Source organism: Felis catus, chromosome B4, assembly GCF_018350175.1.
Source record: "Felis catus isolate Fca126 chromosome B4, F.catus_Fca126_mat1.0, whole genome shotgun sequence".
In the NCBI taxonomy this organism is placed as follows: domain Eukaryota; kingdom Metazoa; phylum Chordata; class Mammalia; order Carnivora; family Felidae; genus Felis; species Felis catus.
In genome coordinates, this window is record NC_058374.1 from 135,526,113 (window position 1) to 135,656,936 (window position 130,824).

Consider the following 130,824-nt stretch of genomic DNA (forward strand, 5'->3'; position numbering starts at 1 on the left):
GGGTCTCTCCACGCTCCTCCCGGGGACTCCCTGCGGACCTCCCTGGCCACAAGGGGCTAGAACCCTCTAGTCTGGTAGGTGGTTGCACGTTTTTTTGTTGTGTTTTTTGTTGTTGTTGTTGTTGTTGTTGGTTTGATGCTTATTTATTTCTGTTGAGAGAGACAGAGCGAGCCAGCAGGGGAGGTATGGAGAGACAGAGAACCCCAAGCAGGCTCCACGCTGTCAGCACAGAGCCCCACATGGGGCTCAAACCCACAAACTGTGAGACCACAACCCGAGCCGAAATCAACAGTTGGACGCTTAAGTGACTGAGCCGCCCGGGCACCCCACATTTTGACTATCACTCCAGAAGGATGAGTTTGCAGGGGGAGAGGGTTTCACTGAGTCAAGATCCGTCGGTTTGAGTGAACCCTATTTTGTGACTTTTTAAAAAAATTTTTAAATGTTTTTATTAATTTATTTTTGAGACAGAGAGAGACAGAGCATGAGCAGGGGAGGGACAGAGAGAGAGGGAGACACAGAACCTGAAGCAGGCTCCAGGCTCTGAGCTGACAGCACAGAGCCCGACGCGGGGCTTGAACCCACAAGTGGTGAGATCACGACCTGAGCTGAAGTCGGACGCTCAACCGACTGAGCCACCACCCAGGCGCCCCTCTATTTTGTGACTTTTAAGCCCTAAATGAAATCAACCGAAAACCCACTGTCTCTGGACCAAAGAAGAGAAAAAGGAGAAGTTGTGGGTACTCTCAGGACGGGCTATTTGCTTTGCTTTGTTTGTTTGTTTATTTGTTTAAAAGAGATACAGAGTCATCTCCCTCTCCCATATCAGTCCCTCTAGGGCTCTAAGGAAACAGGTCAGGGAAGGGCATGAAGGGACGGGGTGGAGGGAACAGCTGACCTCGCAAAGGGCACTTCAGCCACCGTGCCTGGTGAGGCCTACTGGCACAGGGCGGGCTGGCAGGCCAGCAGTCAGTTTAGCCTGCGGACAGTGGAGCTTGGAGAGCTCTTATGACTACAGGCAGGGGGCGTCAAAGCCTGAGTTACCGGCTCCAGGACTGCACGCCAGGACTTCGTGCCGGCAAAGAGTTTTTAACAGCTCCCGACTGCCAAGCTTCCCTGGAGGATGGCGCTCACTCTGAAGCCACTCGCACCGGGACGAGGCACACCACAACGACCCGGCATTTCTGCCCATCCCCGCTGGCAGGCATTGAAGCCCCCTCTGCACCCTCGGGCTGCTGAGATGCCCAGCTCACCGGCCCCTCCGCCATGGTAGGCTGGGCCACCACCCGGTCACCGTTTCAGTGCTCTGGCCGCACCCAGTCCCCTAACTCACCAGCAGCATTCCTGAATCTGTGCCCCAACAAAGGAGGGTCTGCTCCGTCCTGAAGCCTCGGGAGTGCACTGCGCTCACTGGCTCCCTCGCGCCCAGCGTGCAGGGCATTTGCCTGGAGCCCAGTCCAGTCTAACGGTGGGGCGGGGGACAAGGGGGACTGTCCGGAGGCTGAGTCAAGGCAGGTCACCCTTTGTCAGGGCCCCTGTGACCAGGTGTACATTTGCGTAGAATAGTGACTTCTCTGTGCGATTCCCCAAGGAAGCAAGACCAGAGCTGCCACGGTGCTGTTGGTGGGGGAGGGAGGTTGGTGGCAGTAGGCGTTGCTTCTGTCACCCCACGATCTCGGACCCCCAGCATAACGTGTCAAGGAAGCCAAAGCATTTCCGGAACTGAGGCACCACTGTGCATGTACCCATTATAGAAATGGACTCATCACTCCCAGCTCCAAGCCCCTCCCCCAGACTCCCACCATTCGGTAAGGTGCAAATTCCTTAGGGCCACACTGAGCCCCAGGGGCCCCCTTCCCCACATTTTCCAGCCACCAACAACGTTCCCTGCTTTGTGGCACACCCCCGCCTGCCCCCCTTCAGGGCCTGGATCTCCTATCATTTCCCAGGGAGAATTCACTCTCCAGCCCCCATGTGCTGGATTATAGTTGACCATTTAGGGACTCTGCTGGACTGTGACCTCTGAGGGGTCAGACCTTCCAATTAGCAAACGGTGGTGGCTGTTCAGGAGGCACTTCCCCTCATTTGTCCTAGACTTGCCTCTGACTCAGAGGATGGACTTCAGTGCCTTTATTCTAGCATTTAGTACCCCAAACATCCCCTTCATGAGTTAGGGATCTCAATCCTTCCCAAGCTCAATGTTACTGTCCTTCCAAGCCCGGGGAGGTTCTCCATGTCCGCAATTTACATATTCATCCATTTGTGCAACAAATATTAAGGCTGGTTCGTGCCAGGCACTACTGGTGACCCCAGGACGCAGTGAGAACATGCTGGAGGCAGCCTTGCCTTCCAGGCAAACATTTAACCATTAAAGAATCACTCCACCTTTAGTCCTACGGAGCGAGCCAGGGAGGACCCACCTGGCAGCCCCGCTCCCTGTGACTGCTCCCTGGGCCTCCGCCCGCTCCTGGCCCCGCACGGGAGCGAGGCCAGCCGTGGTGACTGCCCAGGGTCAGGGTCCGGCACCCACGTGTCAAGCAGAGACTTCACTCTCCTCGACATCATCCCGGGTGTAGCCCAAAAATTTGGAGGAGGTTTGGCCACCTCCCCAGGCCTCCCTAGCCGCTCTGCTCACAGCCTCTGCCCGGTGGGTGAGTCTCCGGGCTCTCAGGGCCCCTGGAAGGAGCCAGGCGGATCAGGAGCTCTGGCAGGCGGCGCCAGCAGGGCCCTTGCAGGCGGGCGGGGGCGGGGCCTGGGCAGAGGGGCGGGGCCAGGCCGGAGCCGGCCCGCGGGGCGGGGTCTGAAGCTCAGCCTTTCTGATTACCGCTGGCGACCACGTGGCGGAGTGACGGCCCAGTGCGCCCCGCAGGACGACTGTAATGGGTGAAGACGCCGCGCCCCGGGCCCCTTATGCCGGAGTGGGATGGGGGAGGCCACGCGTGCCCTCCCACCTGCCCCAGCTACTTACGACTGACCACTTACTTACGCGTTCCCGGGTGTCGCGACTCCACCATTGGCACCCTCGGCCCCGGAGCGGAAGTGGGAGCAGGCCGGACCGACCCGCGGGGGGGGGGGGGGTGGGAAGGCGGGCAGGACAGGGCTACATGTGGCCTCTCAGGGGTCTGGGAGCCCAAGAAATAAGCGCGGGGGGCGCGGGGAGTTCACGGGTCTCCAGCCCGGTGGGTGGGCTAGCAGGGTGAAAAGGTCAGCGCCAGGCGGTGGAGAAGGCAGCCCGGCCCAGAGCAGAACAGAGACAGCGTGGGGCTGGGTGGTCGGGACTGGGGTCCTGGGGCTGTGCCGCCTGCGCCAGATCCTGGCCCTGCTTCAGTCTCCCTGGTGACCTTGGGCATGAACCGCACCTCCCCGTGCCTCGGTTTATCGGTTTGCGAAGGGAATGTGATCATGATCAGATTTACTATGAGGAAGCGAGGAGAGGGGCCATCCCATCTGCCCTTCTGAAAGTTTAGAGTATGTTGTTGGTACTCTGTTGACGCCAGCTTTATGGAAAAGAAACCTGGGGCTCAGGAAGTTTTTTTTACTAACTGGCCCACCTGCCACAGCCAGCAGGTGGCAGTGGCAGAGCCGGAGTCTAGCCAATTTCCCCAGCCAGTTCCATAAAGTTCTGTCGGTTTTCCTCATTCAGAGGACCCAGTTTACCTTTCCTTCCTCTGGGTATGCCCCAACCCACCTCACGCTCTCTCCTGGTAAGCCCCAGAGGGCAGTGTGGGAATCTGAGCCTCCCTGGGCCGTGCTGGTGCCCCCGACACGTTGGGACACTGACGAGGGGCTCAGAAAGTGCCGGCTTCACGGATGAGTGGGGGGGTGGCTGTCTTCTAGGTCTGACATCAGAGATGAAGCTGGCTGTGCCCTGGGGACACATCGCTGCCAAACTCTGGGGCTCCCAGCAGGGCCCCCCGGTTCTTTGCCTGCACGGCTGGCTGGACAATGCCAACTCCTTTGACAGACTCATCCCTCTTCTCCCAAAAGGTAGGGCTGAAGGGAAGCTGAGGGGCAGCGGGGCATAGACTGTGGGAGAGTGAGAGGTGAGGGGAGACGTCTGACCTAGGTGCCTTCTCCTAACCCCTGTCTCTCGTCTCAGACTTCCATTACGTTGCCATGGATTTCGGGGGACATGGGCTCTCATCGCATTACAGCCCAGGTCTCCCGTATTACCAGCAAAACTTTGTGATTGAGGTCCAGAGAGTTGTAGCAGGTAAATAAGAGGCCGAATGTGTGTGTGTGTGTGTGTGTGTGTGTGTGTGTGTGTGTGTGGAGGGGTGCACTGGGGACATCCCCTGTCCTCTCTGGAGCGGGGTGTGGTAACCAGGTAGCGATCCCGGCCTGGGAGTGACCTGGGGTCTGGCCCTAGTCCTGCCACGAGTTCATGGGTGACTCTGGGAGAGCTGGAGAGGATGGGCCAAAGAAGAGCTCTATTCCTCCTGTGGGTTCCGCTCCCGCAGGGAAGCTGGGGTCCCTCTGAGCTAGTTTCCTGAGTGGGGCACCCCAGATGCTGGGGACGGACGTCGTGACCTCAGGGACTGCAGGACAGAGGTTTGCGGGAGGCTGGGCCCATCCAAAGCTGGCTCCGTATGTTTTCAGCTTTGAAATGGAACCGTTTTTCCATCATGGGCCACAGTTTCGGTGAGTACACGTTACACTTGGGCGGGCGGGGGGCTGACTGGGCTGGGGGGCTGCGAGGGAGGGAGAAAATCGGTACACCAGTACCCTGCACTTCTGGGCACTGCAAGGAGAGGGGAAGGGGTGTGCGGGCACTATGGGCGCTCTGCCCTTTGGCCTGAGGCAACTCCCCCAAGGGACATACGGCCCCAGAGGCGGCTGTCTTCCAACGTGACAAGAGAGATGTGGCCTTTGGAGTGGTTAGGTCTGACGAAGGGGCCATATGGCCCCAGGGAGGGAACCCCAAGTTTGACAGTGAATGAAGAGCCCCAGGGGGAGAGAGGAGCCAGGCCCCTAGCCTGGGGTGGGGCAGCCCTTGGGAGGAAGTTTTCGTAGAACTTCAAGAGCTGGGAGAATACCAGCTCACTCTTCTTTTGCCCCCCCCCCCCCCAGGTGGTATTGTGGGCGGAATGGTGAGTAGATGGCTTTGCAGTGACCACCTCTGGCCACCTTGGGCGCTCTGACAGGGGGCGGGGGGGCGGGGGGCGGGTGGTGGTTGCGGGGGAGAGCGGGAGAAAGAAGGGGAAGGCGCCAGGAAAGGAAGTGTGTCCTCCTATCACAAATTTGAAGTCAGCATTTTATGACCTGGTGTCAGTTTGCTCTGCCACTGGCAGTAACCATTATTGTGGGGAGGTTGCTGAAACTGGAGATTCCTGTTGGAGTTCAGAGTTTCCGCACCCTTCATCCCCAGGGAGCCCTGGAATCTAGCCACAGCAGGAGGTGGACCTTGGTCTGAGTGTGGACCTTGGGGGGAGGGGAGAGGAGGAAACAAAGACACTGGAAATACCAGTGTCCCCAGGGAAAAGCTGGAGTCTCATCGCCTTCTTCCTCTCCTACCCATTGTTTCCTTTTTGGGTCCCATCATAGTATTCCTGTACCTTCCCCAAGATGGTGGATAAACTTATCTTGCTGGACACGTTTCCGTTTGCCCTGGACTATAAAGTAAGAACAAAGGCTTTCATGCGTACTGTCATGGGGGAGACCCAGGCCCCCCGGTAGTGTCCTCAGCCCTGTCTCTTTGGTGGGTATCAGGGAGATGGGAGAAGGTGGCAGAGGGTAGACAAGGGGGGATCAGAGAGGATCCCCGCAGAGGACAGGGTTGTGCAGCCTATACCCCAAGGAGTGGGCAGAGAAAGGGGTTGCAGGGGCCTTTGTGATCCTTGGAAACCCTGTATGTGGCATGGCTACAGAATGCCAGATCAGTCACGAAGTGGCAGGGGACGGAGAGGGTAGGAACGGTGGATTGAGGAAGCTCTGGGGGCACACAGCTTGGCGAGGCCACCCGCACTCATGCTCAGTTGCATGCTTTTGCGCCGTGCACACACTGGACAACCGCACACAGCAGCCCTGAGTGCAGACCAATGGGAAAGTGCCGAGCCCTCTCGCCGCCGCCACCAGTGACAACAAACAGTGCCGTCCCTGCATCTGGGTCCTGGCTCTGCCATTGACCTGCTGGGTGACCCTGGGCAAGCGACTTGGCCTATCCGGACCAAAATGAGATGGTTGGGCTAGATGACCTCAGAGGCGTCTGCCCCCTCTCTCACATTCGGTCATCCTGCTTCCCGAGGGCTCAGCCCCTCGGTGATGACACAGCTTTGTCACCAACTCCAGTTTCTTATCTGTAAAATGGCCACAGATGCCAAAAGGGCACGAGCCACGCTGTCTTTTTATTACCACATGCCCAACCCCAGCATACAGTAAGCGCTCAGTAAGTGCTGGTTTCATGAGTAGGTGGCCTGCGGGTTAACGTGAGGATCCAGGGAGACTTGGGCTGCTCCTCCTTCCTTATCTGAGTCACCAAACACGGTGCCCCAGGATCTTCCTCCTGGGGGTCTGGGTATCTGGTCCTCTTTGTCCTACGTTCTCAGGGGGTTGGATGGGAGCGTCACTTCCCACTGCTGCTCACGGAGCCGACCGTGGGCAGGGCTGGGCTGTTCTCAGAGGGAGCTGGGTTGGGAATGGGTACACTCGAAGGGGGGGCTGGAAGCCCCAAGTGCTCCGCTCGGCAGTCGCCTCTCCACCATTTGGAGTGAGAGCGTTAATTAAACCGGATGAACTTGCCGACCCTGGGTGGTGCTTGACTTCCGGGCCTACCGCTGCACCTTTGCAAAGCTCTGGCAGTTGATCGAGGTTTCCTTTCTCTTCCATCCTCCTCCAACCTGATCCCTGTGGCTGTCCGACCCCGGGGGGGGGGGGGGGGGGCTGGCCTGGCTGTGACCGAGGCAGACAACTTGCCCCGATCACAGGTCTAACTAGGAGCGGCTGATCCTGTGCCCCACCCCCTCACTGGGTCAGAAGGACTCCCGGCTAAAGGGGGCGCATGGGGGGCGGGGGAGGAGCTGGCCCCTTTGTCTGCAGCCCGGAGTCCTGCCCACCCAGCAGAACCTGCAACCCCCCAGGAATCGGAGAACTTGCTGACCTATAAGCGAAGAATGATAGAGCACATGTTACAGATAGAGGCCTCCCAGAAGCCCCAGCGAGTGCTCAGCCCGGAGGAGATGCTGCAGGGGTGAGTGCAATCCAGTGAGACGCGGCTGTGGCGGAGCTGGAGGAGCTATGGGATACCAAGGGAGGACATCTCTGGGGCACAGAGGGGGCATCTGTCTCCTCGCAGATGCACAGCAAGCCTGTTCCTCTCTGTGCTCCCCCTGGGCACCGGGCTGCCTGGCACTCTTCAGACACCCCAGCCGGGACTTGATCTGCCTCTTATCCTCCCCGCTCTATAGCCACGCCCTTCATGTACCAGGACCCCTCTCCACACGTCCTCTGCCCCGCTTCTTCGCCCTGTAATTCCTCCCTGGTCCTCTCTGCAGGCACCTTGCTAACGTCCCCACTCCTCCTTCCGGCCTCGGCTGGCTGCCTCTTCCGCTGGGACTCTGACTCCCCCAGGTCCAGTTGCCCTGTAGGCAACTGAAGATCTGTGGCGGTGGCCGCTGGCGGGTTGCCTTTGTCCCTCCGGCACTGGAAGTGTCGCTGGTAGTCAGGGATCTATAAATATTTGTGGTCTAAAGGGGTGAAAATACACACACCTACGCACACTCACATACGCACCCTGCTGATGCGAACATCCCCACCGACACGTGCCTGTGTCCTCCGTGGGGCGGCCCTCCTCTCCTTTCCATCTGACCTCCCCTGCCCCAAGACGTTGAGCGTCCCTCTGTCTTCCCCAGGTTCCTGAAGAACAACAGTCACGTGGGTGAGGAATGCGCACGGCTCCTCCTGCAGAGAGGAACCACCCAGGTGGCCACAGGTAGGGACTGTCACCCTCCGAGACCGCCGCTTACTGGCACTGTTCTTATTGAGGAGCGATAGCTAAGCACCAGGGCCGCTTGCTCCGGACCTGGCATCACGCTAAGTGCTCAGCAAACAGTATCTCACGGAACCCTCCTGCTGCCCTATACTCACCCCCTCCAGAGCCGGAGAAACTGAGGCTCGGAAAGGCCAAGTGACTCACGCCAGCTCAGGCAGCTGCGAGTCGTCAGGTGTCTTTGGACTGAACGTTGGGGAATGTTCCAGCCATGCTGTGCTGGCCCGTGTGGCGGGTGCTGGTGTTCGAGGCTAGGGTTTGAGGCAGCGTGACTCAAAAGAGGTTTTTCAAAATGGACAAGCGGACAGGGTGCCTGGCAGGCTCAGTCAGTAGAGCATGTGACTCTTGATCTCAGGGTCGTGAGTGCCACCCCACGTTGGGAATGGAAAAAAAAAGAAGGCGCGCCGGGGGGGCTCAGTCGGGTAAGCGTCCGACTTCGGTTCTGGTCACGATCTCGCGGTTCATGGGTTCGAGCCCCGCGTCGGGCTCTGCGCTGACAGCTCAGAGCCTGGAGCCCGCTTCGGATTCCGGGTCTCCCTCTCTCTCTGCCCCTCCCCTGCTCTCACTCTGTCTCTCTCTCAAAAATAAATAAACATAAAATAAATAAATAAATACAAATAAAATAAAATAAAGACCCAATTTCCAACTATCCCCCTTTTACTAAAACAAATCTAATTGTGAGACAGCCTTATAGTTTATGGGTCTATGAGTTAGTCATTTCCAATTAGAATACGGCCAGGTTTGTGCCAAGTTACCAGAACCTGCAACAACAAACCAAATGAAGCCCAGGGTGCTTCTGTTAGCGCTGGTTTTCCCCCAAAAGTTGGAGGCTTCCCTGATCGACCCAAACAGCTTCCTGGTTTCCGGTTTCTTAGTCTTAGGGCCGGTCTCCTCTACTTGTGCGCGCATAAGAAACTAATGCAGACATATCAAGAGAATGCCACGTGGCCGTCTGAGACTCCGGTTTTCCTTAAATTTCCCCATTTAAGTAAGAAAAACTTACAAGTACACGTGGACTCACGTGTCCCACGCAGTGACTTCCTGGACTGGCCCGGGGGGGCTTGTTAGTTTTTCGCGGGACCGTTCCCTCCTTTGAAGCGCGTTTCCCTGTGCCTTTTAGTTTCAGTTTTATTTTTAGAGTAAGGCTGAAGTAAGATCTAAGGATATTAAGTGTGGCGGATCCAGGGGATGCTGCTTACGAGTGTCGCTTCCAAAGGGCCCTGAGACACTCTCACGTGTCTGGGTTTCTCCCAGCGAGGTCTCAGACCACCGGGGGAGCTCGGAGCACCGGACGGTCGGTCCTTACGTGTGCATCCCTGGCCACGCCAATCACTAGTTACCTTACGAGATGCAAATGGCTGTGGGACCGCCACACGTCTGGAGGAACAGCCTCAGACGCTTCCGCTAGGCCGGAAGGAGCAAGTGTCCCTTCTCTTCGGAGCTGAGTGACTCAGTCTCTCCCGATTCTAGCCAGAAAACCGACTCAAGCCTCACATTAATAACATCCATTAGTATAAGGCCAACTTCAAACCGTCCGTCCGTCCACTCCACCCTCTAGGTTACAGATCACCTTTGACAGCTCGAATAAAAGTCAGGACCGTCAACTCAAATTGAGGAGGTCCGGGTATCGGGAGAGCTCGCCAGAGACACCTGTGAGGTGCTGAGAAGTCAGGGGCGGGGACGAGGGGCCCGTGCGGGCACCCAGCACTGAGTCCTGAGGACCCCCGGGTGCGCTCAGGCGAGCTGCTCTGATATCCTGCCGACCATGCCGAGACCTGTTAACACGACACGAATAAACAGGTATTTTCTTTTAGGGCATTTGCTCTTGATGCACCTGCCCAGTGTGTGCTCGGGGCAGAAATAGAGATCATGCCTGGGAGTTCAGTGAAGCCATTCTGACCTCAAAGCTCTAAGCGTAGCTTCCCTGGGAGCCTAGGGGCAGGGCCCACAGCGATTCAAAGTCGAACATTTCCTTCATCATGGTTTTCTTTTTAACAAGAGGGAGGCTCTGGCACAGTTTTCACTGAAGGGTGGGGAGGTGGGGAGGAACCGCCTGAACTTGGCACTGGCTGCATGGTGGGCCCCTGCTCAGGCTGGGGTCAGGGTGGCAACGGCAGGTGCTACTTGGCCAGCTCTTTGCTTTCTTGCCGCGGTTGGTTGAAGGTTTTAAGGAGTCACCGGGACCTGGTTCCGCTGGGGATGCCTGGAAACTACACATTTCTTTGGGAAAATGCCAGGAGTGAGTGTTTCAAGGTGGGATTCCCCCACTGGGTGCAGAGAGGGGACCATCTGGTGGCTGGCCTGCTGGGCATCTTCCTCTTATTCCTGGGGGTTCTTAGCCCAAGGGGTGAATATTCCCATTTTGCAGAAAGAGGGAGGGCTGGTTTCTAGAAAACAGATGCAGAAGATAACTGTCTACTCCGTGATGGTTTTCCTTCCTTCCCAAGCATATTGTTAAGGAGCGCCCGCCCTGGGAGAGCACAGGAAGGCAGGGGGTGGGCTGGAGCAGTCACCTGGTGAAGGTCCTTCTGGACAGCATGTGGGCTCAGGGGCAGGAGAAAGGAGGGTGGCCGGGAGGTGGGAGGTTGGAGGAGGACAGAAGGGAAGACCTCATGGGCACGCTGAGCAACAGGTGGTGAAGGTGAAGGTGCCCAAGGTGGTGGGTGGGGAGCCACTGAAAGGTGGTAGCCGTGCCCCCTGCCGCCACCACCCCCAGTGAGACTCTGCAGAGTCCAGTTCTAGAACAATCTGGAAGGTGGCAGGGGAGGCCAAGTGGGGCTGGAGTCGGGAGCTGGGTCTGGAGATGAGAGGGGAACCAAAGCAGGGGCCCTGGGCACGGAAAATGACTTTGTCTCTGTGAGGGAGAACCGTTTCTGTCCTGCGGAGCCAACACTGAGTGTGTGGGTGTTTCCCACAGTGACCGGCTCTTCCAGCTGGACGTCCTGTGACTCACTTATCTCAGTTCTGACACGATCCACCCACAGGCTAAGGGCTCAGTCCCCCGAGGCTGCCCTCACTGTGGATGCCAGTTATAAGTCCCGGCTGCTACCTGTGCTTCTGACTCACTGGCTATAAATCTGGGGTTCCCTGGGAACGCAAGCTTGTGTGGCCACTCTGGAAAACAGTATGGGGGTTCCTCAAAAAACTAAAAATAGAACTACCTTACGACCCAGCGATGGCACTACTAGGCGTTTATCCACGGGATACAGGGGTGCTGTTTTGTTTTTTTTTTTTTCAACGTTTATTTATTTTGGGGACAGAGAGAGACAGAGCATGAACGGGGGAGTGGCAGAGAGAGAGGGAGACACAGAATCGGAAACAGGCTCCAGGCTCTGAGCCATCAGCCCAGAGCCCGACGCGGGGCTCGAACTCACGGACCGCGAGATCGTGACCTGGCTGAAGTCGGATGCCCAACCGACTGCGCCACCCAGGCGCCCCACAGGGGTGCCGTTTTGAAGGGACACACGCACCCCAATGTTTATAGCAGCACTATCCACAATAGCCAAAGTAAGGAAAGAGCCCAAATGTCCATCGATGGATGAATGGAGAAAGATGATGTGGTGTGTACACACACACACACACACACACACACACACACACACACAATGGAGTATTACTTGGCAATCAAAAAGAATGAGATCTTGCCATTTGCAACTACGCGAATGGAACTGGAGGGTATTATGCTCAGCGAAATTAGTCAGTCAGAGAAAGACAAAAATCATATGACTTCACTCACATGAGGACTTTAAGAGACAAAACAGATGAACGTAAGGGAAGGGAAACAAAAATAATATAAAAACAGGGAGGGGGACAAAACGTAAGAGACTCATACATATGGAGACCAAACTGAGGGTTACAGGAGGGATTGTGGGAGGGGGAGGGGATAAATGGGGGAGGGGCACTAAGGAATCTATTCCTGAAATCATTGTTGCACCATATGCTAGCTAATTTGGATGTAAATTAAAAAAAAAACAAACAAAAAAATCTGGGGTTCCTTCCACCCACTCCTCAGTTTCAGAGGCTTACAGAACTTGGGAAACCCATTTACTCCCTAGGATACAGTTCATTATAAAGGATACACCTGAGGAACAGCCAGACGGGAGAGATCCAGAAGGCAGAATGTAAGGGAGGAGTGCGGAGCGTCCACGCGTCCCCTGGGTGCACCGTCCTCCCAGCACCAATGTGTTCACCAGCCCGGGAAGCTCCCTGAACCCCCTAGTTGAGGGATTTTTTTAATGGAGGCTTCGCCGTGTAGACATGGTCCATCATCACAGCTTCTGGCCCCTCTCCCCTTCCCAGAGGATGGGGAGGGAGACGTAACATTTCAGGCTTCTAATCGCAGGTTGACCCTGAGGCTATCTAGAGCCCACCAAGAGCCCCCTCATTAGGACCAAAGATGCTCCTATCACCTAGGAAATCGCAAGGGATTCTGAAGCTCTGTGTCAGGACGTGGCCTCAAAGGCCAGATATCAGAACAAAAGATGCTCCTAGCACCTGTATTACTTAGATTACACAGGCTTTAGGAGCTCTGGCCAGGAGCCAGGCCTGCAGACTAAAATATCTACTTCCTATTATATCACAACAGCACAGTCTTTATTGGCTGTGGCAGGAGACGGGTGGGGGGGCGGTCTAGGGTTCTGATCATATCTCCCGCATTCGAAAGTATTTTCTTATGAATTGTCTGTTTCCCGCGACTTGTTAGGGATTCCAAAAGTCTTGGAGGAGGTGTCGGCTCACAAGTCGCTGGCCTGGCTAGCCCGAGGGGCCCCAGCAGGCTCTGGGCAGGCCGAGCCCAGTCTCTCCTCTTTCCGGGGCTCACACTGGCCTCATCCCTCTCAGTTCCTTCCCAACGAAACAGGTTGTTAAGGGAGTTAAGTCAGTGCAAAGCCCCCACTGAGCAGCTGCTGGCCCTGATGTCGTGGGACCTGAGTCTGAGAAGAGCACCAAGCAGCCTTCCAAAAAAGCTAGGGCTGCTTGCTCTTGGATCTGTTCGTGGAACTCCTCTAAGGGATATCTGTGCTGGCCTGCTGGTCTGAGAAACACATTTCTGGCCTTTGAAAGTCTCACTGTCTCGTGGGGGGCGGGGGGGAGCAACAGAAAAGCAGCCAGGCTGTGGGCCTGCTGGGGCCTGTTTAGGATGTGCCCAGTGGAAGCGAGTCTTGGAATAGGAGGAGGATGTGGCCAAAGAGAAGAGGAGCCATGGCCCAGGGCAGAGAAAACAGCTCGGTAGGTACCTTGGTACCTCGGTAGGTACCCAGGTACCTTGGGGGTCACCCCACCCTTAAGGTAACCCCCTTTCAAAGTTGTTTCACATCCTCTGAGCAGCTGGAGCCCAGGCCTGGAGGAAGGAGGAGGCAGCGAGCCCAGGTGGGGGCCCCGGGGTTGCCTGTGGTCCTGCACGGGCAGCGGGGGCTGATTGTCAGTGCAGGGAGGTCAGGGCCAGAGCCGAAGGTCACCCAGAGGCCTCAGCCTTGGTTTCATTAGGCCGAGATGATTACACGGTCCTCCCAAGTATTTTGAGTCCCAAATGCCTAAGAACCTCTAACAACAGTTAATCGTCTAGATTTAAAACTATGTCTAAAAGTTCCATAATCTCTAATTAGAGGGGGAAACCTAATAATTATGGAAAAGAGCTCTCCTTAATGTTCCCATAATTGTTTCTCGGAAAGCCATTTTGTATTCAAACATCAGGTTTTCAGCAGGGAGACCTCACGCCCTTCCCCTGGTGGACCCCCAACCCCTGCGTCCTGCCCAAGTACCCCTTCCTCCGGAGCTGATGGGGTGTACAAAGGGCTGGGCACGGATGCCAACCTAGTCGCCATTTTGGTTTTGCTTTTTACGTGAATATTACTTTTTCGAACAGGTGCTACATGACGTAGTTTGAAACACAATGTACCATAAACAGCTGCGCGTGTCTCGCCGTGTCTTACCCCTTTCCCATCCTTGTGGCTCAGCTCACCCCCCAGGATAACCCGCTTTTTAAGCGTGCTCATATCCTTCCAGTCCACTGTCAGGCTGCGGCAGAGAACCGAGGCTTGGCCAGCAGGTGGGACCACGGGTCTCCCAACCCCGCCAACCTTCTTTTCTCTTTGACACTTGATGGCACTGATGCTTAGCCACCGGGTACTTCCTGGGGTTTAAAGATCACGCGATCACCTTAAGGTTCTCAGAGATGACAGCTACCGTCCATCACCGTCCTGCACCGCTCTCTGGGGTGGCCCGAGGGACGTGCCCGGGTGGGCCACACTGGCCCGTGTCCGGGTGGCCGTGGCCAAGCTCTGCTGCCCTGGCTCGGTCCCAAGAGGACACGAGTGCAGGCTGAGGAAGTGCACCCCGGCTGGAAGGGCCCCGGGTCCCCAGGGAAGTCGCGCCGAGTCCCTCACCCGGACAGGCAGCACTGAGGCCCCCGTCTTTGTGCTTCCGTTCCAGGTCTGGTGCTGAGCAGAGACCGGAGGATCTCTTTGGTGAGTGCGGCCGTCTCTCTTTCTCTTTTGTTATCGCCGTCCAACATGCGTGGCACAATAGTCATCGTTTTAAAATCACTCGTAAGTGTCCAGTTCAGTGGCACTAAATACATTCACAATGTCATACAACCATCATTGCCCCCAGAAAAACTCTGTCCCCACCGAACACCGGTTCTCCACCCTCCCCCCGTCCCTGGTGGCCACTGTTCTGTTTTCTCCGTATGAACTTGGCTGGTCTAGGGACCTCATCTAAGTGGAATCATGCAAAACGTGGCCTCCTGTGTCCGGCTTATTTCACTTACTGTTTCCAAAGCTCATCCGTGTTGTGGCAGGTGGTGGAATTTCATTCCTCCCGTGACTGAGTAATATTCCGTTTGTCTGGATCGATCCACGCATCCGTCGATCGACACTTGTGTTGTGTCCCCCTTTCGGTGACTATGAACCATGCTGCTGTGAACACGGGTTATGAATATCGGTTCGAGCCCTTGCTTTCAATTTTTTTGGGATCTACACCTAGGAGTGGAATTGCTGGGTCCCATGACGATCCCGTGTTTCGCCTTTTTTGAGAAACCGCCAAACTGCTTTGCGCAGCGGCGACCGTCTTCGTTCCCACCAGCCACGGGCAAGGGTTCCAATTTCTGCGCCACCTCACCAGCGCGCGTTACTTTCCTTTTCAAAAAATTTTCAGCCGTCCTGGCGGGTGTGAGGTGGTGCACAGCCTCTTTCGAATCGTTGGTCTCTTTGTGGCAAGGGCTGAGGTGGAGAGGGATCCCCAGGGGGGCCGGCACGAGTCGGGGCCGCACCCGGATTTGCCCTGCACTTGGGAGACATGGAGGGACGCCGGCGGGAGGTGGCCACGGTGCAGCAGCCGCTCCTGGTCCTTCCAGGCGCCTTGCACGTGTGCCCGGGTAGTCCTCACTGCAGCCCCAGAGGAGGGACCTGTCGGCCCCCGCAGGCGAGGACACGAAGGCAGCCTGACGACTTGCCTGCGATCAAGCAGCACCGTCGGTGGGGGCTGCACACCCACGAACGACTGAAAAACCATTACTGACACACAGGTGCCCACAGAGCAAAACGTGAATATCAAGGCCCACCGTTGGCCACGTTGAGGGCAGACTTTGCAGCCCCATCTGTGTTTTCGTGACTATGAACGTAGACGCCGACCTATTTTAGGGCTCTTTGTTTTTGCTGTTCGTTTAGGCTTTCACATAAGTGGTTGCAAATGCTTCCGTGGATGTGGATTAACTGGAAGGGCAGCGGGAGTTCAGGAAAGGCACACTGGTGGGGGGTGGGGGGCGGAGGGGGCGGTCAGAGGAGTTTCCTGGAAGAAGTGGGACATGAGCCAGGTCCAGAGTGGTGGGATCGACCTGGGTAAGAAGGGGAAGACTTTCCAGGTACCTGCTTACCATGTAGATAGGGGCTTAGAATAGGCTTAGTGCACGTGTTGAGATGGGGTTCCTGATGGAGGGTGTGAAGACCAGAAGGGGAGAGAGGGGCTGCATAACACGAGGCCTGGAAGCCAGCAGCCAGCCTGGAGCTGTGCGACAGGGGCATTTGCAGAAACTCCACCACAGAGGCTGTGTGACCTTGGGCAAGCCACTTACCCCCTCCGAACCTGTCTTGTGTGCAAAAAGGAAGTGCATTCATTCGTTTATTCATCCATGCAGCTGGTTAATGAAAAGCTAGGAGGTACCAGCCCCTATGCCCACCTTTGTGGGGTTGCTGTGTAGACTAGTTAAGGCCTGTGTGTTGAGTGCTCTAGCACATTGCTATCGCTTTAGGTGCTCACAGACGGTGCTCTTAATGAGATTAAGAGAGTAACTTGTTTTGCACATGTGAGATGCTGTCATTAGAGGTGGGAACCTCTGGCCTCAAGTGGTCTCAGGGAGACCACTGAGAGTCATCACCCGGGCCCAGACGTGGACATGAGGCCAGGACCAGGGCATTAGCCAAAGGGATGAGAATGTTTGACTTTTGGTTTTGACCCAGCTGGGATCTGTTCTCAATATGGTGTGAGGTAGGGATCCATTTTCATTTCCCCCCCCCAGATGAATAGCCAGTTGGCCCATTACCAGTTATTGGGGGTCCTCCTAACCACTAAGACTCACTCACCGTGTTTTGTCTTCTGTGTGCCGGTCCTCAGGCAGGGAGCTAATTGCCAGATTCTAACCAGTGGGGTCCTGGAGGCCCCTGTTGGAAAGCTTCCCTCCAGAAAGAGTGATCCTGGCTGGACCCCTGACCTGAGCCAGGCAACCCTCTAGGCAGCAGGGCAGGGCCCCAACTCTCCATTGCTCCACAGTGCGGGTTGGGTTGGTTACTATTTGTGGCATTTGGAAACACCCCTTCCCCCTCCTAGGAGCACACAGCTGTTCTGCAGCGGGGTCATGGTCAGTCACAGTGCCCAAAATGGGAAGAGTGCCCACCGATTTGAAGTTTACGTTTGGAACATAAACTGAATGACAAAAGATACAAATTCTAAAATTTCGTTTTAGAATTCCATTTTTTGTTCCATTGATCTTGTCACCATCTGAGAAATACCATTCTATTTTAATTCCTATTTCCTTCTAATTGTTTTGATAGTTAGTAGAACCAGTGCTCTCTCCTTGTTCTTCTTTTACACATTTCCTTGGCTTTTATTGCATATTTTCACTCCCAAATGAAGTTTGGAATGATCATCTTCTGCCAAAAATTATATTGGGATGGGGCACGTGGCTGGCTCAGTTGGTAGATCATGCAGCTCTTGATCTTGAGGTCGTGAGTTCAAACCCCATGTTGGGCATAAAGCTTACTTAAAAAAAGATTATATTGGGATGATACTGAGTTTGTAGAATACTTTGGGAATTTAGTTACTGTTAAAATTATGAATGGGTATCACTTATTCATAATAAAGGCACCACCTCAATTTAGTGGCTTTCAGGCAACGGGTTATCCATATGAAAAAGTACGATCCTAGATCATTGCCTCACACTACACACAAAAATAATTCAAGATGGATCACAGATCATAACATGAGAGCTAAAACAGTAAGGGTTCTAAAGAAAACAGGGAATACGTTCATGACCTTGATGTAGACAACATATTTTAAATAAAACAACATACACATGTGAATCAATAAAAATATTGACAAACAGGTCTTTATTAAAATTTAGAATGTCTGTTCATCATGGGGGCACCTGGGTGGCTCAGTGGGTTGAGTGTCTGACTCTTGATTTTGGCTCAGGTCATGATCCCAGGGTTGTGGGACTGAGCCATGCATTTGGCTCCATGCTGAGTGGAGATTCTCTCTCCCTCCCTCTGCTCCTTCCCCCCACTTGTGCTCATGCACACTCTCTTTCTCCCTCAAAAAGAAAAAAATAATAACAATACTTTCTGTTCATCAAAAGACAATTTAAGAGAGTGAAAAGTCAAGCCACAGACTAAAAGAAGATATTTAAATGCATAGGTCTACTAGAGGACTCATACACAGAATATATAAAGAGCTCTGACAAATCAATAAGGTAAAAACTAACAACCTCCTTTTTAAAAACAGGCAAAAGATTTTAACAGGCACTTCAAGAAAAAGGCTATCCAAGTGGCCAATCAACACATGAAAGGTGCTCATCATCGTTAATTAGGGCAATGCAAATCAAAAGACCAATGAGACACCTCTACGTCACTGGAATAGCCAAAATCAAAAGGCCTGACATCACTAAGTCTTTTTTTTTTTTTTTTAAGTTTAGTTTTTGAGAGAGAGCGAGCAGTGGAGGGGCAGAGAGAGAGAGAGAGAGAGAGAATCCCAAGCAGGCTCTGCACTGTCAGCGCAGAGTCCGGTGTGGGGCTTGAACTCACTGACCGTGAGATCATGACCTGAGCTGAAATCAAGAGTCAGGCATGGACTGAGCCACCCAGGAGCCCCCTGACGACACCAAGTCTTACTCGGGGCATGGAGCAACCAGAATTCATCTACACTGCAGGAGGAAATACAAATTGATGCCACCATTTGGAAAATTGTTGCAGAACTGCTAAAGCAAAATATAGGCAAATCCTGTGAGCCCGCAATTCCACTCCTAGGTGTAAACCTAGCAAAAATACGTGCCGTGTGCACCAAAGACACGTGTGAGGATGCTCATAACAGCTTCATTCGTAACAGTCCCAAGCTGGAACTCACCTACATGTCTTTGAACGACAGAATGCATAAGTTGTTATATATTCAGGCGCCGGAGCACCACACAGGAACGAGAAAACCAACACGCTCACAGAGCAAAAGGAGCCAGAAAGAGAGCACTCTGTATGATTCCATTTACCTGAAGCTCAAGCAGAGGCAAACTGATCTCTGGGGCCAGAGTTTGAATAGTGACGTCCTTGGAGAAGACTCCAGGGGGGAACCTGCTGGGTGCTGGTGATGTTCCAGGCTTCGATCTGGGTCACGTGGAGCATTTATATGCGAAGGGCCATCATGAACCGACACACAGATCTGGGGACTTTGCCGTAAGTTACACTTGAATTACAAGAGAAAATGTGGGGTGCCTTGGTGGCTCAGCTGGTTGGGCGACTTGATTTCAGCTTAGGTCACGGTCTCACGGTTCACGGATTTGCTCACAGCATGGAGCCTGCTTTGGATCCGTCTCCCTCTGTCTGCCCCTCTCCAGCTCACGTACTCACTCTCAAAAACAAACAAAAAAAGTCAAAAAAAATTTTACAAAAGAAACATATACATTGGGAAGTGAAAGTGGACTAGGGAAAGAAGGTAAGAGGAGAGGGATGTAGACGCAGAGACGACCAAAAAAAAAAAAAAAAAAAAGACAAGCACACCCAATAGCCTTTGCTCTTAAAGACTTTCTTGGAGAAATATCCTCCTATCGTGGCCTTGGAAGAAACCACTGCAAAACCCCAGCCTTGTGTTGCGCTTTCACACCTGGAGACGTATGTGGAGGGAATATCCCTCAGTGTCTGCCTTGGGGACCAACATAGAATTGAGTCGAGGGCCTGAGCCCACAAGCCGGAGAGCCCCAGTTCGGCCAGAGAAGCCTATGGAAGCAAGGCGAAGAGGATGGGGGCTGGGGGCAGACACCTGAGCCGAGTCCTGGTGCCATCTCCTGTTTGCTCTCGTGCATCTTTAGCCTGTGTGACCCTCCCCCAAAGCACCGTTTTAATATGCCCATCAGCACGGGTCCCGGGGAGCCCCTCTGTGGGCAGGAGCCACCTTGGTGCTTTTCCTTGAGCTGGGCGCTCTGCCTGGAGGAGAGGGTGCAGCATGTCCGGGTCCTCGTAGACCGTTCATCTGGGAACGCCTGTTTCTGGAAGAGCACCCAAGGTCATTTTCGCCCAAGGAGCGGGAACTAGCTGGGAGGTCGGCGCAGAACAAGGGCAGTGTGCTCTCGTGGCTGTGACTGGAGGTGTGCTTGTGTGCTCTCATGAGGATTTCATACTCGTCAAGGGTGGGGAGGAGTGTCGGGCACTTGGCACAGTCAGTCCTCGTGAGAGCTTTGCGGAATTCATCCGCTCAGCACCCCTGTATCAAGCTCCTCCTATGGCACATCTCGAGTTCTGGGGCTGGGGCAGCACAGTCCGGTACAAGCATAACGTGAGCCTCACGTAATTTCACGTCTCGGAGTAGCCATATTAGAGTAAAAAGAAACAGGTGAGACCAAGTTTCGCATTTTTTAACTCCATGTATCCGAGATGTAGTCCGTGTAAACATTTCAGATATTGGGCCTTTTTTCATGCTGTCTTTGAAATCCTCTGTCCAGTTTCCACCTACAGCGCATCTCAGCTTGGACTAGCCCCATTTCGAGCACTCATAGCCACGTATGTGTCCCTTGTGGGACAGCACAGATCTGACGCCTTCAATGGTCATAAGACAGGGTGGTCCGGGCTATGACGGAGGCCTGCAAGGGCGGTGGGGACATCGAGGTATATTCATTCTGCCCTGTGGCTTAAGCAGATTTCTTTCTCGTGGAAATGGCTGGTGCTGGCACGCGGGCCGCTGCCTGGCCGGGCAGCACTACGGGGCGGCCTGTGGATGGGGAAAGGGGTTTCGGGGCGAGGGGCCACACCTAGTCCTCAAATCTAGGCCCAGAAGCAGCCCAGGTCACTTCTCTGCATTTAGTCGCACAAGAACACCAGGAGGTAAAGGGATTTGGACACGTCTGGCTGGGCAGCCGTGAGCCCAGAAAGAGGGAGAACAGATTTAGGGGGAAAACCAGTCTGACCCGTGGGGTTTAGAGAGGCCTCTGTTGAGGTGATGTGTTTGGGAACTGAGGCAGATGGCCATGGTGGCCCCATGAGGCCCCCGCTGCCCCCAAGAGAGATGGGCTTCGCACCCACAGCAGCACCCGCTAACCTGTGGGAGGACTCACTGTGGTTTTGTCTCTGCAGCCAGAGCACAGCATCGATTTCATCAGCAGGGACCTGTTTGTGCCTTTCATCAGGAAGCTGCAGGCCCATGTCCTGCTCATCAAGTAAGTTGGAGCCATGTGCCCGAGAGGCTCGACTGTCAGGAATCTCCGCGGCTCTAGGGGGAGGTTCCCAGTTCTACCAGCGAGACCTGGCCGTCATTTTTCACGGGCGGCTGCTCCCACTGCCCCAAGCAGTGGAAGGCGAAGCAAGGGGAGGGCTCGGGCAGCGGGTGGAGCGGATTCGAAGGCACCTCTCAACAGGAGTCTGCGAGGCAGGGGCCAGCGGGCCTGACAGTGGGACGCTCGCTCTACCAAATTCTCCAGCCACACCAGACCCCTTACGGCCCCAGATCCGGGCTGCTCACCTGCCTTCCTCCCCACTGCGGCGCCCGGCCGGAAGCAGTCCCACAGTGAACATCCTTCTGTGTGGCTTGGATGCCACTTTCCGCTCTGCTGCGGCCAGCCTAGACTGTGGCACGCCTGAGGCAGGAACCCCGACTTCTGGGGACACGTGTGTCTCTGGTGCTGAGCACGGGGGTTTAGGAAGCAAATCCACACCACAGGGAAATACGCCGCACGTCCTCACTAGGACGGTCAGACTAAAGATAACCGGTGTCGGCGAGGATGTGAGACACCAGAACCCTCGTGCTGGGGGGCTGTAACACGGAGCAGCCACTTGGAAAGAAGTCTGGCAATTTCTCAAGCCAGTGTTACCACAGGACCCGGCAACCGCACTCCCTGGGCATCTGTGTGCCCCACATAGGACCACACGACAGCTCGCACGTGATGGCTCGGAGCAGTGTTGTTCACAACGGCCCAGAGGTAGAGACGTCTGTCAGCCGGCGAGCAGATGAGCCAAGTACGGTACCTCCATACAGTGGGCTATGTTTTAGCCACAAAGGGGAACGAACTTGTACGGGCCACACGGGCGAGCCTTGGGAACATTATGTTAAGTGGAAGCCAGCCACACAAACCCACGTACCCACGTATGATTTGCTTCACATGCAAGTCCAGAGAGGAAAGTCTAGAGAGGGTTGATCAGTGGTTGCAGAAGACAGACTGGGCACTGTGTGTGTGTGTGTGTGAGTGTGAGAGAGAAAGAGAGGGAGAAAACTACGGGTTTGGGATGTTTGAGACAATAACAACATCCTAAAACTGACCGTAGTGATTGTTGTACAACTCAAATATACTAACAAACATGGAATGGTACATGTTAAATGGGTGAAGTTCTCTCAGTAAAGATGTCGGGAGAGAAAGCATTAACTTAAGAGCCTGTCATCACCTCCCGGCCCTGCCATTCAGAGGCTGTGGCCACAGGCAGGTCCTGCAACCCGATGGAGTTGAACCCACAGCACTTGGCTCACGTTGGCCATTGAGCCCCGAGTGCCCGCAGGTGCCCAGGGCCTCGACCCCGATTTACACCTGGGCTCTGAGGGAAACTCGGAGGCAAGCCCGGGCCTGTCTCCTCTCGGCCTGGAACCCAGGGCAGGGGCGAGGCACCACAAAGTGGCCCTAAGGTGAGCCCTGATTTTTCTTTGGCTTTCCAGAGCAATGCAAGGGTTTTATAACGTGAGAAGAGAGAACGACGCTGACAAGGAGGCCCTAAATTTGGCGACGGACATACTGAAATCTGTCCTAAAGGAGGTAGGTGTGCGGGGCTCAGCCAGGCTGGGGGTCAGCAGGGTCCTCACCCAGGCTCTGGTCTGGACCCAGGTCTAATGGGTGACTGCCAGGAACTACCAGGCCTCACTCCCCACTGTGGCCAGTCCCTAGAGCCACATGTGACTCGGCACAGGAAACACATTTAATTGGCAGAATCTCCCAGTTTTATTGTCCTCACATATCCTGTAGGCCAAGCCCAACTGGGCCAGAGGCCATCCCACAATTTCTAGAGTGAGCAGGTGACCAGTTACATCAGTGGGTGACGGCTGCAGGTGAGGGTGGGTCTCCCAGTTGGGGAGCTGAGACTCACGCTTTGTCCCTGGGAGCACCTGGCACTTTCCGACCATCACCCACCATAAACACCTGACCCCGGGGGCCTCTGCTAACATCTCGGCATCGGCACCGGAGTGGCCGGCTGGATGGTCAGCGGGCAGTGCCTTCCTGCCTCCCAAAGAGGATCAAGTTTGAAAGGCTGCTCATTTTTCAAGCCAACCTTAAAGTGGCAGAATGAACAGCACCCCGGGTCCCTCCCCAGCCTCGCTCTACCACCTCACTGCTCAGAACGGTCCAGAAGCCCAGGGTTTGGACACTTACCCCCCCAAACAGGCCTTTCTTGCTGGCTCTGAGCCAGGCCCTGACTTAACCAGAGGGTGCCCCTGGAGCTGCAGGTCAGTCACTGCCCCGAGGGTCACTGTGAGGGACCCTCCTGAGACACGGGGAGGCAGCAGGCCCTGGGAAGAGGGGCCCACGGAGCCCCCGCATCCAGGCCTCACCTCACCACGCATCCCTCCCTCTCCAGTGGTTCCAGTACACAGAAGTCCCGGGCAATCACTACGTCCACATGAACCAACCCCAGCGTGTGGCCGGGATCATCGGCTCCTTTTTGAAGAGCAGTACCCCAAACCAGCTGTAGCCTGGGCCTGGGGCTTTGCCCCGCTCCCCCCACTCACCCCCCGACTCCCTGCTCCCAATCCCCATGGCCAGGCCAGGTGCGGTGGGGACAGGCCTCGCGGGTCTTGGAGACCAGCAGGGGCTGAGGCAGAGAAACCTGGGGCAGGGTTTGGAGGGATGGGGCCAAAATTCCGACTTTTGGTATCCGAGACTTCAAGGGGGAGACACTGTTTGGACCTGGAGGGTTGTCTGTTTTGTGGCTGATAATCGGCAGTGAATGGGTAGCGGACGGAGGAAGGAAGGGCCAGGTTGCTGCCCAGCTGGATGAAAAATAAAATGTTCTGTATTCGCACTGTTTCCGAGGCCGTTTCGCTGCCAGCGGGGGCCCTTCCAATGGGGGAAGCGGAGAACACAGCAGACACTTAGCCTGAGAGGAGAGTCCAAGAACAGGCCGGGAACAGAGATGAGCAGGGAGCAAGCGCTCCCCAGGCTGGTGGCGTCCTGACAAGCCCTCACCCCGGGCGGGCCCCGCCAGCATGGGGTCCCGAGACTGCAGGAGCACCAGGGCCCCGGGAGGAGCTGTCGTTCACCCCACCCGTGGGGACTCCGGCCTCGGGGGCTGGCTGACACGGTAGCCCCTCGGCCTGGGCAGCCTGGGACGAGCTGTTCCAGACCTCTGCGTCCTCACCAACCGCGCACCGTCACCGTTCACCGTTCTGCTCCGTGGGGCCCGTGGGCCAACTCGGCTCAGTAGGGTCGGAATTTGCGCTGGGCCCGCATCAGTTCAATCCTCTGCCTGTCCTCCTCAAACTTCTTGCGCAGCTGGGCTAGATCTAGGGCGGGAAGCACAAGGGGAAATGGGGCCGTATCGGTCAGTGTGGCCCGTGGCGGGGGGGGGGGGGGGGGGGGGGGGGCTGTGCCACGTGGCCCCCAAGCCTGCTGGCCTCTGCTCTGAGAAGCGGTTGGGACCTTGCATGGAGACTGACTAGCATGCAGGCCCAGTCAGAGGGTGGAAGCTGAAGACAGGGCAGCACACCTGAGGTTTCAGAGGAACCTCCTCAGTGCAAGAAAAAGCACGGAGAAAGCAAGGCACCTGCTCCCTTCCCGCCCCTACCCCACACACCCAAGGGGAAGGCAGGTGGCTTTGGGGGTGTCAGGAGCCCCCAGGGCACCTCTCCCAAACCCTCCCCACTGCAGCAGTCAGACTGGGGACAAGGTCGGGAAGTAAAGGGACTCCGCCCTGAGAGTGCCACGGAACCCAGATGGCAGGTCTGTCACCAGGTGAGCAGCCGAGGAGCCCGGAGGGAGGGCTGGCAGAGGCCCACCGTCGGTGAATCTAGACAAAAGGGCAGGAGCGGGGGTGCAGGACACAGTGGGGAACAGCAGTGAGGCCAGGGAGGGCATGGTGTGCCGGGTGGCAGGTTACCACCTGCTACAGAGCTCGTCCCCCTGCCGAGGCCGAGGCCAGGGCCAGGGCCAGGGCCAGCACCCTCTCCCCCGGGCCCCTGGGCAGCTGCCCCGCAAGCAGGGGAATTGGGGACCGCGGCAGCAAGCTCAGCATCATCATGGCCATGAGTCAACCACAGGCGATCGCTCACCCCAACACTCTCCTTGTGGGCCCCCCCCCCCCCGCCCACGCATGGCGCCCAGGCGCACTCTTTATCTCTCTCTCTCACACACACGCACGGTGCTCACTCGAGACCCCCCCCCCCGCCCCCAAATCACGTCCAGCAGCGGCCCTCTCTGCACCCGGTGAGCACTTGAGATCCACCCTCTGCCACGTGGCCCCTTGCTGGAGGCTGACAGGTTCCGGCACCAACTGCTCAGGGCTCTGCAGCCTCTAAGCAACCCAAGGGCCCCCACAGCTGCCGCTGGGGAGCCACGAGGGGACCGCCACGGGGGATGCTGCAGGCTGGGCCCCCCGACTCCAGAGCCTATCAGGAAGTCTGTGCCCAAGGACACTCCCACCCCGCACCCAGGTCTGGCCGCCCTCCACATCTGAGTTCCGGCCGCGGCTGGCAGCAGTGGCCACGGCCGGGCCGGGCCCCGAGGGAAGCGGGGCTGAAGGGCAGGGGCCTGGGGCGCTGCTTACGCTCCATCTTGGCCTCTCGGTGCTGCCAGGCGTAAAAGTTGAGCAGCTCTTTGCGGGCGCGCTTCCGTCTCTCCCTCTCCAGCACCCGCAGGCTCGCCGCCTCCGTCCGGGGTAGCACTGGCCGCCGGCCCCGGCGCGTCACCTTCACCCAGCCCTCCTCGTCCGGAATCCCTTCCTCCTCCTTGGCCTTGGCCTCCTCCTGCAAGGAACAGACCCCGTGATGCGCAGGCGCCTGGGACCCGCCCTCCTCTCGTGGCTCTTTCCCTCCTGCGCCGGGAACCTCCCCGGGCACACATCACCACCTGCTGCGGCCTCTCCCTCCCAGTGGCTAAGTACGGGGGGACGGGGGAGCACAGGGGTGCCAACGCTGCCTCCTCCCTCAGACTGTCTGTTTTCCACAGACCACTCGGAGACTAGAGGTCTCCAGCTAGGTGACCCAGGACTCAGAAGGGAAAAGAGGAGTAACCGGGACAGGCTGCCACCGCCCCTCCTCCTCGAGCGCCGCACACAACACCCACGACACCTCCTTCCCTGTGGCCACGCAGCCGCCCCTCCCGAAGCCCCACCTCAGCTATCCTCTTGTCATACGCCTCCATGAACGTGTCCACTTCGACCCTCAAGGCCTCGGGGTCCGGCACCGAGTCTGTGTAGTTGCTGACCCACTCTGAGGGAGAAAGGAGTGAGGGACGGGGCCTCCTCGGGGCCAGCCAGTCAGGATCTTTTTTTTTTTTTTTTTTTTTTAAGTGGGCTTCATACCCAGCATGGGGCTTGAACTCACAACACTGAGATCAAGACCTGAGCCGAGATCAAGAGCCGGACGCTTAACCCACTGAGCCACCCGGGTGCCCCCCAGTCAGGATCTTCTTCCACAGGCCACGAGGATGGCGACGTGTGGCCCAAGCTTCAGGTGCTAAGAAGAGTCTAGTGGCGGCGAGCTGGGCCCTCACCTCCGCCCACCCTGAGTGCCAGGCCCAGGCCTCCCAGGCACACGCAGCAGGCACGGCCCCCACAGCGCCTCCCCGCCAACCCAGGGCCCGGGACGGAGGTGCCCGACATCGCCGCGGTACTGACTGTGAACACCGCTCTTCACAGGGTGACTGTCTGTCGAGACCAGCAAAGGGCCCTTCAGGGCTAAGGCAGCCGACACCCCACCTGGCTTCTGGAACACCACGTAGGCTACCTGGAACCCCTGGGGGAAGAAGGAGAGAGGTCAGAATGCCAGGGCCCTTCCCGTCCTCCCAGTCACCCAGCACCAGGGATGCCACCTGCCCTCAGCTTGACTTGCTGCTGGACCAGGGGATGTGTGCTGGGCTGTTCCGCCACGAAGATAACCAGAAAGTGATCTGTAATCCTGGGGAGGGACGGCCACGCTGCTGATCTTCCCACTGGTGCTAGAAGCGACCCAGGCGAGGTGAGACACTCGGGACCTTCCTCCCAGTTATGGGAGGGACTCTGTGAAAAGCGAGCTCACCAAGCACCACGGGCGGACACCAGTTCACACGCGCTATGCCCGGAGCAGGTGCCTCACGTTTCCTCAAGGGGAAACGAGACCAGGCCATGGGGCCTAGGGAGGAATGGACTTCGGCGGACTTCGGCGGACTTCGGGAGCTCAGAGAGGCGTTCCCCCAGGATGCCGGGAAGAGCTAGACAAGAAGCTAAGGGATGTGGCGGATGCAGGGAAAGGAGCAGGGCGCCGTCTGCCCAACAGGCATCCTCAACCACACAAGCGAGGACTGGCCTAGGACCACGGGGACCGCTCAGCCGCCCTGCTGTCACCCTGCCACCACCGCCCCACGCACACCGCGGACGCTGTCCCAGCCCCACCGCGCGCCCCATGCGAGCAGACCGCAGAACTTGGATGCCTACCCGAACGGGCGTGGGGTGAAAAAACTTGGACTTTGGTTCCTCTGAGCGGTCAGCAAGGTCCGGCTTCTCCTGTAACTCCACAGACTGGACGGGGCCGCAGGGAGAGAGGAGGCGGGCCAGGCACTCCTGCCGAAGCGGGGGCAGGGGGTTGGGGAGGGGAGAAGCTCGGCATGAGAGGCAGCAGGGCCTTCTGGAGCCCCCTCTGCCCAGGGCAGCACCGCTGGGGGCGGGGTCTCAGAGTCCATGTCTGCCCAACGAGGGGGGCGCGCACACAGGCCCGGGCAAACCACATCCTCCTCGGCACCGTCCCAATCCTGCCTCCCGCGGCCCAAGACGTCAATCTTGTGAATTTTCATGTTCAAAACTCTGAGCAGAAAACCACAGCGCCGCTGGCCAGGGGACGTGGGAGGAAGGAGGCAGAGTGCGAGACAGAATCCAGGTATAAGCCTTTTGGGGCTTTGCTGGAAGCACATGCCCAGGACGGGTTTGGTTTGTCCCTGAAAGGGCTTCCTCACTTTGAAAGGCCATCTCGCTGAAAGATCAGTCCTTCCCTACCAATTTCTCTGGGTGAGTGATCCCCAAAGTAGGACCAGGTTCTATTACAAGAATAGGTGAGGACGTTTTGGGGGTTATGCGGAACATTCTGATTTTAGGAGACAACCAGCTAACTTTTCCTCCCCGCAGCGGCCATTTAAAACCGAAGTTAAATCAATGTTGTAGTTGCTAGACTCAGGCTGGTGGTGACCCTCGTGGTGGGAGGGGGGGAGGCATGAAGGGATTTCTTGGGCTCAGGCCATGTTCGGTTTCTGGGTGCTGAGTACACGGGGTGTTCCGTCTGTGAAATGGAGCAAGCTGTGCGCTAGGGCCCAGGCCCTTCTCTGTATACACAATACGGTTCAGGAAAAGGTAAAAAATGACGCCCTCTCCTCTGCTTCTTTCTCTAGAACAATCTTTTAGAAATCAGTATTTCTTTTTTGAATCCCAAGTCATCTAAAATCCAGCAACTCCCTTAGTTTCTCTTCTATAAAGTTATGGAAGGCAAAACTTCACTGCTTTTTGTGAAAGAAAGTTAATGTCTGGATAGATTGAGAAGTACTTTTATCTTCTTATATTTTTTCTTATGGAGATGTATCACTTTTATCATCAGGGAAAAACATGTAATTCAAACAATTCTGGGTAATAACAAGAAGCTTTGAGCTCCTCAGAACTATAGCTTTTAATTTTTTTTTTAAGTTTATTTACTTATTTGGGGGGTGAGGGACAGAGGGAGGGAGGGAGAGAGAATCGCAAGCAGGCTCCACACTGCCAGCGTGGAGCCTGATGTGGGGCTTGAACCCATGCACCACGAGATCATGAGACCTGAGCCGAAACTCAGAGTCAGAAGCTCAACTGACTGAGCCACTCAGGTGCCCCATAAAACACAGCTTTAAAAAGCCATTTCCGGGGCACCTGGCTGGCTCGGTCCAGAGTGTGTGACTCTTGATCTCAGGGTGTTAAGTTTTTAAGACCCATGTTGGGTGTAGGGATTCCTTAAAAAAAAAATTTTTTTTAAGCCACTCCCTATCAAGAGACAGAGGCAGACCTCTAGATTCTCCCTTGGGGCTTCAGTTAGATGCTTCCAACTCACCACTAAGGACTTGGTGAAGGCCAGTGGGAGCCCAGCCCTGCCTGGGACTCCTGGCCAGCCCTACAGGTTCCCTCCCAGACACCCACTCACCTCTGTGCAGTATGGGGGCACATTGAGGACAAAAAGGGTCCGCTTCTGAGGCCAGGAAGACTTGGTGCCTTCTCGAACTCTGTGTTCTCTCACATAGAGGTAGTGAGAAGCCTGCTGCTTTTCCGAGAACTTGATTGGGATGGCTGGACGGGAAATGGGGGCAGGGGGGGATGGCGTGAAAATCAAGTTCACGCTGTCCCTTTCTAGTTCTGCCTATCCATTCCGTCACTGAGCCCTTCCCCTAGGCAAGGCCTGTGCGGGAATTGTGCAGGCTAGGAGAGTGAACGAACAGAGAACTTGCCCAGGAGGGGCTCCCAAGCTGGTGGGGGAGAGAATGTAAACGGGCAATTATTACAGGTGGGGAGCGAAATGAGAGGGGAGTTCAAACCCTGCTGCTCTTGGGGTCAACACCAAAATCCCGACAATGGCTGGAGGCCTTGCCAGATCCTGACCACCTTTCACCTCTTTCCATCCCCTCTTTCCCCAACCACTGTGTGGGCCCGCCACTCCACCTTCCCCCTATTCCTCAAGGAAGCCCAGGCTTCACCTGTGCTCACACATTTCCCTTTACCTGAAACATCAACTCTCCTCCCTCCACCTGTGCCTCAGGTTTTTTTTTTAAGTTTATTTATTTTTAAGATTTAAAAAAATGTTTTTTTATTCTTTAGTTTTTTTTTAACATTTATCTATTTTTGAGACAGAAAGAGACAGAGCATGAACAGGGGAGGGGCAGAGAGAGAGGGAGACACAGAATCCGAAGCAGGCTCCCAGCTCTGAGCTTGACAGCCCGACACGGGACTCTAACTCACGGACCATGAGATCATGACCTGAACCAAAGTCAGATGCTTAACCAACTGAGCCACCCAAGCACCCCTTAAGTTTATTTATTTTGAGAGAGAGAAAGAACACGAATGGGGGAGAGACAGAGAGAGAGGGAAACAGAGGATCTGAAGCACGCTCTGTGTTGACAGCAGAGATCCCAATGCGGGGTTCTAACTTACAAACTGTGAGATCATGACCTGAGCTGAAGTCAGACACTTAACCAACTGAGCCACCCTGGCATCCCCTATCCTTCAGGCTTTAACTTCCATGGAGAGCCTTTCATGCCAAGTTAGAACCACCTGCTCTGTGCCCTCCAACACCTCTCATGGTCTCTAAGCCTCCATCTGTGTGATCATTTGGATAATCGCTGACATTCCTGTAATGCTAGGGACTGTTTTCTGTTTTTCTCACCACCTCCTTCAGAGCACAGTGCCTGTGCTCAGGAAGCTCCCATGGGAGCGGGAGACGGCAATCAACAAGAAAGCACATAACAAGATTCTATCAAATATGAAAGAAAGGGGAAAACAGTGCAGGGTGGTCGGGTGGCAGAGGCCTTTAGACAGGCCATCAGAACGGCCTCCTTGAGAAACTGACATTAAAGCCAGAAGGCACAGCTGGGTGAGGTAGAGGAGGGCACAGCAGGTGCACAAACCCTGAGGATGTAAAGACTTTGTTGTCTCAGAGGAACAGAACAAGCTTTAGGTCGGCCGAGCCAGAACGTGGGGGTGGGGGGTCCACACAAATCAACGGTAAGAAGTCTGGATTTTGTTTTAGGTGCCGACTCGTAAAACCACTGGAGTGAGTTCTGTGGGTATGGAAACACAAGTGAGCCTGTGAGGCAAAATACTACTTCTGTCTGACTTTAGAAAGAACATTCTGGCACCTGGGCGAACGGTACGCAGGGGCAAGAACAGAAGCATGAGAACCGATTAGGAGGGCACAGCCAGGTGAGGGCTGACAGGGGCCAGACTAGGAATCGCAAAGAGATGATAGGAAGTGGCTGGGCTCACCTGCGGGGCGGGGGAGGTGGAGGTGTGAAGACGGACACGGGTTTGTCCTGGGGAAGAGTGTGGACAGACATGGGTTTGTTTACCTAAGGGAAGCGTTGCCCCAAATGGGCTCATCCCAGGAGAACGCCGCCAGACGCAAGCAGGGCGCAGCATCGAGCTCGCGGAGCTCGGGGCCTCCGGGACTCACACCCAACAGCGCGGCCGCTCCCGGGGTCCCCTTGCCACCGCCGCCTCCCGAGCCAACTCCCGGAGAAGCCTGGCCATCCCCGGACCCGCAGCTCCTCACCTGAATAGCCGGGCGGGCTCGGAATCCCCTGCTCGGAGCCCTGCGCCCCACGTTTCCTCCTGCGCGCCACCATCTTGCCAACCGGAAGCTGCGGGGGCCGCTGGGAGTTGCAGTTTGGCGCTCGGAGCCCGACCGTTTCCATGACGACGGCGCCGCGTGCGGGCCCGCCCCCTTGGCTCCAGGCCCGCCTTCCCGCCCTAGTAGTACCTTGAGGGCGCAACCTTTGTTTGCTCTGAGTGAAGTCAGCACGTAAACGTGCGAGTAAAGGTCCGGATGAGGATGGAACGCCACCATCCATCCATTCCAGAAATGGCAAAGGAGGCCCCGTTGAAGTTGACCGTTTTAACTAACCATTTTTTAAGCGTACAATTCAGTGGCATTAAATACGTTCTCATTATTGTGCAAACCGTGTTCAATATCCATCTCCAGAATTTTTTATCCTCCCAAACTGAAACTCTACCCGTGTCCTCCTTCCCCCAGCCCCTGGTAACCACCCCCTCTATTTTCTGTTTTTTTTTTTTTTTTAATTTTTTTTTTTTAATTTAATGTTTACTTATTTTTGAGACAGAGAGAGACAGAGCATGAATGGGGGAGGGCCAGAGAGAGAGGGAGACACAGAATCTGAAACAGGCTCCAGGCTCTGAGCTGTCAGCACAGAGCCCCACGCGGGGCTCGAACTCACGGACCGTGAGATCACGACCTGAGCCGAAGTCGGACGCTTCACCGACTGAGCCACCCAGGCGCCCCTCTACTTTCTGTTCCTATGAACTCGACTATTTTAGCTAGGTACCTCATACAAATGGAATCATACAATATGTGTCCTTTTGTGTCTGGCTTATTTCACTTAGCATGTTTTCTTGATTAATCCACGTAGTGGCATGTCTCAGAATTTCCTTCCTTTTTAAGGCTGAATAATATTTCGTTGTACGTATAGATCATATTTTGCTTATCCATCTGTCTACGGACATTTGGGTTTTTCTACTTTTGACTATTGTGAATAATGTTGCCGTGAAATGTTCTATACAACTTCGTGCAGACATATTTTAATTTCTCTCGGATATATATCTAGGAGTAGAATTTCTTGATCATATGGTAACTCTATGTTTAACTTTTTGAGGAACTTCCAGACTGTTTTCCAAAGGCTGCATCATTTTAAAATCTCACCAGCAGAGCATGAGGTTTCCAGGTTCTCCACATCCTCGCCATTATTTGTTATGCCTATATTTTGATCATAGCCATTCTAGGGGATGTAGAGTGACATCTTATTGGTGTTTTTTTTTTTTAATGTTTATTTTTGAGAGAGAGAGAGAGAGAGAGCGAGCAGGGGAGGCACAGAGAGAGAGGGAGCCAGAGAATCCTAAGCAGGCTCCACGCTGTCAGCATAGAGCCTGACTTGGGGCTCGAACTCACAAAATGTGAGATCCTGACTGACCTGAGCTGAAATCAAGAGTGAGATGCTTAACCAAGCCACCCAGGCACCCCTCTCATTGGGTTTTGATTTGCATTTCCCAAATGATTAATGATGTTAAGCACCTTTTCACGTGTTCATTGGCCATTTGTGTATCTTTTTTTTACTTTGAGAAACGTCTACTCAAAGTCTTTGCTCATGTTTTATTGGGTTATTTGTACTTCCATTGTTGCATTGTAAGAGTTCTTTCTCTCTCCTGGATGCAATTACCTCATAAAATATATGAATTGCAAAGATTCTCTCCTATTCTGTGAGTTATCTTTTCACTTTCTTAAAGGTATTCCTTACAGCATGAAAGATTTTAACTTCGATGAAGTTAAACTTTCTTTTGAGAGTATCCGTTGTCTTCACCATTTGTTAAAAAGACTGTTCTTTCCCTGACTGAATTGTCTAGCACCCTTGTTGAAAATTTAATGGACAGATATATGAGGCTTTAATTTTGACTCTCCATTCTATTCCATTGGTCTGTATGTCTATCCTTATGCTAGTATCATAGTGTCTTGATTACTGTAGCTTTATAGTTAAAATTTGAAATCAGGAAGTGTGAGTTCTTCAACTCTCCTCTTTTTCAAGACTGTTTGAGCTACTCAGAATCCCTTTAAATTCTTTCAACAATGCCTTGGAGTTTTCAGAATATGTTTTACGCTTATTTTGTTAAATTTATCCTATTTTATTGTTTGATTCAATGCTAAGTGGAATTATTTTTCTTAATATGATTTTTTTAAAATGGCGTCTCTGTGTGATTTTATTTATTTATTTATTTGAGAGAGAGAGAGAGAGCTTGTGCTTAAGTGGGGGGAGGGTCGAGGGAAAGGGAGAGAGAGAATCTTAAGCAGGCACCACACTCAGTGAAGAGCCCAATGAGGGGCTTGATCTCAAGACTCTGAGATCATGACCTGAGCTGAAATCAAGAGTTGGATGCTTAACCAACGGAGCCACCCAGACACCCCCACCCCATGTTAATAAGATTATTTACTCACTCATTTAAAAATTTTAAGTTTATTTATTTTGAGAGAGAGAGAGAGAGAGTGTGCGTGCACAGGGGAGGGGCACAAAGAGAGAGAATCCCAAGCAGGCTCCATGCTGTCAGGGCAGAGCCCAATGCAGGGTTTGATCCTACGAATTGTGAGATCATGACCTGAGCCAAAATCAAGAGTTGGACCCTTAACTGACTGAGCCACCCAAGTGCCCCTTAATGTGATTTTGAGATTTTTCATTGTAGGTATATTGATTGATCTCGTATTCTGCAACATTGCTACGTTTGTTAGTTGTAGTAGTCTTTCAATGGATTCCTTAGCATTTTCTGTATAAAGACCATGTCATCTACCAAGAGAGATCATTTTACTTTTGTCTTTCCAATCTGCACGCTTTTCTCTGGAACTCCCCTACTCCTCCCCCCCCACCCCCAAACTCCCTGGCTAGAACCTCTAGTGCAGTGTTAAACTGAACTGGTAAAAGCAAAAAAAACCAAAACAAATAAACAAGCAAAAAAACAAAAAAACACCCCAAAATGACCACAAAAAAAGAAGGGGTAAAAGCACACACCCTTGTCTTGTCTCTGGTCTTAGAGGAAACACTTTCCATTTTTAACCCAGGGATTATGGGTTCCATTGTGACCAAAGAACACACTGTACGATCTCAATTCTTCTCCATCTGTTGAGATTTGTTTTATGGGCCAGGATATGGTCTACCTTGGTATATATCCCATGGTATTTGAAAAGAGTGTGTCTTCGGCCGTTGGGTGGAATAGTCTTTGTTGATTGGATCCTGTTGGTTGATGGTGTTAAGTTCTACATCCTTGCTGATTCTCTGTCTAGTTGTTCTGTTGTTGCAAGGGGTGTTCAAGTCTTCAAGTGTGGACTTGCTATTTTTTCAATACTACCAAATTAGCATCACACGTTTTGCAGCTCTGTTATTTGGTAAATACGTATTTCAGATTATATCTTCTTGGTGGGTTGCCTCTTTTTCTCACCATATAATGTTCCCCTGTCTCTGGTAACTTTCTTTGCTCTGAAGTCTAATATATCTGATGCTTATATAATTGCTTTTGGGGGACTACTTGTATGCTATATACTTTTCAATCCTTTTACTTTCAACCTTATATCGTCATATTTGAAGTGAGTCTCTTGCAGAAGCATATAGTTAGGTCGTGTTCTTTCGTCCACTTCACCAACCTTTCAATAGATATAGTTAGACCATTTACATGTGATACACCGTACTTAGTGATCTCAGTGATCTATGTAATCTCCCATTTTATTTTTTTTCTGCCTTCCTGTGGGTTACTTGAACATTTTTAAAGAAATCCTTTTTATTTTTTTATTTTCAAAAATGTTTACTTATTTTTGAGAAGGAGGGAGGGGCGGAGAAGATTGGGAGACCCAGAATCCGAAGCGGGCTCCGTGTTCTGAGCTGTCAGCACAGAGCCCGACGGAGGGCTTGAATTCACAAACTGTGAGATCATGACCTGAGCCAAAGGTCAGGATGCTTTTAACTGACTGAGCCACCCAGGCGCCCCAGTCCTTTTTACTTATTATTTATTTATTTATTACATATTTACATCTGTAGTGTTTTGGTTGTATTATCTTTTTTGAGTGGTTGTTCTAAGAATCTCATCATATATACTGGTTACCACAGTATATTTTTATTGACATTTTACCATTTTAAGTGTAGAAACCTTCTATTCCCCTCTCGCCTTCCCCTGTTTATAAAGTAATTGCCTTAAATATTTCCTCTATGTACATTTCCTCTATGTACATCAATATTATAATTTTGGTTTCAACCATTAACCACAATTTAGAAAACTCATGGGACAGATATTTTTATTTACCCATAGTTTTACTATTTCTGTTGTTCTAACTTCCTTTCTAGCAAGACAAAGTTTCTTTTACTTTTTAGTTTTTAATTTTTAATTTTATTTTTAATATTTATTTTGAGAGGAGGGCAGAGAGAGAGAGAGAGAGAGAGAGAGAGAGAGAGAGAGAGGCAGAGAGGGAGGGAGAGAAAGAGAATCTCAAGCAGGCTCTGCACTGTCAGCGTAGAACCCGGTGCAGGTCTTGAACTCACGAACTGTGAGATTGTGACCTGAGCGGAAATCAAGTTGGACACTCAACTGACTGAGCCACCCAGGCCCTCCTCCTTTTTTAGTTTTTCCTTTAAGTTTAGAGAAATTTAAAGCCATTATTTTAGGGTAGGTCTGCAGGCAACCAATTCCCCTAGTTTCCCTTCATCTGAGAATGTCTAAGTTCCCCTAATCCCTGAGATTTTTCTTTGCTGGACACAGAATTCTCAGTTGACACTTTCCTTTCACTATGAGAAAGATACACCACATTCTTCTCATCTCACGGTTTTTGGTGACAAACCTGTCACTCACATTGTTCTTCCTTTCTAGGTAAGGTGTCATTTTTCTTTTGCTGTTTTAAAATTTTTTGGTTTGGGCTTTTCAGAAGTTTGGCTACGATGAGTCTTGGTGTTCATTTCTTTAGACTTACTTTGGGATTTGCAGAGCATCTTGAATCTATAGGTTTAAATCTTTCGCCATTTCTGGGGAGTATATGGTTATTATTTCAACGACTTTTTCAGCCCCAATTTTTCTTCTCTCCTGGTACTGATGACGACACAGATTTCAGATTTCTTGTTATAAGTACCATAGGTCCATTGGGCCCCCACCATCTTTTTTTAAGTATATCTCCTCTCTGTTCAGAGTTCAGATTTGGTCATTTCTATTGTTTTATCTTCAAGTTCAAGGATTCTTTCTCCTCCATTGCTTCTTTTTTAGTAATTACACTTTTCAGCTCTGAACGATTTCGATTTTCTTTGCTGACCGATTTTTTTTTTCATTTATTTCAAGTGTGTTCACAATTACTTGTTGACACTCTCATGACGGCTGCTTTTGAATCTTCGCCAGAGAATTCTAACATCTCTGTCATCTCAGTGGTGTCCTTTCCCCTTTGAGATTCTCCTGACCTTTTCTAGGAGGGAGTTTTGACTGAAACATGGACACTTGGGGCTGCTACGAAGACTGAATCGCATTTCATCTTGTTAACGGCACACCCCCTCCGATAGGGATGGAAAGGCACCACTTAATTTGTGCCACGTTCAGGTTCCTTGCTTGATGTCCGCTGATGCCCAGGGTGGGAGCGCCTCCCAGTCGCTACTTTGTGGGGTGAGTCCCATCATCCATTACACCTCTGCTTACAACACCCTGGTTGGGAGGGGCTGGGGGGGGGGGCCTCATTTCTCAGGTGGCCTCCCGTGACACCGACTGCAAGTTCCAGCTCCCTGCCTGGCCTTCTCTGATACCACCCCAACAGGAATTTTGGGGTGTCCCCAGTACAGCCTAGCTAGGAGAGAAGCCTAGGTTCCCAGTTTGGCGTATGTTGGCAAAGTCAGGGTGGTTTCTTCTGTGGTCTGGCTGGAGTTTTTAGTCTTGCTAAGCCATCCCTATTCTGGCCCTTATTGGGGCTTTTGTCTGCTTCTCCAGCACTGGCCGGGAGATGTGAAGCAAAAAGAAATCCATGGAACTCGGTGCAGGTAATCTGCTTTCTCTCCACCTTTCAGGCTTATGCTTGTTTTATATAAAATTTCCAGGGCTGGGGCGCCTGGGTGGCTCAGTCGGTTAAGCGTCCGACTTCGGCTCAGGTCACGATCTCGCGGTCTGTGAGTTCGAGCCCCGCGTCGGGCTCTGGGCTGATGGCTCGGAGCCTGCAGCCTGCTTCCGATTGTGTCTCCCTCTCTCTCTGCCCCTCCCCCGTTCGTGCTCTGTCTCTGTCTCAAAAATAAATAAACGTTGGGGCGCCTGGGTGGCGCAGTCGGTTAAGCGTCCGACTTCAGCCAGGTCACGATCTCGCACTCCGTGAGTTCGAGCCCCGCGTCTGGCTCTGGGCTGATGGCTCGAAGCCTGGAGCCTGTTTCCGATTCTGTGTCTCCCTCTCTCTCTGCCCCTCCCCCGTTCGTGCTCTGTCTCTCTCTGTCCCAAAAATAAACAAACATTGAAAAAAAAATCTAAAAAAAAAAAATAATAAAATAAATAAACGTTAAAAAAAAATAAAATAAAATTTCCAGGGCTGTATTTAGTGGAAAGGATAAAGGTAAGTTTTCCATCCCACCTTTCGAGAAGAGGAGCTGTTCCACTTTTTTTTTTTTTTTTTTTAATTTTTTTTTTCAACGTTTATTTATTTTTGGGACAGAGAGAGACAGAGCACGAACGGGGGAGGGGCAGAGAGAGAGAGAGGGAGACACAGAATCGGAAACAGGCTCCAGGCTCCGAGCCATCAGCCCAGAGCCCGACGCGGGGCTCGAACTCCCGGACCGCGAGATCGTGACCTGGCTGAAGTCGGACGCTTAACCGACTGTGCCACCCAGGCGCCCCTCCACTTTTAATACCATAATAAAGCCATGTGAAAATGTGCAACGGTACAGCCACTGTGGTAACTGAAATAGCAGTTCCTTAAATTACAAATAGAATTACATGATTCAGCAATTCCACTTCTGGGTATGGACCCCCAAAATTGAAAGTAGGGTCTTAAAGAGAAATTTGTATTCCCATGTCCACAGCAACATTCTTCGCGATAGCTACAAAATGGAAGCAATCCAGCTGTCCGTCCACAGATGAGTAAGAAAAATGTGGTATACGCGTACCACGTAGGATTCGTCAATTTAAAAAGAAAATTCTGATGTATGCTACCTGGAAGAAGCTTGAGGACATCTTGCTAAATGAAATAAGCCAGTCACACTGCAGGATTCTACCTATGCGAGTAGTCAGAATCTCAGAAAATATACTAACACTTGCCAGGGGTTGGGGGGGGGGGGGAACGGGCAGTTGCTGTTTCATGTGAATAGCATTTCAGTTCTACGAGAGGAAGAGTTATGGGGAGGATGGTGGTGACAGGTGCACAACGTGAATGTATCTACCACCACGGAAGCACACACTCACACATGGTTAAGATGGTAAATCTTATGTGTATTTTACCACACACACACACACACACACACACACACACACACACACACACACACACCATCAACAAATTACTTTCTTTCTAATGCGTAATTGGTCTAAGGTCAATTTCGCTGATGAGCTGAACTTCAAACCAAGGCCAAATTCGGGCTCTCTTGTTCGCCACGAACAGACCTGATTCTATGTTACGGCTGACGATGCCGGATACCCAGTGAGGCATTTCAGGCCCAGGATATACTGAGGCACCGTGCCTGGTGCGTCACAGACTCACGCTCACGTCCCAGACTGAGGAAACTGGGGTTCGGCAAGTCCTGTGAGGAGCTGCGCAAGGTCACATCTGGCGAGGAGTAAAGCAGAGGCCGATTCCCGTTTTCTAGAGCCAAGTCCCACAAGGCCACTCATAATCTTTTAAGAAAGGACAGCTCAAAGGTAGGAATAACAAATATTTATTCAGAAATGGGTAAGTAACATACAGTCTCCTCTATCCCTTAATGTCTCTTCCTCTCCTTCTGAACAAGAGATACACGTGAGGAATGTGGAGGGGTGGGAGGTGGAGGGACACAAGGATTGGCCCATCACCTTCTCTTCCATTTCCCATGACGACACCCTACGAAGCAGGGGAGGCCAACAGGCTCCACCCTGCAAAGGACCACACGGCCGTCCGGAGGACAGGGCCCAGATGGCCAAGAGGCTGCAGCTGGGCTCCGTGAACTCTGTGATCACCGGAGCACCTGGCCCGGGACTGGCGGGGGGTGGGGGTGGGGGGTGGGGGGGAGGGCGAAGCCATATGCAGGCAGGCGATTTACCATCCCTACTTGAAGCAGAGTCCAAGGAGTGATCCGACTGTCCCCAGTACCTGAAACACCAGGTCCTACTGCCTTGTGGGTGCTCTCATGGATCAAGAAGGGGAAAGTGTAGGAGGAATGTCTTCCAGCTGCTGAGGAGAACTAAGTTTGCACCCGTGCAAAGTGGGGAGAAGGGAAGAAAGGAACAAAAGCAGCATCCTTTAGAGAACTGGAAGCTGGGGCACCGTCAGGTACATTCCTTGGACTCCTAAGGCCCAAGGAACCTCAGAGCTGGAGGGCTGCACAGTGTTCACAGCCCGAGTCCTTCCCGCTTACCGACAGAACTCTGAAAACATGAGTTTCCGGATTCTTCTTCACTGGGCTGGCCCCAAGCAGGCCACGAAAGACTCTTTAGTGTCTCAGGTCCCCTTTACTTCCTAGACTTGTGCCTTTCACAGCACTCGCTACGGATTCTGTAGCGCTCCAGAGCCCTGCTGCCCAGGTCGCTCCAGCTCTGCCAGCCTGGATTCCCTCGAAGTCCCAACAAAGCAGCAGCGGAGGCGGAGACGGAGAATGCCCCTGGAGCCATGCTGTCCTGGTATTCAGGGGCTGCCCCTGGGGGCTACGGTTTTGCCCCAACTGCCTGGAACCACGCTGAGGGAACAACCTACCAGCTTGCCTGGAAGGGCTGCTCTGCTCTCTCAACACCCCCCCCCCCCCCCCCCACCCCCCCGCCACCAAGGCCACCCACCACTCCTGTGCCCTTCACTGCCAAGGCAGGAAAAGACCCCTCTGGTCACGAATGGATGGGTCACTCCCAACAATGGGAACAGTGCCCCTTGGTGGTGGCTGGATCTGTGCCTCTCTCAGCATCCCCACTGTCCTGTAGGCATCTGAGGCCAGAAAAAGCCAGGAGCAAGACATCACTCCCACTCAAATAATCCCCCAGACCCTCAGTGTCACAGAACAATAATAGCCAGACCTTTATATAAAAAAACAAGACAAACCCAACTAGCGGAGAGCTGGCGTTTGCACCCAAGCCTTGCACCCAAGGTATGAAGAGTGCCGTGCCAGGTGAGCACTGGGAAGGTGGCCAGCCCCTGCCCGCAACGATACTGAGAAGGCTGAGAGCTGGGGCGGGGCACTAGGCATAACCCAAAGAATGGGAACTGTGAACTGGAGAAGTTACCAAGTCACCTGAGACGGCACAGGCCCTCGAAGCCAAGGGCCGGGGAGGCTCTTCCTAGTGGCGCAGCAGCATCCCCCGCCGCCCTTGCCGCGTGGCCCCTCCCGACCGCACGGGCCTAGAGCCAGTCGCGGTGAGAGCACCCAGGCCGCCTGCAGTGACCAGGCAGGTGAGCGGCCCAGCTCCAGAGCGGACCCGGCTTCCGCTAGGATGGCAGGGGCGCCCTTCCTCACTCCGCTTGAAAGTTTAAAAACAAGAAAGGGGAGGCAACTCCTCGCCTCCTGGAGAAAAAAAGTGTCCTTCAAAGAGGCCCTTCCCTGCACTCCAAGGGGCCACACGAAAGCCACCCAGAGGATTTAGGGTATCATTTTCAGACAAGGAATCAGTTCAAATTAGGGGCTCAAATTAGGGGTAGAGACGCTCTGAGCCACACAAGCCTACCCTGGTGATGAGGTGGAGGGAGAAGAGACAGACTACAGGAAACATTAACGCACAGAGGAGCACAGGGTAGAACACAACACAGAAAGGTGGGTTCCGTCCAGCGAGGAAGCTCTCTACCCCTGGCGACCCTTCCCACGCTCAGGGGCCTCCAGTCCGACGGCCCATTGGTCACAAGCTTCGCTTTAGGAAACAGAGCCACCCTCCTCTGCCCCTGCTTCTGGCTGCCTCACTCCCCTGCTCAGAGTTTGATTTTGAATTCTGTGGGCTGTGTAGTCACAGAGGCCCCTGAGGACTTGAAGAGCGCTTTCAGGATGGTGTCAGGGTCCACTTCGGCAGGAGGGTTGGAGGAGGCAGTAGAATTCACCCTGCGAGGCAACTCACTCTCCTTTTTCACTGAGGGGCTGTCACTCAGCCGTCTGTGGAGAGCAGAGAAGAGTCAAAATCCTTGTCAGTTCTCCCTCGGATGGGGAGGGAACCCACCATTTACCAAGCAGGTTACGAAAGCTGGGCGCTGAACGTAACGCTCTCCACACCCCTTGATCTCATTACATTCTGTAGCCTGTTGTGATCAGGGGTTTTGGGTTTAGGAAACACTCCGTATGTCCTTGAGGGGTGGTCACACACATCAGCTTAGTATGGATTTGGAGAAGTCTTGAAGTACAGAAACTGAATTCACTCCGTTTAGCGCAATGGTTCCCAAACTTATTAGGTCATTAAAACCCTCATTTTTCAGAATACAACTTATTCCTGGAATACAGCTTTAAAAACTTGTCCAAATCACACAATTCAACATCTAAGGTTCAAATCCTGGTCCTTCTAAATTTCAACGTCCGTCTGCCTGCCCCACCGACCTTGGCAAGTCTAATATCCTCCTGAGGTTTTTGTCTCCTCATCTATAAAAGATGTCCTGCCAGGCTACATTTTATGCATCTCAGGCTCTGAAAAATCTTCAGTCCTGGGCCAGACATGTACGTGCAGGTGTAAAAAAAAAACAGGGCTGGCACCGGGTACTGTCTCCATCAGGGTCAATGACAAGGAGGTGGGAGTTTTCCAATCACCTGGGTGGTGCACACAGCTGTACAAAGGACACAAGTGGCCTGCTCTCCACTTCCTTCTGAGGTATTTCTAAATTATAAAGCTGAGGACAAGGTCTTAACGCTAGCTCGTGGGGTCAACCCCTGCGGAAATGACAAGACGTCTCACTTTGTACAAAATTCAGCACTCCGACTGACCGCCTGCCAGCAGAGCGGAGGAAACGGAACAGAGGGAAGCGGTTCTGCAGGCAAGTTACCCCGAGGAGAAGAGACAGTCACACAGAGTAAACAAGGAGACAAGCTCCACTCTGTCCCCAGCACCACCGCCTTTGGAACTTACAGCAGAATGGGCTGGTCTGAGGTGATAACGTTCCCATTCATGTGAAGGTTGCACTTCATTGGTTGTCCTGAAAAAGAGCAAAAAAGAGAAAGCTCTGCCATGAGATTTCAGCCTAGGACAAAAGGCCAAGGGCTGTGACCTCTGCACCCACCACTGGCAGCTCTGGCTCCGTGACCGTGACCGGGGATGGAGCGGCCAGGCTTCGGGGATCCCAGGCTGAGGGCTATGAAACCTCAGCAATGACAGCACCAAAATGCAAAGTGGCCAACATCCCTTGCTTCTAGCAGAAGACGAGAACCGAAAGGAAGGGAGACACTGAACTCTGTGACGCAGTCTAAACTTCTTTGTGAAGCAGTAAAGGAAAATGTTTACGTGACAAAACTAAGTGAAAAAAGAATTCAAAAGTGAATATACACACTTCTACTTCGTCTATGAAAGATTAACTGTGACAAGTACTGCGCTGCTACTTTGCACGCTATGTGACTAGCACTGCAGTAACAGCACAAGAAAGGGGGGAAGAAGGAATATAGCCACGTAGGAGTAACATTTTTATACCTCACTAGAATTCGGTATTTATCTGAAATAGACTCTGATAAGTGACAACAAACACTATAAACCCTTGAGCAGTAAGACAGTGACTCAAAAAATATGGTGAAAAAAATGTTAAAGGAACTAAAATACCACACTAGAAAATATTCATATAATGTAAAAAAAAAAAAAAAAAAGCCACATTAAATGTGAATGGATTAATTAATCCAATCAAAAGGCAGGGACGGTCAGGCCGGATTTAAAAAAAAAAAAAAAAATTCAACAATATGCTGTCTATAGGAGACAGACCTTAGATTCAAAGATACAAAAAGGTTGAAAGTGAAAGGATGGAAATAAAAATATTACCCAAATAGCAACCCTAGGAAGCTGAAGTGGCTATTCTAATATAAGACAAAACAGACTTTAGAACAAAAAATGTTATCTAGAGACAAATAGGAACATTTTGTAATGATAAAAGGTCAATTCACCGGGGAGAAAACCATTATAAACATAAATGCAACTAACAACAGACCTTCAAATACACAAAGCAAAACCAGCAGAATTTAAATAAGTGAACAATATAGCTGAAGATTTCAATACTTCACTTTCATTAATAGATACAACAACCAGGCAGAAGACCAAAAAGGAAACAGAAGATTATAAGTCACCTAGACCTAAGAGACATCTACCAGCAGCAAAGCACATATTCTCCTTGAACACTTATGGAACAGAAGGAAATTTGGCTAATTCACAAATATATGAAAATTAAACAAAACAGCTCTAAATAACCAACAGGTCAAAGAAGAAATCACAAGGGAATTCAGAAAATACTCAAAGGTGAATGAAAATAAAGACACAATATACGAAAATATATGGGATGTAGCTAAGGCACTGCTTAGAGGAAAACGTACACCTGTAAATGCATACATTCAATACAAGAGTGAAAAGACAACCTACAAAATGGGAGAAACTATTGGCAAATCACTTATCTGATAAGAGACATATTAAAAATATATAAAGAATTCTTTTAGGGGTGCCTGGGTGGCGCGGTTGGTTAAGCATCTGACTCCTGATTTCAGTTCAGGTCTTGATCTCACGGCTCACGAGATCAAGCTCCGCACTGGGCTCTGTGTTGACAGCGCAGAGCCTGCTTGGGATTGTCTCTCTACCCCCTCTATCCCCACCCTCTCAAAATAAAGAAACAAACATTAAAAAAAAATTCTTTTAAACTCAACAAGTATGCAAAGAGCCCAAATACACATTTCTCTAAGATATACAAATGGTGAATATGCACATGAAAAGACACTCAACATCATTCACCATCAGGGAAACGCAAGTCAAAACTCCACCAGCTGTCTATTAGTCTCTGCATCGATGTACGCAATAAATACACAAATTATTCAATAAACACAGAAAGAACAGAACAGTGGAGAAAAGTGGCATGGCAGACAGAGCTTCTCTCTACAGGCTAACCCGAGATGAACAATGTGACTCTGAACTCAGTAAAATCAGTAGCTTACTCCCTAGAAGCAGAGCTCACCTAGGTGCTAACAGTTAGACAAGGCTTCAGGCCTTTTAGGAACCTGTTTCCTAGCAGTAATCAGACCAACATCTGGAAGGAGGCGGCTAGGACTCTTGGCTTCCCCGGCAAGACCTCTTAAGAGAACTATCCATGGAGAAATGGTATTTCTCTGCTTGCTAGAGTTATGTACTAGAGCTGGATGAAAACCTATAAAACAGGCAGCCCAGGGTGCTGCACGTCCCTATGTTCTTGGTGCAGAGGAAATCCCAGAGGGATGAACGAACCAGGAGCCCCTCCCCGCCCCCCATCTCAGAGGAAGGCCCACTCTGATGGCCTGCTGCTTGATAGCGACGAGCAGCAGGACGGTGAGGTGGCTGCTTTCTCCCGGACTCACCATCCAAACACCTGTTGTTATACTTCTTATATGCCGTAATGGCATCATCCTTCTTCACGAAGACCACCTCTGCTACCCCAGGATGGACCAGCCGAGCCCTTTTGAGGGCTCCACACACACAGAAAAGCTCCTGCAAAGAACAAGAGGGGTTAGCATCATCATAGGAGAATTTGGGGCCATTATACTGCCTGCCTGCCATTCACACACTCCAGGGGGCTCTGGGTAGACTGGTGGCTACACTCCAGTTGAATATGCCCAATGCCCAGGATTTCAGGGAGGTGCGATTTTAGGTGCCTCTCACTGTGGGACCAGACGAGGGGACAAGCTGAGCTGGCAGCAAGAAATGGTTCTGGGCTTATAAGCCTTGGAGTCCCTCCGCCCCCAGCAGGGCATCCCAAAGTCCTGCTTCGGCATCCACTGTCTCAACAAGGATAACAGAGAATTTCTCTGAGAGCTCTGTCACGAAAAGGAACATGTAGGCTCATCACAGGTAGTGGTTGCTATGTCACCTGGGAATGTGCAAGTTACCTCTCTGACAATGAGTTTTCTCTTCTGGGGGGGAAAAAAAAAGGAAGGTCTCACCTACTTCCCAGGGCTGCTGAAAGCCCAAGTGAAGTCATTTTTCAGGGCAGTGCTTTGTACACGTCACTGCCAGCACCGTGTCCTCTGACGCCTCATCGTGTCTTGCAGAGCAGGAGGTGAGGCCAGAGAGGGAACATGGAAATGGCCCACGGAGGCCGACTCCCACCCATGCCGTTTCTGCACTAGTAACTCCCTTCACAAGGTTGTTATGAGGACAAAAAGGCTTACAAAAAAGTCACAGAATGATTTGGTTTATTTTATTTAAAAAAAATTTTTTTTAAATGTTTATTTTTGAGACAGAGGGAGACAGAGAGTGAGTGGGGGAGGGGCACAGAGAGAGGGAGACACAGAATCCGAAGCAGCTCCAGGCTCCGAGCTGTCAGCACAGAGCCCGATGCGGGGCTCGAACCCATGAACCGTGAGATCGTGACCTCAGCCGAAGTCGGACGCTTAACCGACCGAGCCTCCCAGGCGCCCCAAGGAATGATTTGTTTTTAATGATAAAGTGGAAAATGTTAAATTCCAAAACCAAAATGTGGAACTGAACACTAAGTGTGATCCCAACTTCATTACTGCTGTTCTCCACACATTACCTGTGTCGGTAAAGATGGGAGGGTGGCTACTATCAGCGGTTACTCTGCGTGGTGGTGAGCACAGGCAGTCAGTTTCCACGACCCTGCATACAAAGTACCTGCCACCTAGTAAGTGCTCAATAGGGGCGCCTGGGTGGCTCTGTCGGTTAGGCGTCTGGCTCTTGATTTCAGCTCAGGTCACGATCTCATGGTCGTGGGATGGAGACCCGTGTCAGGCTCTGTGCTGACAATGCGGAGCCTGCTCTGGATTCCCACGCCTCCCCCCACCCCCCCACCGGCCTGCCCCTGCGTGTGTGTGCCTATCTTTCTCTCTCTAATAAATTTAAGAAAAACAAAAACAAGTGTTCGATAAATGGTAGCTATTACTACTTCTGTAATCAGGAAAAAAAATGTTTTAATCCCTTATTAATTCGTGAAGTATTAGGCAAAGTAGGCTACAACCTCCACCGTGCGTACCATTCACTGGTGAGCCTGCTTCCTTCTCAAAGCCATCCCACAGCAGTCACGTTTCACCACCGAAACCACTGTCAAGCGAGGCGGCCACTATGGGCTGTGACTGAATTTGGTGCGTTCATTCCGTGATCTGACAGTTCGCAGCTAAAAGGGGACCTGGACTTTTAAACTAATGGTGGGGTTTTTTGGTGCCCAAATGAAAACGAGGCAGACAAGCAGTGCCGGCTGGACCCAGCCGCCTGCTTCCCAGGTTTAGGTTCTGTCCACGAACTAAGGGTGGGACAGGACAGACCAGGGCAATCTAGAAAGCCAACCACCAAGCAACACCAATCCATCCCATTCCTTCTACTTTGGAATCATCGTGAAAACCCCTGGAGGAGGCAGAAGTTCCAAAGGCTCACAGGAAGATAAGAACCACCGGACTTTACGCCACGGAACAAGAGGATCTCATTCGAGACCCATCCAGCACGGTGCCCTGGCCCTGATTTAGAAGCTGTGAAGAACAGAATTGACACAGCCGGTCCGACTGCTATCTTCTCAAAGACCGGCTTCCAAGGCTGCGTCCTGGCTGGTGTCTGGGAACTTGGAATTTGGGACGCCCACCACCCTAATCGATAAGAGTGGTTCACTGAGCCTAAACTGTGCAAACGATGTGGTTTATGCTGAACACCTGCTTTCCTCCGGGGCATCTTGGAATGCTGGTACGCACTGGCAGAGGGTGCCTACGTAACTAGTTCCTGATAAAAACCCTGGCACTGAATCTGTAATGAGCTTCCCTGGTTTCACGTGTCACAACTGGCTGCTGGGAAAGAGAGTGCATCCTGACTCCACGGGAGAAGAATCCAGAAATTTGCACCTGGACCCCCAGCCTTTGCCACACGAGCCTTTCCCTTTGCTGATTTTGCTTTGGATCCTGTAATAAACCCTGGGCCTGACGTGACTCCACGCGGGGTCCCGTGAGCCCTCCTAAAGAACCAGCAAACCTGGCGGTGGTCTTGGGGGCCCCTGACACAGAAGCGGCTTGAGATGTAAGATTCTGGCAGGATACAGTACTCACCACGATGTCCTCCTCAGTGACTCGAGGGTGCAGATTGTTCACTGTCATCTTGGTGCCTTCCAAGGGGCTGAGGACAGGCTGCCAGACAAGACAGTTACCAGAAGTCACACAACAGCTATGCGCTCAACAGCAGCACGTGCTCTGGGCCAGCGGCCAGGAAGGCCCAGAGGAAACCCCCCTAGAGGGCCCGTCACGATCAGGCCCCACCACCCCATGCTAAGGGCCGGAACCTCTCATCACCTCCCCGATATGCCAGACACTTTCAGGCCTCTGAGCCTCTCCACGGAATGCCACTCATGTTTCAAGACCCACCCGGCTCAGGTGGACCTTCTGCTTGAAGCCTTCCCCGCTTGCCCAGGGGACCAATGCTCTGTCCTCAGTGCTCCCGGCAGCTCTCCTCTGGACAGACCTCCGTTCTACCGCCAGACAAAATTGCTCTGTCTGCACCTCTGTCCACCCCACTCGCCTGCACGCAACCGAAGGGCAGGGGCCACCGAGTCTCGGTTTGCTCGCTTGTGAAATGGAGGTGGCCACGTCTGCCTACCTCACGGAGGTGCCGTGAGGACGCGACACGGTACGCACAACACACCGCCCACCCAGCACGGCCTGACTCTCCACTGGTATGCTCGCTTTCTCTCCTTCACCTTCACCTCACCTCAGCAGGCGGCAGCTCTTTGGGAGGCTCCTCCTTGTTCACTAGCGTCCGAGACATGTTGGTCAAGGCTTTTGTTCGAACAGAGGAGGGGAGGGCAGGAGCTGTGTATGCATCATTCTGAACCACTTTGGTGAGAGGGAGGGCCTTGGACACGGAGAACTTGGAACTGCTCAGCCCGGCCTAAACAAGAGGCAGACAGGAATCTGAGGGGCTAGAGAAGAAGGGGAGAGAAAAGCCCTAAGGGGCTCACGACCGCCACCCCCGAGCCCTCCCGGCTCCGCAACTCCCTTAGAGGTCTGGAGCCAAAAAAGGTTGCCAGGGACTTCCCCCAAGGAACGGGCGGGAGGGGAGAAACACAGTTTGTGCTCACAGAAGCCACTCTCTAGTGCAGAAGTCCTTGGTGAGAAACTTCCATGCAGGCCTGATCTGAAGCCATAGGCCGACAAGTTTGGGGTCAAGTTCATTCCCAGACCTGCTTCTCACACAATGGGCTGATTATCAGTTCTGCGCTGGCTAGGCACAGGAACCCGCTCTTAAGAAGGCCCAGACTCCCAGCTTTTTGGTCCCCGTTTCGACCGCACAGAGACACCAGGCAGAGCCCTGGCCCGATCAGCTCCCAGACCGTCAGGGGCAGGCTGCCAGAGTTGGTAGGTGCAGACCAGCAGACGCAGTTCCCTCCCTCCCCTGCTGCCCCTGACGGGGGATGTGGTCCCTTGGATATATAAGCCAGTCAACTCCCGGGTGTTAGCGCGTCTGAGGAAAAAGACGTCGGAGGCAGAAGCGGCAGGGCTGATTCACCAGCTTCTCTGAATCAAATGACGTGTCCACTCCTCACGCTCGACTCCACATTTCTCAAGCTGCTGAGTCTTGAGAGCCAGTGCAGTGAGTGTAGGGGTTACACGCAGGGCCTGGGAGCCAGACTGCTTGAGCTGGAACCTCAGACCCACTATTTATAAGCTGGGTGATACTGACTGTATTTAACCTCTCTGTGCCTGATTCCTCATCTGTAAAACAGGAACGACAGTAGTACCCACCTCACCGGGTGGGCGGGAAGGGGAGTCTTAAATTGGTTCACGCAAACCCTGCATTTTTTCAACCAGGGTGAGCCACGAACCGAGCCAGCCGACACCCCCCCGGCAGCAGACCTCAGCAATGCAACCAGTGCAAAGGCCCAGTGCCTGCAACAAATCGGCAACCTTCAGCTTCACGTGTCACTTTAAGAACTTCAGTGGCAACCAGGTGCAAACCGGTCCACACATTTCAACGCAGTGACAATACGGAGTCTTTGGGTCTCTGCAGGCCCAACAAAGGCCCTTGGCTCGGGTGGCCCCTGGCCGCCCTCCCCGTAACTGGCTATACCCGCTGACGCCGGCCTCCCTGCCATTCCAGATACTGCTCTCTCTGCTTCTCTGCGTGGCATCTGACCAGCACCCAGTCTTGCCCTGCAAGCGGGCTGCACGTGGTGGAGAGCACAGGCAAGGTCGTTTATTCTTGCTCACACCGACTGAGGCAGTCCAGTTTCAAAAATGGAATTGGAGGGAAGGAGAACACACAGAACATTCTGCCACAGAGGAAAGAAAACGGGATTCCCTCCCGTGTGATCTCACATTTCCCCCGAAGTGCCTCCAGCAGCAACTGGAGGGTGTAGCCCCACACTTCACTAGCTGCGGGCCCCTGAACACGATCACCGGCCACTCTGGTCTCAGCACTTATGAAACCAGCCACTGGACCAGTTCCAGTTCTGAAAACCTTAGGACCCAAAGGAAGAAAGATTTCGGAACTGAAAGGCCATACACTCGCCCACGTCTCCCACCCACCCGATCTGCTATGCATGGCGAGTGCAGGAAAAACCTAAAATGCCTTACCATGTGGTGGAGAAAGCTGCTTGAGGCTGCAAATTTCATCTGTTTACTGGGAATGGGAGCTACAGCGTCATCATCGTCCTCCAGGTCATACACATTCTGAAAAGAAAGAAAGAACAGCTAACGTGGCCTGCAGGCTCTCGACAGACCTTTGGAACAAGGACAGCAAGACATGGAGGTGAATGATGGATGGAAAAGCGGGTGTGTGTGGGGGGGGTGCCTGGGGAGACTGGCCCGGGAGGCCAGGGTTCAAATCCTGATAGGCTGGCTCCTCACCCACAAGGACCCCACGAAAGTGCTGCAACCTCCAGGTACATTAGAGTTTCCTCTCCACAAGTGGGCAACACCTAGAAACACTTGCGATGTTTGTTTACCATCTTGGCTTAGAAAGTCCATCCCAGGCAGTCTGGCCTACAGAAATAAATCCAACCCCTAGAAAGAGCTCCAGCCACAACCATGTTCACAGAAGGATTTCTAACAGTGAAAATTACAGGAAAATGGCTTAACTGGAACATCAACTCAAAGGACTATGCAGTTATTAAAAACGTTCACAGTAAACGTGAATCAGAGAAGTGCTTGAGTTATAAAGTGCAAACAGAATGACAAAAAATCGAATAATAATATAACCACAACTACAGCTATGCATTAACTAAACAATAATGACACTTAAAACAAAAGGAACCAGGGCAGAATTTCAATAGCAGCTGGCTTTGGAGAGCAGGACCAAGAGGGACTTTTTTTTCCTTTTTAATCTTTCTCTATTTTGCAGTGTTCTGTATTAAGCACATACTACTATTTTTAATGTTTATTTTTGAGAGAGATAAAGAGACAGAGTACAAGCTGGGGAGGGGCAGAGAGAGACAGACAGACAGACAGACAGACAGACACAGAATCCGAAGCAGGCCAACGCGGGGCCCAAACCCACGAACCATGAGACCATGACCCGAGTTGAAGTCAGACGCTTCACCAACTGAGCCACCCGAACGCCCCCCGCACATACTACTTTTATAATAAAAAAGAGAAGACTCTCAATCTGCCTCTCTGCCCCTTAAATACTCACCTCCCCACCCCCATAAGAAATTTCTTTTTAAAAGTCATAAACTGCGAGAAGCTAAATGTAATTTCTCCAATTCTTCACACTGGGAACCTTGGCCAGGCCTAAGTTCATCCACTCAGAAGAGTCCATCAAAACACACAGGTGTGCACACACACTCTCTCTCTCACCTGCTTGGCCGGGTGATTATTGACAACATTGATCCTCATTCCAGCAGGATGGGTGTGAAGGGGTGTCATGGCCTTCTGCTGTGGAACCTAGAAAACCCAGAGACCAGAATTCATCCCCTGGGGTCCACACGTGTCCTCCATGCGTCAGGAATCACTGAACGTGAAGTATGGTAGCGCTCAGTTTGGGTCTGTGGTAAAAAGCCCTGGAGTGCCTCATGTCCAAAGCAGGAGTGACAGAAAGCCTCGTCATCCTGCCTGACGAGCCTGGCTCGATACATCTGCAGCCGCTACTCCTGTCACCAAGGTTGCTGTGAAGGTTGAAGGATACTGTTTTCGCCCCCCTGGGTAGCTGTGCTAGCGGCCAGGGCATGGGACAAGGAGTTGGGTGTGACCAGGCTCCTACCCGGTCCTCCCATTCACCGGTTGTGCTAGCCCTGGGCACCATAATTCACAATTGAGACCTCGAGTCTTCTCTATAAAACTGGGGTAATGGGGCGCCTGGGTGGCTCAGTCGGTTGAGCATCTGACTTCAGGCCGGGTCATGATCTCACGGCTTGTGAGTTCAAGCCCCGCGTCGGGCTCTGTGCCGACAGCTCAGAGCCTGGAGCCCACTTTGCATTCTGTGTCTCCCTTTCTCTCTGCCCCTCCCCAGCTCACGCCCTCTCTCTTTCAAAAATAAATTAAAAACAAAACAAAACAAACAACTGGGGTAATGATCCCAGAGTTGCAGGAGAAATAAGTAAGGTCATAGGTGTAGTGCCTGCCCCACAGCGCGTGCTCCACGGCGTCCGTCCTCTCCTTGCTCTTCCCTCCATCGCTAGCTCTCTTGAGAACGTCACTTACTTCTGCCGCAGCCCCCTTTCCTCTCCGGGACACTCGCTGAAAACCCCGCCTCCCTCACAGGGTTACTATCCAAACACTTGGGAGAGCTGTCATTTTGCCCAAACACTCCTGGCCCCCACCGCCTGTTCCCGCCTTCCCAGGAGAGCCACGCCTACCTGGATGGTTTTGGTGAGCTTCAGGGCAGGGGTCACTGTCCCAATGGGTGGGCTCATGAAGGCGGCTGGGGAGTTCCGCTTCAAGCTGATCTTCTCCCGGGCATCGGCCACCTGGCGGGGCTTCTGGGGCACCGCGCTCTGCTGCTTGCGGGAGTTCAGCATCTCTCTGGCATCCTGCACTTTCCCTTTGATCCGGAACCGAGCATCTTTCTGCAGAAGCTTTTCCCGGGCATCCTTGACCCCCAGCTTGAGCCGGGCGTCCGAGAGGCCGATCTTCTGCCGGGCATCAAACCTCTGCTGGAAGGTGGCTGTGCGTGCTGGCTGGCTGAGAAGGCTCTGCTGGGTCCCAACACGAGATCGAACACCTCCAATTCCTGGTCTGGCATTGAGACTGCAAGTACAAATTGCACATTAGGTGGATCTGGGTGTCGAGAGCGGCCCATGGAAGTAGAGCCATCGTCATACTGGGAAGAGAGGGAGTTTCTGGAGAAATCAGAAGTCTGCTCGCTGAGCAAACAGGCTTATGTTGAAACTTCTTTTCTGGTTCATGACTTTTAACTTTGCATTGCAAATAAAATTCGGAAGAGGGGCCTGGCGGTTTCGATCACCAGGTAACACACTGGTTTCCTCCCTAGACCAGGTGTTCTGAGACGTCATTAGGAACAATAACCTCCAAATGAGGCTGGTCCCAAAAAAAGGCGTATCCCCCAAATATTGTAACCCCACACAGGGGAAGAACAACTTCAGTTTCCAAAGTTCTTCACAGGCTTGCTCTCAGTCAGCCCTCTCAGCACCCTGTGGGGTGGGTCAAACAGGCCTGGAGAGATCCAATGGTAAACAGAAGACACCAGCCTGCCTTCGGTGGTCCAGGTCTCCAGGGCCAGCACAAGATCCCCACTGGGCCGGGAGCAGGAGCCACCCGCTAACAGGTGGAAAAGAAAAACAGCCACTTTGTCTGAGTTGTTTCCACTCACAACACTTCTGACACCAAAAGTGTGGGTGTTCTCCTGACATCAACCCTTCTCAAACCTTCCGGACATCACCGGGTGTCCTATGATTCAACTCTGACACAACATACCCAGAGTCTGCACAGACCCCACAGGTAACGGGCTCAGTCCCCCAAGACGGCCCTCACTTCAGATGCCACTCCCAAGTCCCGGGCTTCCCATCCTTCTGACAGACTAAAACTGAGGGGACCCACGCCCGCTCCTCAAGTTCGGTAAGTTGCTAGAGTGGCTCACAGAATGCAGCAGAAACAGTTTACGCGCTACCATTAGTTTGTTATGAAGGATACAAGTCAGAAACAGCCAAATGGAAGGGGTGTGGAGTTCCCATGCCCTCTTGGGGTGCACCACCCTCCCAGCACATACACATGTTCACCAACCCAGAAGCTCCCCAAATTCCACTGTACAGGGGTTTTTATAGAGGTTCCATTATGTAAGCAAGGTTGAATGGCTGGCCATTGAAGACAGCCTCCCTCTCCCTGGAGGGCGGGGGGCGGGGAGGACTGCAAGTTCCAATGAACCATGCCCAGGTCTTCCTGGTGACCAGCCCCCATTCTGAAGCTAGCCAGGGACCCAGCAAAAGCTACCTCATTAGAACAAAAGATGCTCCTACCACCCTTATAACTCAGGGTTTTAGGAACTGTGGGCCAGGAACCAGGGATAAAACCAAGTACGTGTTTATCACACTCTGCAACAACAAGAATGTCAAATCCAGAAACTGTTAAAATCGGAAATGAACCAAACTCCATTACACAGGCCTCATTTGCTTGCGGGGTTCCTCTGTTGGCCCTTCAGTGGCTCGTGAGTAAAGAGAAGGCTCTTCCAAGTACAATCCTGGAAGTCCTTCCTGGGGTCCACAAGCTTCTCCCTCACCCCCCCGCCCACCACACCACGAGGCCGGTCTACTCCAGCCGCTGCCGCCACCACCACTGCCCCCACCCTCGCGGCGGGTGCCCTGCCTGGGACTCTGGCTCCCAAGGCAACATCTCCTCTGAGGGAAACCCTCCTTCTCTGCTTGTTCCGGGACAGCCCTCCTCTGTGCCTCCAACTCCATCTGCTTGTTTTCTCTTCCCCACTGGACTGGGAGGGGAGGTCGGGGCTCATTCTGTTTCAGGGCCCAGTGCTTTACAGGCGGTGCTGAAACCTGGCTGAGCTAAGTTAGAAACTCTGGTGGAGCTGCTTAAAAACACAGCTGTCTAGACTCCGTCCTCACAGCTCCTAAATCCAAAATCTGGGTGAAGGCCTGGGCATCTGCACTTTTGACTCCATAGGTGGTCCTGGATTAGACGGCAGTGTTCAGAATCTCGGACCTGGTGTCAGAAGGCAAAATTCTGCTGAACAAACAAGTTCCCGTATGGCCTCCCACATCTGTGTCCAGGCCTCCCAGGAGGCCTCCTAGTACTCCCGCGGGCCTCCGCAGCCGCCTGGGGACTGTCCCGCAGCTCCCGTGCTCACAGCAGGAGCGTACCCAAAGAACCAGCCAAGGCAAGCCTGGACTTTCACCCAGTTATCCTTAGACTGGAGGAAACACACCTGCTGCCCCCAGCATGCCAGAACACTGCCCGAGACCGTGATGCGTGGACCAATTTTCTTTGGAAAACAGCAAATTATTTTAGGATTTAAATACTTTCCAGTGGGTCTATACAGGAAGTGGGTGGAAGAGAGAGGGAAAGGATCATTTACAGAACTGATCCGATTAGGTTTAAGGTGGGGGTGGGGCTGCTTGTCCGTCCCTGTCCCGTTTTCTCCTGTAGAGGCAGGGGCTTAAAAAAAAAAAAAAAAAAAAAAAAAAAAAAAGGCAAAGCCAAAGGGCTGGGGTGTTTAGGGAGGCCAGCAAGCATGACGAGGGAGAGAGGGACAGACAGCACCCCCCCACCCCCCTGGAGTGGCCTGCCCTCAGTTTCAGGGTCAGCGAGGTCTCGGCAATAGTGGAGCTGGGCTTTCTGGCGGCACCGAAACCCACAGCTACTGGAGGGGCCCCTGGTGTTTATGGAGGGAACAACACACGCTTCCTAATAAAGCCCTACCCGCAGGCCCAACTAGCTGGTGAGGTGACCCCACTGTTTTTGTTTGTTTTTTAATGCCTTCAGCTCCCTACATCTTCCTACACCCATCAAAGAAAAGCAACAGGCTGTCCGTGCAGACCAGGAGCTACGACTGAAGGCCTACTCATAAAATGGGGAAAAGGATTTTGATCAACCTTTACTGCCCAGATCCAGGAGAAACCAGTGTCGGTGGAAAGCACTCCAGATAAAACTGTCTGCTTATCACACAGGGGACCTCTCTGAAGCCACAGGCTTTGGGCTGGGGAATCAAGTCACCACAGAGAGCATGGTGAGGAGCACTCCCGCTCTAGGAGAGGAAGGCTCACACCTGTGGGGACACCAAGAGCCGCCAGACACACCTGTGGGGCAGCGAGAAGACTTAGATGCGCCCCCCCCCACCCGGGTGTCTGGGAAGAGCAGAGGGTGTCAAAGGTCACACAAACAGCCCACCGTAGCCTGCAGCCTCTTTGCCCTCGCAGCTCCGGTGGGTTCCCCGGTTCCCGCCCTCCTGAGCACTCCCTCCTCGCCTCTCCCTTACCGCCTCCCGGCTGGCCGGAAGCTTCCCTCCTTGGGGGAGGTCAAGCCCAAGTTGCCGGCGGCGCTGAATCACAAGGACCTGTTCCCAAGCCCGCGCCTCCTGCAGCACTGAGAGCCTCTGTAAACCCTGCCATCTCCTCACCTGGGTCAGCCCTGCACCAGGGGAATAAAAAAAGGCTCAAAGGGCTTTCCAGTTGTGAGCTCCCGCCAAGTGGTGTCAGGGACCCTACAGCTGCCCCACCCCCGTATATTCTCCCTTCGCGCTCACAACTGTGAGCATTAGGTTATTATCCACATTTCACGGAGGACGTCCTGGTGAAGGCTGGTCTTCACTGCATCTACTTAAAGCACCAATAAATGAAGCACGGGTCCAGGATAAAGACCAGAGACTGAGGAGTTGAAGAAGGGGGAGTGCTGTCCCAGGCTAAGGAAGATCTTAGGCCCCCAGACCCGTCCAGGACCACAGCACACTCCCTAGTGACCAGGGGGTGAGCACACACACACCGAGCGTGGCACGGCGTGCTCACTCTGGCCCCACGTGCCACACTGCCTGTCTGGCAGGAAAGGCCACCGAGATGCCTCGGGCCGGGCCGGTCTTTCTATCTCCGTGAACAGCACAAAAGGTCCATCGGGGAGGGAGGGCATGTAGTTGTGGATGCGGGAGCGCGAGTGAGCCGCTTCCCCGCAGCCCCCCGCACTCAATCCCCAGTCCTTTCAGCTCCTTTCCCAGCAGCTTTAGGGGCTTCAGTGTGCAGGCTTTTTATAATCGCCGCCCCTCCTCCTGCATGAAAGGACAGCCATTCATCCCGGCGGGCAGCAGCGCTGGGTACAAGGCAGGCATTAGTCATCAGGAATTTTTCAAATAAACACTCCCGCTAGGTCCGGGTCTCCAAAACACAGAGTCCGCGGTGTTACCCTCCGGTTCCAAGAACCGCCCGAGGGCTCCCTAACAAAGCCCAGCCCCTCAGCGGAGCCTCTGGTCTGGCCCGGCTTCCGCCTGCAGCCTCACTGCAGACTCGCCCCGAGGTCCCCGAAACACGTTCTGGCCTCAGCACTTGTTGGGAAGGGGCGGGGGAGGTTTTGAGCAAGTCTCTGGACTCTGAACTGCCCCACCCGGCTCTGCCCTGGCTCCGGAGCCCCACGGGGTCCTGGAGAGAGCGCTGTGGGTGAGAGCCAATGCCCCCACCCCGGAATCTCAGCGCCTGCCCGGACCCCACTGGAGCCCGGGTGCTCTCCCCCACACCCTGACCCGAGCCGGCTCTGGACAGATGTCTAGCCCAAGGATCCAGGCCCATTAGTGGGGCCCTGGCTTGTTATTATAAAGTGGATTTTAATCCACGGGCATCTCTGGGTCACGGTTCATGTGTGTCGAGGTCGTCTTTATGTGGAGGAAACACACTTTAGTTCTGTTACATGAGAGTCAGTTCTGAATTAAGGGCTTCACGGACACAAAGAAACAAGATACCATCCCCTGACCCTCCAAGAGACTCTTGTGCAGATGTTTTGTTTTAAATCACAGTTCTTCCCCTCCAAGTTACATAACGACTAACTTTCCTCCTCTTTGCTTCAGGTCTACAATTCCTTTATCTTATTTCAACAAGGAGACAAACCCCAAGTACCAGGAACAGAGAGCCCTGGCCTGAAAAGCCGACCAACCTCCTTCCCCGTGGCTCCCAGGACTCCCCAGACAGGGCATCTGGCCCAGAGCTGCTCAACTCCAGCATACTCAAGGGCCAACCTTCCCACCAAGGCTGCCTGCCACCTTAGATGAACCTTCCCTAACCAGGAGGCGGCAGTGGACGGACAGCGGTCATCTGCGAGCTAAACTCAGAGCGGGCGACTTTGCTAACGTGACCAGCAGTATGCTCAGATCTTAAGGAAAAAAACGACGAGAACGGGCCCGCACTGCAGCTGGTGCCCAGTGCCCTCCTGGGGAGACTCATCCGTGGGCCTTGAGCCACGGAAGTCCCCGGGGAGTTCTGTGCAGGGGGAAGGACAGCGCCCCGCCATGGCTGAGTGAAGTATCATTCTCTCCCTTTCTCTATTTTCACATTAATCATGGAAATCTTTTGATTAAGGGGGGGGGGCAGGTAGTAACAAGAATGACCCCTTTCTTGGCTCACAAGGTGTGATGAACACAAAACAGAAAGACTGCTCTAAAGAATGAATACATTCCATGACCTGTGGGGAAAGAGGTGATTTACATCTCCACCGGTTCGTTTGCTATTTCCACTAAGAAGAAGAACGTTTTCGGGGACAGTCACAGGTTCCACATAAACCATCAAGCTCAAAGTTCTTCCTGGGACCTCCATGCACCATCACTCCACAGTCCCAGGAAGGGGACAGTTCTTCCAGCAAGCATGTAGGACAGGATACAGTTACTGTAGGAAATGACATTTGTTCACTGACATAAGCTCAGACCTTTCAGTTCTTGACAGGGACACCCTGGCTGTGGCTTCTGTTGGTTTTGCAAGTAAAATAAAAATGAAGTTTCCACCAGGTTTAATGCAAACACAGCACGCATACTAGTCTCTGTCTGCACGGTCCCCCCTCCAATCTTCACATGACAGCAAAGTAATACTATCTCACGTATCGTGGCACAAAATTGGATGTTCCTTCTTTACTTAAAAGCCTTCCATAATGATGACCATAACTAACATGTATCAAACACTTAGAACCATCAAATACTCTGAAAGTACTATAGACAGATTAATTCACTTAGTCCTGACAGTCACCCAAGAAAAGAATTTTCCACATTTTATAAATAAGAGAGATAAGGAATGGTTAAGTAACTTGCACAAGCTCACGTGGACAGTGAGAGAAGGGAACTCAAACTTCACAGTTTGACTCCAGGGTTACCTACCGACACCCCCCCCCCCCAACCCCGCATGGGGGGGTGAGGGAGGGGTTTGGGCATCTACTCCTTTAAGGAAAGATCCACGATAATTGCCAACATTTGCTGAACACTCACCACCTGGTACAAACTTTAAAATATACATTTTTGTATTCTATCTAATCTTCTCAGCAACCTGCCAGGAACCAGTCTTACAAACGAGGGAGCTGCCCAGCTCAGAAGTCATCTCGCCAGGGAGGCACAGAACCCAACAACGGGCCCAGAAGGGCACCGGGCCTGCCTCCTCGCAGACAGGTGTTCATCCCACGGATCCCCCACCCAGTGCCCCACACGAGACTCTGTGCACCTCCACACTAAAAAAAAAAAAAAAAAAGTACAGACCCAACAGACAGTACAGACCGTCCGCAGCCAGGGCCGTGGGGGAGCTGATGGCATATGCGCGTGTCCCGGGAAGCTGGTTCATTCAGCAACTGTCCAGCAAATCTATGAAACCCAGATGGATTCACAAGTGGCCAGAGGACCCAGCACCAATTCCACACCAGTTATCGGAGGGGAGGACCTGGGAGAGAACAGCTGCGCAAATGAATACTTCCTGTGCGCCTGTTGCAAAGGAGTAGCCAGGTGGAGTGCTGGGCTGCTGAGTTCTGCAGAGGCGGCAGCAGGTGCAGTGGATATGTGGGTGGGGGTGGGGGGCTGGGGGGGAAATCTCCCTTTCAGTTAGCAACAGCAAGGATCTATTTTCTAGCTACAGGCACCAGGGGGATATTAATAAACATCTGTTGGGTGAATGACATGGGAGAAAACAGTATCTACAGCCAGTTTAGGAAGACACCTGAATTAGTGCCGGAGAACTGTTGGCCACGTTCCCACTTACTTCTTCATACAGCTGAACTGGAGCCCATAAAGGCTGGAAAGGACTAACAATACTTAAGGGTCCAGAGGAAGTTTGGGGCACATCACTGCAAATCATCTCCTCACTCAGATCCAGGACAGTCTACTCTGACAACTGGGAGTTACAAGCATCGAGAAGCTCCAACCTCCAGCCAATTCCACCTGTTTTTTTTTTTTTTTGCCCCAGGCCTGAGGTCAACTCAGCCAGCTGCTAAAGGGCACTCAGCCCCGATTCTCAGCTCTTCGTGGCCCCGGGCAAGTCTCTCTAACCTCTCCCGGCCTCAAGCTCTTCATCTGCAAAATGGGGAAAATAGCAGTACCTGGCCGGTACGGTTGCGAAAAGAGCAAATGGGACAAGAGATACTTGAAAGCGCTTGCAGAACTTGAAACGCCGCACCTCGGAGGCGAGTGTTAGAGGCAGCGGGGCCGGGAAGCGCACGCAGGATTTGGAAACGAAGGTCTGGGTTTGAGTCTCGGTTTCGGCGGTGGCGGTAACAGATCGGAGGAGTCCGAGCAACTCACTTCCCCGCTACACTTCAGTCGTCCTAACTCTAAGGCCGAGCAGATATCCTGGAGCGGCCGGGCCCACGTGCCGGTCTTCCCACGGGAGGGGGCCGTGCGCGGAGACCCCCCCCCGGACCCTTCCGTCGGGGACGGCCCCTCCCCCCGCGCGACCTGCCCCAGCGCGACCCCCACCCCCCACCCCAACCCCCGGGGCCGCTCCCACGAACCGGGCGCCCCGGCCCCGCCGCGGCCAGCGGCTTCCCTGGCCCGCCAGGGCGACGGCGCCTCCAGCCAGTGGACGGTCGGGCGGCCGGGCCCGCAGCGGCGGCGGGGCCTAGCCAATGAGGAGCGCGGCTGCGGCAGGGGGCGGGCGCAGACGGCGCTCCGCGTCGCTCCCGGGCCGCTCCCTCCCCCGCCCCGAGCCCCGCTAGGCCGCGGGCCCTGAGCACCGAAGGGAGAAAAGGCTGCTCACCGCCCCTTCGTCGCAGCTCCGCGCTTCCGGATGAGCTCGTCCAGGGAGATGTCCGCCATCTTGCACCGCCGAGCGAGCCGCGAGCCGCTTACACTCCAGCCCTCGAGCCCGCCCCTTCGGCCGCTCAGGAGCAACTAGCTGCTTCCGGCGTTCGGCCGAAGAACTCTCGCGACAACTCCAACAGGGCAAAAACCGGAAGGGGCGGAGAGCTCCCCGTGAGCCTTTGCGACGCCAGCTGCTTATCTGCATACGGCGGTCGGGGGGCCTACGGTTCCCTGTTCTCCTCAGACGAAGAAATAAAATGGAAAGCGACATAAAAACTTAACTAGTGAATGAGACGAACTGCAAAGGAATCGGGCTCTTAGTTCAATGCTCGACTCTGATACTCACCGTAGGGCAAATGAGAATGGAATTTATTACCCTGGGAGTAACACGCTCTCCTTTTTATGCCTTAAACTTATGAGTAAGGAAAATAACGATTCGGGGTGACGCCCGAATCCTCACTGCTAATGTGAGACGAATTTTTGAGCGGGTAAAGGTTGCCCCTAAGGTGACCCGCCTACTTTGCGGGATGCCTGGGAGTCGCGATCTGCCCGTCCCCCTTCTAATCACTGAAAAAACAGACCGGTGTCTTCTGGTTAAATGTCAGCTTTAAAAGAGTAGGTAGTTTCTCGCGGAGTAACAGTTTGGGCTGCGGAAGGGTCCTTCTGTGCCTGTCAGCCCCGCACTTGGCATTTATTATCCCCGGTTTTTTTTTTCTTTGTCTTGCTAATAAATTGGCCTGGTTTTTCGATTTAGTGATTCACGGACTGTCTTCCGCTTGGCGACCGTAGCCAGTTTCTTGCCCCTGGAATCCTAGAATAAGGACAGCTGCCTACTTGTGGGTTAGAAACGAAAGATGCCTGCGGCTACCGGCTGCATACAGTAGGCGCTCGCGTTGCAGCTCACGGGGTGACAGCTGGAGGACCCCTTGGGTCCCCTCGAGCCGCGCTTCTTGGCGGTATGGCTTTCACCAGCAAATTGCTTCTCCTCGTTATGCTGCGGTTTACTTTGATCCATAAAATGGGGCAAATAGCAGGTCGTTGCGAGGGTTGCGTGATAGACTGAAAATCTCGGACACGCGGAATTGCCTTTGCTATAGAAGAGGCCGCCCCAGGACCCAGCGCTAAGCCCGGCACGAGGTAAGTGTCCAATATGTTTGTTGCTTGATCAGTGGAAAAGGAAAATAATAATAATACACGCAACGTCTTTAGAACAGCCAAGAGCACGTACTGTGCTGAGTTACTAATTTCTCAGTCCGGTGATGCCAGCGGAGTTACTGTCGACAGAGCACGCCACCATTCAGACTGGCATCAGAAGCTCTGCGGGCAAGGGCTGATAAAGCTGGAGGGCTGGGCACCAGACCGAGGAAGGGAATCCAAGTCCCATCAGCGCAGCCGCGGTGGGGTGCTGGCTGGCCTTCCCTTTCTTAGCTCTAGAGCGGGACCTCTAGCCTCTCCCTTCCTTCCTCCTTCCAGGAATTGCGGGGAGGGGGACCAGGTAGAGGAAGGGAGGGTCCCAGGCTCGCCTGCTGGGCAGGTGCAGAGGAACGAGGGAGGGGCCAGGGGACCGCGGGAGTTAAGGCCCCGACACGCCTTAAGGGCGATGTAAAACAGTGACCCAGGGGTTATTTTTTAAGCCAGTTCAGTAAGGTAAAGAATCGAGATCAGCTGTCAGCGGGTGGCCCTCCCCGGAGGCATTTCGGAGCTCCGTAGGGTGGTGTCGGCCGGTCGGCGGGACGGGGATCCGGGAATCCTGTCACGTGGCGGTTGGGGACTAGGGTGTGGCAGTCCTGAGGCGTGGGCCCTCCCCGCCTGCGGCATTCCAGGAGGGGTGAGGCCTGTTACGGTTCTCCCAGCCCGGGCTTCGCTCCATTTCGCTTAAGAGCACGCAGGACTTTTTGCCCAGTGTGAACAGGCACGGGGTTGCCGGGAAGGCAGCCGCGCCATAGCCAGAGGAACTGGGTCCTGCTTTGTTTGGAAACCCACCAAGAACGTTGCCCCGCCTGGGAAATCCGGGCCCCTGTCAGCGGGGACTGGGGGGAGTCAGGTTGCATTTAGAGGGGCTGTGACAGTCCAGGACTCCGCGCCTGGGCACACCCCTGCCCACCCTCCTTCTGGGGGACATGGGCCAGCATTTACACACTGAAATGTGCATCATTTTGTAAGTTCCTTTTCTTTCTTGCTCTTTTATAATATAGCTGGAGATTTGTGTTGATATTTTAAAATTCTGTGTGTAGGCTGGTGATATTACCTGCGAATTCACTTCAGGAGGCTAAAAGGGTCTGTTATAAATGTCACTTTAATTTGTTTTTTAATGTTTCCTTATTTTTGAGAGAGACACAGAGACAGAGCATGAGTGGGGGAAGGGCAGAGAGAGGGAGACACAGAATCCGAAGCAGGCTCCAGGCTCCAAGCTGTCAGCACAGAGCCCGACGCGGGGCTGGAACCCATGAACTGTGAGATCATGACCTGAGCTGAAGTCGGATGCTTAACCGACTGAGCCCTCCAGGCGCCCCTGTAAATGTTACTCTGAAAGGGTGGGAGTCAAGAGAGGGTAGAGACTCATGATCACTCACCCATTTTATGGGTGGGGAAACTGAGACCGGGTGAGAGGGTAGAGACCAGGTCCAACCCATGCCCTTCTCAGCTCCTGGGAACAGCCCTTCGTGAGCTCAGGCAGGTGTACATTTTGACCCTCAGGCCCGTTTTCTCATCCTCCAAAAGGGACCAGAATTGAGGAGACCTAACGCAAGTCCAGTGCTCTGCAGAGTCCCCAGCACATGGTAGGGGTGCAGAAGGGATTCCCAGGCCAAGCCCTTTGCTGCCCCAAGGAGCCCAGCCCTGCTCCAGGATGCGGGCCAGGGCCAGAACAGAGGTAAGAGAAGAGAGGAAAAAGGGGCTCCCGGGCCTGTGGCTTGGCTTCAGGCGTTTCTTCCAGTGCACTTCCCACCCCACCCCCACTCCCCTCCAGCCACACCGACCTTCACAGTGTTCCTGAAGCCATCCGGCAGACCTCTGCCCCATGGCCTTTGCACTTGCTGGTCACACCCTCTAGAACACTGCTAGTTTGCCTCCTTTCCAGCTTCATTTCCGCTGTCCCCTCAGCCACCTGCTTTCTTCCATCTGTTTCTTGACGTTAATCCCACAAGCTTGCTCCAAACCCAACGCCTCTGCACTCCCCGTTCCTGCCACCTTGAACACCTATCCCTGCAGAGCCAGCCTCGTTGTCTCTTCAGAGAAACCAGCCCTCGTTCCCACGTTGCCTTGTGGCCTAATTTGTCTTGGCATTTACCGTTTCACTCATGACACCATCTGGTACTTGGCTTAGGACTTTCTCACCAGTGCCCCAGTAGTCGGGGAGGGTGTGTGGGGGCAGCCGCGGCCGAGTCCCCAGCACTTGAATGGGACACAAGGGCACGAGGGGCTAGTGGACCCCCTTGGAGCCCTCCACCGGGGGAGCAATACCTGCCTTACTCAGGACTCCCCTCCAACCCGAAGGCCACTCGTCGCCGAGCCTCAAATGAACCCTGCTTCTCAGGGCCGACCAGAGGGGAAAGCAAGAAGGAAACCAGTGCGGACACACGGAGTCGTACAACACAGGGCTGGAGAGGGCTTCTCGCATGGCTGAGGTGGCAGGACTAAGGCTGGGCAGAAGCGGGGCCATTGAAAGGCTGGACCCCAGTGTCCCCGCGCCCTGGCCCAGCTTTCTGTCTCCAGGAATCTATCCTCAAAAAACAAAACGAGTCACCTGACAGGAGCGTGAAGAGAGCCGCTGTCACTTTCAAAATCCACAGGTGGGAAACAATCCAGCTGTCCAACCCCAGGGGACCTGCCACATAATGAATCATGATCCATGTGGGCTTATGGAGACCGTGTGACACGGGCCAACAGCAGCGGCCTCGGGTGGGCCACGTGGCTTCACCAGGGCGGTCGGCGTTTGCCTCTGGACGTCCGGTGTCTTTTCTCCCGGGTGTATTTTTCCGTACTGTCCAAACTTCACACAACAAACACAAACACACGTTTGAAATAAGTGCCGAGCCCCTTCTTGTCTCCTCCCCGCCCCCCCCCCCCCCACCGTCCCCACAATGACACAAGTCACAGAGCCTCCAGGAGCCCCAGAAGGGTTAGTGTTAGCAAAGTTTTATTTCAACGTCTTTTCTGCTCATAAATGATTCTGGAAAAGCCGATACGCAAGAGGCTCACCCACCCTCGTCTAAAGGCAACACTGAGGTCACTGAGAACGCTGCTCAGACAAACTCCCCTATGCTGGGGCGCAGGCAGCAGGACGGGCGGGTTTGGGGCAGAGGAATAAATAAACATCGTCTCAGCTCTGCCATCAGGGCCGGGGGCCCAGGGCCCAGAGGCAGCCCATGAGACTGCTGGGCCGACAGCTTGGAACTCCCAAAGCTGCCCGAAGTTAAGGTGTGTTGCAGAAAATGCCGAGGCTTCCGGAGGGCCTGCGTGTCCCCGGGAGGAGCCCTGGGCCGGTGGGCCAGTCTCCTCCTCCTGCTCCAGCCCCGGGAGAGCCCAGCTCCCTGCCGGCGGGGCCTGCCTGGGCGCTGGAGCGGGGGCAGACTCTCATCCCCACAGTCCCTGCCGAGAGCACTTTTTGGCATTACCTGTTATGTAGTGTCAGGTGGCTGTGACCCAGAGCAGGTAGTGAGGGGTGGCAGGTGAGGGTCCCGAGCCGGTGGCTGGGGGGGGGGGTCCCTGGCACCTGCAGCTCTGGGCTGCCCGTACACCTGTGTTTGCTTCCAGACTGCGGTCTGCTCTGGGAGGGGTGGGTGGATCGCAGTGCTGGAAGCCTTGGCCTAGTAGTGTGTGGGTGGGTGGGGTGGAGGCAGGGCGGGGCCAGGGCTGAGCATCACGGGTAAAAACTGAAGAGGGCCAGATGGTGGCTGGAGGTGGCCTGCCTGTAACAGCACCCTGCTCCCAAAGGGGTCCCTCGGGGGAACCAGCCCAGCGGGGTCACCACCGCAGCTCAGGCAGGGCGGGCTGCACCCAGGGCCGCAGCGGGAGATGTGGCGGGAAATGACGTTAAAGAACAACGGCGGGGAGGGCGGCTGTGGACGGGGCACGGTGAGTGCGCGGGGCAGGCGTGCGAGCAGCCAGGGCCTGGCCGTCAGAAGGTGAAGCAGCGCTCCTTGGGGTGGCCCACGCGGTCCAGGTTAGGCAGGCAGGCATACTGGATCATGGGCGGGGGCCCGCACATCAGTATCAGCGGCTCCTCCTCCGGGGGCGGAAGGTGGTCCCGGATCATTTCTTCATTTACGAAGCCCTGGCTGTAGTCCCAGGCTGCAGGCGGGAGACAAGGTGAGTCCCAGTGTGGCCATGTGACTGACCAACGACTGCCCACCTACCCCAAACCGCCTCCCCCTGACCATTAAACTGCTGTGCTGTGAATTCCTCCCTTCTTTCAACAAACATTGAAGAATGAAGAGGTTGATCCGAAGCAAACGTTTGCCCTGATCCCCTGCCCCAGCCTGGCTGACCCAGAACAAAGCAGCCAGTAAATAATTAACAAAATGGCAGTAAGTGAGTATCTATCGATAATTACTCTAAGCGTAAATGGACTAAATTCTCCAATCAAAAGTGACTGAGTGGGGGCGCCTGGGTGGCTCAGTCGGTTAAGCGTCTGACTTCAGCTCAGGTCATGACCTCACGATTCGTGAGTTCGAGCCGCTCGTCGGGTTCTGTGCTGACAGCTCAGAGACTGGAGCCGGCTTCGGATTCTGTGTCTCATTCTCTCTCTGCCCCTCCCCCACTTGTGCTGTCTCTGTCTCTCAAAAATAAATAAATGTAAAAATAAAAAAATTAGAGGAAAAAAAGTGAGTGGATAAAAAACAAGACCTATCTATACCAACATAAAAACAGACACATAGTTCAATGAAACAGAATAGAAGGCCCAGAAATAAACCCATGATTATATGGTCAATTAATCTTCAACAAAGGAGGCAAGAATGTACAATGGGAGTGGTGTCAAATAAAGCCTCGACAGGGCACTGGGCTGCTGTTGGTCTGAGGGGGGAAAATATATATACAACGGGAAAAAGACAGTCTCTTCTACAGACGGTGTTGGGAAAACGGGACAGCCACATGCAAAAGAATAAAACTGGACTACTTTCTTATGCCGTGTGCAAAAATAAACTCAAAATGGATTAAGAACCTAAATGTGAGACCTGAAACCATAACATTCCTAGAAGAAGGCACAGGCAGGAATTTCTCTTAACATCAGCCATAGCAACGTTTTTCTAGATATGTCTCCTAAGGCAAGGGAAACAAAAGCAAAAATAAACTATTAGGACGACATCAAAATAAAAAGCTTCTGCACAGCAAAGGGAACAGCCCACAAAACTAAAAGACATGGGGCGCCTGGGTGGCTCAGTCGGTTAGGCGTCCGACTTCAGCTCAGGTCATGATCTCGCGGTTTGTGGGTTCGAGCCCCGCATCGGGCTCTGTGCTGATGGCTCAGAGCCTGGAGCCTGCTTCCGATTCTTTGTCTCCCTCTCTCTCTGGCCCTCCCCCGTTCATGCTCTGTCTCTCTCTGTCTCAAAAATAAATAAACTTAAAAAAAAAATTTTTTTTAAAAACTAAAAGACAACCCGCTGAATGGGAGAAGTTACTTGCAAAGGACTTATCTGATAAAGGGTTAGTGTCTGAAGTATATAAAGACCTGATACAGCTCAACATCCAGAAAACAATCTAACTAAAAACTGGGCAGAAAACGTGAATATGCATTTTGCCAAAGAGGACATCCAGATGGCCAACAGACCTATGGAAAGATGCTCATCATCACTCATCATCAGGAAAATGCAAATCAAAACCGCAATGAGATATCACCTCACACCTGTCAGAATGGCTAAAATCCAAGCACAAGAAACAACAGGTGTTGGCGAGGACGTGGAGAAAAGGGAACCTCGCGTACTGCTGGTGGGAATGCAAAGTGGTGCACCTGCTATGAAGACCGTATGGAGGTTCCTCAAAAAATTAGAAACAGAATTACCCTATGATCCAGAAATCGCACTACTGGGTATTTACACAAAGAATACAAAAACACTAATTCAAAGGGATACATGCACCCCAGTGTTTATAGCGGCGTTCTCTACAACAGCCAAGATACCTTGGGAAGCAGCCCAAGCGTCCATTGATAGGATAAATGGATAAAGAAGATGTGGTACATATATACGAGGGAATATTATTCAGCCATGAGATGCCACGAAATCTTGCCATTTACAACATGGATGGAGCTAGAGAGTATTATGCCAAGTGAAATCAGGCAGTCAGAGAAAGACAATCCCATACGATTTCACTCATAGTGGAGTTTAGGGAACAAACCAACAAAGAAAAAAGAGAGACCAAAACCAGACTCTTTTAACTGTGGGAAACACAGTGATGGTGGCCAGAGGGGAGGGTGAGGGCCTGGGTGACACGGTGAAGGGATGGAGAGCACACTTTTCGTGATGAGCGCTGAGTAACGTATAGAACTTCCGAATCACTACCCTGTACGCCTGAAACTAATAGAACACAGCGTTAACGACACTGAAATTGCACGAAAACAGACGAACGGGACCTATCTTTGTGCTGCCTACAAGAACGCACTTTAGACTTTTGGGAGGACACACAGACCAAGAGTGAAGGGACGGAAACAGATGTTCTGTGCAAGTGGAAACGAAAAGAAAGCTGAGGTAAATAAGGGACAAAGATGGGAGAGACATCATGGTAAAGAGGTCAACCCCACAATGATGTAACATTGGTCAACACTTATGTGCCCAACATAGAAGTACCTAATCACATAAAGTAAATACTAACAGATCTAAAGGGAGAAAGAGAGAGCAATACAGTAAGAGTGGGGGATTTTAATACTCTGCTTATATCAATGGCTAGGTCACCCAGACAGAAAATCAGTAAGGAAACATTGGCCTTAGGCGACACATTAGGCCAGATGGACCTAACAGACGTTTACAGAATATTCCATCCAAAAGCACACCTCACATCTGTCAGGATGCCACCATCAAAAAGACAAGAAACAAGTGTTGGAGAGGATGTGGAGAAAAGGAAACCCTTGTGCACTGTGAGTACGAGCGAGTGCAGCTACTGTGGAAAACAGTATGGAGGGTCCTCAAAAAATTAGAAATAGAACTACCCTATGACCCAACAATTCCACTTTTGGGTATTTATCCGAAGAAAATGACGGGGCGCCTGGGTGGCGCAGTCGGTTAAGCGTCCGACTTCGGCCAGGTCACGATCTCGCGGTCCGGGAGTTCGAGCCCCGCGTCGGGCTCTGGGCTGATGGCTCAGAGCCTGGAGCCTGTTTCCGATTCTGTGTCTCCCTCTCTCTCTGCCCCTCCCCCGTTCATGCTCTGTCTCTCTCTGTCCCCAAAATAAATAAATGTTGAAAAAAAAATTAAAAAAAAAAAAAGAAAATGAAAACACTGGGGTGCCTGAGTGGCTCAGTTGGTTGAGCGGCTGGCTTTGGCTCAGGTCATGATCTTAGGGTTCATGGGTTCGAGCCCTGCACTGGGCTCTGCACCGACAGTGCTGAACCTGCTTCGGGTCCATTCTCTCTCTCCCCACCTCTCAAAAATAAAATAAAATATTAAAAAAAAGAAAATGAAACACTAACTCGAAAAGATATCTGCACCCTATGCTCCCTGCAGCATTGTTTACAATGAGCAAGATATGGAAGCAAACTAAATGTCCACTGATGGATGAATGGATAAAGAAATTGTGCTACAAATGCTTTCACAGAGCAAGAATTCCTTTCTCTTGAAAGGTCCTTCTAGCTGGACTAAGAATCAAGTTGACATGAGAGGGCTTAATAGGCGAAAATCAAATTTAATAGCCTATATACAGGGAATCCACACAGACGTGGAAATTCCAAAGGCAGTCAGGCAAAATGAGGCCCATATGTCATTCTGAACCTGGGAGAAGGGGGCAGACGTCTGAGACTTCAGAGGGAGGGAATGTACTTCATGGCAGGGTAAGAAGTGATGTTTGTTTATTAGATATTTGCCTTGCCATACAGATGAGTCACTCAGATAAAATTTACCTCTGATAATAGCCCTCATTCTGAGAAAGAACCCCCATTTATTTATTTATTTATTTATTTATTTATTTATTTACTATTTTTAAGTTTATTTTTATTTATTTTGAGACAGAGAGGGCAAGCAGGGGAGGGACAGAGAGAACGGGAGAGAGAAAAATCCCAAGCAGGCTCCGTGCTGTCAGTGCAGAGCCCGATGTGGGGCTCAAACTCACAAACCAAGAAATCATAACCCGAGCTGATACCAAGAGTCAGACGCTTAACCGACGGAGCCACCAGGCGCCCCGGAAAGACCCTCGATTTAGATTCTTCTGTGTGGTTGAGGAAGGGACAGAAGTTTCTCTTGAGCCCAACAGGGTCTCAAGTGCCTTCAGCTCAAAATAACCCATGTGCCAAAGTGGCACATTCTGGAGGGGAGGGGTGTGGGTGAGACCTGAACCCCTTCAATACAATGGAATATTATTCGGCCATAAAAAGAATGACATCTTGCCATCTGTGACAACATGGATGGACCTCGAGGGTGTTATGCTAAATGAGTCAGACAGAAAGACAAACACCGTATGAGTCACTTACATGTGGAATCTTTAAAAAAAAAAAAAAGAAAAGAAAGAAAAAACCCAAAGACAAAAAACCGCAAGCTCACAGAGAGAACGGATAGCTGGTTGCCAGAGGCAGGGGAGGGGGCTGGCAGAGGTGGGTGGAGGAGGTAGAAGTTTCTTTTGACTTTATTTTTGGTATAAGTTTATTTTACTTTTTAATGTTTATTTTTGAGAGAGACAGAGTGCTAGCGAGCAGGGGAGGGGCAGCGAGAGAAGGAGACACAGAATCCGAAGCAGGATCCAGGCTCTGAGCGGTCAGCACAGAGCCCCACGCGGGGCTCGAACCCACAAGTGGTGAGATCATGACCTGATCCCAAGTCTGACGCTCAACCGACTGAGCTACCCAGGTGCTCCAGTATAAGTTTATTTATTTATTATTATTATTTTTTAACGTTAATTTATTTTTGAGACAGGGAGAGACAGCATGAACGGGGGAGGGTCAGAGAGAGAGGGAGACACAGAATCTGAAACAGGCTCCAGGCTCTGAGATGTCAGCACAGAGCCCGACGCGGGGCTCGAACTCATGGACCGCGAGATTGTGACCTGAGCTGAAGTCGGTCGCTCAACCGACTGCGCCACCCAGGCGCCCCAAGTTTATTTTTAAAGATATGCACGGGACTGAGCTGTATTTGCTAGTATGTAAAATGCGCGGCTATAGAAGACATCGCAAATGGACATGGATTTTGTTTAAATAGTGCGTTTTTCTTTACACGTGTGCTGCACAGGCCAGCCGCACTTGCACGTGAGCTGGCCCCAGGCCCCATTCCTTCACTCAGTTCCACGACGGCCCGTGCCCGCCTGCTACACCATCTTTCCCGTGGCACCTAGAATTTCAGCTTCTACCTAACGTTGTGGCAACAGCTCGACTCCTCCTGAACTGTGGGTCAGGGTAACAATAAAGGCAAGTGCGAGGTGCCAGGAGACGACCCAGCCCAGCTCCTCCTCTGGCGGGCAGCGGGTGCCCCTTACAACAGCCCCCAGGAGGCCGCGCTCTGGTGTGTGCCACCAGCAGGGGTCAGCGCCGGCCCCTCCTCGCAGGCAGCGGGGACAAGGAGGCCCCGCCACGCCACGGGTGGAGCCTACCCTCCCACGCTACTAGAAACTGTAACCAGAAGGGAGTAAACCTCTCCCGTTCCTCTCATTCCCGCCCCCCCCACGGCCCCGACTTCCAGTGAGACACAAATACAAGCCAAATGTTCCTTTCTTTACTGTAAAAAAAAAAGAGAAACTCCAGGAACCAGTGCTCCTGCCACCCCTCCCTGCCGGACTCTACAGTTTGCCCGTGAACAGCACGGGTCCACTTACGTGTGCATTTTTTCCGCTTAGTGCAGTACAGTAAATATATTTTCTTTACGGTTTTCTTAACACCACCTTCTCTGGCTTACTTTATCGTAAGAATACGGTGTGTAAAAATACACACGATGTGTTAATCGGCTGTTATCGACAAGGCTTCTGGTCAACAGTAGGCTATTTTAGTAGTTAAGTGTTTGTGGAGTCAAAAGTTATATGCTGGGGCACCTGGGTGGCTCGGTCGGTTAAGCGTCCGACTTCGGCTCAGGTCATGATCTCACAGTTCATGGGTTCGAGCCCCGCGTCGGGCTCTGTGCTGACAGCTCAACCTGGAGCCTGCTTCGGATTCTGTGCCTCCCTCTCTCTCTCTGCCCCTCCTCCGCTCGCTCACACTCTGTCTCTCTTTCTCTCAAAAATAAATAAACATCAAAAAAAAAAGTTATATGCAGATTTTTCGACGGCACGGTCAGCGCCCCTAATCCTGCTGTTGCCCAAGGGTTAGGTCCTCTGCTCTATAACGTGCTAATAAACCTATTTCGTGTTCATCTTCCTCCACGAGAGCGTCAGCTCACGGGGCCAAGCTGGCTTCCTGAACAGAGCGAGGGCTCCACCAGGAGCCTGGATGGGCTGGTCCAGGCCAGCCGGCCGGCCAGGGGCCTCAGGGCACTGCCGTCCGGTCCACAATTCACCTACATCCCAGCCTAGGTCTCAGCCAGGAGGCCCAGGACCCGATCTGTCAACCCTGAAGGGTGGCTCCTCCCACTCATGAGATGGGCACCTGCCCCTAGAGCCCGTCTGCCCGGTTCCAGGGGAGGTGGACGCCGGGGGGGGGGGGGGGGGGCGGATGCGAATGACATCACACGCCGGTGCCCTAAGGATGCTTCAAAAATGTCCATTTCCCACCACTTAGAAGTTTCCCATGAAAATGCAGGGCCCTGCTTCTCTTGAAAAGCGGAAAGGCCCGGCCCGTGGGGCTGCAGCCTGACCCGAAGGAAGGACACGGAAGGACGGCGGGCTGAGGGGCCTCCGGAGGGAGTGGGGGTCTCCGAGGCTGCACCACCTCCCTGCAGGCTCCCAACCCTGCAGCCAGACGCCATCAGGACCACCGGCCAAGAAGCCCGACCTGCTGCTTTCTCACAGCAAAGAAGAGACTCAGGTATTTCCCGTACCCACGTCTCCACCCAAAGCGGGAGAATGAAGCGCATTTAACTCCCAGGGGGCAGCCTCGGTTCGGGTTTTGGAGGTGGCCCTCATCCACTGCCTCCTACGTGACCTTGGCAAACAGCCTACCCGGACAGGTCGAATGAGGGTAAGGGTGCGTCGGCCCGGCCCCCAGCCGCTGCCCAGGGAAAAGATGGGCGTAACGTGCCTTACAGGGTACAAAGTACAAAGCGGGGGCAGTTGCCCCCGACCCCAGCAGTGACCCTGAAGACCTGCCCCAGAGTGAGCCCCCCGCCAAGGGGAGAAAGGCCAACTTTCTTTGTCCGGTGGGAGGCGGGGCAGCCAGGGAGGGCCTTGGGCTCTGGGGAGGAGGATGTGGGTTCAAGCCCCGGCTCTGGTGCTTTCCAGCTGTGTGCTGTGGGACACTTACCTCCCCTCTCCGATCCCTCCTTCCTCATTTTTGTGAGAGGGCATCACACTACCTCCCTCGCACACGGCCACCCTGAGCACCACTGGAGACGAAGGGTGCAGAAGGCTCAACCCTGGGAAGGGTCCAGCGCCACCCCCCCGCCCCCGGCCCCCTCAGCGCTTCCTCCCCTCACCTTCGGGAGCTTTGTCCACCGTGTACCAGAGCTTGAAGCGAGCAGAATGTTCGTTCCTCAGTTCCTCCAGCTCGGGCCGCAGCAGGATGTCCTTCTCAGTCTGCGGGGGACAGGGCCCAGCGGTCAGCAGGGACGGCTCGTCATCCCACCCGCTGGGGGCCACGCACTTGGCGGCGCTTGCTGGGGAGCGGCCCGGCGGAGCCGAGCCAGACTCCCAGAAACTCCCAGAAACCCCCGCCCCGCTCTGCCCACCTCGCCGGAGGAGCGGATCAAAGCTGCAGACCAGACGTTCATTACAAACGGCGTCTGCGGAAGGCGCCCAGCGCTGTGGGAGACGTGCCCCCTGTAAGCGGGAGCGGGGAGAGCGAGCAAACGAGGCCGGGCACACGCAACCGCAGAGCAGGGACGGACCGTCCTGACCGTCCACTTAAAAGAGCCAACCGTCCCGCCACCCTCATCCCTCGGCCCAGCCTCTTTGTGCTCTGGCGTCTCGGGCTGTATATCCGTAAACTGGGAAATGGAGACACTGCTCCCCAGGTCACACCCACTCCTTCCACAGCCTCACCCATGCTGACCCCCTGCTCGACCTACAGCTCCCCACTCTCTGCTCACACCGGCCTCATCCGGCTGGCCCCACGTGACCCTGTCCTTCAGCCTGGTACCACCTCCTCCAGGAAGCCTTCCCGGACTCCCCAGGGGCACCGGCGTGCTCCTCACATGGGCCCTCTGACCACGGGCCTTTGCCTCATGCGTTCACAGATCACAGAAGATAGAAGGGGCTCCTCCAATCAGTGGGCAGCCTAACTGACCTCATGGGACTGTTATTAAACTGGGGGCCTGGGGCGCCTGGGTGGCGCAGTCGGTTAAGCGTCCGACTTCAGCCAGGTCACGATCTCGCGGTCCGTGAGTTCGAGCCCCGCGTCGGGCTCTGGGCTGACGGCTCAGAGCCTGGAGCCTGTTTCCGATTCTGTGTCTCCCTCTCTCTCTGCCCCTCCCCCGTTCATGCTCTGTCTCTCTCTGTCCCAAAAATAAATAAACGTTGAAAAAAAAAAAAAAATTTAAACTGGGGGCCAAAGAGCTCTGTCAACCAGAAGGGATCGCCCACTCACAAAGCACTACTGAGCCCCTGGGCCAGGGCAGAATGGCCTCCCCACAGAGGCAGACAGCGAGAGATGCAGAGATGTAGTTTCTCTGTCCCACGTGACCAATGGCACCCGGACAGGCTCAGCGAAAGGGACTATTGGGGGCGCTTAGTGGCATCGAGAGGTGGGCAGGAAAAGACAAATAATTCGAAGCCGCAGCGATGAACGTTTGCTGAGTACCCGCTGCGTGGAGGGCGTCTTGCTACAGGAGGGGCTGACCCAGCCGTACTTGTTCTCATAAGGACCCCGCAGTCCTGACTCCTCAGTGTTCCCCTCTGGGAAATGGGCTGCAGGCAGGAAGCACGAGCCTCTGAGTGTCTCGGGGAGGAGGGTGTTGATCGTTTCTCCCATTTCTAAGGGGGGCAGGGGGCCGTGCCTGTGGTGATGGGAGTGAGAACACGGCCAGGGCTCAGGCTCGACAAGCTCTGTGTGAAAAACTACGGAAAATATAGGAGAAAAGAAAAATCACCCAATAGTCTTATCAGGTCAGTCTTACCCGATAGAGATAACACGTTAGAATTTTTTGTGTATCTTTTAGACTTTGTTTTCTTTTTCTTTTCATGTTTGTTGGTTTGTTTGTTTGTTTGTTTATTTGAAGAGAGAGTGAGCACGTGCATGTGAGAGAGCAGGGGAGGGGCAGGGAGAAGAAAAGAATCCCAAGCAGCCTCCATTCTATCAGCACTGAGCCTGACGCGGGGCTCGATCTCACAAACCATGAGATCATGACCTGAGCTGAAATCAAGAGTCAGACACTTGACTGGCGGAGCCACCCACCCCCGGGCCCCTTGGCAGCCCCCTCGGTGGGCCTCAGAGCTGTGTCCTGCAGCTGTGCGGGTCCAAGGACTCAGGCAGGCCCCTCCCCCTCTGAGCTTGGTTCCTCAAAGATGGGCCCTGGGGCAAGCTGACCTGAACCACATCCGAGAGGCGCAGGGGGCTGGGCATGGCCCCCCCACTGTTGGGGGATGGGTGTCTCACCTTGGCTTTGCCCCAAAGGAGTACCACTCTGCAAGACCCACACATTCAGTCATAAAACAATGAATCTAGAAAGACCCTGGGGATGACCTGGCTTCATCAGTTCATTCCACAATGAGGGAGCAGAGCCCAGAGACGGCAAGTGGCTTGCCCAAGGCCACACGGCAGGCCTGGGCAGGGGGACACGCACTCAGGAGCCAGAGAGACCGGGTCCAAACCCCGCCCCAACACCCCCAGCTCAGGGACGGCATGCACGTGTGCTCTCGGCCCCTCTGGCTCCAGGCCAGCCCCCACCCAGCCCAGTGTTCTTGCCCTTCACTGCCGGGTTCCTCACTGTTTGTGGAGTGAGCTCTGAGATTCAAAGGAAGCAGCCAGGGAGCAAACCCCAGGGTGGGGGGTGCTCCAGGAGCATCACCCCCTCCACCCCCTCCACCCCCGCCCCCCCGAGCAGCCCCACTCAGGTCAGACCCTGGGCTCTGGACTGTAAAGCCTGACGCCCACCAGCTACAGCGAAAGCTACCCGTGCACAGGACGCTCAGAGGACCCTCACGTTTCAGCCACAGAGCCGTGCAGATCCCCCGATGCGTGCCCCGCAGGGGCCGGCACCCCCTCTGGGGGAGCCGGGCCCGCGCATCTGTGTCGGGAACACTCACTGACCTGGTTGGCAAAGAGCAGGTGGCACACGGTGTGGTCATCTGGGTCTTTCATGATGGCGCGGATCACTTGTAGCATCGGAGTGATGCCTGCGAAACAGCAGCCCCCCCGCGCTGTGAGTACCAGCTGTGTACGGGCACACAGGCCCAGCAGCGCCAGGCAGGCACGGGGTGGGGTGGAGGGGAGGTGCCAGGACAACCAGGCCCGGGCTCCTGACCTTGGGGAGCTCACGACTGCTTCTATCTGTGCCCTGACCCTGACCCGTGACATCTGCCTGCTGGGGGCTCAGCGAAGGGCTCTGGGTCCACATACCGGTGCCTCCTGCAATCATGCCGACAGACTTCGCCGTCTTGATGACGGGGTTGGATTTCTTGTCTGGACGGATGGCAAACTTTCCTGGGGAGAGGAGAAGGTAGAAGGAGACGGGGAGACCCCAGCTCTCAAACAGGCGGTACTTGGGGCTGGACGGGCCGGGGAACCCGTTCCCGCTTCGGGGGCCTGAGGTGTGGGCAGCCAGCCGGGGGCAGGGAGACGATGGGAAGGCGGAGCTACAGGCCAAGGGGAGTGCAGGGGTGAGCCCCTCACTCCCACCGCAGACGGTACTGGGGGGCAGCGGGGGGGCTGGGGAGCGGGACGTGCTCCAGCTCGAAGCTTTCACTTGTTTTCAGACAAACCAAGCTGGTCTGGGGGCCACATCTGGCCCCCAAGGGCAGCCCGTGTGCAGGCCCTGTGCTGGCCAATCTCCCTCCTCTATGGCCGAATAAACCGAGGCCCCAGAGAGGAGACGGCCTGCCCAACAAGAGTCACCCACCCAGACAGCGGCAGAATCGGGGCCCTGCACCCAACCTTCACCGCGCCCGCGGGGCCCCGGGATTCCAACCCAAATCACCTTTGCCCTGGTAGACCAGCAGCCCGTTCGGGCCCCGGAACTCAATGGTGTCCCCAATCTTCATGCTTTCCAGGTACTGGGACATCTTGCCCCCAGCAGGAAACTTGGGATGGGTGTCTTTGAAGTAAACCTGCAAGACATTCCCACAGTCTGTAGGGTCACCAGGGTAAGCTCCGGGCCACAGAGGGACGAGAGGAACCTCTTCTGGGTTTCTTCTGCAGCCTGTGTGTGGCTTTCTCTCGCAGTGCCCCGGCCAGCCGTCTGCGTGCCAGCCCCCCCGGAGTCCGCCCTTCCCCAACATCCCCCGGGAACACAGAGCCTCGGCCTGCTGCACAAGGCGACCAACCCGAGGGCCTGCTGCATCAACGTTCTGCGGAGAACTGTCTCCGTGCCCCCTCCCTGCAGGAGATTCCCACGCGGTCAGCGCAGAAAAGCCTCTGGGGAGATGGGCTGGGCCCCACCCCTCCTGTGTATCCTCAGCTCTTTCCGTTCTGTGCTGTCATAGAGACAGCGCTCCTGGAACAATTCCCCCCCGCCCCCCTCCCGTGCCCTTTGGGACTTCCCCTCTGGAAGAAGGGAAAGGCTACAAGAAAGACACGGGGAGACCGAGGGTGAGCAGCTCGCCCTGGCCAGGGCTGAGGGTGCTGGGCCTCGAGGGGCAAGCAGGAGTGATGGGCAGGGAGGGGGCGGCTGGGGAGGGTGCGGGGACAGGGAGAGGCACGTGGGCCAGGACTCTGGCCAACGGGAAGCAGGGAGCAAGGTCTCTGAGGCAGGAGGGTCTGGTCTTCCTGAGTCTCCCATCCTCTACTTGGATCCCCCCCACCGACACCTTCTCCACATCCGGCTAGAGTGATTCCAACAAGAACAGAGGTCTGAACCGGACCACCTTCCCTCTCCTTCTGGATAAAGGCCCAAACCTTACCGGGCCCCCAAGGCCCTGCCTGCCCCCCAACCTCCCCCTTCTTGTCCTCTGAAGCCCCCGCCCTTTGTGTCAGTCTAAAAGCCTCCTTCTGACTTCAGGGCCTTTGCACCGGCAAGGTCCTTTTCCTTCCTCTCAGTCTGGGCAACGCGTCCTCGGCCCCCACATCTCACCCCCCTGTTGCCTGCCCAGGGGAGCAGCGCCCATCACCCCACCTGCCTCACCTCTGGTGCCATTCCAGGCGCTCAGTCTCACATGTTTGTCCCCTGGAGCAAGGGGGTCCACTCTCCAGGCGAAGACAGGCTCCCGAGGCTAGGCCTGGGCACCCAGCACGATCAAAATGACCCCGAGCTAAGGAGGGACCCAGGCCACAGCCTGGACTGACAGACCCTGCTCCCTTCCTGCCCTCACAGCCCCTGGGCCTCAGCTCTGGCCCAGAGGGGGTCTCTGCCGGTCCTTCCACCATGAAGCGCCTAGTGAGGGGACCCACGCAGTGGAGGTAGGACAGTAAGCCTGGTCCACAGGAACGCTGAGCCAGGGTGGCCATGGGGGTTGGGGCCCATACTGGGAGGGCCTCCGACAGCCCACATCCAGGCCTGGGCTGGTTCATAGTAGTTGGACGTGTAATCCAAGAACATGGATCATTCTGGAAAGCCTGTGCTTCTAACTTTCACAAAAGTGTACTGTGCTGCAGTTGGCATTGCTTTTTCCACTCAATACGATGATTTTTAAGATCCTTGCTGGTTATTCTGCGCCTCTCTGGTTCTAAAGGCTGCGTCTCCACAGTGTGTGCTCAGCCCTGACCCACGATGGATCCCAGGTCTCCAGACAACAGCCCCCAGCTCCTCACACTGCTCCTGAGGGGCCCGTGGGCCGTTTCCTCAGGAAAGTGTGCTCAGGAAAGGACTTGCTGGTCACAAGACCGCGTGACCGAGTGCAGTGAAGCGAGCACCCTGGGGCCACCACCAGGGACCCAGCGCCCCAGGCTTTGCCCGTCCAAGAGCGGGAAGGTGAGCCCTGCACGAGCTGCTCGACCTTCCTGGTTTCTCTTCTGCAGACGATCTGTCCTGAGTTGAAGACACTCATCCTGAGCCCCAGCGCCTGCCCTCTGCCAAGACCTCCATATTGGCTTTTGCTGGGGAGCCAGAGTTTGCCAATCATTCAGAAACCAGGTGCAAGGGGGCACTGGGCCTTCAGAGACCAGGTCACCCCTGCCCCCATGCGGTCATGGCCCTGAGACCTCACCTTGATGACCAGGTCCACAAAACCCTTGTCGTCATCGCTGGAGACGGGAGTGTAGGGCCGGATGACCAGGTTTCCATCGATTCGAGCCGAGAGGTAGATGTGCTGGCCTGTAGGACGAGGAGGGGTGATTCTGGGAGTTCTGGAGGGGCCGCCAACTGTCTCTGCAGGGTCCACTGAGGCCAGTCAACTCACCGCCCTTTGCCCCACCCCGTACTGAAAGCCTGGCCTGGCTTCGGCTCCACGACCCCCTTCCCGCCCCCACGGGGATTCCCACCACGTCCCAGTTCCTGCAGCCACACCTTTGCTCACGCTGGTACCGCTGCCGGGGACAGCAGCGACTTCCCCTCTCCGGCTGACGCTCATCCCTGGAGGCCCCCCATGGCTGTCACCTTCTCCTTGAAGCCTTCCCCACTCTCCCTAGTTCAAGGGCAAAGCTCCCACCCCCCGCGGCCCAGCACCCGGTTCCACTCGGGCTGGGTCAGGGCTGCGCTCACCGACGGGGAGGCCCAGGATGTGCTGGGGCGACGGCAGGGCGAAGCGGAACCGCCGGGTGTCATGGTTGATAACCTGCAGGGAGGCCCGAGCTGTTAGACGGCACCCGGGGCAGGGGGACCCCCGACCCCCGAGCTCCCAGCGCCCAGTGTGAGAAACGATGCTGATTCACGTGGACTCACAAGCTGCACACACGTGGGCCAACGCTGGGTGTGCCTCTGCTCTCACTGGCCCAGAGAAGGGCAGGGACCCAACCGGGGCCACACAGCAAGGTGGTCAGGGTAAGGAATGAACTCGGATCCCAAAGGAAGGCTGCCAGATGGCTCAGGAAATTCTGGGGGCAAGAGAGAGGACCCAAGCCTGCCATCGGCTTGGACAGTGTCCTGGGGTGGCAGGAAGAGCTCGGGCCCCGGGCTGGCAAACTAGGGGCAGGGCCGAGACGAGGCCTCTGTGGGGTCTCCCCTGCACCCGGTGCAGCCAGGAGTGTGGGTGTGGAGGGGCCGTCCAGACGGCAGGCAGCTGTCAGGCACACGTTCACGCCCACGTGAGACTAGGCGATGTGGCAACGTGCGCTCGTGGACACAATGTCATCACTGGGGACAACAGACTTCTCCGAAGGCACGGAGCATCACTCTGAGCGTCCCTGAAGTGTGCAAGCAGAGCCCGGGGGTCTGATCTCAGGAAGCCAGAGCCCAGCCACCTCTCAGGACACTGGGCTCGGCAGCCAGAGGTCTCCCCGCCCCAGCAGCCCAGGCCCGAAGCCGCATCCCCCGGAAACCTTGCACTCCATGCAAACTGAGCCCCAGGCCTCCTGGGAACGGAGCCCAGGGTTCTCAACTGGTCCTGGGGCTCCAGGTCAGAAACCCACATGCCAGTTTTTGGAAGAAGAACAGAAACGAGGGAAAAACACCGATAATTATTGTGCCGGCCAACGCTAGCAAGGCACAGCAGAAGTCACGCGCGAACATCGGTGCAGAGCTCCGCACGGTGCCGGCATTCGGCTGCTGGCCATGATGAGCTGAGCAGTAGAGCCCCAGAGGTTCAAGGGGACCGTGCAAGTCAGTGGGCCCAGGAAGGGCAGGCGGTGGGGGCCTCCCTGTGCCTGTGGGGGAGCTCGGCGAAAGTTTCCCAAAGTCGACCCACCTGCTGACCCCAAAAAGCCACCACTAGGCTATAACGGGCGTGGGGGCAGATTTAACTGCTAGGACATTTGCCACAGGCCTGGTCAAAGGGAACTGGGGGGGTCCACTGTGTGACGTCCCTATGAGGAAATACGAGACAGTCATCAATGAACTAGGGGTGCACCTGGGCGGCTCCGTCAGTTGAGCGCCCAACTACGGCTCAGGTCACGGTCTCGCAGTTCGTGGGTTCGAGCCCCACATCAGCCTCTCCACTCTCAGTACAGAGCCTGCTTCAGATCCCCTGTCCCCCCTCTCTTCCCCTCCCCTGCTTATGCTTTCCCAAAGATAAATAAATTTAAAAGATAATAATAATGAACCAGGGGAGCCTGGGGGGCTCAGTCGGTTAAGCGTCCAACTTCAGCTCAGGTCATGATCTCGCGGTCCGTGAGTTCGAGTCCCATGTCGGGCTCACTGCTATCAACAGAGCCCGTTTCAGATCCTCTCTGCCCCTTCCCCGCTCATGTGCTTTCTCTCTCTCTCTCAAAAATAATAAAAAAAAAAATTTTTTTAATCAGGCTATTAAAAGAAAGAGAAAGTAAGTACACACCTAAAACTCCATACATCATATATACGCGAATGTGATGCCCAGAAGAAGGCTCACACTGGCCCATGAATGGGACCCTCTGCACAGGGGTGGTGTGGGGGGGATGAGAAAGATGGGGCATTCATACTTTATAAACAGGATTTTTAGAGTGAACACGTATAAATCATACATTACTTCTGGAATTAAAATTGTTAAAATGATGGGGCGCCTGGGTGGCTCAGTCAGTTAAGCGGCCGACTTCGGCTCAGGTCATGATCTCGCGGTCCATGAGTTCGAGCCCCGCGTCGGGCTCTGTGCTGACAGCTCAGAGCCTGGAGCCTGTTTCAGATTCTGCGTCTCCCTCTCTCTGACCCTCCCCTGTTCATGCTCTGTCTCTCTCTGTCTCAAAAAAATAAATAAACGTTAAAAAAAAATTTAAAAAAAACTGTTAAAATGTCTACAAAACCTATTGAAAGGGTAAGTCTGGTCTCATCTGGGAAGTGGCGGGTTTTTTTCCTCTTTGGTTTTTGACTTTTCAATGAACTCCTGGTACGAAAGCCGCTCAGGAAGCCCCAATTCTGCGCCTCGGGGACTTGGGACTGATGTGGAGCCTACGGTGGAGCAGGGGCCCAGGGTTCAGGGCCTTGCAGGTGACTTTCTCTGCTCCATGACTCAGTTTTCCCTGTCACACCCCTTCCGAGGCAGCTGCGGGTGGCCAGAAATAGCACAAGGGAGGGGTTCTGATGAGGGAGAGAGGAGCAGCCGCTAAAGGGAGGCAGCGCAAGGGAGGGAGAGGGTGGTTTTAAATCATGATCAGAAGTTTGAAACGGAAAAGCGTCCAACAGGGAGGGCAGGAGCAAGCCCTCCAGACAGGCAGGGGGAGCCACACAGAGGGATCATGAGGTCACGCAGGGAATCTGCACAGAGGCAAAAGATATCTGAGTCCAAGAAGCACCAGGCCCCGAGTCGATGGCCGTGGGGGCGAGGAGGAGTCATTAGCTTTAAGGAAAGGGGCACCGGGACGGGAAGCACGTGGGACCAAGGCAAGGGGCAGGCCTGAGTCCTGGTCCTTCCCCTAACACACAGTGTGACCTCCGATAACCCCCTACTCCTCTTTTGCCCTCTGTTTTCCCATCTGTTCAATGGGTGCTTAGACCCAAAAGTCCTGAGGGGTCCCTCTTGCTCTGACCTTCTGTGGGCTAGAGAGTGTGGTTCAGAGAACAGGCTCCGTGGTCAGAGACATAGGTTCAAATCCCTTTGCCGCTTACTAGTAGCCTTAGAAAGGGACATCACTTCGGGGCACCTGGGAGGCTCAGTCAGTTAAGTGTCCAACTTCAGCTCTGGTCGTGATCTCATGGTTCGTGGCTTTGAGCCCCACATCCGGCTCTGTGCTGACAGCTCGGAGCCTGGAGCCTGCTTCGGATTCTGTGTCCCCCTCTCTCTGCCCCACCCCTGCTTGTGCTCTGTCTCTCTGTCTTTCAAAAATGAATAAACGTTAAAAAAAATAACATTTAAAAGAAAGGGACATCACTTCAATTTTCCCATCTGTGAGATGGGCAGACAATAGGACCTACTTCGGGGGGGGGGGAGGGGGGCATGCCCTGGGCACACAGCAGGTGCCAACAAACACTGTGATGCAGGCAGGGAGACAGAGGAGCCTCCAGGGGCCCATACCCTGCCCCCATGGTGACTGGCACTCACCTCCTTGTCGATGAGCCTCAGCGGGTACTTGATGTCCGGGCTCTCAAGGGTGATGGCCGGGGTGGAGCGATGGAACAGCTTCATGAACAGGTTGTAGAGGAACCAGACTGGGGAGAGGACCACGTGGCCCAACTGAAATGACAGTGACAGACCCACGAGGTCAGCGTGGGCACGGGGAGGGGCCTGCCGCCTGTCTTTCCCGCAAACACACCAGTTGTTTCACACCTCCAGGCCTCTCTCTGCTCATGCTGTCCCCTCTTCCACGAGCACCCTCTCCCCCACCATCCTCATCCAGGGAACCCCATCACCTACTTTGGCGTCGGCTGGGAGAAGTTACAAAAACAAGACACGTGAAACCTATCAGTTATTCCTCAGTCACTGGAAAAGCTCCATTTCCCAGATGAACCAGGACAAAGAAAGCTACCTAACTGGGCACGTATCCCTTTTCACTTTGCCTGCTAGGAAGCTCAGAGTAAAGCTCACAAGTAATTATGCTTAACCTTGAGCACTGTGTGCCTGTGCTCCCTCCCTCCTTCCCTTCCTTTAGTCAGTTTCCCTGGTCCTACTAAGTGACCTCAAGTGCTAGCTCTATTTAGACAGACAAACCCCTGAGCCCCAGGATTCCGCCTTCAGGTGTGGGGGACAGCTGAGGCACTGAACTGGACACTGGGAAGCTCTGCTCCTTGCTGGCTGTGTGATCCTAGGTAAGTCCCTTCCCCTCTCTGAACTGGACCGGGTGACCTGCAAGGTCCCCTGAAGCTCTGAGAGTCTACTGCTCAGCACCATGCTGAGCCCCACACAGGTGTTCGTCCCAGGACAACCCTCACAGGGTTGCAGATGAGCCAGCAGCTCAGAGGGGTGAAGCAACTTGCCCACACTCACACAGCTGGTGGGCGGGGAGCCGCAATTTGAGCCCGAGTCCGCCTGCTTCCCCAGTCACACTCTCCAACTACCGGCCCATGCTCATCGTGCTGTGTGACCCTCAGAGGCTCCTCCTTTTGCCAACGCCCTGCCCCCCACATCTCAACCTCGGAAAGACCCTAAGAGGTGGTTTCGAGTTTTGAAAACCAGACAAAACCCAAATCTCATGGCAGATAGCTCACTGCTTAGGTTCATTTGGAGAGAACAACCTTGCAAAGAAAGACGACCGGCCACCTGTACTTTCTAGCTGTTTTTTTTGTCCCTGGGCAAATCACTTAGCCTCTCCGAGCTGCTTCTCCATCTGTGAAATGGGATCATTTCATCTGTCTACAGCCATGAGGAAACAGTGAGGGCTATTCTCCAGAGTAACTGGCCAGGGCTCCTCAAAAATGTCAATGGCACACACACACAAAAAAAAACAAAACAAAAAGAAAGGGTGGAGAACCGGTCCAGATTAAAGGAAGCTCTAGTGGGCTGAACGGTGGCCCCCAAAAGATAAATCCATCCAGATCCTGGGAATGTGTCCTCATCTGGGAAAAGGGTCTTTGTAGATGCAACTCAACTAAGGGTCTTGAGACGAGATCATCTTGGAATACCCTGGTGGGCCCTAAACTCCGTGACAAGTGTCACCGACAGCCACCAAAAGCAAGAAGAGACAAGAAGGACCCTCCCCTAGATTTCCAGACGGACAGGTGATCTGCCAATACCTTGATTTCAGACTTCTGGCCTCCAGAACCGTAAGGGAGTCATTTCTTTTACGCTAGTTTGTGGTGATTTTTTACACAGTCCTAGGGAACCAACACAGAGGCCAGAGAGACAGAACAACGGAATGTGATGTGTGGTTTTGGATTGAATCCTGGGCCAAAAATAAAATAGTTATAAACGTCAATACTGAGGCAATTGGCAAAATATGAATTAAGGCCCACAGATTAGACGCGAGCATTGGATCAACGCTACTTTCCTGATTTGATCACTGCCCTGTAATTACGCAACAGAACATCCTTGCTCTTAGGAGGCACCCACTGAAGTACTTAGGGACACTGTGTCTGTAACTTACTCTCAGATAATTAAAAAAAAATAAAATATGCACACACACCTAACAAAGCAAATACAATAAACGTTTACAGTTGGGCCATCTGGGCAAGAAGTTTACAAGAATTCTCCGTACATTCTTGCAACTTCACTGTAAGTTTGAAATAACTTCAAAATAAAACTAGGGCTGGGGTGGGGAGAAGGCCACAATGGTGGTTCAAACAGTGAGGCTGGGAGCACAAAACACTGCTTCCCCAGAAAGCTGTCTTAGGTTTTGTTCGGCACCCATGACCAGTACACCTCCCTGACTTCAGTTCTCTCACCAAACGACCATGTGTTCTTCTTATCATAATCCTACTAGATCCCTTTTTGCCTTGGTTGCCAGGAAGCTCAGAGCCAAGTTCTCTGCTGGCATGGAGGCCTCTCTGCTTCCTTTGTGGGCTTCCTGAGGTAGTGAATAGACTTGGAGGTGGTCCTTGCCCTACTCAGGGCTGGGTGAGAGGACCCTGCTCTCTCAAGGCCCACCCTACTGCTCCCTGGCTTCCTGGAAGCCTTGCCGGGATTTCCACTTTGTGTCAACCCAGGGAGGGTGCTCTGGCCGAGCACCTGAGCCTCAGTGTCTCATCTGTAGAAGAAAGGTAAGAGCTACCGCTCGGCCCACCTCCTGGGGGAGTCAGGATATGAGACGAGATAAGGGTACCCAGGCCACAGAGCGATGTGGGCGCACACACAGGAGCTTCTCTTGACACCCTCGGTGGGCCTCTACCACTGGGGACACGGAATACCCAAGTGAAGGAAGGGCAGAAGCACCAAGATCCCGCGCCAGGCCTGGCCCCTGCTCCCCAAACCGGCCCGGCGGCTTCAAGTTACCCTGTTGCGGCTGTGGGCTGTGGTTACAGGCGCGCTTTGTCGGGCTTAGAACAAGGTGCCTCTCTCCCAGGCAGGGCCTCCAGGCTGAGTGCGGTCCAGGCCTCACCCCACAGAGCCCCTGGTCTGTGATTGATGGGTCCGAAGGAACGGGCTGTGGGAGCCAGCCAAGGCTCCCCTCTCCAGCCCCACCCACCACGCGGCAGGGGTCTCTGGCGGCCGCACATTTAACCAGCACCTACCGCGTCCCAGGCACCGCACAGCGTTCTACCCATCCTGGGTCTCGTTAAAGGCCCTCGTTAAAGCCCCAGCTCAGGACTTCAGGAGAGAATGGTGGCCTCTCCAGGCCCCACCCCCCTCAAGTGCAAGAGGACGGTCTCCTCCAGGGCTGGGGAGGACAGGAAGACAGGTGAGAGGGCCGTGCACAGAGCAGACGCAGCAAACGTTCCCAAGCTGGCACGGCTCCAGGAGTGGGACGTGAGCTCCCTGAGATAATCCTCGTTTTCGCCTTGGCTGTAGGCGCTGTGATTATCACCAGGTTACAGATAAGGAAACTGAGGCCCAGAGAAGGTCAGTGTCTTGCCCCAGGTGCACCACAGCCGATCCTTGGGGGACCACACTCACAAGTGATACTACTGGCCCTGTTTCTCAGAGACGTTAAGTGACTTGCACATGGTCCTACAGCAAGTCAAGGGTGGAGCCAGGACTCAACCCCAGGCCCGTCTAGCCCTTCCCGAGCCACCTCCCAGGACAGGTGCCCTCTCTGTGCCCCAGCCACAGAGCCCAAGGCCCGAATCCCACAGCCTCATACCCTGCCTCTCGTGATGAGGCCCCAAATTGCCAAACCAACAGGCCACCCGTCCCCTCCTCAAACACCCACGATGGCTCCCCGCTGCCTGCCTCCACTCAAGGCCCCTGCTATGTGGCTGTAACGCTGGCCAAAAGCCTTTCCTCAGGCCTCTGCACACTCTTCTTTCTGCCCCAGATGCCCTTCCTCTTCCCTCATCCAGCCAGGAAACTCCTACTCATCCTCCAGACCCCAGTCTAAATGTCAAACCTTCCCTGACTGGCCCCTCCCTAGCTCACCAGGCCCTCAGCAGACTCCCATAGCCCCTGCTCCCCTCTCTAAACTCCCCTGGGACTGAGGACTCGTCTGCAGATTCCTCTGCTACGGGCCCTGCCATGTCAAGCGGAGAAGCCATATCCGTGGGGAACACCGGTGAGGGAGAAAGTGGAGCGAAGTTAGGTTTGCATCGTAGGGAGCCCTGGAGATGAACTTGAAGGACGGTGAGAGCCAACTGGAGTTGTGTTTGGTGCTCCCCGGAGTTTCGATTTCCCCCAACACAGCCGCTTGGCCTGCAGCTCAGTGTACAATCTGCAGAGAACCTTCCCCTGTATTTCCTCACTGACCCACAGCGGTAGGAAGTAGGCCAGCTGCATTCTTCATTTAACAAATGAGGAAACCGAGGCTCAGGGAGGCCCTGGGTGGAGGCCGCAGCCCTAGCCCAGACCTTCCAGCTTCCGAGTACCAGCCTCGCGTACCCGGGATGCCAGCCGTGGCTCAAACGGCTGGGCCAGAGCCTACGTGTGGTCACAGTCGCCGTGAAACAGCAGATCCTAGATCAGAAGCCCCAGAAGGGGCAGGGGTGGAGGGGTGGGGGAATCTGTGGTCTCATCACCATTGCATCCCCAGAGCTCAGAGCAGGGACACTCAATAAACATGTGTGGATAAATTCGTGAAGGGACAGCAACAACCCCCCCCCCCCCCCCCCCCCCCCCCGCCCACCCCGGGTCTCTGTCTGACTCTTTATTTTGCCTGGAAGTTTCAGGAGTCAGGGCAAGAGGCCAGATCCCTCCCGGGTGAGGGCGGGGCACCCGCTCATCCTCATCTTGTCCCTTTGAAGACCCAAAGTCCTCCACAGAGCACAGGCCGGGGTGGCTATGATCCTAGCTTGGATCCTGGCTTCCTGGCGGCTCCACATCGGTGAGGCACGCCTACCGCGTGGAGGGATGCTAGGATCAGAGCCGTGGCCGGAAGGAGCCGCCCGTGTGGGCAGCTGATAAATGTCAGCAGCAGCCTTCCTTCCAGCCTCCCGTCCCCAAAACTGGGCTATGCAGAGCGAGGTACAGCTGCTTTGCTCCTATTATCTCACATAATCCTCAAGCCTAGGAGACGGGAGCTGATACCACCCCCATTTCGGGCGAGGAAACAGAGGCCTGGGTGAAAGACCTGGCCCGAGGGCCAGGATGTGAACCCAGGCACGTGACCGAGTCCACGCACTGAGTCACCGTACCGCCCTGCCTCTCTGCGCCTGTGGACTCTGCATATGTACGAACTCCTACCTGGGGAGGCAGCTGTGGGCAGACCCTCGCTGTCAGTCAGTCCTTCAGGCCATAAACCCCAGTGAGCACACCTATCGGGACTCACGGGGGATTCGGGGAACACCAGCCAAGGGGACCCTGCCCCTGAGGAGCTCAAGCCAGTGGGGAAGACAGACACAGTCCGGGGAAGGGGAGCAATGGAAAATTAAAGGTAGAGGCTTTACGGGATTCACAAGGGGTAGGGATGCCCTGTTCCTACAACCTGGGGGCAGAATGAACTCTGCAGCCCCTCCTAGTCCACGGTACCACCCCCACCCCTGCAAGTTGTGGACAGAGTAAACAGGAGGCAGATGGTGGAAGCCAAGGCCCCACCCCAGCTCCTCCTCGGCCTTGCTGCTCAGACACACACACGTACACATGTGTATGCACACATGCGCGCACACACGCACACACACACACAGTCACCACAGCCCCTCGGGGGGATCTAGGGGACAGCTGCCCCCCAGGCCTTGACCCGGTGCCCCGCAGGCCGTGCTCGGCCCACCGGGGAACCCACTACCTGCTTTTCCTCACCTCTGCTGACACAGAAAGAGAGAGGGAAAGGGGCAGCCAGAGTCCCAGGATGTCTCCAGGGCGCCCCAGCTCACCCACCATTGCTGAGGGGATGGGCAGCCTTGCTGCCCCCCACACGGCACCCTGCCCAGCTGCCCCACTCCGTGGAGTTCCCTACTGGGACCCGGGCACCCGCTCTACCCAGGTGGGGTCTGAGCACAGGCCTAGCCCTCCCGGGGGGCCGGCTCCCGGTGCTGAGGCTTACCTGCCTGCCGCCCGCCAGCCGCCCCGCTGGGATCTGAGTGTCCACCTCCCTCTGGGTCCCCTTCTCAGGAAGTGGGAGGAAGTGGGAGGGAGTGGAGGAAGTTCTGCAGCGGGGGGCTCCTAGCTCGGAACCGTGAGGGAAGTGCACCCAGGAGGAGGGGCAGGTGGACAGCAGAGCCACTTTCCGTGGAGGAGACACAGTCCGGCTCCCCTGGAGCTAGGGGCAAGGGCCACGGAAGAGCCACAGAGCTGTGGGGGCAGCGAGGGAGCCTGGGACTCTACCTGTCGTGGCGGTCTATCGGGGCCCACTGAGCACTCACGGATGTGCCGGGGGCAGGGGAGCCACGGCCCCGGCTGGCAGGCCAAACCCCCGATGTTCCCCCAAGTGCCAGTCCCTGAGCTGGGGCCCCCTGGAGTATAGGAGGAGGCCTCCTGCAGAGCCTGTACACCCCAGATAAGAGTCTGGTGCCCAGAGCCTGAGCCGGCCTCCCGCAGACCCTGTGGAGCTGGTGCAGCAGGAAGCCTGGCTAGGGTCTGCTGTGGGCATTTTGGGCTACGTGGGGACCCCAGCAGGTCAATCCCTGCCCACCTCTTGGACAGAGGGGGCCGTGGAGCTGGTGAGTCTCCTAACTCACAAGGGGGTTGCAAGGGGGCCTTGGCAAAATGTATGGAGCGGCCACATGCTGGGGGCACAGTGACAAATCCAACCAGCACCAGCTAGAAAGGGAGAAGCACTGTGGGAAAACAGCAGGGGTGGGGGTCCGGGGGCGGGGTTGAGTAACGAAGGAGGAGGGTCAGGACGTTACCCTCAGTAATGCCCACAGGTTTGCCCTGGGCAAGGCTGCTCCTAGGTCTGGATGTCCCCCAGAGTCCTGGGCTGGGCCACAACTGCAGGAACAAATACCCGGAGGCCAAGAGAACCATTTGCCTCATCCTGAGCAGGAGCCTCACAGAGCCAGAGGGAAGAGGCAGGCGCCGTCCAGGTCCCAGGCGCCTAGGGTGGAGGTGGCTGCGGACGCAAGTGGCTCTGGGCCTAATCCTCTTGATGCCCGCCCTGCCACTGCTCCCCGTGCCCAGCCAGCTCCCGGGACCAGAGCACGTCCGGGGGTGGGGGACAGGAGGGAGGCTGGAGCACCCGTCCCCAGGCCCTCCACTGTGGCTTTTGAGAAATCCCAGAGAGGAGGCGGGCAGGGGAGGTGGGGGAGGGAGGCACCGGGAGTCCCAAAAGTGACAGCATGATGGTGGACTTTGGAGCCCCACAAGTTCAGCACCACCACCCCCAGCATGGGAAGGCGGCCAAGTGTGAGTCGAGTTTCTTCATCTGTGAAATCGGGCTCCTCGCGAGGGCCTCACAAGTCTTGCAGCCCCGCAGCAGCAGGCAGGGGTGCAGCGTGGTCACCGGTGCCCGGAGAAGCCACGAACCCTGCCATGCAGCCACATCGCCCGCTCGCGCCCCCTCCCACATTCACGCGCTCGCAGAAACTCTCACACACGTGCACTCGGCCACACACCCTCTCACTCACTCATACTCTCCTGTACTCGCACCTCACACCACACCCACTCCGTATGCTCACACTCAGCCACACATCTGCACACACACACACACACACACACCCGCGGGCGCTCGCGCACTCTCGTGCACGCTCACAGTTCACAGCACACCCCGCCGTGTCATGTTCACACTCGGCCACACACGTGCACTCACCGACTCGCGCGCACTCGCATTCTCACACGCACTCTCGTGCACACTCGCACACTCGGGCACACACCAACTTTCCCAGCCACACCCTCTCTCCCACCCTCGCTCGCAGGGCTCACGCGCAGCCCGCTCCGCCCTCCACGGGGCGGGACCCGGAGGGATGCGGGCGGCGGCGGGGCGCCCCAGTGCCCGTCAGCCGGGTGCCCGCCGCCCGCACGCCCCTCGGGAGGAGGGCTGGGTCCCGGCCATGGAGGGCCGGGGCGTGAGTCACGGCGCCCACCGGGCACGCGCGGGGCGGATGGGGGGGCCCCTAGCTCCCGACCCCGCGGCCCCGTCCCTGCCCCCCGCGCTCCCCGCGCCCCCCGCGCCCCCCGCGCCCCCTGCCCGCCTACCGTGCTCAGCTGGGCCCCCATGGTGGCGCCGCTCCTCGCTCGCTCCGCCGCCGCCGAGACAGTCGGGCCGCCGCGCCCAGGGCCCGCCCCCTGGTGGCGTCACCCTCGGAGGAGGGGCGGGGCCGAGCGGGCGGCCCCGCCCCTCACGCCGCCGCGCGGAAGGGGCGGTGGCGGAGGGACCCCGCGCACGGCACGTGGCCCGCGGTGGGGTCGCCCCGCTAGCGCTCGGCCGGGCCCGGGCCCGCTGGGCGGCCTCGGGTGGGACGTCGGCCTTCCCAGGGCCCCCCCCTCCCCCCTCCGCTCGTCGCTAGAAAGGGGGAAGGTGGCGCCCTCCCGCGATGGGACCCGGAACTTAAAATCCGGAAACCACCAGGCCACGCCTGGCCTAACTTCGCAGGGTGGCCCTGAGCGCGGTGCTGGGCCTCACAGGCCTCCATATTCCGGACTCGGTTTAGCTCAGGCCCCCTCCAGGCCTGTGAACGTGCTGTTCTCTCTCTCAGGGACACTATCCCCAGCTGCCCCCCAGGGCCAGCCCTGGCTTACTGTTTGGCTGTCAGGTCAGCTGTTCCCTACTCAAGTCCTGCCCTGCCCCCCCCCCCCCCCCCCCCCCCCGCCAGGCTGACCTTGTGTCTTGGTAGCACTTCGCTTGGAGCTGAAGTCATCCCGTGTGTTGTATCGGGGATGGTCTGCCCCCAGCCCCACCGCATCCCAGTGGACTGTGAACTCCCTGGGGGCAGGACTCTGCTCTGAAGTCCCTTGCATGCATGCCCGGAGCCTAGCACAGAGCCTGGCATACAGTAGGTGCTCAATACTTGTTGAATGAGTGAATTTAACAGTATCTCCTCTGTGTAGGCCCACGATGGTCCCTGGGGGGCTCTCTGGCCCTAGCCTCCTGGAATGGTCTTGGACCCGGATGTGAGCTCCTGATAATCTGACTTGGTCAGGCTGCCAGGTGATGTGTTCCTGCAGCATGGTTCTGGCCAGGCGGAGAACTGGGCCTTCCAGGCAGAAGGAACTGGGCAGAGCCAGGAGGTAGGAACAAGGTGGACAGACACAAGGTCACAAAAGCCAGAGGGACTGGAACAGCGGAGCTGGGGGCACAGTGGTGTGATGTGAAGTCGGGATGAGGCAGTATGGGAGCCTGGGTGGAGAGACCTGGAATGTGGGGGACTGTGGGGAAGATTTAGGCCTGTGGGGGAGTGAACAGCTGGTTTTAAAAGAGGACTGGGGACAGTGGAGAGAGGGACAGAGAAAGAGATCTGCTGCCTTAGACTACAAGGGTAAATGTGACAGCAGATCAGTTAGGCATGATTTCAGTTGTATTGGTCACATTTTAAAATTATTATTATTATTACTATTATTTACTAATCTCTGTGCCCAACATGGGGCTCAAACTCACAACCCTGAGATCAAGAGTCGCATGCTCCACCGACTGAGCCAGCCACCGACTGATCAAAATTATTGATCACAATTTTAAGATCACAGTAGTTCTGTTTCTTTGGAGAGGGAGGGCTAGATTTCTCCCCAGACTCCACGGGAACTGCTCACCTCCTGCAGGACAGTAGGGCGGTCATAGTGTCGAGGGGTATGTGGGGAGCAGAGAGAGGGGCTGGGATGACATTGATTAGGTGGCCCCCTCCTGCTGTTAGAACTCAAATCAAGCGGATAGTTTTAACTGCCATTCACTGGTGTGACAGGCTCAGGCCTTCCCCATTCAGGGTCTTCCTCTGTGGGAGGTGGGGGAGGGCACAGTGTCTTTAAGACTTTTTCTTTTTTTTTTTTTTAATGTTTGAGAGAGAGAGAGAGAGTGTGTGTGCGCTCAGGGAAGGGCCAGAGGGAGAGAGGGGGACAGAAGATCCGAAAAGGACCCTGTGCTGACAGCAGTGACCCGGCCGTGGGGCTGGAACTCACAAACCGTCAGATGTCATGACCTGAGCCAAAGTCAGATGCTTAACTGACTGAGCCACCCAGGAGCCCCAAGACCACTTCTAATTCTGATATTTTATTTCTGGGTGTGCCCTCAGGCTTGGAAAAATACCCAATGGACAGAGAAATTGCAAGAATTGTACAATGAACTATCAGATTCCCCAGCTGTTACCATTTGACCTGTCTCTCTCTCTCCCACCCTCCCTATGTTTGCTTTTGCTGAGCCATAGAGAATTGCAGATATGTGACCTTCACCTCTGAATACTTCACCACATTTCTCCTAAGAACAAGGCTCTTCTCTGACATGCCACTGTTCAGTGATCAAGTTCAGGAACTTTAACATCGATACAATACTGGTACCTAGTCCCGGGTCCACGTTCCATTGCCCCAGATGCCCCTGTAATGTCCTTTTTGGCTGTTATTTTTTTTTTCTGGTTCAGGGTTTAATCCCAGGCTAAGCATGAGTTTACCTGGCAGGTCTCCTTCGGATCAGAGGGCAGGTGATGGACTGTTCCCTGTTGTTGCCCGGCCCGGTCTACCTACAATAAGGTAACTTCTCCTTGGATGCTATGTGAATGCCCTGATCCCCAACAAATTTTGATCCAGTGATTTTTAGCGTGTGCGGATGCTGCTTGCCTGAATCAATTATCACTGAGGTGGTTTAACTGGTTTACAAGGTGCTTTGGGTTGGCCGAAGACCTTCATCCTAATCATTCCTCAAGGTCCTTCCATGAGCCGAAGAACAGAAACTCCCCCCAAGCCTGTTTGCCTTCTGGGCACGCCCTGCCAGCTGGGAATCCCCTACTCTAGTCAGGGGTTTGATCCTTGGGAGAGACTGAGAGGATGGAGAAACCATTAGTTTCATTTGCTAGAAGAGGAAGCTGAGGCCCAGGGAGAGGAGAGAAGTGGCCAGTAGTGGAATAGCTCCTCCCGAGGAGTCTCTGGGCTCCATGGACGAGGGTGGGCGTTTGGGAAGGAGACTTTCAGGCAGAATAGTGGGCAGGGTTTCTGGGTCCAGGCTGGGGCTCTCTGACCCCTGACAGCCCCCCTCCCCGGTCCCTGTTATCTGTGTAAGATCTGGGTTGCCAGATTTCGCAGATAAAAATATAGGGTGCCCGGTTAAATTTGAATTTTAGTTAAACAATGAACTTTTTTTTAGTAGTTAAGTATGTCCCAGTTGCTGCACCAAAAATTACACTAAAACCTCATGATGTCTAGGATGTTTGGACTGACAGTCGGGTTGCCAAGTAAGATATAGGACATCCAGTTCAATTCTAATTTCAGGGTACCGATGAATAATTTTTAAACTCAGATGTAAGGAATAAAAGCATGTGTGGCAGGTGTTATCAGGTGCAAGAAATGAGGCAGGTGACTTTGGTGGGCCTTGAATGCTGGGATGAGCTGCCCTTCTGTCAGAGTAGATGACAGCCCTGGAAGAAGGGACTTGAGCTTGGAAGGCCCTTGCCAGACAGTTCTAGAAAGCTCCCTCTGGGGGCATCTGGCTGGCTCAGTTGGTAGAGCATGCGACTGTCGATCTCGGGTCGTGAGTCCAAGCCCCAGAGAGAAAGCTTCCTCTGGCTGTGGGAGGCGGGGAGTGTGGGCAGAGGCGAGCAAGACTGAAGGTCAGGGACCAATCAGGGGGCAGCTGCAGTGACCAGTGACATGCCATAAGGTTCAGACTAATGCTCAGGGTATGTAAAGAGTGTTCAGTGGGCAGGACCTATGGGGCCTGAGGTCCACCAGCTCAGGAAGGTGGGCAGGAGGCCTCTGGCCTGGCATGAGTGGGGTAAGTTTAAGGGGCTATGGGAGAGGGGGCGGGGAAGGCCTGAGAGTCAATGGGGTCCGGCATCTGGAGTTCAGAAGGGGCCAGGCCCGAGGAGAGAATGGCTCCGGGGCGGGGAAAGAGGGACACAGGGCTAGGGTGGGGCAGGGGGCTGTGCAGCGGGGACCCGGGAGGCATTTCTGCCCAAATTACTTCCTGCCGTAGGAGGAACTAGGGGAACATATTAGCAGCAGCTGCAGGGCTGGGGTGGCCGCCTAGCCAGAGGCCGAAGCATTAATGGTGGAATCCAGCCGCCTGCTCCGTGTGTGAAAGTGCTGGGACAGGGAGGGTGTGCTGGGACAGGAGGTCAGCCCCAGGGTCACCAGACCTGTTCTGCCGAGGCCTCTTTGGAAGCCAAGCGGCCTGCTCTGGCACAGTCTTCGCGTGGGCACCTGGGAGGCTGAAGAAACAGGAATCGGGGCGGTGTGCATTCTATGTGGCAACCTCATCAGTTCTCCTCGGAAGTACTCGAAGCCCAGTCCCAGCTGAGCTCGGGAGCCAGTCATTTCTTACCCAGGGTACCGTGTGCCCAGCTCACAGAGGAGAGGCGTGGCTCAGAGAGGGAAGAACCTTGCCCGAGGCCACATGTCACAACAGCTGATGGGGGTTTGGGTTGGAGTTTGAACCCGGGTCTATTTGCTTCTGAAACTCAGCTCTCCCCATGGCCGCCTGACCCTGGAATTAGGCATCTGTTTTCCCTCTTCCTTGTTGGCCTGGGCTGCCTTACAGCGAGTGGCAGGGACTGACTCCGGGGTGGGGAACTCCGGGTCACTCCCCATAAAATACTGCCTTCTCTAGACCAGAAATTTTCTTTCCTTTTTTGTTTTTAAAGTGTATTTATTTTGAGAGAGAGAAAGAGCACAAGCAGAGAGGGGCAGAGAGAGAGGGAGAGAGAGAATCCCAAGCAGGCTCTGCACAGTGTGGAACCTGACATGGGGCTCGAACTCATGAACTATGAGATCACAACCGGAGCCGAAACCAAGAGCCGGATGCTTAACCGACTGAGCCACCCAGGCGCCCCTAGACCAGAAATTTTCAAAATCTTGGCTCTTGCCATGTGACCTTGGGCAAATCACTCCCCTCTCTAGGCCTGTTTTCTTGCCTACAAAATAGACAACCATCTAGAATCTAGATAGAACCTCGCCAGAACGCAGGTCGCAAAGTGCTGGCCAAAGGGTGGCATCCAGCCCACGGGAGAATCTGTTCTGGGTTTTGGCTTCATTTGAATTAATTGCCAACTTAGGATTTCTGGCTTCTTATGATAAATCCGAGGCTCTTGCCGTATCAGCTTCCAGCCTGGGGGCCCTTCAGGTTCTGATGAGGCTGAGGTTCAGGTCCTCCTGAGGTGCTCCGACAGTGTGTAATTCTCGTGCACTTTGCTCCGTGGAAAGCAGGAGTCGAGGGTTCTAGGCTTGGCTCTGCCCAAACCAGCCGTCTAGGGCCAGTGACCACTCCTCTCCGGGACACATCCACAAACAGGGGTGATCCGCATATCTCAGAAGGCCATGTTGAGGGTTAACTGAGATGCCACATGTAAACCGCTTCCCAAATCTGGGTCTGTGGGCAGGTGGAAGTGAGAGCTGGAAGCGTGATTACCTGAGTGTCTCTGGTATGCTGAGAGCAGGCTGGGGACTGAGAGATGAATGTGGCTCAGTCCCCAGGGACACACCTAAGCAGCAAGCTGAAAACAGTGGGGAGGAACCCCAGGTCAAGGCCTTTCACTTGCGGGTGAAATCAAGGGAGACCTCACAAAAGAGGTGACATTTGGGCTGCCACCACCAGATTCATGTATTCATCCCTCACATCTTTACCAAGCACCTACTATGTTCCAGGCATCATTCTAGGTGCTGGGGATCCAGCAGTGAGCAAGACAAAAATGCCTTTGAAGAGCTGGCATTCTCATGGGGGAAAACAGAATAAAGCAGAAACAATTAAAAAAAAAAAAAGACACGTAATGTCTGGTGGAAAAGGAAAGGCAGAGCAGGGCCAGAAGGAGACGGGGGTAGCAATTTTATGTAGGGGCCAGAGAGGCCTTCCTGGGGTGATGACATTGAAGCAGAGACCCGAAGGAAGTCAGCAAGCAAGCCCTGTGGATAACTGGGGAAAGAGCATTCCAGGCAGTGAGAACAGCAAGTGCAAAGGCCCTGAGGCAGGAGTATGCATGGCTTCTTTAAGAAGCAGCAATCCTGTCGGTTTATTCCATTTCTGTGAGGCTAGCTTTGACCACTTGGCTCAGCCGACAGCCAGGCTTTACCCTGTAAAGCCCTATTGCATTTAAGAAGTCATCTATGGGATGATCCTTTGAGACTGTGATTACATGATTTGACTTAATCCTCATAAGCAGCCCTTTGGCAGTCTTAAAATATGTCTGTAAATTCTTTGACATTCCACCCTTTGAGAGATTGGGGGTGTGGGTCCCCTCCCCTTGAATCTGGGTTCTGTGACTTCTTGACCAATAGAATATGGCAGAAGTGAATACAAATCAAAACCACAATGAAGTACCACCTTACACCCGTCAGAATGGCTAACATTCACAACTCGGACAACAACAGATGTTGGCGAGGATGCGGAGAAAGAGGATCTCTTTTGCATTGTTGGTGGGAATGCAAATTGGTGCAGCCACTCTGGAAAACAGAATGGAGGTTCCTCAAAAAACTAAAAATAGAACTACCCTACGACCCAGCAATTGCACGACTATTTATCCAGAGGATTGGATAAATACCAAACGTATTTATCCAAGGGATACAGGTGTGCTGTTTCGAAGGGACACACGCACCCCCATGTTTATAGCCGCACTATCCACAATAGCCAAAGTATGGAAAGAGCCCAATGTCGATCGATGGATGAATGGATAAAGAAGATGTGGTCTATATATACAATGGAGTATTACTCGGCAATCAAAAAGAACGAAATCTTGCCATTTGCAACTACGTGGATGGAACTGGAGGGTATTATGCTAAGTGAAATTAGAGAAAGACAAAAATCATATGACTTCACTCCTATGAGGACTTCAAGAGACAGAACAGATGAACATAAGGGAAGGGAAACAAAAATAATATAAAAACAGGGAGGGGGACAAAGCAGAAGAGACTCATAAATATGGAGAACAAACTGAGGGTTCCTGGAGGGGGAGGGGGGGGAGGGGCTCCATGGGGAAGGGGCACTAAGGAATCCACTCCTGAAATCACTGTTGCACTCGATGCTAACTAATTTGGATGCAAATTTAAATATTAAAAATTAAAAACTTAAAAAAAAAAGAATATGGCAAAAGTGACACTCTACCATTGGCGGGGGTGGGAGGGGCAGCCCATAGGAAATGGGTGGCCTCCACGTCCCGTCTCCTGAGATGCTTGCTCTTGAAACCCGGCCACCATGCTGTGAGGAAGCCCTAGCAGCCCACAGAGAAGCCCCCGCGGAGAGGAGCCCAGGCCTCGGACCCTCCGCTCACCTGACCTCCCAGTCAACAGCCAGCACCAACTTGCCAGCCATGTGAGCACGCCATCTTGGAAGCAGGTCCTCCAGCCCCCGTTGGGCCACCTCAGCCGGCACCCTGAGGAGCAGAGCTCACCCTGCAAGAGCTCACCCTGCAGAGCTGAGCCACCGCCTGCAAACCCTGCTCTAATTTCACACAGGTGAGGGAATAAGAAGACCGTTGCTGTTTCACACCACTAAGTTTTAGAGTGGTTGGTCACGCAATAATAGTTAACTGGAACAAACCTCACGAAGACAGCCTCCCCATTTATAGATGAGACACTGAGGCGCAGAGGATTGAAATAGTTCACCCAACGTCTCATAGCCCCTTAGTGGGAGAACTGGCCTTCGAAATCAGCCTCTTTATGTTGTATTTTGATGACCAGAAGTTCTGAATTTTAATGAAGTCCAATTTGGCGATCTTTTCCTACAGTGAATCTGTTTTGTGCGGATAGGCAGTTTCGAAACATTTTTTTTTTCATAGATGACTACATAATCTCTTTGGACATTAACACATAATGGTGCTTATTTTTTACTTTATATATATATATATATATTTTAATTTTTTTAACATTTATTTATTTTTGAGAGACAGAGCGTGAGCAGGGGAGGCACAGAGAGAGAGGGGGACACAGAATCCAAAGCAGGCTCCAGGCTCTCAGCTGTCAGCACAGAGCCCAACGCGGGGCTCAAACTCACAAACCGGGAGATCGTGACCTGAGCCAAAGTCCCATGCTTAACTGGCTAAGCCACCCAGGCGTCCCACATAATGGTGTTTAACAGCTGCCCGATGTCCCGCTGTGTGGAGTACTAGCCTTTATCTGACTAAGCTCCAAGCATAGGTATCTAGCTCTTTCCTAGTTTGTCACCCTTTTGGACAATACTGTGGGCAATGCCCTTGCATGTACCTCTTTGTTTCTCCGATTATTTTGTAAAAGGTACGTGCTTAGACGTGGAACTGCGTGGGCAAAGAAAGAGCAAAGTTCAAAGCTTCCTGGCAAAACACGGCCAGACTGCCAGATGGCACGTCGTGTGAGCAGGTGAGAGTTTTCTAGGGTGGCCGTTCCCAAATGACGACAAACGGGCTGCCTTCCACGAACAGAAAGCTATTCGCTCACAGTTCAGGAGGCCAGAAGTCTGAGATCGAGTTTGGTTCTCTCTGGAGGACCTGAGGGAGTGAAGTTAGTTCCTACGCCTCTGTCCTAGGCGCTGGCGGCTGCCTGAACTCTTTGGTGTTTCTCGGCTTGTGGCACTGGGGTCTCTGCCTCCATTTTCACGCCGCCTTCTGTCTGCGTCTGTGTCCTCCCTCTTCTCATAAGGACACCAGCCATTCGATTTAGGGCCCACCCTAAATCCAGGATGATTTAATCTCGAAATCTTTAAATAATTACATCTGCAAAGACCTATTTCCAAACGAGGTCACAGGCTGAGGTTCCGGGGGGACACATCTTTTTTTTTTTTAAACATTTATTTATTTTTGAGACAGAGACAGAGCATGAACAGGGGAGGGTCAGAGAGAGAGGGAGACACAGAATCTGAAACAGGCTCCAGGCTCTGAGCCATCAGCACAGAGCCCGATGTAGGTCTCGAACCCACGAACCCTGAGATCATGACCTGAGCTGAAGTCGGCCACTTAACCGACTGAGCCACCCAGGTGCCCCCGGGGGATACATCTTTTTGGAGGACACTATTCAACCCACGACAGAGCTGTTTTGTTGCTCCTTGGCACAGCCGGGTTGGGCACAGGATATTCCCGGCCCGAGTCCAAGCTGGGGGCACCCCGGGGCTCAGGCAGATCTGGGCGGATCTGTCCAACCCCGTGGCTAATGGCTGTTTGTTTGTGCGAGCAGCCAGAGGCCCTGGGAGGGAGCTACCCTTGGGAGCAGGAGGTGGGCACCCGGGCATGACAGCCTTCACCCTTCCAGAGCACCTTCCAGCACCACTGTGCTAGGTCCCCTATGTGGTGAGCTGCACCCCAAAACAAAGTTAGCCACTGAGAGAGGGGGCAATTCTGAGTCTATCTCACAGTGTCCATCGCGGGCTGTCGGCCGGGGCGGGGGGGGGGGGGGGGGGGGGGTCTGGCCTTCCGGGTGTGGCCAGGTGCTATTGTAACTCCGCTAACCCCCGCGGTAAGTGTGGGCTACAGTGGGGGAAACTGAGGTCCTGAGCTATTCAGGAACGCACCCAAGGTTAAGTGCTGGCTGGCTTCAGAGTCCATGATCTTAGCACGTGTGATGTGCTACCTACTGCCCGAGCAGAAACCCGATTCAAACTTCGCTAACCAGGGAGGGCTTTACTAAAGGCTCTTTGAAGGAGCTCAACAAATCAAAGGAGGCGCCCTGGGAGAGGCTGGGAATGGCCTGGATGCTGCCAGGACTTGGCTCCTGCACATCTTTCCCTCTCCCGTCCAGGGAGCTTCCTCTCTCCAGTCCTTCTGGGCCCCTTCCCGCAGGGACGCGCCTCCCGCCACCCACCAGACTGGTTTGAGGAAAGAAATCTTAGGGAAGGGCCCTGATTGGTCCGTTTTCTCATATGCCCTTCTTTGGGGACTGGCGCTCTCCGATTGGCCCATCTTGGGTCAGGTGCCTCCCCTTAGCCACCATTCTGGTGAGGGAGGTGGAGTCAAGCAGGGGTGGGGTGGGTGGGGGCGGGCTTGGAGGCGGGGTAACTCCCACTGAAAGCGCAGGGCTGGTGAGCGGTGGGCCCAGGAGGGTCCCCAGGAGAAGGGGTCAGCGAGTCAGTGACCACAGGGCAGTTGAAGTGAGCTGACTGCCACCCACTGGGAGTCACCACTGGGTCCTAGAGCTGGAAAAGACTGCGTTCCTGACTTACTGTGTGACCTGGGCAAGGGGAGGATGGCAAGGTGCTCAGAGAACCTCAGAAGGCTGGGTGACTATGCAAAGGAGGAAGGGAGCCACCGGGTGCCAGGCGCTTTGCCTTTGTGGAGAGATAGGATCAGAGATGGTGATCTGGGCTCTGTCTTCCCCTGTATTTTCCTCCTTCCCTTTCCCTGCGCTGGCTGCCCCGGGGGAAGGGTTGGGCCGGGGCAGAAAGCCGGCAGCCTGTCTGTGAGAGGAAGAGGGCTTCCAGCATGGTCAGGGCTCCTTGAGAACACACGGAGGAATAAAGGCTCCCAGCCCGGACCAGAGAGGTGGACCCAGGGCTGGGGCAAGGCGCGGGAGGCCTAGGGAGGTCCCCCTCTGGGACATGGCCCTTCTCTGCCCCACGCTGGGATCCAGGGCTTGGTGGGCAGCTGCACCGGGTTTCAAGCTGGGTTTCCACTCCCACCTCTGCTTGGTTCTTGGACGACGGGACAAGACGTTTCTAATGGCATCTGCTTCCTGAGCGGGCCACACTGCCAGAGGACGGACCCAGGTGGGTCTAGAAAAGCCCCTGGGCCCCACAGGGATGAGGAGGCAGCAGGGAGCTGTTCACTTTCAGCCACCTTATGCCGATTTCTGAAGATGGGCGTCTTGGCCGAAACCTGTGGACCAGCCCCCCACTTGTAACTCCTGAAGACTCTAGAGCTGAGGTTGTGTTTCCTCTAGAGTCTTGAATGAGGTTCATATGAGGACACGCCAGTGACCTCACTTTATTCTCACAGCAACCTCTGAGGCAGGAAAGCCTATCACCTTCTTATAGATGAGGATCCCAAGACAGACTCAGAGAGGTCCAGGAGCTGCCTGGGATCACACAGCCCCACAGCAGTGGCTTCAGGAGCACCCAATCTCTACTGTGATCTCTCAGTCTCCAATCCTGTCCTCTGCTTTCACTCATTTGACAATTTTTTTAAATGTTTGTTTGTTTGTTTGTTTGTTTGTTTGTTTGTTTGTTTTGACAGCAGGGGGAAGGACAGAGAAAGAGGGAGAGAGAGAATCCCAAGAAGGCTCCGCACTGTCAGCGCAGAACCCAATGCGGGGCTCAAACCCAAGAACTGGGAGATCATGACCTGAGCTGAAATCAAGAGTCAGAAGCTTAGCCAACTGAGCCACCCAGGCGCCCCTCATTTGACAATTTCTTTGAGTGCCAATCACACCCCTAGTCCCTGTGAGATCCGAGGGCATATGGCGGGGAACAGGCTAGGACTCCCTCAAGGAGCTGCAAAGTTCCCTGTTTACTACTTGGGTGACCTAGAGCTTGGCCTCTCCGAGTCTCAGTTTCATCATCGGTAAAATGGCTACAATAACGACATGCTCCTAATGGCATTCTAGAAAGGATCCAATCAGATCATCTACACTCTGGGAGGAAGCCTCTATGCACCTGTACACTCGAGCGAGAGTTATGTCCCACCTCCCCAAGTTCAGGGCAGCTGCATAAGTTATTTGGAATTCTTCTATCTGTGAGATTTGTCTCCTCCCCCCCTCTTCATTTATTTATTCAATCATTGATTTATAACCGTATGGACTTGTGGCTACATTTTTATTGAAAAAAAAGTTTTTCATGTTTATTTATGTCTGAGAGAGGGAGCGGGGAAGGGGCAGAAAGAGAGGGAGACACAGAATCTGAAGCAGGTTCCAGGCTCTGAGCTGTCAGCAGAGAGCCCCATGCGGGGCTCGAACCCACGAACCGCGAGATCATGACCTGAGCCGAAGTCAGGCGCTTAACCAACTGCGCCACCCAGGCGCCCCGACCTCATGGCTATATTTTTAAAGAAATTTTCCTACTTTGGGTTATCGTCCAATTCTCTCCTTCTTTCTTTGGCCATTGGTAACTCTTCCAGTTGGCCCGCGTCCCTTTAGCACAGCATTGTGTGTGTTTAAACATTTCCTTGGTTCCTGGTGCTACAAGGTGCCCCAGGCTTATTTCCTATAAATCCTTCCCCAGGCTTAGAATCAGCCATTTCTCCCAAGAGCTTTGGTTCCTCTTTCTGAAGAATGGCATTAGAAACCAAGGTCTGGCTGAAGAACATTCTGTTGCTTGGATATATGGTCTATTTATCCATTCATCTGTATATGGATATTTAGGTCGTTCACAGTTTTTTTTTTAAATTCTTTTTAATGTTTATTTTGTTATTTTTGAGAGGGAGAGAGAGAGACAGAGAGACAGAGCATGAGTGAGGGAGGGGCAGAGAGAGAGGGAGACACAGAATCTGAAACAGGCTCCAGGCTCTGAGCTGTCAGCACAGAGCCCGATGCGGGGCTCGAACTCACGGAGCGTGAGATCATGACCTGAGCCGAAGGCGGACGCTCAACCAACTGAGCCACCCAGGCGCCCCCTTGCTTCTGTTTTTGATTGCAGCCATCCGGTGGCTGCGAGGTGTTACCTCAACGTGGTTTTGATTTGCACTTACCTAATGATTAGTGACGTTGAGCGTCTTTTCCTGTGCTTGTTGGCCATTTGCATATCTTCTTTGACAAAATGTCTATTCAGACCCTGTGCCCCCTGTTCATTGGGTTATTTGTCCTAATGACTGCTTTGGGGCACCCCCTTCAATTTGGGGCCTGTTGACTCTGCCTCTCTCGCTTTACCCAAGTCCCAGCCTTGACTGAAAGAAAAGAATGGGGCTCCGTGAGGCTTAGTAATGGGGTGCCTCATCAATCCCCAGAGGCTTTCGGTGACCAGGTGCAGGATGACAGTGGGGCGACAAGGAGAAGGGGCCCTAACTCTGGGTGGGTGGGTGTCCTGGTGTTGGGGAGGGGAAGGGGCCAGAGGCTGGGCTGTCACCCACAGGATGTCACCCACAGGACACGAGGAGTGGGGACCACCAGCGACACCTGTTTATGCACTGGCCCTTGGGAGATGCATCCCACTCTGGCTGTGAAGGTGCTCCCGGAGTCCCTGCAGCTGACACAAAACAGGGGGAGAAGGTGCCCCCCTGGTGGGCACCCCATCTCTCCGTGCCCACAGGGTGCCTGGAGTGCCAATTTGGCTTCTCTCGAGGCCACTCCCACCCGAGTGAGATCCAGGAATTAAGTGTTAGGTAAGGTGTTGAAACTTGGGCAAAACAGAAAAAGCGTGGTGGTTTCCATGAGAATAAACTTGAATCCCACGGGAAGGCTTGATACAAGCGAGTTGCTTCAACCACTCCTACAAGTTAGGCGGATGAGGTGGCTACGAAATACGGGGAGGAAATCAGCAAAACCCAGGAGGGGTCTGTGTGCCCGTGGCTGGCGAACCTCTGGAGGTCCTCGCTGCGCTGTGGGGGCCACGCCTGGGAGTCACAGAGGCCGCTTGATGGGGGTGGGCGAGGCAAGAAGCACGATCCCGTCTCCAGCGGCAGCCCCGGTTTCCAGGAGGGTCTGGGGTCCTCATCAGCAGATCCCGAGGGGACGTCCGCTTCCACATGTTCAAGTCGACCGTTGAAGGTACGGTCGGTGCTCCATTTGACTCGGGTCCGCTAACTCCGTGAACTTCCTCAGTAACTGACCCGTCTGTGGTCCTGATTGCAGAGGTCAAGACACCTCGACCGTGTGAGGCTTCCTGTGCTGCAGGTACAGCGTGGGGAGACAGAGACTCAGGGTCAAGGAGAGGAGGGAGCACAGTGAGGGCCCGGGGACGCACACGGCAGCCCCGCGTGGGATATGGGCAGGGTTTCCCAGAGGCCAGAACTGAGGCTCACGGGAAAGCCGGAGACGCCCCACGGCTGGCTGCCAGACTAGCAGTCCCGGCCTCTTCCCACGCTTCTGGCCGTGGCCCCAACGAAGAGCATCATGGGAACCAGAAATGAGTCCAGAGAGAGTCCCGGGGTGGGTTCCCAAGGCGCCGGCCTCCCAGATTCAGGAGGATTCAGACTCTCGATGCGGCGGAAGCTGGGCAGAGGACAGAACACAGGCTCCACTGTCAGATGGCGTTGGGTTCGAGGCCCAGACCATCCACCCGCCTCCTGGCTGTGTGACCTTGGACGCGTCACTTGGCTGCAGTCTGTTTCCCCATTAGCAGTGTGGAGACGATGACGCCTGTGTGCCTCACACACCACGTCTGTGGGGCCACGCTCCCTCCTCCGGGAGGGGGTACCTCGCAGGGCCTCGTGGGTCAGTGGTGAGTGCTCTGGAGACAGAGCTGTTGCTCAAGCCCCTGACACTCGAGAGCCTTACGTCCTGGCTCTCGAGGCCCAGGCTGCGAGCCAAGGTACAGGCTCCTGGCCGCAGATGAAGGGGCCCAGGCCCTGTGGGCATGGGGGTGTGTGGGATGGCCATGGCAGGTTCCCACCTGGTCAAGGGGCTTTCTCTGTCATGGTCATTTCCCCCTCAAGACCTCTGTTTCCTCAGCTGTACAAAGGTGACAATCCCCCAGCTCTGGTCACCTCCTGGGTAGTTGAGAGGGTCAGAGGAATGCATTCTCCATTCCCCCAACTCCATGCATTCCAGGGCATTCTGACAGATTTGGTCCATCTGAGCCCCACCTCTTCTGTTATGTCCTCAAACGGATTTACTATTCTCCTTAAAAAACAAAAACAAAAACAAAAAACTTTGTGTGGGGGCCCTGGGTGACTCATTCGGTTAAGCGTCCAACTCTTGGTTTCAGCTCGGGTCATGATCTCACTGGTTCGTGGGTTCAAGCCCCATGTCAGGCTCTGCACTGACAGCACAGAGCCTGCTTGGGATTCTCTCGCTCTCTCCTACTCGTGCTGTCTCTGTCTCTAAATAAATAGACTTAGAAAAACAAAAACAAAAAACTTGTGTCATCCCAAGTAGAGAACAAGTATCACTTACAAGAAATAAAAAGTAACTTGGGGCACCTGGTGGCTCAGTCGGTTGAGCGTCCGACTTTCGGCTCAGGTCATGATCTCGCGGTCCGTGAGTTTGAGCCCCATGTCGGGCTCTGTGCTGACAGTTCAGAGCCTGGAGCCTGCTTCGGATTCTGTGTCTCCCCCTCTCTCTGCCCCTCCCCCACTCACGCTCTGTCCCTCTCTCTCTCTCTGCAAAAATAAATAAAACTTAAAAAAGAAAAAAGAAAAAAAAGCAACCATAAAGATGGGCACCATGGAAATCATGTGATTCATTTCTAGCCGGATGCTGTTGCCCTGGAGGCCTGGGGTGGGGCTGGGGGTAGGGGTGTTCATATCTGGATGAAAAGAGTGCTCTGCCAGGGTCCTAAAGGCCATCCACCCAATTGAGGCTTTCTTTTGCCCTGATGAGAAGGCTGGAAAGAGACGTGAAAAGGCAAGAACTTTCTCTCCGTGGGAGTCCACATCAGTTAACGTAGCATGTCCACATAGCGCTAAATAACCCCGGATCCCCAGTCCCAGTGGGTCACGGGTGCACCAGGTGGAGCGGCAAAGGGCTTGCTCGATGAACCTGGAAGTACCTTGCGCAGAATGGTGTTGGGCTTGTGGCTGGAGGCCTCCCGCTCCCCTCAGCAGCTCCCCTGGGCAGGCCACCCCACACACGTGACCATCTCTGTGAATCAGCACCTGGCTACTCTGGGTTCTTGGTCAGCTTCTTGGAGTCTGGTTAGCAGAAAGTCAAGTCCCATACGGTCCACTTCCGGCCGTTCTGGGAACAGCAGGGGCAGAGGACCAACCATGTGGTAGGGTCCCACCCCTAAGGAAAGAAAAAAAAAAAAAACCTCAAGGCAACCTGGCTAGACCATACGTGACAACATCCCTCACGACCTTGCAACGGGAGACCATTTCATCAGACTGCCTGTTTGCGTGTTACCATAGATGGGAGACAAAGAGGTAGAAAATATATAAAAAACTACGACGCCACGTGGCGTTCAGGGCTCAGTTCTTCGGGTACGAAGCCAACAGAGCGGTGCCGGCACGACTAAAGTTGCTTCCTGGAAAAAAAAGGCCGCAGAGTCACGACTCTCTGTGCGAGAATCCTGCTACAACCGCAGATCCCCGGATGTCCGGTCCCCCAGAGGCCCTGTCCTGTCTGGACGCACCACCCACAAGGGACCTCGTGCTGTTTGTGCAGCCGGCACACCGCCCGGAGGCCTCCGCGGGCCTGCCCTTGAGACGCTGTAGGTCTGGGGGTCTCAGGCCCAGAAGCAGGTTGTTATAGAATGACCAGCCCCCACTCTGGGTCCCTGCTTTAGAGTGGAGTTGAAGAAGGAAAAGAAAACATTCTGGAGCTGGAAGAGGTGGCAGGGACATGGCCGAGGGCGCAGCTGGCCAGGCGAGAGGCCAGCAAGGTCGGGGAGTCAGACTGCCCAGGCCCTGATCTGGGCCAGAAGTGTCACCTTGATCAGCGCAGGCCTGGCCTCCCACACTCTGGTGGGGGGGGGGGGCAGTTGTGAGCCAAAGATGACACCTGGAGGTCTGTCCAGGCTCCTGGGGGGGGGGGGGGGCGGGGGGTGAGGAGGAGCCCCACGTGAGCAGGCAGAAGAGCATCCCTGGGGCCCAGGGGCGAGATGTCCTAGGCAGCTGGGAAAGAGATCTCTGCAAAGCTCCTGTCCCGGCTTGGTATCCAGCGCCCCCAGGTGGACAATTCAGGCCACCCGAATTCTCGGTTTTGTCATAAGTAAACATGGATTTCAGTCTCAGGAGGCCCTCGGCTAATTGCAGTTTCCTCCTCCTCCCCCACACGACCTGTTTTCACTGGTGTGGCCAGCTGGGAACAGGGTGACCTCAGAGGTCTCAGAAAATCTACAGGGGGCTGAAATATTAACATTGCAGTCAAAGGCAGGGGCCCTGGCTCTGATTGACCTCCCGGCCACCGCCGCCCCCCCCCCCCCCCCCCCCGCCACCAACAACCCTGGGTACATTATTTTCCCTCCCTCACCTCAACTTCCTCATCTGTAAAATGGGGTAAATGAGATGGTCTGCAAAGCACTCAACACTGAGAAGACCGTGTCGTCTTCCAGGTGGGATTACTCGGAGGATTTAATTACAGTAAGTTAATTTAAATTAAATGGGATAATGAACACAGCGTGTGGCCACTGCAGCGTCTCTACTAAATGCTGGTCCTGCAGGGACTCCGAGCCACCTCCGGGCTCAGCTGTTCCACGTGCGGGCCAGAGAGGCAGCAGGTGCAGGTGGCAACCAGGGCGGAAGGCAGAGCGGCCAGCTCTTCCCCGGCTGCCTGCCTCGTGGGCCGGCCCGGAGCTCTGAGAGGCTCCCTCGTGGGGCTCTGTGCCTCAGCACTCACGGGCCTGGGCCTGTCCAGGTCACCCAGCACGGCAAGGGGCAGGGTCCTGGGATGGCCAGGATGGGCTTGAGCCAGAGCCCGAGGCTCTTCTTCTGAGCCCAGATGCTTTCTTTGTGCCTACTTTTATTTTATTTTATTTTATTTTATTTTATTTTGTTTTACTTTATTTTATATCATTTCATTTCATTTTTTTATTTTATCTTATCTTATCTTATTTTATTTTACTTTATTTTATTTTATTTCATTTCATTTCATCTTATCTTATTTTATTTTATTTTACTTTATTTTATTTTATTTCATTTCATTTCATTTTTTTATTTTATCTTATTTTATTTTATTTTATTTTATGGTATTTCATTTCATTTCATTTCATTTTATCTTATTTTATTTTATTTTATTTACTTTATTTTATTTCATTTTATTTTGTTTTACTTTATTTTATTTCATTTCATTTTTTATTTTACTTTATTTTATTTCATTTCATTTCATTTCATTTTTTTATTTTATCTTATTTTATTTTATTTTATTTCGTTTCATTTCATTTTATCTTATTTTATTTTATTTTACTTTATTTTATTTCATTTCATTTTTTAAATTTTAGCTTATTTTATTTTATTTTATTTTATTTTATTTTATTAAGTTTATTTTGAGAGAGAGAGAGAGAGAGCCGGGGAGGGGTCAGAGAGAGAGAGAGAGAGAGTCCCAAGCAGCCTCTGTGCTGTCAGCATGGAGCCCAATGAGGGGCATGGTCTCACAAACGTGGAGATCATGCCCTGAGCCGAAATCAAGAGTCAGATGCTGAACCAACTGAGACACCCAGGTGCCCCTGTGTATCTGCTTTAAAGTCAACACCGTGAGGGGCGCCTGGGTGGCTCAGTCAGTGGAGTGTCTGACTCTTGGTTTCGGCTCAGGTCATGATCTCATGATGCAAGTTCAAGCCCTGCATCCAGCCCTGCCCTGACAGTACAGAGCTTGCGTGGGATTCTCTCTCTCTCTCCCCTTCTTTCTCTGCCCCTCACGAGCTCACTCTCTCTCTTTCAAAAATAAATAAACAAACATTTAAAAAAATAATTAAAAAAAATTAAACCCACCCCTGTGAAGCCATGCCTCTGCCTGAGGGCAGCTATATGCCCTTTCCTCTTTTATCAAGCCTGGTGGAAAAACCTTTTTCTTCTACTTTCTGCGACCCTGGGACTGCTTAATACCCCCTGCTCCGCCCAGGCCTGTCTCCTGTGGCTTTAACCTGTGTTTATGGGTGAGACGCGGGTGGCTGCTGACCTGGGCTGGCATCTCCTGCAGGAGAGCAGGGATGTGGGGGCCACAAAGGCTGTGAGGACTGTGGGTAAAGCCTGGCAGGAGACTAGGGGTGCAGGGTGGCCTCCTGGGAGCTGCACGGTCACAAGCATTCAGGGCAGGCAGCTTTGGGGGACAGGCAGGTGATAAAGAGCATGGGCTTCGAGGAGCCCTGTCACCTGCCCATTGTGTGACCCTGGGCAAATGACCTGACCTGCCTGAGCCTTGTTTCCCGAATTGTACAGAACCTGTCTTCCACCATGAATTGACTGTAGGAGAAACAGCAAATGAGTGTCTCAATAGATACTAAGGAGGTATTTCATAAAAGCCAACATCCATTCCTAATTTTATTTTTTTAATAGATTTTTTCCCTTTTTTTATTTTTAGAGGCAGGGGGAGAGGGGCAGAGGGAGCGAGAGAGAGAGAGAGAGAGAGAGAGAGAGCATCTCAAGCAGCCTCCACACTCCACGCTCCACACTGCCCCCCCCACCCCATGTGAGGCTCGATCCCACGACCCTGGGATCATGACCTGAGCCGAAATCAAGAGTCGGATGCCTACCCGGCTGAGCCACCCAGGCACCCCTCCATTCTTTTTTTTTTTTTTAATTTTTTTCACGTTTATTTATTTTTGATAGACAGAGACAGAGCATGAGCAGGGGAGAAGTAGAGAGAGAGGGAGACACAGAATCCGAAGCAGGCCCCAGGCTCTGAGCTGTCAGCATAGAGTCCGACGTGGGGCTCGAACCCACGAACCATGAGATCATGACCTGAGCCAAAGTCGGACGCTCAACCAACTGAGCCCCCCGGGCGCCCCCCTCCATTCTTAATTTTAGAAAAATATGTTATTAAAATAGGAATAGATTTTATGCTTCAGCATGATAAAATATGTATAAACGTATGACAGCAAAAGCCAGCATTATGTTCTCTGGCGAAACACTAGATGCATTCCCATTAACTTCTGGAACAAGGCAAGTATTTCCTGTCACCGCTATTTAATGCTGCTCTGGGGGAACTAAGCCATGCAATTAGACAGGGCACATAAATAAAAGGGATAAGTGTTGGAAATGCAGAGGCCAAATTCCTCCGTTTTTACATTATTACTTGGAAAAGCTAAGAGAATCAATTAGAACCACTATTAGAAACTTTAAGGAGATTAGAAAAAAAATTACTACTTAAAAATCAAGTGAAAACTAGTCTGTGTGATACTTTAATGGTGCACACACGTCATTATGCTTTTGTCCAAACCCATAGAAGGTACACCACCAAGAAGAAAGCCTAATGGACTGGGTGACGATGACATGTCAATGCAGGTTCATCAACTGTGACAAATGTCCCACTCCATTGGGGAGCGCTGATAACAGGGAGTCTGCGCATGTGTGAGGGCTGGGGGTTTTAGAGAAATCTCTGTTATCTTCCACTCAATTTTGCTGTGAACCTAAAACTGTTCCAAATAATAAAGGCTATTTAAAAAAATCAATTGCCTATATATAGTAATCGATTAGGATATGTATCTGAAGAAAAGACTTGATTCATAATAGCATTTAAGAAAAAACAGGAAAGTACCAGGAAATAAATTTAGCAAGGATTGTGTAAGTTCTATGTGAAGAAAAGGGGCAAAAAGCAAGACCTAAATCAAAAGTCGAGCTTCATTCTTGGAGAGAAACCCACTGTCATTAAAATGTCTATTTTTTTCTAAATTCCTTATGCATTTAATGAAATCCAAACAAATTACTTAAAACATTAATTAAATAATTCATCCAGAAGAGTAAATGTATGAAAATAGCTAGGAAAAATTCTGGAAAGGAAGTGTGATGAGCAAAGACTGACTCCATTAGCTATCAAAAGATGTAGTACTTTTATAATTATCTAAGTTAATTGAGCACTTAATATGTTCCAGTAAAAACAACCATTCGATCCTCATTTAAACATTTGACGTAATAGATATTAGGGCTTTAGGGGTTCAAAACAGGTACTCTTTTCCCCCCGCCCAAACTCAAACCCACTGAGAGGACAGAGAAGTCAGGGACACATCATTCTTACTGACAGAAGCTGGATTCGGGGTCGAGGCATAGGTGGTGGCAACAATGAGCTTCTCTTCCTCCTCCCCCTCCTCCTCCTCCTCCTCCTCCTCCTCCCCCTTCTCCTCCTCCTCCTCCCCCCCTCCAAATGTTTATTTATTTTTGAGAGAGAGAGAGAGAGATCACGCGAATGCGCAAGTGGGAAAGGGGCAGAAGGGGGGAACAGAGGATCTGAAACAGACTCTGCGCTGACACCAGAGATCCCAACATGGGACTCGAACTCACGAACTGACGTCATGACCTGAGTCGAAATCGGACACAACCCGCTGAACCACTCAGGCGCCCCTTCTTCTTCTTTTTTTAAAGTAAGCTCTATGCTGGGGTGCCTGGGTCCCTCAGTCTGTTAAGCGTCCAACTTCAGCTCAGGTCATGATCTCACTGTTCCTGGGTTTGAGCCCCACGTTGGGCTCTGTGCTGACAGCTCGGAGCTTGGAGTCTGTTTCCGATTCTGTGTCTCCCTCTCTCTCTGCCCCTCCCCTGCTTGCTCTCTCTCTCTCAAAAATAAACATTTTACAAAATAAATAAAATAAGATTTATGCTCAACGTGGGGCTTGAACTCACAACCTGGAGGTCAAGAGTCACATGCTCTACTGACTGGGGGGTGTCCCAATAATGAGCTTCTTAAAGCAGAACTCCATTAAGAGATTGAAAAGATAAGTCAGAGTCGGGGGAAAAGTATGTGCAAAATACATATTTGATAAAGAACTTGTATCCAAAATATACAAAGAACTCTTATAACTCCATAGTAAGAAAAATGAACAACCCACAAATGGGCAAAAGATCTAAAAAGACACCTCACCGAAGAAGACACACAGGTTGGCAAATAAGCGTAGGAAAAGGTGACCAAAATCACATGTATTAGTCAATTGCAAATTAAAACAACAATAAGATACCACACACAACTATTAAAATCAAAATGGCCCAGGGGCGCCTGGATGGCGCAGTCGGTTAAGCATCCGACTTCAGCCAGGTCACGATCTCGCGCTCCGTGAGTTCGAGCCCCGCATCAGGCTCTGGGCTGATGGCTCGGAGCCTGGAGCCTGTTTCCGATTCTGTGTCTCCCTCTCTCTCTGCCCCTCCCCCGTTCATGCTCTGTCTCTCTCTGTCCCCAAAATAAATAAAAAACGTTGAAAAAAAATTTAAAAAAAAATCAAAATGGCCCAAATCAAAAAAAAAAAAAAAAAAAACTAAAATAAAAATACCCAAATGCTGGTGAGCATGTGCATCAACGGAACTCTCACTCATTGCTGGTGGAAATGCACAACAGTACAGCCACTTTGCAAGACAGTTTGGTAGTTTCTTAACAAAGCTAAAATGGCCTTCCCGTGTGATCCAGCAGTCACACTCCTTGGTATTTACCCAGCTGATCTGAAAACTTATTGGTCACACAAATCCCTGCACATTAATGTTTATAGCATTTCTATTCATGATTGCCCCAGACTGAAAGCAACTAAAATGTCCTTTAGTAGATGAATAGATAATGGAATGTATATCCATTCGATGGGATAGTCTTCAGGGCTAAAAACAAAACAAAACAACAACAAAAAAAACTTAGCTATTAAGCCATGAAAAGGCATGGACTAACTTTAAACACATATTGCTGGGGCGCCTGGGTGGCTCAGTCGGTTAAGCATCCGACTTCAGCTCAGGTCATGATCTCGCGGTCTGTGAGTTCGAGCCCCGTGTCAGGCTCTGTGCTGACAGCTCGGAGCCTGGAGCCTGTTTCAGATTCTGTGTCTCCCTCTCTCTCTGACCCTCCCCCGTTCATGCTGTCTCTCCCTGTCTCAAAAATAAATAAACGTTAAAAAAATTAAAAAAAAACCCCACATATTGCTTAGTCAAAGGGAGGCCAATCTGGCATTGTAATGATGGATACATGACATGATGCATTTATCTGAAACCACAGAACTGTGCAACTCAGACAGTGGGCCCCAGTGTAAATTGCGGACTTTAGTTAATAACCGTGTACCAGTATCGGTCCATCAGTTGTAACGAATGCATCGCCCTAATGTGAGATGTTAATAACAGGGGAGCAGTGGGCAAGGGAGGGGGGGTATATGGGCACTCTCTACTATCTACTCAATTTTCTGTAAATCTAAGACTGCTCCAAAAACCAAACTCTGTTCATTAAAAAAAGGAAAGGAAAACCAACCCAGAGAGGGACGGGCTTTCCCCATCCAGCCACAAGCAGCCGGGAATGCCACCAACCCCACATACCTAGGAGTGGGAGGGGCTCTCTGGGGACTGGGCGATGGGACAGATACTGGCAGCTTTGTCCTCATCCCAGTTCACCGATCCTGGTCCCATGCCTGGGGCCAGAGCTCTAAGTACTGGGGACAGGTTCAGAACAAGTTACACCAAAATATGCAGCTTTGGTATATTGACTACGTTGAGCTGAAGGCAATTAACAAGCAGTAGCTGGAGCAAGGGCTCCCGCCCACCCCCTTCCTACCTAAAAGCCCCTCGAACATTTGCCAAGAGAAGCGGGCCCTCCCTGCACTGAGAAGAGAACATTCTTATCGCCGGAAACTAGGGGTCCAAGCCACATAAGGTGTATAGAAACAAATCTAAAATAAGCCGCCTCTTCCAAGAGTTTCCCCATAGATTTCCTACTCACTGTCCCACAGCTCTACTGCCCCAGGCAAAACCCTTTGTCTTGTCGCATCCCTACACGGTACTTCCTTCTTCTTCTTCTTCTTTAATGTTTATTTCTTTTTGAGAGGGGGGAGGGACAACGAGAGAGGGGAAACAGGATCTGAAGCAGGCTCTGTGCTGACAGCAGACAGCCAGATGCAGGGCTCGAACTCACGAACCCGTGAGATCATAACCTGAGCCGAAGTCCCATGCTTAACCAACTGAGCGACCCAGGCGCCCCAAGGTATCTCGCTCTTTATGCAAAGAAAGGTATACAAGCTTTGGGGCCCAATGGCTTCTTTGGGTCTTTATTTTTTCTTCTAGAGATTCCTGTGTACACATAGGAACACTACATAAATCTGTATGCTTCCTTCGGGATAACCTGTCTCAGGTCAGTTAATTCTCAGGCCAGCCGCAGCACAAGAGAATAACCCAGGCAGGTAGCAAGGTTCCCCTCTGCTGGGAAACAGAGGGGGTGGGGCCGAGGCTCCCTGGTTCTGTCCAATGCAGAATAGACATCAGGGGAACATTTGAAGTCCAGTGTCAAGGTGACATTTCAAATTAGGAAGGCAGTGATGAATTACTCAGTAAGTGGGCTTGGGACTCCCCTCCAGCCTGTCACTGGCCCTAAAATTCCACCATCACAGCCACTGGCGCTGCGGTGTGGTGTGGTCACAGCAGCCCTTAACCCACCCCACTCTTACAGCAGTGCTAGCTAATCCCATCTTCTGCTGGCCCAGAGCTTGGCACACGAGGGGGCTCTGTGTGCCTTGGGACTTGAGTGGCCTGCCCCAGAAGGTGGCACCACCTTGGGATTCTGGGCAGCTCAGGAATACTAGCTCTGCCCTGCAGCTGACCTGAGCAGCAGGTGGGATTTGGGGGGGCGGGGTCTGAGGGCCCAAGGCCTCGATCTTGGATCATGGGGGGCGGGCACCAGCAAGCCCGGTGATGAACCCGGTGGAGTGAGCAAAGGGTGAACCACACTTGACAGAAAGAGCGGCGAGTCAGCGTGTGCGCACATGCACGTGTAGGTGGGTGAGCGCGCGCGTGTCGTGCGCACCTGTGAGTGCGTGTTTGCAGGAGTATGGTGGGGCGAGTGTGTGCCCCCGGCACATGCGTGTGTGCCTACGGCGTGCGCGTGCCATCCAGCGGGGGGCGGGGGGCGGGGGGGGGGTTGGATAGGGACGGAAAGGTCTGTCCGGTGGTGGTGGATTCAGATCTGCCGGACTTCGGCTCCCCCTGCCCGCTCCCTCCCTGCGACCCCGGTATTCCTGGAGGAGGCGCACGCTCTTCACAGACTCCCAGCCGGTCCTCCCAGACCGAGAGGACGCTGGGGAGAGGTGGGGTGGGGCAGGACAGGGGACACCGCCCTAGGGGCCCCGGGAGGCTACCCGGCCCTGAATCAGCGGTGGGGGGCGTGCAGAGTCAGGGTACGCGCCCGCGGGCAGGCCCCGGCCACCAGGGGCGCCCAGGGCCAAGAAAAGTCTCCCTGCGCGGGTTTGCGGGCCTGCGGCCTCTTGCACCCCAAATAACCACCCCTGGCGGGGGTGTGTCTCCCTACGAATTGTGCGTGCACCTCCGCTGTGTGTGTGTGTGTGTGTGTGTGTGCGCGCGCGCACTCGTGTCTCCACCGCTCTAGGAGATGTTCCCGTTAAGCCGGCGTCTGTCCCCCTTGCAGACCCCTCGGCGGGGAGGAGAGGCCGCGGCCCCTCTAGGAACCGTGCACTACCCTCGGGCCGTGGGCTCCGGGGAAGCCGCAGGGCGGGGTGGGCGGCCTGGGGAGGCTGCCCGGGAAGGCCTGGGAGGACCAGCAGGAGTTCAATGGGTGGAGAATGTGTTCTGGCCGAGGGCGTGGCTCGAACACAGGCCGGGAGGTGGGAGAGCTGGGGGGCCTGGTGAGGGGCCGAATCAGCCTGTGGAGAGCTGCCTCCCTTGTCCCCCCCCCACCCCCACCCCGCGCTCTCTGTCCGGGGAGCCTCAGACACCCGGAGGGGCTGCGGGGCGCCCTCTGGAGCCTCGGGGTCGCCGTCTTGGTCCCCCGCGCAGCCTCGAGGCGGTGGCACCCGGCCACCAGCGCTCGAGATGAAGTTCCCCTCCATCCCGCCCATCTCCTTCCATGGCCATCCCCTCCTCGGCTTATTCCCCCGCCGTGCTCAGCACTTCTAGCCCTGCCCCTAGTTCTCCAGCGCCCCGGAGGCTCCCGGCATCGGCAGGATGAAACTCTAGAACTGGGGTCCGGATGGCATCCGCGGGGGCGCGCACGCAGGGCCCATCCCCTAGGCGTCCCCACCTGATGGGTTCAAGGAGGTCCTGCGTCAGTGCTGAGGGCAGAGCCTGGCGCAAAGAAGGTGCTTAATAATCGTTAGCCCTTGGTAATAGCTGTCTTCCCCCAAACCTCCCATAGGTGCCCATTAACTCCTCCAAATTTCACACTCTGGAACTTTCTTCTGTCCCTTTCCACCTACCTCCTTTCAAAACAGACTGCTGCCTTTTACTAAAAATCAGGAAAGACACCTTAGCCCCTCCCTGGCTGTCTTCTACCCGATTGTTAAGACTTCCTAAAGTCTCCCCTCTGGGTAGCATTTCTATTTTATGAGAAAGTTCCGGCTACACAGCAACTTAAACCCAAAGGAAGTGATTATGACAGACTTTCAGGCACCGCACCAGGCCCTCTAACCCACCCAGGGGAGGATGGGGTCCCGGGGTGTTTTGGTCCAGACCCCGTCTCCTTCCACCCAGTCGGACACAGGTGCTGAGCCCAGAGGGAGAGCCAACATTTCCCAGGGGGCTTTCTGCACAGCCCTGAGCAGGTGAGGCCTGAGCAGGGCAGCCTGGAGGAGGCAGGCTACTGTGGTACCTACACCATCTTGGGCCACCTGTCCTCTGGGGCCACCTGTGCCCTGTGTGAAATCCTGCAGAATTCAAAGCGGGGGATATTACTGAGGGCAGAGGTGAGGCCTAGGCCAGAGAGGTCTAGGCCTGGACCTGGCTTTGACATTGACTTTGACCCTAAGCCCATTACTTAGCTCCCTTGAGCCTCAGTTTTATAATCTGTAAAATAAGAATAATTACACCCATTCTGTCTCTGGCAAACGTTTTAATGCTCCGGGCTTCAATTTTCTCATCTGTAAAATGGGGCTAATTATAGCCTCTTCTGTCTACCTTATAGCGTTGTAATTAAATCCATCCATCTGTTCATCGAATAATAATAAAGAAAGGAGGGTGCTTTTTGTTATGCTATAAGGGACATTATAGACACACTGTAACACGTCCATTCCTCCCGACCGGTCTGGGCTGTCGGCTGTATTGCCACCACTCCAGAGAAAACACGTCACTGACTCGCTTCCCAGCATCACGTAGCTGGGATCCAGGCAGTCTGGCCTGGCAGGTGCCTCTCTGGACACAGCCCCCAGGGACTGCTGTACGGCCAAGTCAAAGAGTGGTGGGGTGAAGGGCACCGCCCAAGTGCCCTTCAGAGAGAGGAGCCGGCCCAGCTATTCTGACAACGCTTAAGTCAGACTGGGATCTGGGGTCCACACTGCAGCCTGCACACGGACACAGATGAGCATTGCGGGTTGTTGCGCTGTAACAAGCAAGGATGGGATTTGTCATATATTTTTGTCCCCATCTGAGATCTGGGTCCCCTGGGTAGTCACAGGGCAGGGGCTTTGAGCGAAAGCCTGGACTGTCTGGTGTGGTTGACCGAGCATGAGTTCTGTCCTCCGAGAGACAGTGATTCAAGCCTGGACCTCTCTGAGGCCTCAAGAGCCCCGTCTCTAAAATGGGAATCTTTAGGGGCACCTGGGTGGCTCAGTCAGTTGAGCATCTGACTCTTGATCTCAGCTCAGATCTTGATCTCAGGGTCGTGAGTTCAAGCCCTGTATTGGGCTCCACACTGGATGTGGAGCCTACTTAAAATAAAATGGGAATCTTTATTACAACTTAGTAAGGTGGTTTGTGTGAAATAAACAAGAAAGCTAGGTGAGAAATCCTGCAACGTGAAAGGAAACAGACCACTTTCTCTGGGGAATAATGCTGTGGCTGTTGCGGCAGGACCCTCCCCCCCCCCCATAAAAAAATTAACTTTGCCTGGAAAATAACTTCTTCTCCTTCTTTTTTAATGTTTATTTATTTTGGAGAGAGTACAAGTGGGGGAGGGGCAGAGAGCGAGGAAGACAGAATCCGAAGCAGGCTCCAGGCTCTGAGCTGTGGGCACAGAGCTGGACGCGGGGCTCCAACTCACGAAGCGTGAGATCGTGACCTGGGCCGAAGTCGGACCCTAAACTGACCGAGCCCCCCCCCTCCAGGCGCCCCCCCCCCTTAGACACCTTTCCTATGTTCTACAACAGCTGGGCTAAGTGCTGTGGTATAAAGACTAAAATTAAAGCCGATATTGCGTACCGCCTTGACTTCTGGTGAAATCGGAAGGCCCTCAAATGTCCTAACGGTAAGTCCCCCTAACCTCAGCTCTGCTCCTGTGGTTGGATAAGGTCCCCTAGCCAGACAACCCTCCTTATCACCTGCACCAGGTACAGTTCCCTCTTACGTGTGCGTAGCGGGTTTCGGTTCCCTGGCAGCCCCAGGGAGCTACACGAACAAGCCCATCACATCCTCCCGTGGGAGCCAGGGGCACTCCACCCTCTCGATACTACAAAGCTTGCCTCCCACCGCCCCTGGTTGTCGCGCCGTGCCCGGGTCCGGCCCCGAGTGGCCCTGCCTGGCCTGCGGTGACTCATACGCTGCTGTCTGTCCCACCTGTCCGGTGGGGGGTGTCGTGTTTTCAGCCATCCCGTAATCCCCCGTCTCACCCGTGAGATGAACGGGAGGAGATTAAAACAAGTGTGTGCTTGTAGTCAACTTGGGTTACATCACCGGGGTCCCATTTTCCTGAGCAGCCACCCGCAAGCTCCTCACTGTGCGTGCACAAGACCCTTCGTACCGTCTGGTCCCCAAACCAGTGCCACACGTATAAAATGCTTGTTTCAGGGAGAGGCACCTGGGTGGCTCCGTTGGTGAAGCATCTGACTGCGGCTCAGGTCATGATCTCGTGGTTCGTGAGTTCGAACCCCGTGTTGGAGCTGACAGCTCGGAGCCTGGAACCTGCTTTGGGTTCTGTGTCTCCCTCTCCCTCTGCCCCTTCCCGGCTCACACTCTGTCCGTCTGTCTCTCTCTCTCTCCTCTCTCTCAGAGATAAATAAACATGTTTAGAAAATGTTTATTTCAACAGCATCCTACTTCTATATACAGGCTGTGTGCTGGTCACCCGTTTCTTCGTAACCCATCCCCTTCAAATTTAGTAGCTTGGAACAAAGATCCTTTATTTATTTGCTCACACCTTGCAATTCCGTGGGGTCGGCAGGATCACGTCTCAGCTCCACGGGGCATCAACTGGGATAGTTGACCGCCTGGAAGATCCATTTCCCTGATGGCTCATTCACACAGCCGGGAGCCTCGTTCTTGCCTGTGGGCCTGTCCCTGCACCTGCTTGGGCTTCCTCACCGCCTGGCGTGCGGGTTCCGAGAGGGAGGGAGTGGAAGCTGCCTGTTCTCTTAAAGGTCAGGCCCAGAGTGGCACACTATCCCTTCTGCTGCCGCCCTCCGCCCAGCCCAGACTCAAGGGGTGACCAGTAAGCTCCCCATCTTGATAGGACATGTGGTGTGTGTGTGCCTTGAGTGGGAGAGACTGTTTGGAGCCATCTTTGGAGACTAGCCATCACACCTGTGAGTTAAAAAGAATTTTTTTTATGTTTTATTTTATTTTATTTTAATTTTGAGAGAGAGAGAGAGAGAGAGAGAGAGAGAGACAGATTGCGAATAAGGGAGAGCCAGAGACACAGAATCCGAAGCAGGCTCCAGGCTCCGAGCTGTCAGCACAGAGCCCGATGAGGGGCTCACACCTACCAGCGAGAGATCATGACCTGAGCCGAAGTCGCACACTTAACCGGCTGAGCCACCCAGGCGCCCCGCACACCCATGATTTTAGAGATGAGCAAAGTGAGACTGAGCAGTGGGACTGGAGGCTAAAGGGGCAGGGGGAGTAACAACGAAATAACAGCGTTTCCCGACCTTTTCCTACATGCCCAATACTGTGCCGGCCATGCACTCTCACGATCATACGAGGCAGGAACAATTACTATCCCCATTTTACAGATGAGAAAACGGAGTAACAAGCAGGTAAGGAATTTGCCCAAAGCCATATGGTTTACGGGAAGAAGGCCCAGAATCACACCCGAGTAGTTAAACCAGAGTCAAACTCCAGAACTCATCCTGGGATCCAGTAGCAGAGTCCAAAAAACATTACATTTTTATCTTGGGACACGGTTTTGGCATTAACAACAAAGTGGGACCGTGCCCAAGATGCTAGCAAGTTCCAAAGAGAACAAAGTTTGACATTCGTCATGCTTTAGCGTGGTGCATTCTGGAAAACTGTGCCATAAAACGATCTGTATTTTCCCACCGGAACCCTCTGTGGCAGAAATGGCCAGTTTCTCCCAAATAACTATTTCCCTGTCTAATGTATAACAATAGACTTTTTAGTTGGGCACCTGGCACCCCGTCTAACAACTGTTTTTCCCAGCTCCCCTTGCAACTAACAGGAGTAGGGTGTAGCCAATGGGATAGAGCAGAAGTGATGGGAACAAGCTCTGGGTTGAGTCTGCTGGCTGAGTGTGGGTGCAATGGCAGGAGCTAGAGCAGCTGCTTTGGACCATGAGATGAAAGCTGGATATGGAGGGACAGAGCAGGGTGGCAGGAGCCTGGGTGTTTGGATGACTTTGAGAAGCAGCTAAATCCTTGAGCCCTGACTGCCGCCCTTGGCTTCTTACTTTTAGAAATAAAATGCTACTTTCTCTAAGCCATTGTCAATTTCAGTGTTTGTTTCTGCATTTGGAATCGTATCAACACTTACAGGCTATCTTCAAATGGAAGGGTGAGTGTTTGTCCAGGGATGTCGCCGCTGGGCCTGTGGGTCTGCGGTCCCTCACAGTCCTGGAATTCTGTGGCTTTGTGATGGGAAAGGGTTGCGTTGGGTTGAGGACTTCCAGTAGTTTCTAGGCTCTGGACAAGATGCTGATCTTTTCCTCCCTTTCTTCATGTGAACTACTTTTCCACAACCTTGCTTTGGCCTTCTGCGGTCGAATGGACGCGTTGGACTACATTTAAAGCCCAGTGGAAACTAAGAAGCTGTTTGAGATAAATTTTCCTTTCGGGCTCTTTGGGAGGTTGAGACAATTTATGATCATTTTGCAATGGCCAGAAATCTCCTTTGTAAAATGCTGTGTGTGTGTGCGTGTGTGTGTGTGTGTGTGTGTGTGTGTGTGTCTTTTTGCTCTACGAAAACATCATGGAGTCTTTTGGGACTTTTTTTTTTCCTTTTACTCTGATTTGGGGAAAAAAAAAAAAAAGCTTTGTTTCCCCATCATGGCTAAGATGTGGAGCTTTCTGGTGAAGAAATATTTGGTTGATTTGGCCTCTCTGGGCATGTGGGGACTTTCCTGGGACAGGGAACAGGACGAGGAGGCCCAGTAGTGGGGGGAGACAAAAGCGGCCCTGAGAAGGGGGAGGGGTTGCCAGGGGATGAGGCTTGGAGCCCCAGCCACAGGGAGAGGCTCGGGCAGAAACACAGATGCAGGAGAGGGGAACAGGGCAGTGCTGGTGACAACAGAGGCCTGAGGGCAGGGAGCCAGGTAGCTGGTTCCAGGGGCATAGTCCCCCACATCTTGGGCCTCTCTTGGAAGGCGTGCTTCTGTCCAAGGGGACGTGCCTGATGTGTCTCACCAGAGGAGTCAGGAGTCAGACTGGCCAAACATGGGAGATGTAGCAATTCGTGAAAGGCCAACCTCAGAATGACCTTGACCACAAATGGCTCATCTTAACCCAGAAGAGGCTTCCAGATCTTGCAAAGTGGGTCAATATGCCCCTTCTTCAAAGGGTGACTGTGAGGGTAAGTGAGTTACACATGTAACAGCTGGCTGACAGCAAGGGCTGGAAAACTGTCAGTGGCCACCCCCGCCATCATCGCCACCATCATCATTTCCCCTTTTAAATAGATAGTCGCTGGAGTCCGCTGTGGCCTTTCATGACCAAGAAAGGGTTTGTCGTAACCAAGTTTCATGTTGCTATTAAAACAGTGGGTTGCTAAAGGCAAATAAGGAAGCCACTTCAATTTCCCCGAGATTTGAGGAATTTTAGGTTTGGGGTTTTTGTCTCGTAAGCACAGTCAGCACTGACACATGTCTTTTGGATGGGTTTCAAGTTCAAGGCTTTGCCGTAGTGCTTCCTGATCTCACTGCATACTTTCCTATTGATTTTTTTAAAAAACTGTTTATTTATTTATTTTGCAGGGAAGAGGGGGAGAGAGAGAGGGAGAGAGCGAATCCCAAGCAGGCTCTGCACGGTCAGAGTGGAGCCCAACTCCGGGCTCAGACTGATGAACCGTGAGATCATGACCCGAGCCACCCGGGGGGCATCCCTGTTGGGCATCTTTTTGTGTGCTTATTGGCCATTTGCATATCTTCTTTGGAGAAATGCCTTCATAATCCATTGCCCATTTTTTTAATTGGGTGATAGTCCTTTGTATATTCCAGATATGCAAATATTTTCTGCCATTCTGTGGGTCCTCTTTTTACTTTCCCAATTGGGTGTCCTTTGAAACATCAACATTCTAGGGACGCCCCCCTGGCTTAGTCAGTGGAGCATGTGACTCTTGATCTCGGGGTTGTGAGTTTGAGCCCCACGTTGGGTGTAGAGACCGCTTAAAAGCTTTTTAAAAGGGGGGGAGGGCACCTGGGTGGCTCAGTCAGTTGAGTGTCCGACTCTGATCAGCTCAGATCGTGCTCTCACAGTTTTGTGAGCTCAAACCCTGACTGGGCGCTGACAGCACAGAGCCTGCTTGGGATTCCCTGTCTCCCTCTCTCCGCCCCTCCCCCACTCACACTCTCTCTGTCAAAGTAAATAAACTTACAAAAAATAATTTAAAAAATTCTTTTTAAAAAATTAATTAATTAATTATGTAAAATGTGCATCCAAGTCAGTTAGCATATAGTGTGCAACAATGATTTCAGGAGTAGATTCCTTAGTGCCCCTTCCCCATTTAACCCATCCCCCCCGTCCCACAAACCCTCCAGCAACCCTCGGTTTGTTCTCCATATTTAAGAGTCTCTGATATTTTGTCCCCCTCCCTGTTTTTATATTATTTTTGTTTCCCTTCCCTTATGTTCATCTGTTCTGTCTCTTGAAGTCCTCATAGGAGTGAAGTCATATGATTTTTGTCTTTCTCTGACTAATTTCACTTAGCATAATACCCTCCAGTTCCATCCACGTAGTTGCAAATGGCAAGATTTCATTCTTTTTGGTTGGCGAGTAATACTCCATTGTGTATATATACCACATGTCCTTTCTCCATTCATCCATCGATGGACATTTGGGCTCTTTCCATCCTTTGGCTATTGTCGATAGCGCTGCTATAAACATGGGGGTGTATGTGTCCCTTCGAAACAGCACACCCGTGTCCCTTGGATAAATGCCTAGTCGTGCAATTGCTGTGTCGTAGGGTAGTTCTATTTTTAGTTTTTTTGAGGAACCTCCATACCGTTCTCCAGAGTGGCTGCACCAGCTTGCATTCCCACAAACAGTGCAAAAGAGATCCTCTTTCTCCACATCCTCGCCAACATCTGTTGTTGCCTGAGTTGTTGATGTTAGCCATTCTGACAGGTGTATGGTGGTATCTCATTGTGGTTTTGATTTGTATTTCCCTGATGATGAGTGATGTGGAGCATTTTTTCATGTGTCAGCTGGCCTTCTGGATGTCTCCTTTGGAGAAGTGTCTATTCATGTCTTTTGCCCATTTCTTCACTGGATTATTTGTGTTTTGGGTGTTGAGTTGATAAGCTCTTTATAGATTTTGGATACTAACCTTTTATCTGACATGTCGTTTGCAAATATCTTCTCCCATTCTGTTGGTTGCCTTTTAGTTTTGCTGATTGTTTCCTTCGCTGTGCAGAAGCTTTTTATTTTGATGAGGTCCTAATAGTTCATTTTGGCTAAAAAAAAATTCTTAAAAAAAAAAAAGAAATATCAACATTATTTTTTTTAAGTTTTTTTTTTTTTTAATGGTTATTTATTTTCAGAGAGAGAGACACACACAGCATGAGCAGGGGAGGGGCAGAGAGAGCGGGAGACACAGAATCCGAAGCAGGCTCCAGGCTCCAAGCTGTCAGTGCAGAGCCCAAGGTGGGGCTCGAAACCATGAACTGGGAGATCATGACCTGAGCCGAAGTGGAGTGCTCAACCGACTGAGCCACCCAGGTGCCCCCCAATATAACATTTTTTATGAATAAAATAACTGCTAAGATTTCCGTTTTCCTGACTTGACCCTCGCAGATACATGCTTCCATTCATTTATTCTTCATTCATTCATTCTCTCACTCAGTTCACACTTCTGTGATGGGGCCCAGGCAGGGCAAAGCTGGGGGCTCGCGGATAAATCAGACGTGGTTCGGGGTGCCTGGGTGGCTTAGTTGGTTGAGCGTCTGACTTCGGCTTGGGTCATGATCTCTCATAGCTTGTGGGTTCGAACCCCGCGTCGGGCTCTGTGCTGACAGCTCAGAGCTTAGAACCTGCTTCGGATTCTGTGTCTCCCTCTCTCTCTCTGCCCCTCCCTGCTTGTTTTCTCTCTCTGTCTCTCAAAAATAAATAAACATTAAAAAAAATAAATCAGACATGGTTCTACCCTTGAGGAGCTCACAGGCCGATAGGAGAGGCATTCACAGACACAGAGAGAGTCCCGAGACCAGCTGCCAAGGAAAACCAGGACCACAATTTGAAGACCCATGTAAGCCTTTCATGCTTCCTGTCTCCTCCTTGTCCAGTCCTGGGAGACTTCTGGGGGTGGGGGTCTCACCCCTGGGAGCTGCTGGGGGGAGTAGGGACAGATGTGAGTTGCATCAGCCCGGCTGGGGTCCCCCGGGGGCTGCTGAGATTCAAGCCAGCCCACGGCAGGCTAATGGGACCCAGATGCCACAGCAGATTCCGGCACATGCAGAGTCGGGTCTGAGGCCTCTCAGAGGAGCCGGGGGTGGGGGGGTGGGCAGTGGCTGCCCACAGGGGAGGAAGCGTCGTTCTGCCTGGATTCCCCCATCAAAGATTCCGTCTCTTGGCACAGAAAGGCCTGAGCCTTACCTGATGGGATGGCCCGGACAGTGGGCTGGATCTGAGGGTGGTCCTGTGACCCTCTCTGCACGCCCCCCACCCCAATAATGAGTGGGTCCTTCTTGGGTTTCCCTAGAGGACGGCCGAGCGGCGTATTCCTGGGCTTGGGACAGGAATCCAGCTCAGACAGACCTGGATCACGTCCGGCTCTGCCTCCCACCAGCTGTGGACTTTGGGCCCGGGCTTCTCGGGGCATGGGTGTCTCCGCAGTGACGTAGGGCTCACACTGGCCTCACAGGAAGACGGGGCGCTTTGTGAAACATCAAATCCTGCACCCATGCAAAGGGTCGTGTGATGACCTTGTCCTTGAAGCTCTCAGAGCCTGCAAGGGAAATGAAAGTGCTGTGTGTGGGAACTGCCGCGAGGGACAGGGGGCAGAGAGGGGCCAGGGGGCCAGACTGTGCTCCAGATGGGTCTGTTCCGGGCGTCAGGAACCCGCTGGGAATCCCTGGCCCCCTGTGGTGCCCATCTCCTGGCAAAATGATGGGTCGTGATACCCGCCCCAGAGAGTTGGGTGAGGTGACATAAGGCAGACACTTTCTTGCAATCTGGGGACACGTTGTCTCAGGCCTTCGTTGCCTCCGGGCTTTGAGGTGTGTGATCTCCTGGCCTGGATGCCCTATAATGGCTCTGCAGGCTGTATCCAGAAACTTCCTCCCAGGTGCTGCTACAGGTACTCCCAGGGCAGCCGGGTCAGAGCCCCCTGTCCCATCCAGGCCCCACAAAGGTCCTGTGGCCACATCCCAACTCTAGCCCCTGAGGCCCCTTGAAGTTTTTCATCCATTTGGGGATTCTATTTATTTATTTATTTATTTATTTATTTATTTATTTTTGAGAGAGGGCACAAGTGAGCGAGGGGCAGAGAGAGAGAGAGGGAGAGAGAATCCCACAAGGGGCATAGAGGGAGAGAGAAAGAAGGAGGAAGAGAGAGAAGCAGGGTTCACCCGAAGCGGGACTCAAGCTCACCCAAAGTGGGGCTCGAACTCACGAACCGTGAGAGCATGACCTGAGCTGAAGTCCCACGCTTAACCGACACTGAGCCACCCGGGCGCCCCTGTTTGGGGATTTTAGAGCCAGAAACTGCTTAAGGGCTCCTTAGTACCTTGTCCCCACTTTGCAGATGAAGAAACTGAGGCCCAGAGAGGGTGTGACTTTCTTCAGTCCCACGGGGGGTTTGTTGGCCCATGGAACACATTTCTTCCCACTACCCTGCAAGGCAGCCTTCCAAGGGGTCTTTATCGAGTATGCTTTGCACACCGCTAACTCTTTCGACTTCCTAAGGTAACATTTGGGCTGAATATCCCAAAGGCCCCGAATCCCAGGGCCCAGCCTAGCCCTCCCCCTCCTGGCTACGCTGGAGTCCTAGCCCAGCCCGGCTCTGTCCTCCATACCGTGCAGCCCGGGCCGCTTCTGGCCCAGACTGCTTGGGCCCCCTGCTCATCCTCCGCTCCGAGAGCATGGGCTGGGCTGGCAAAGAGGGGCCAAGTCCCCATCAGCCCTGCCAGTGCCTCCTCTGCCTGGGATCCCTGCAAGGCCTCCCTGATTACTGCCGGACCCTCTTCGTAAATGCTCACTGCCCGTGCCTGGAGGGAGAGAGGCTGGGACTGCTGGCCTGGGGGCTCAGAGGCCCCAGCTGTTAGCACCAGGGGCCTCTCTGAGCCCCAGAAGGACTGACCCCCCTTCCCCACGCCGGCTCACTTCCGGGACACTGCTGGCTTCTGGCCTCGCTCCACCTCCTCCAGCTGCTTCTCCAAGACTCACTCTCCGAGGGGTAGGCATCCCCCTCCAGCGGGTCTCTGGCCTCCAGGGTCCTTATTTGACACTCTTGCCTGGGACCAGCTCGTCCTTTCTAAGCCATCCCTGGCCAGGGCCTTGGGTGAGCTCAGTCTGGGCTGTCGTGGAGCCCGAGCCGCATCTCCAGGGGCCGCTCACATTCAAGTCCCGTCTGAGTTTCTTGTCCGCTCACGCTCCCACCAGGCCAGCGGACAGGCCGTACCCCAGGTCCCCACGTCGTCCTGCGCTGCGGCATAACAGCCTCCCCCGCCCTCTCCCTCCGCCCTCAGAGCCTCCGTCCTGTTATTCCAGCGAAGCACATAATCCGTAAACGTAAGACCAGCGGATTTTCTTGATCACCAGATCAAGAAATGGTAACCGTAGCCCCGAGCCCCCTCCCAGGGCGACCGTGATCCTGACTTCCAACACGATGGATTATGTTGCCTGTCTTTGAGCATCGCGTGAGTAGAATCTCACGGTATTGGGGTGGGTGCTGTGATGAACTGCCCAGGTTCCCCCCCTGGAATGGAGAGCTTAACTTGCTTCTGGGAGAGCAGCTGGAACATGGTCGGCAGTTCTTGGCCCTTTGGGGGCTACAAAAGCTGCCTTGCCCAAGGTCATGTCTTCTAGGGACTGCCTGCATCCAGTGACTCGTCAGCATGAGCTGTAAAGACCCAGCCCCTTGCCCTAACTGGGGACAATCCTGCAGGGCCGTCCAGCCCCGGGGGTGCTGAGGCTGTAAAGGGAGGGCATCACGGTTCAACTCCTCCTTTGCAGCTAAGTTGTCCTATGACTTAAGTTCTGGCAAATGATGTGAGGTGCAAATATCACATGCCACTTTGGGGGACTCCCTCTAAGGGGCAGAGGGTGCCCTGCTTCCGTCCTTCCTTATTCCTTCTGGCTGGAATGCATACGTGATGCTGGCGCTTGAGCAGCCATCTTAGACTGAAAGGTGGCAGCCGTGTGCTGAGGGTGGTACAACCCACAAGCCGACGGGAACCTGGCTCACTGACATTGTGGTGACCAGCCCTGGGCTGCCCTCCGTGGGCTTCTTCACAAGCGAAGAAAGTAACTTTTTTTTTTTTTTTAAGTTTATTTATTTATTTTGAGAGAGAGAGAGAAAATGCAGAATCCCAAGCAGGCTCCGCACCATCAGCGCAGAGCCCGATGCAGGGCCCGAACTCACGACCCATGAGATCGTGACCCGAGCCGAAGTGGGATGCTCAACCAACTGAGCCACCCAGGCACCCCGTGAGAAAGTGACTTCTAACGTGTTGAAGCCACTCTTACCTTGTTGTTGCTATTTACCATTGAGACGAATCCTGACAGATTCGTTTCATTCGTGATTAATGAACCCTCAAATGGTCTCAACGCCAACCAGTCATGGACGGGTGAGAGGCCAAAAAGAGTAAAATTGTGCACTGCATCTAATGAAAACAGATACCTCCCCCCAAAAAACGATTTTGCAGGGAGCCTTAGGATACTATTAAAATGTGCCTTCAGTTTTGGTGTAGAATAAAACCCATGTCTCTGCAAAAATACTCCGCCATTCCCTCTCTCTCTGCCCGTCCTCTACTTGGGCTCGATCTCTCTAAAATGAATAAATGTTAAAAAAAAAAAAAAATACTCCACCATTGACATCAGCATGGAATATTGCTTAAGATCTGATTTTGCCGGTCATAGAACTAAGAGGTTCCCGTCACCGGACTTCTGCCGGGGCCTCCCACAGTGGGAAGGGCCTGGCTCTTGAGTTCCCCACGCCTGGGCTGCAACTTGAGCTCTTCCAGGTGTTGACTGTGTGGCCTCAGGCAAGTCCCCTAACCTCTCTGAGTCTCCATTTCCTCATACAGGAAATGCAGCCGGTGTGTCGAGTGGAGCGAATGAAATCATGTGCAGGAAAGTGTCTATTGCTGGGCTTGGGGCAGAGCAGGTGGGCGGGAAATGCCAGTTCCCAGGGAAGCTCCTTACCCACACCCACACCTACCCTTCTTCTCTCTTGCTAAGGGAACCCTGATTGTGTTCAGCCCTCAGGTGGTCTAATGCTGGAAAGGAAGTAGGGCATCCTTCCCAGGCCAGGGGGTGGGGGGGGTTAAATCTCAATTGGTCTAAGCCAGTCTTTGTCATTCTCCTCCCTTTGCTAGTCATTGGGGTAGGGAAAGGGCTCTGCAGCGACAGGGGGGAGCCTACCTGGGATTCTCCCTCTCTGCCTCTCTCTCTGGAGACTTTTGGATGCCCCATCCAGGCCCACGGGCCTTGCAGTGCTCAACCTAAGGCCATGATGTGAGAGAGGAACAATTTCTTGCCTTGTTTAAGCAACCCTACTTTTGGAGTCTTTTCATGACAGCAGCTTCCTGAGTACCTTATGGAGACACCCTGAGTTGTTGAGTCTCTGATCTTGGTTCTCTCCTTGGAAGGTGGTGGGGATTGGGGCGGGGTTCTGATTTGTGTGGGTGGTGGACCATGGCTGTGACGAATGTCTTCCTGTTTGGGGACCTCCCCCTCCCCCCCAGTTCAGTCTCACCCACCACCTTGGTTCCCCCCCTGCTGTGGCCCTTGGCCAGGAAAGTGGGTTCCCCTCCGCCACAGCCCAGATCACCCCTGAGTCCTCGGCCGTCCCAAGCCCCGACCTCACGGCGGAATTCCCAGCATGCCTTGCACCGGGCTGGGCCACGTCAGGACTAGCAGAGGTTGAGGGATAAGTGAACCATGACACCAGACTTCCAGGAACACACTTCTTAGTTAACTTACTCATCCTCCGCCTCTGTTAGGCACTTGGATGGAGGACGTCCCAATTTAATATTTAAACAAGAAGTTGAATTTTGATACAGGGGCGAGGGGACTTGTTCCCCTAGCCCAGAGCTGCTGGAAAAGCTACTGTCCTGCTTGCCTGGGCTTGGCCAGCCCGGAAGGTTCATTAGATTACTGACAATACACCTGCCTCAGGCCCTGCTGGGCCCCTCTGGACCCCCGGGGAAAGGGCTGGATCCTCATCTTCCTCAACTCCCAAACAAAAGCATCTGCAAACACACAGCCAGAAACCAACCGCAGGGTTCCTAGGATCTGATTACTGTCCCCAGGGCAGCCTTCCATGGGAGCCCGCCCCTCCCTTCCCCTTTCCGAGAACTGGAGAACTCAGTTGCCCAGCAAATGTTCCGGCTATTAAGAAGGGGGGTTAGCCCAAGGCTGTGAGCTTGGGATGGGGTTGAGCGAAGCACCAAGGGGCGGGGGAATCAGGTGGAGGCAGAGGAGCCCGCAAGGGGTGGGTGGGTGGGGAGGCGGGAGCTCTGCTCTGTGGGTGTTGCCCTGGGAGGTCAGGAAGAGCCCTCTCCAAAAAAAAGGGAAGAGCCCTCTCCAGCGTCCCCAGCCTACCTCCTCCCTGTTTGGAGCTCAGGCCTCAGGCCAGCCCAGGGCTGGGTTCGAATCTTGGTATTGCTGCCCACGTGCTAAGCCTCAGTTTCCCCAGGGAGCATTTTGGGGGAGGGGTGTAACATAGAAACGTATTCTGTGCCAGGCGCCGCGCTGGCCCA

The 130,824-nt window shown here is 53.7% G+C and overlaps 4 protein-coding genes, 3 long non-coding RNA genes and 1 other non-coding gene across 16 annotated transcripts; 5 read left to right on the plus strand and 3 right to left on the minus strand.

The window, feature by feature from the left end:
* The first annotated feature begins 2,370 nt into the window (after positions 1-2,370).
* On the plus strand, positions 2,371-23,735 carry SERHL2 (serine hydrolase like 2). Of its 7 annotated transcripts, none has more exons than XM_019835671.2 (12): positions 2,371-2,651; positions 3,838-3,987; positions 4,100-4,213; positions 4,600-4,641; positions 5,071-5,090; positions 5,545-5,619; positions 7,014-7,186; positions 7,848-7,927; positions 14,414-14,448; positions 20,806-20,888; positions 22,373-22,469; positions 23,287-23,735. In XM_019835671.2, exons 2-12 carry the CDS (start codon positions 3,852-3,854, stop codon positions 23,398-23,400), a joined length of 969 nt encoding a protein of 322 aa, XP_019691230.1. In that variant the 5' UTR covers positions 2,371-2,651; positions 3,838-3,851; the 3' UTR covers positions 23,401-23,735. The 7 variants fall into 7 exon arrangements, 5 of the variants coding, with proteins under 5 accessions (XP_019691230.1, XP_006934203.1, XP_006934204.1 ...); XM_006934141.3 differs by lacking the exon at positions 2,371-2,651 and adding an exon at positions 2,768-2,883; XM_006934142.3 differs by lacking the exon at positions 2,371-2,651 and adding an exon at positions 2,890-3,039.
* RRP7A (ribosomal RNA processing 7 homolog A) lies at positions 22,629-31,330 on the minus strand. Of its 2 annotated transcripts, XM_006934138.4 has the most exons (8): positions 31,172-31,330; positions 29,054-29,196; positions 27,337-27,462; positions 26,542-26,659; positions 26,037-26,134; positions 25,471-25,669; positions 24,078-24,211; positions 22,629-23,805 (listed from the first exon to the last, which is right to left on the minus strand). In XM_006934138.4, exons 1-7 carry the CDS (start codon positions 31,311-31,313, stop codon positions 24,126-24,128), a joined length of 912 nt encoding a protein of 303 aa, XP_006934200.3. In that variant the 5' UTR covers positions 31,314-31,330; the 3' UTR covers positions 22,629-23,805; positions 24,078-24,125. The 2 variants fall into 2 exon arrangements, with proteins under 2 accessions (XP_006934200.3, XP_003989402.4); XM_003989353.5 differs by having other exon boundaries at positions 22,629-24,211.
* Positions 31,331-39,025: 7,695 nt separating this feature from the next.
* Positions 39,026-60,715, minus strand: POLDIP3 (DNA polymerase delta interacting protein 3). Of its 2 annotated transcripts, XM_003989354.6 has the most exons (9): positions 60,557-60,715; positions 52,250-52,640; positions 51,252-51,338; positions 50,031-50,126; positions 48,166-48,345; positions 47,511-47,588; positions 44,826-44,955; positions 42,382-42,448; positions 39,026-41,423 (listed from the first exon to the last, which is right to left on the minus strand). In XM_003989354.6, exons 1-9 carry the CDS (start codon positions 60,613-60,615, stop codon positions 41,246-41,248), a joined length of 1,266 nt encoding a protein of 421 aa, XP_003989403.2. In that variant the 5' UTR covers positions 60,616-60,715; the 3' UTR covers positions 39,026-41,245. The 2 variants fall into 2 exon arrangements, with proteins under 2 accessions (XP_003989403.2, XP_023113320.2); XM_023257552.2 differs by lacking the exon at positions 51,252-51,338.
* Positions 60,716-60,823: 108 nt separating this feature from the next.
* LOC102899157 lies at positions 60,824-65,746 on the plus strand. The gene is made up of 2 exons (XR_440825.5): positions 60,824-61,737; positions 63,322-65,746. It is a non-coding gene; the product is annotated as an uncharacterized LOC102899157 (long non-coding RNA).
* Positions 61,003-61,152, plus strand: LOC111561619. The gene has a single exon (XR_002744243.1). It is a non-coding gene; the product is annotated as a U12 minor spliceosomal RNA (small nuclear RNA).
* Positions 64,722-91,207, minus strand: CYB5R3 (cytochrome b5 reductase 3). Its single transcript, XM_045062469.1, has 9 exons — positions 91,060-91,207; positions 83,011-83,142; positions 79,608-79,680; positions 79,114-79,220; positions 76,950-77,079; positions 76,373-76,456; positions 76,064-76,149; positions 73,293-73,392; positions 64,722-65,892 (listed from the first exon to the last, which is right to left on the minus strand). The coding sequence occupies exons 1-9, from the start codon at positions 91,078-91,080 to the stop codon at positions 65,720-65,722; spliced, it is 906 nt and encodes a 301-aa protein (XP_044918404.1). The 5' UTR covers positions 91,081-91,207; the 3' UTR covers positions 64,722-65,719.
* LOC123386758 lies at positions 77,020-78,607 on the plus strand. Its single transcript, XR_006601170.1, has 2 exons — positions 77,020-77,115; positions 77,195-78,607. It is a non-coding gene; the product is annotated as an uncharacterized LOC123386758 (long non-coding RNA).
* Positions 91,180-102,176, plus strand: LOC109501827. The gene is made up of 5 exons (XR_002744047.2): positions 91,180-91,616; positions 91,912-92,091; positions 93,463-94,771; positions 99,217-99,318; positions 102,120-102,176. It is a non-coding gene; the product is annotated as an uncharacterized LOC109501827 (long non-coding RNA).
* Positions 102,177-130,824: the final 28,648 nt, after the last annotated feature.

Coding starts and splice junctions, on each gene's coding strand:
- SERHL2 (XM_045062467.1), top strand. CDS start 3,675: ATGCCCCAACCCACCTCACGCTCTCTCCTGGTAAGCCCCAGAGGGCAG. Junction 14,449..20,805: donor GAGACCGGAGGATCTCTTTG/GTGAGTGCGGCC, acceptor TTGTCTCTGCAG/CCAGAGCACAGCATCGATTT. Junction 22,470..23,286: donor TGAAATCTGTCCTAAAGGAG/GTAGGTGTGCGG, acceptor CTCCCTCTCCAG/TGGTTCCAGTACACAGAAGT.
- RRP7A (XM_006934138.4), bottom strand. CDS start 31,313: ATGGAAACGGTCGGGCTCCGAGCGCCAAACTGCAACTCCCAGCGGCCC. Junction 26,135..26,541: donor TGTGAAGAGCGGTGTTCACA/GTCAGTACCGCG, acceptor TTTCTCCCTCAG/AGTGGGTCAGCAACTACACA. Junction 24,212..25,470: donor CCGAGAGGCCAAGATGGAGC/GTAAGCAGCGCC, acceptor TTCCCGCCCTAG/ATCTAGCCCAGCTGCGCAAG.
- POLDIP3 (XM_003989354.6), bottom strand. CDS start 60,615: ATGGCGGACATCTCCCTGGACGAGCTCATCCGGAAGCGCGGAGCTGCG. Junction 50,127..51,251: donor ATAATCACCCGGCCAAGCAG/GTGAGAGAGAGA, acceptor CTTTCTTTTCAG/AATGTGTATGACCTGGAGGA. Junction 41,424..42,381: donor TCAGACCAGCCCATTCTGCT/GTAAGTTCCAAA, acceptor TGCTCTCCACAG/ACGGCTGAGTGACAGCCCCT.
- CYB5R3 (XM_045062469.1), bottom strand. CDS start 91,080: ATGGGGGCCCAGCTGAGCACG. Junction 83,143..91,059: donor TGGGGGCCCAGCTGAGCACG/GTAGGCGGGCAG, acceptor CTGTCATTTCAG/TTGGGCCACGTGGTCCTCTC. Junction 65,893..73,292: donor GGTGGACAAAGCTCCCGAAG/GTGAGGGGAGGA, acceptor TCCCGCCTGCAG/CCTGGGACTACAGCCAGGGC.